Source organism: Tyto alba, unplaced genomic scaffold (genome assembly GCF_018691265.1).
Source record: "Tyto alba isolate M040663 unplaced genomic scaffold, T.alba_DEE_v4.0 Super-Scaffold_38, whole genome shotgun sequence".
Classification (NCBI taxonomy): domain Eukaryota; kingdom Metazoa; phylum Chordata; class Aves; order Strigiformes; family Tytonidae; genus Tyto; species Tyto alba.
In genome coordinates, this window is record NW_024881313.1 from 4,816,231 (window position 1) to 4,955,113 (window position 138,883).

Below are 138,883 nucleotides of genomic sequence, written 5' to 3' on the forward strand. Positions count from 1 at the left end.
AACGAACTGGTAAGCATCTGGGCCTTTAGCCTATAAATATAAGTTATTTTAAAAAAAAAAAAAAAAAAAAAGAAAAAAAAAAAAGGCTATGGCTTAAATAAAACCCCATTCCTGGTGCATTTCAGCATTCTCCGTGGGCAGCGTTAGCAATAAAATCAAGACAGCGTTTAATACAAAAAAAATATTGGCAGGCGCTAAAAGGCCGTTTGTTGCCATTCATAACTTTTAGATGCGTTTTAATGCACTTTAATGATGATTTGAAGAGATGGCCTTGCGCGTTCTCGGCCAGTAAATGATCCAAAAAGAAGAGGGACACACACACACACACCGGGGGCCGACTTTTCCGCGTGGGCTGGCGGGAACGTGGGGCGGTAGCTGCCAGGCTGGGCCGATGCACGCCGGCTGCGGCCGCAGAGGTCCGGCCGCGGGTGTTTTAACCACGCCGTGAGCCCTTCCCTGTCCCCCAGGCCCCCTCCCCCTTGAATGCAGTTGATTCATGAACTAGGGTACGAAATGCAAATGTTCATTAAGTCTTTCCTCCTTCCCTCCCTCCTCCCTCCGGATTCCCTCCCGCCTCCGCACCCCCCTCAAAAAAAAAAAAAATTTTTTTTGTTTTTTTGTTTTTTTTTTTCTCCAGTGAATAGCTTCAACATGGCGTGCTGAAAGGCAGAAGCTTTGCCCGTTCCTAGATCTGAACTGTGATTAAACATCCCCGAAGAGAGCATCTCTCTTCCTCCCGCCGCTCCCCCCTCCCTTCCCTCCCCGTAGCGTAGAGGAAAGCGCCCTCTTCTACGTAGGAAAGGTCAAGTCCTACAACGCACAACCCACGGTCATTACTGTACTGTGACCCGGGGTGTACTGGGGAGGAACGGCCGGGTGTCCCGTGATCAAAAACACTGGGACTTTTTTTTTTTTTTTTTTTTCCCTCTCTTTCTCGTGCGATGAGAATCCGTGGAATTAGACAGCATTTTAGCCTCCTGCAATCACCTTTTATGCAAATCGTCATCGGAAATCCTAGGGGACCAGGAGAGACAGAGAGAGAGGAAAAATAAATAGGAATAATAGTAGTAATAATAACAGCAGTAATCGTCATTAGCCTGTGATATTGCTGCATTTTGCCTGAAGCTGGCAGAAAGGACGATGTGCCCTAGTGGCTAGATTTCTCTCCGTCTAAAGGCAGACCAACAACTAGAACAAAAAAAAAACTATAAAACCCCAAATCAACAGCAACCCAAGTCACTGAGAGATCAAGAAGGAATGTTTTGTGGACCGGGTATATTTAATCTGTAAGGGAGGAAACCAAAAAATGTGCAATCCATCCTCATTGATCTGGAGGTCTACAACCCAGCGCGGGATCCTAGCTGTCAGTCTCCGTGGGGATATATTTTTTGCACAGGCGAGAGACTTCTGGATGCTGGGGTAAGATTTTCATGCTCTTCCTGGAAACGGCTGAATGTTTCTCCTCTCCCCCTGCTCCGTGGTGAATTAAGCAAACAAGCCAACAACAAACACCCACCCAGTCCCTCCGCAAAGCCCCCTGTATGACTGGAGCAAAGTCATTTGGAAGGCCTTTGTGGAGGGTTTCCCAGGCCCCCTCTCCCCCCCCCCAGCCCACCCACCCATCCTGCTCCCTTTCTCCCACGGTGTATGAGGCTGCTTCTGCTGTGGGGACCTGGGTGAAGTGAAGAAGGCTGCCTGGGCTGATGCTAATAGAGCCGAAGAGCCGGTTGAGAAAAGTAAGACTGCTTCTCCTAGCTTGGGTGCTGGCTCCACCTTTCCCAGAGGTGTTGCTTCCCAGCCTAGAATAGGTGGAAAGCAAAGAAAGCTCTTGGCAGAAAGAAGCGTGGGCCAGGAGAGGCTGGGGTCAGAGCCCAAGACACGGGCAGACTTGTAGATAGAGCTGCTGGATGCTTGGCTTTGTGCTGCGCCGGGTTGTCTTGCAGAGTCGGGTTCAAGCTGTGTGGAAAAGCAGCTCCTGGTTTTTCTTCCCAGTTGTTTTATGCCCGTGTGTTTGCCTTTGAAATGATTTTAATCGTTCAAGAGCCAGGGAGGAGGGTGGACGGCTCTGCGTGGAAGAAAGCAAGGGAAGGATGTTTGACCTGTCTGCTTTTCACCATTGCCTGTGTGTACCTAGAGAGTAAAATGCCAGCTGGGTGTTGTAACCTGCCAGATTAAACTAATCTGAACTTTGCCGTTATCGCCTTGATTTGAACGCACCAAGCAAAGTGCTTTAATTTTTTCCTGATTGCATAAATCAGCCTCTCTGGTCGGCTTGGGCCAGGAGTAATGGAAAAGCAGGGTATTTTACGTCTGGTTTTAGCCTTCGGGATGCTCTCGGCTAGGCATAAAAAATTATGGATTTTAATACAAACAATCTTGGATGAGCTTCATCTCCAGCTAGCGTTTGGTTTATGTTTAAGTATGTGAGGGTTTAAAAAAATAAAATACCGTGCTGTACAGACACTTGATGGGAAAATAAAACCGAAAGAGAATGGACGAGCAACCCCCACACTCCTCCTAGTCTGATTCGGGGGATTTTGCCCAAATTCCCCCGGCCTCTGTGGTGTGGACCTGTCGTGCTGATGTGCCCCGATTTCTGTAAGAAGTGATATTAGTATCAGCGTTTGTTGAAAAGTTGGGAAAGGGAAATAAGCGTGACCGTGAGCGAGTTTCCACCCCAGCATAGGCAAAAGCAGCCATATTAGGCTCAGAGGGAGAGCTATTTTTATGGGTATGTTTGCGTTACATATGAGAGAACAGACGAGAAGCGATACTTCTAGAGCCGGCTGAGCTGTACGTGGACACACGGTTGCATCCTCAATTGCTGCGTGTATTCTAAGCTCGTGTTGTTCAAATAGCTGCCTGTAAAGGTTACACAAGTACAGGTACCTTCATTACAATGCAATTCCGTGAGTCCATCAAAATATGAAGTTGAGGCTTTGAAGCCCTTGATTTGACAGCCCCGGTATAGTGATACTTCCTGTACCCGCCCCCTAAAACAATCCTTGATGAAGAAATATCTTTTACTTTGGTGGGTTTCATGATATGTGCGTAAGGCTCTCCTATAAAGTTAGCAGTGTGATACAGTAAAATCTGATGTGATTCTTGGCGAGCTGGGCAAAATGAAAAAAAAAAAAAAAAAAAAAAGAAAGAAAAAAAATAAATACCTTTATAAATCACTATTAAAATTCAATGAACATTAGAGAGAACCTTATATCCTATAAAATTCAATTTAGCTGAGAATCCCAGTCGATTACCTTGACTCGAACTTCTGTGGCAAAGTGTGGATCTTGGCATCACAGGAACAGTCTAGCTACGACGAGCTTGTCTCAGTGTTGAGGCTGTTTGCTTTCTGTAGCTTTTTGCTCTTAATCTAGAGGGCACTTTATATATCTCATAACTCTGGTGTGTTGTTTGCATCCTGAATTGATAGGCAGAAAAATACTCGTTTGTCAGAGGCAACGCAGTAGGATTTTTTTCCTCTCACTGAATATATTTCCTGGATTAACAAATCTAAGGTCAAGTTCAAGGCACCAGTTGTAGCAATACTTTTAAACGTAAGTCGACATGGGAATGTTTTGGCGGACTTTTTTTTTTTTTCTTTTTTCTTTTTTTTTTTTTTTTTTTTTTTTTAATGTGTAGGGTAAAGCGGCATTCCTGGCTGCGGGTGAACTTTGCATGGGAACATCGCCTGGGATGTGGTCGTCCGTAGGGATAACCGCGTCGTTTAATAGCACCGCACTTTCAAGGGATTGCTGGGGATGTTCCCTAAACCGCTCTGATTAATTCCACATAAAATACGTCGTCATGAAAGGGGACTGGTACCTGCTCACTACAAACGGCGCTAACGACCCGGTTCTTTGTGGGTCTGGGTGGCGGTCGGTGGAAAGTGCCTGCTTTTCTGTACCGGCGAATTATAACCAGGGAAATTTGCTTTCACACTCGTTTTAGAGCCCGCCGCTTGGTCTAGGCACCCGTCTCCCCCACCCTATTTTTGCCAGAAGTCTCTTGCACCTGTATCTGAACAGATGGGGGAGAAAATGAATGACTGGATGTGCATTTTGCTGTGTCGGGAAAGTCTCGCAGAGCATTCAACGGAAAAAAAAAAAAAAAAAAAAAAAAAAAAGAGAGACATTTATGATAGCATCATCAGTCAATCAATTTCTGATATACTTGGCCGTTTGAGAAAATACTTCCTTATGCCCCCCTTATTGGCAAATCTACCTCCATTCTCGTTCAGAAGCAAGCTACGAGCAGTAAATGTAAACAAAACTTAGGAGGGGTTGAGCACCCCGGAGCTGAGGAACCGGGGGGCGAGGAGACACGGTGTTATGAGAAACTCCCCGTGCTTGTGAAGGCGCCGGGAGTCTGATACACCAATAAATCGTTTGGCTGCAAAAGAGCAAGAAAATAGGTCTCAAAAAAATGAAAAATTGTCTGTAGCTTCCTCTCTTGAAAAAAAGGCCTCGATATTTCGGCTTGTTGCAGCTATCGAAGTCAGGGTCTGCCTTCAGATAGAGCCCTCGGATGTTCATCAGCGCAAAGGGATGCAAAATATCATGGTAGGTCGCCAGCGACAGGGAGAACTCTCTAGGTCCGTAGCTGTTTAATCCTAATGGTCAAACTAAACAGGAGGGTTGGGAGGAGGAAGAAAGCAACCATCCCCCGAAGCTTTTCCATCTCAACGACTTAAAAAGACAGAGAAGCTGACAGAGGAAAGAAAAGATTTCCCTAATTGATACCAAAAAATCAATCTAAAATACTCTACGCCCAGATGAGCGCAGCCTTTTAAGATGTTCAAGTCTCCGAAATAATGTTACGCGATTAAAGATAACAACAAAAGTCAGAATAACCTTGACTTGGATCCTGATTACATCTGCCCTTTCTCTTTACACGTATTCTGCAGTTTCCTAGCAAAATCACAACGATAACGCTTCAGGTTTTGGATAATAAATACTCTGTCCCATATCACAGCACGATGCTTCCATCTCGCCAATATCAAAAATCGCCTATTATTCAAATTATTTGAAAAATCTTATCTAGGTATTGTAACGCTACCTTTCATTGCAGTGTTAAGGGAACATATTTAGTTTTTAAAAAAATAATATTTTAAAAAAAGATGGCCATGTATAGCTCCTTTCCATAACGTTCAAAAAGGAAAACAGAAAAGAAGAAACACCAGTTAAGAACTTCTGAGCCCGAGATATTTAAAATCCAAACAATAAGCACGCTTTTCTGAAGCTACATTCCTGGTAAATCTAGCGAAGAATTATCTCCTTCTGGCCTTATTTTCATTGGAAAAGGTGGGAAGGGGTTGCGTTTTTCGTTGGCAACAACGTTGCGAATTCCCCAATATTACCTTTTTTCTAATAAGCCTTCGTAGACTGTAATCAACCCGCAAGTTTACGAAACACGGTCCTAATTCCTGAGATATTTTCTCCTGTTCGAGCCGTAACGCCCCTCACCCTTCCTATGCGAGAGGAGTAGCAGCGATTGAAGCCATCGATCGTGTAATATTTTAATTAGCTCCTCTTGACGCAAATTCCTCTTAGCACACGTTTCCCCTGTTAATTACAGGCACCCACCCTATTGGCAAGGTAAATGGCCGGCTTCAAAATTTTTCAAGCAAATCCCGGTACAAAAAGACAACAATTTAGATACTATAGAACTTGACCTTTTGGAGACGAGCGGTAGTAAGTTAAACAGTTCCCTTTGCACGCCATCTGTATATATAAAAGCTAGACTATCGAGGCGTCCTAGCTCTGTTTATATTCGTCCAAAGAAGAGATGTAGCTTTTTTTTCCCTCGCTTTGTTTAGCTTAGCTGTGGGTAAATGTGCTCACAGTCTCCCCACCTCTTGGCCACGCTTGTCCTTTGCAAAAACGTCCTGCAGCAGAGCTCCCAAATTCAGAGCAGTTTTACCCTCTCTAATCCGGCCGAAATACATGGGAAGGCGTAACGAATGCATTTTGCTTCTCCAAACGAAATGCCTGCCTTTGTTTATGTTGTTTTCAGTGAGGTTAGCGAGGGGAAGGCTCGATTTTCCCCCTTCCTCAACGCGGAAGTCCCAATTACTGTATTAAAAGAGCAATTCAACATTAGACCAAATAATCAACATTGATAATTGTGCTGAACACAGCAACTTAACAGCAGGCTCCCTGCAATTACCCACACATTCCGGGGCTTTAAGCGTACATTATCTCTGTTTCACTTAACAGCAAATAAAGCAGAGAGCAGCCTGTGCCTTGGGTGTCTACTCGCCCCCAGACGAGCTGCACCCCTCGCAGCCTCCCCCAGCGCCCTCCCCGCTTGCTCTGCAGGCGGAACCGGGAGACATTTTGGGGTCCCCTTGCGTTGCAAACCCGCTTGAAGAAATAGGCTGCTTGGTTTGGGGAGGCGCGGGAAGGGGGTGGGGTGGGGGACACACACACGACAGACAGCTCGAGCGATTCAAAAGTAGGCATCGGGGCTGCACGTGTGCATGCTGTGCAAGCACACATATGCCCAGACACACGCACACCCACGCACACGCCTATTTCCAGTCGCCTTCTCGCCCTTCTTGCCTTAATTTCCCTTTGTTTCCCAGAGGCAGCCCCGACCTCTGGCACGGCGGAGCCTCGCACGGCGCCACAGCCCCGGCTGCAGAGAGGAGCGGGAAAGAGCCCCATACAAACCTGTGCCAGCTCTGCTCCCCATTTCTAGCCCCAAGGTTTGAAATTTATTGAAATGCAAGAGGGGGGCTGCAGTGAGTCCGAGGAGGTGGCGTCCCGCGATTAAGCGCTGGGCAGCTCTGTCATGTCTGCTCTGACACAAGCTGAAGTTGACTGCCAAAGTGCTATAAAACCGCAGGTCAGTCTAGAACTGTTTTCGGTTCTCCTAGACGCGCCGTGTTCAATTATAGCCTTAAAAGCCCTAATACAAGTGCAAGAATTTGTTTGCCATCGCACAGAGGCGGGGCGAGGCTCTGCAATGGTGGCGCCTTTGTTATCTCAAAGTCACTGAAATCCTTATACATTCCTTTTTGTTTGAAGGGAGGGGTGTCTGCGTGTGTTCAGGGTGTGGGGAGAGGTTTTTCATCGACGGAATGGAAGGGTGGGGGGACACAGGGAAAATAAACAGTGCTTGGATACCAAAAGAGGGCTTCCGACCCCCCCAACCCCACCCCCCACCCCCCGCAAAAGCTAGGGGGGGAAATTACATGCGAGCAAAAGTATAGCGTTGAGGCAAAAGCCAACCAGAGCTCATGAACACCCCACCTCAAGGGGTTTTTGTTTGTTGTTTTTTTTTTTTTAAAAAAAAAAAAAAAGAGAGGGAGAGAGAGGGAAAACCCCCAAACCCTTTTACAATCCCTAAACGCCACTGCAGTCTTCTGCTAGTGGTTTTGACGACATGCAATCTCCTTCCATCCACTTTCTAGCAAATATGTCAAGCTGGAAGATTAATTCACTAATTTCAAGTTCAGCTCGCAGACATGCAGTAAGCATAAGAAGTTCTTGCAGCAAACCAAAATAAAGAGTTCATTACAGGGATACGTCCAGAGCGTTTGATTTGTGAACGGTAACCCTTGTAAAATCAGAAAAAGGCATATAAACATTAATGCTAATAAATTAGTTTACTCCACTACAAAGTAATTACTTGATAATATTGAATTTACAGCTTGAATTCAAACGCAATAGTTAACTATAATGTAGGGAAAATACATAATGAGAATATTTTCTCTGTGCACAACATGATTAGATTTGTTATTGAGTCAGTTACGATAAGCTAAGCAATAAATAAACAAATCGATGTTGACATTTAAATACCGAAGATCTCCAGAATTTACTAGAGAACTTTCTCCGGATATATAAATACTTCCACAACACTGCAGAGGAAGAGGGTGGAAAATCCAAATATTCTTTCCCTAACATTTTCGTTTCCCTTCCATTAGCCTCCAAAGTCCACGGGGGCATGGATCTTGAACTACGTCTAATTTCCTAAGAGCACCGACTTCACAATAGCCTTTTGCCGTTCTGTTTTTCTATTTTGATGAAATCCAGCCGGAACCCAAATATTTCTTCTCTGAAATCGAGCATCAGAATAGCAAAAAAATATTTTTTCCGAGAGCCTAGGGATGTCCGTGCCTCAAAAGGTGCTGTATTCTTTGGCGTATTTCTCTGTTTTCTTTGGCTCTGCTCATTCGGTGGGGTGTGCATTTTTATTGGCAGAGAAGTACTTTTTAGTCTCTGCCCTGAACAATCCGCTTTCTATATCATCCCTTTCATGCAACAATAGTAAAAGTTTAACCACGTTTTTAAAAAAGGTCTCCCTGGGTCTCAGCCTTCAGCGACGGTACGAAGCAAAAAGGAAAGTATCTCGGTACGGCAAGTTTGTTCCTAGGGGTTAACTGTATGTCAAATAATTTTAACTAGGCTTCTGGCAATTAAACTCGAGTATTTGTCAAGCCGGGGCAGCCCAACATCCACTGGTTTTCCAAGTATTTAGCGGCAGCGTTGAGGCGGAGAGATCAGCAAACTCTCTCCAGCTCCGTGGTCTGCAATTTAAAGGGCTTTCTGGCGTTGCGAATGAGGGAAGGGACTGTTCGGAGGGGGTGAGGAGGGAGAACCTGCGTCCTGGGACCCCGATATTGTTAACTACCTCCAGTAAAGCTTGGCTGAAGCCGCGCGGGGTATTTGAGGTTAATATGTAAGTAAGGGAAGGAAGACACTAAGCGCTTCGGAAGTGAACATGAATGCAAGCATGTAATCTATTCACCATGAAAATCAGTACAGACTTGACCCTGGCACATTCTTCCTAGTAACGTTTCCAGAAAAACCCTGCGGGGAGAGGGCTTTTTTTTTCCCTTTTTTTTTTTTTTTTTTTTTTTTTTTTCGGGAGGAGGGGGAGAAAGCCCAAACCGAACAAAAACAAACAAACACACACACAAAACAAAACAAAACAAAAAAAAAAAAAAAAAAAAGAAAAGAAAAGAAAAAAGAAAGCAAAAACCCGTCTGCCGAATTTCTTCGGGAGCGTTTGCTGCTGGGAAGCAGCTTTCCAGAAGAAACCGTGCCTGCACCTCTCCTGTGCCCTCCTTCTCGGAGGCGAGCCGCCGAACGCCCCGGCAAGCGCCCAAACAAACAGAAAGGTCTCACCTAACCCTTTGGGGGGGGGGGGGGAGGATTGCTAAGCCTCTCTACTCCAGAGCCGGCGGGTGCCACTGGCCGGGCGGCTAAGGCTGGGGCAGTGGCAAGGCGGCTTTGTGTGTGTGTGTGTGCGTGTGTCCCCTCCTTCAACGGCCACCACCACCCCCCCCACCCAACCCCCCCCCTACCCCACCCCCCCCCACCCCCCCCACCCCCCTCCCGGGGCAACCTGCGCTCGCTCGGCTCGCCCTGAGGCGCTGGCGACGAGCTGTTGCTTCCCCCCGCGATGGCCACAAAGGGAGCGGGGCCCGGACCCGCCGCTCGTCAATGTCAACGTCGGGCCACGTGACCGCACCTCCCTGCCGCCGCCGGGGAGAGCTTTCCACGTCAGCTTACGTCTCCCCATCTCTTACTTCACGGATCTGCTTCAAAGAGGCAGCTGCGTTAGAGAATCATGTTAAGCTCAGCTAATGCGGAGAAGCCGAGGTAGCCCTAATGATGGATTTTGATGAGCGTGTTCCTTGTTCCTCTAACATGTATTTGCCAAGTTGTACTTACTACGTCTCGGGTCCTGATTTTTCCAGCCTCCCTTCTTTTTTGCCCCAGACCCCGTCTTCTCGCCCTATGACATACTCCTACTCCTCCAACCTACCCCAGGTCCAACCTGTGAGAGAAGTTACCTTCAGGGAATATGCCATTGATCCCTCCAGTAAATGGCACCCCAGGAACAATCTGCCCCACTGCTACTCCGCAGAGGAGATCATGCACAGAGACTGCTTGCCTGCCACCAACACTGCTAGCATGGGCGAGATGTTCGGCAAAAACACAGCTAACGTCTACCACCCCAGCACCAACGTCTCCTCCAATTTCTATAGCACGGTGGGCAGGAACGGGGTCCTGCCCCAGGCTTTCGACCAGTTTTTCGAGACGGCTTATGGCACGGCGGAAAACCTGGCCTCGGCGGACTACCCGGTAGACAAGAGTGGCGAGAAGGCGCCCGCGGCCGCCGGGGCGGCGGCGGCGGCAACTTCAAGTTCGGAAGGCGGCTGCGGCAGGGCGGCGGCGGCGGCGGCGGCGGCGGCGGCGGCGGAGAAGGAGAGGCGGAGGCGGCCGGAGAGCAGCAGCAGCCCCGAGTCATCTTCCGGCAACAATGAGGAGAAATCCGGCAGCTCCAGTACGTATAAAGGCAGCGCCCGAGCGCTTTTCGGAAAGGCAGCTTGAAATCTAGCGCACTGCCGCTGTTAAATTTTTATATGCTGTTTTATAAGCATATAAGGTTTATGAAGGGCCTTTAGATTTCCCCCAACAAAACTTTGTTATAAAAGGCGAGATCACGTGTTTAGTGCTGAAATTGGCCGTGAAATACCCACCGGGCAATGGATGCCTTAAAAAAAAATTCTCTTTCTCCTTCCTCTTTTTTTTTTTTTTCTTTCTTTTTTTTTTTTTCCTTTTTAAATAATAATAAAAAAGAGCTCTGTGGTCAACTCTCAAAAATATAATAACGTACGTTCGGTGCCTGTAAATTCTGCAAAAAAAGGAGATCCCGACTCCTTTGATATCAATGTAATCCAGTGATTTTATAAAAGCCATGTGTTGCACCAGAAGTCTAGTTAGGAGGTGAATTCAAAGCCTTCGCCGTTTTAACGATTGCACTAGAATAGCGTTTAACAGATAAAGTAGCCGCCTGAACTGTAGCAATATATTAAAAGAAACAAATTAACCTAAAGCTGGCCTTTTTGTCTAAAGGAAGCCATTTTACTAAGGCACTGTGGCAATTACGTGTTGCCTTCTGTCCAACAGTTTGTTACTTACAATTGTTATTCAATCTGTCAAAGTCTGATTTTTTTATGTGGGCTTTTTAAAAGGCAAAGCTAGTATACGGCTCGAGGGAAAAATACCTCGACAATGAACTGTACCAGAAAAGGAAGTTTTTAAAGGGATAGCAGCTACGTTTAATGTAGGGAGCTCCTGAACCTTGAAACCTTTTATATTCTGCTTAATGAACTTTAAAACCGTAATGGCTAATCGAGAGGAGAATACCTCGATGCGGTGGAGAGCGGGCTTGAAAATAGCCGGCTGGGGGGAAAACGAGGCGCCTTAGCCTCGGGCTCAGGGGCTTTTCCTCCGCTGGGGACGAAGGGCCGGGGTTAGTCCGGGGAATGGGGGCGAGATCCGTGCGGGAGCGGGCTCGGGGAGGGCTGGGCGCCGGACCCCCCGCCGCCCGCAGCCAGGTGCTGGCCGCTCCGTGTGCGTGGCGCCCGGCGGAGCAGCCTACAAAGGCTTTCCTCCCGCTCGTGAAATCCGCAGGAACAGCATCTCCCCACCACCACCACCCCCCCCCCGCCATCACCGACCACCACTCCTTCCTCCGGCCGCCCTCCCCGCGGAGGCAGCGAGGCCGGAGCTCCGCGTCTCGGCGGGGGGTTTCGCCCTGCCCGGGGTCCGGGGCCGCGGCGCTGCGGGAGCCGGCGGCTCCCGGTGGGTCCCGGTGGGTCCCGGCGGGTCTCGGTCCCAGGCTGCCCGCAACCACCAAAGCGGAGGGGCTGGCGCCCAACATCCGACCGGCCAACTCCGGCCCCGGAGCGGGCAAAATGCGTATTTTCCATATTAATGTGTTTTTCTTGAGCGTGTCGTCGTCGTCGTCGTCCCCCCAATCCCTGCTCAGCCCCCGCCGCCGGCCACCGCTGGGTCTCAAACGCTTCTGCCTTTTTCCACTCCACAGGTGGACAACGTACCCGTAAAAAGAGATGCCCATACACCAAATATCAGATCAGAGAGTTAGAAAGGGAATTCTTCTTCAGTGTCTACATAAACAAAGAGAAACGCCTCCAGCTCTCCCGAATGCTCAATCTGACCGACCGCCAAGTGAAAATATGGTTTCAGAACAGAAGAATGAAAGAAAAAAAAATTAACAGGGACCGATTACAATATTACTCAGCTAATCCACTACTTTAAAACTCATAGCGTTTTTCAAGACGAGATTAAATTCAGATTTCGCCCTTGACAAGGTCAAGCCACGGGGTTACGTGGAGGAAGGAGGTGTGTATCTGTCGGGACTAGAAGAATCCAAGATTTTACATACATGTAAATCTACTCTGGAACTTCAGTGATGCATTTTTATACATACATATATATATTTACATATCAACTGGAATCGATTCGATTTTGACACACATGGCATCCATTTCTAAACGGGCACGTCACCTCTGAGTGCAAAATCCTTACCTCTTACCTTTCCAGGCACTGCGGCTCCCCCTGCTACCGCTTTCGGCAGTCACGGGCGGGGACGGCACCCCTCCGTCCCCGGACTCGCCCACCCCCCGGCCCTCCCTCGCCCCTGTGCTGCTGCACAGCAGCTGGCTGGAGATCGCCAGGTCGAGCTCACCCAAGCAGGACCACTGCAGAGCATCAACTCTGAGAAATAATCTTTTGTCCTTCCTTGGTGGAAAATGTCTAGGTTAGAGGCAGTGTTCCATTGCCCATGGGTCTGAAAGGAGAATTTAAGGAGGGGTGTGTGTGTGTGTGTGTGTGTGTGTGTGACACACACACAGAGAATTAAAGGCGGGGGGGGTTGACATGCCTACACCTTCACTAGGCCAACCGCGAGCAGTTGTAATATGGATGTAGTGATGGTTATAATAGTGTTTCCGTTGGGGGTGTGGGGAGGGAGGGGGTAGGGGGAAGAAAGAGAACTAAACGAAATACTTAATTATTTACTTTTTAAAAAAAATCAGGTATAAATTCGCCATATATCGTAAAGAAACAATCACTGAAAAAAAAAATAGCAAATTTTAATTAGCTCTCATTTTATTTATGACAACTGACTATGCGTTGCCATCTTTTCGGAGACAAATCATATTTAAATACTAAAAATAAAATGGCAAAAAAAGTGTGAATTTCAACGTTTTAAAAGAAACAACTCCATAAAGGAAACTAACCTTCTGGCTTCTGGCTCACAAACTTTCTTCAGGAAATACCTGTGGAGAACGACAGTTTAGCAAATACCACACAACACTTAATTGAAACTTGGAGTTGTGCAATGCACTAACATTGGATCATTAAAATAACTCGATCGCATGTTCAGTTAAAGGTGACTAGTGAGGAGTTTAAACAGAAGCCAAACAATGTAAATATGGTAATTTTGTTGTTGTCTACTTTAAATGTCACGAGCTCTACTTTGTCGCCCAGTCGACATATGCAAAGAATGGAGAGTTGTTCGGAGTTATTTTAAATATCTATAAATATATATATTTCCCTGCAGGAACCAAAGCGTGAAAAAAAATGCAATTTAAAAAAGAAAAGAGAAAAAAAAGGAAAATATTTAAAATTCTATATCAGTTTACAAAGGATACGGTATTCTATCGTTAAGGTAATTTGCTGTTGAGAATATCTGAATGTATATTTCATACAGGAACAGTGTTTTACAAGACTTGTAAATAATAAAAAAAGAACCCATGACCTATTTCATTCGAATGCCTTTTTTTTCCCCCCTGTTTCTTTTTTTGTTGTTGTTGTTGTTCCTTTGGGGCTAAAGGGTGTGGAATTTCTTTACATGTGCAACAAAGTGGTGATAAGAATGTTTTTTGATTAATAATTTTACCAAATGGATGTAATTTCTTTGACACGGTTCACGAAATGCAATATCTTTATATGACATCACTGTTTTCTATATGTATCATCTGTATGTATATACAGTTTTCTTTTAATATGCGAAAGTATTTGGTTGCATGTATACAGTGGAACAGCGCACAAGGAAAATAAAAAAATGGAAACTTTATATTTTTACTCTGGTGTTACGTTACTGCATGTTCTTTTATCCGGTGTAACTCTGGGACCCGAAATTCCTCATGACCTTGTTCAGTCATTTGGGGCGAATTATTCTTCTTTTGTGAACTTCGCCGCTAAATCTTCTACTCCGGAGTTAACAAGTGAACCCAAGCTTGTTCAGGCATCGTTTCATTGGGTCACAGGAAAAGGAAAATGAAGTATGTTCATAGCTCGCTATGTTAGGCCTTTTCCTTATCCTGCCAACGCTGGCAGGGCAAGGCCCTATGCTCGAGGGGTTGATGTGAAATTGCTGTTTGCTCTCTGCCACATGTGTCCAGGAGAAATGCTCAGGAAATGTTTGCGGTGTCGGTAGTGTTTGGGGCAGATTTTATAAACCTGGCACCAAAGGGAAGGTCCAAGCCAGACGATGGATGTGGCCAGAAGCGTGAGAGCCCTAAGAAAATTGTTGTCTTTGGGGGAAAAAAAAAAAAAAAAATCCGCATGGCGGTGTGGTGGAAATGGACTGTTTGAAATTGTCCTTGATCTCCAAGGCAGAGAGGGGGTGGACTGAGGCGGGCGGGGGGGTGAGGGGGAGGAGGGTTGGAGGAAACAAGTTAGGAGAGGGGGAAAAGAAAACCCCAAACCCCAAATAATAGCTGAGATAGGAATGTGCTTTGGGAAGAGTGTCAGAATCTTTAATGTTGACCCTAATCCTAATCAGGAGAAGAAAGTACATTCTGTTTTCGCATTGTTTACTGGCTTTGAACTTCTGTATTGCTTGGACATCACCCATAACCTTGAGGTGAAGGACTTACTGACTTTGGGCCTTTGTTGACAACTGCCACCCAGCCAGCCAACTTCTACCCAAAGGAAATGTTAAAAAGCGAGGGAGGGAAAAGGGGACTCTGTTTGTTTGTTTGTTTGTCTAGTATGCAAGGGGGAATGCCAGGTGAAAGGAGATGGACAGATGGGCGGGCGGAGGGAGAGGGACAGAGGGACGGATGAAGAGCTGAATGGCAATGAAAGTTAAGCCAGCAAGCTTCCTTTCCTGGTTAAAAATTAACTGGCATTCACAGCCAATCCCAGAGACAGTTAAACCGTGGAGTTCCTCTGGTCGGGGTTTTGATTTCCTAGCCCAATAAAATCGCATCCTCTGTGTTGCTGTGACAATGTGGCCATAAAGCGTCCGCGACTCGTCCGCCCTGTCCTGTATGAAATGCATCGCCAGAAAGGCAGCGGAGGTTTCTCTACCGGGAGGGGAACTGCCGCTGCCCTCCTCCGCCGCCGCCGTCCGTCCGTCCGTCTGTCTGTCCGCCTGCAGGCCGGCGGGCAGGCGGACAGACAGACGGACGGAGGGCGGCGGTTTGGGGGCTGCTTTGCCACAAGATGGCGATCTTCAGATCAATGTCAAAGCCGCCCGGGGAGAGGGGAGCAGCCCTGCAACACAAAAAAAAAAAAAAAAAAAAAAAAAAAAATTCTCTTGGCCTTTGTTCATTTTGCATCCCTGGAGCCACACGGGTAATTATTGCACTTACCGGGCTCCGCGTTGCAAAAAGCCGCTCGGGATGCCGGGGTGGGGAAGCCGCTGGGGCTTCTCGGTGGAGTGAAAGTTTCCTAAAAATTAGGAAATGCGCGAAGGTAAGTGTTTTATACATCTAGCCCGCGTGGAGAAGGGCGAGGAGCGTGCGGTGCTCGGAGTGGTACCTAGCGAGGTGGGGTGGCCCCTGCCCCCGGCCACTGAGCCCCGCCACGAAGAACCCTGGGGGGGTGGGGGTGTGGGAAGCGATGCAAAAAGTTGGTGGTTGCGATGTGAAATAATATAGAAGGGACTTTCTAAGTTGCAGTTGACCTTTTATTTTCTCTTCGTTAAGTTTTGGCCAGCCACGTGGAAAATCCACGTTATCTGGAAATATTTTTTCAGAGTAACTTGTAGCTTTCTTCCAGTTATAAAAAAAATTGTAGCACTGGAAATATTATGAAACTTGACATTTATGTGTGGAACAGTAGGTGTCTTCAATCAAATAGATCTATGGCAACACAGACTGCAAATGACAGACAATTCTGACGATCTTATTGGACTTGAACTGTAGTTTAGTTAGGGTCGTTTGGTAACTTTAAAGGGTAGTCTGCTTCCTTGCAGCTGGACACAGATTGTGGTAAATAAGTTTTGACACACTTATGCTAAAAAATATTCCTGTGATTGCATATTAAGTCAATGTTCGTGCAAGACCAGATTTGAGTCTCTTCCTCTGTCTCTCACACACATCTATCTGCCTCTTTATGTATCTATCTTTCTAAACCAGCACATGTGCTGTAAACAAACAATAGTCACACATTCTCATGTGCTCAGGGCTACTCTGGGTTGTAGCTTTGAAACTCTATCCTCGCTACGAGTATCCCTAACTCCAGGTTACTTTTCTCGCCCATAAAAGTTTCACATGTTTTTGTTATGTCTCCATTTGAGAAGGGCGGGAGGAAAGGTGGTATTCTATGGGGTGAATATTGGTTGAGCTACATATTTTAATCCGTATGTTTCTTAGGAGAGCATATACAGTTTGAAAATATCTGCCCGGGAAAAAAAAAAAAAAAAAAAAAAAAAAAAAAAAAAAAAAAAAAAAGGATCATTTTGTCCTTGTTCTTGTATGTAAAGTAGTGCAACTTGCCTGGAGTAATTTTTAAGAAAGCGCCCTTTAAAATTGTGCGTCCAGGGAACTGTTGCAAGTGCAGTTAAAAGCACATGCTCGGTCGGCAAAGAGCAGTTTTTAGATGACTATCGGAACCTATCGATTTCATCAAAGATGCTCCATTAAAAGCTCGGGGATGTTGATCTCTTTTGACCTCCCCTCGGCAACGTCAGGACATGAGAAGCTACGTCTCGGGAAGGAGTAGGGCCATTTGAGGGTCCCTTTGCAACATTTCATTTTACACCAGTCAAGTTAAACTCAGCATATTTGATCAAATATTTATTTTTCCCCTTGTTGTTTCCCTGCCCCATTCAATACTCGGCTGAATAAATCAAAGGGACCCCAGCAGCAGTTAAAGCGCCCTCTGGTTACGAATTGTTTACTGACGGCCGCGGTCATAGGATAATATTTTAAAAAAACAAGCTTGTTTCTTACAATAACTGTTTATTATTTCACATGATTTGGGTTTGCATGTTTTGGAGGGAAGAGGCGAAGCCAACTCAGTGTCTACACTGTGTTTAATTAATCGTGTACTCAACTTCAGCTCACATACCACATCCAAACCCCTGGGAGGCTTTTTCATAAGCTCTTTGGGTTTGTGTTTTGTTGTCTTTTTTTTTTTTTTTTTTTTTTTTTTTTTCACAATCTTTTCATTAAATGCTCTGAAATCGAAACTTCAGGCCAACGTGTGTGTCTGAGAGCCAAGCTATACCGCAAGCAAAAACGCTATTTGTATATGCGTTCAGATCTTATTTAAAGGCAAGACAGCTAAAAAAAAAAAAGGGAAGGGATACAGTTTCAAATGTTTAATACAGCTGTGCGGCCCGTCTTTCGCAACAGAAGGGGTACACTTAAAAGACGGAATTGGGTATTTAAGATTTTCCCGATACATACATAACCCGATACCGTTGTTGCTTCTGCACGGTGTTTGGGGCTCTCCGGACAATAGAAAGCTCCGTTGTTCTCGCCAGTGCCGGAGGAATGGCGAGGAGATAAAGCCTTAATGAATTGGTTTGGGTGTATTTTGTCCTGCCGCAGACTAGAATTCGGAGCTCGTCAGAATTACTTGCAAAATATGTTCCTAATCCAAATGAGTAAACCGATACACACATACTATAAAGCATAGTTAGGAGAACAAGCCTCCGGATGGCTGGAATAAAATTAAATCTCAGCCTAATTTTTAACAGGGTAATCCGCCAAAACAAGCCGACCTCCCCCCCTCCATAGCCACCACTAGAAAGAATTTCTAGTAAAGATAAAATTAGTGGGGCCGTCATTTGTCACCTAACTTGGCACAGACGAAGTTCCTAAACCTCCTGTTTGAAATCCGCCTTCTTTGGAGCAAATCCAGAATACATATATATATATTCAAAAAAAAAAAAAAAAAAAAGGGGAGAGAAATCTGGCACACACCCATGTTCCTGACAACTGACAGTTCCATTATTAAATAACTATACCCTGATTACATTAATTTTTGGAGCTGCATAAAATGTAATCCACGGCTGTATGCTCAGATAGGCGGCGCATGCACTCCTGCAACGGACTGCAAGGCCATTTGCGTTTTCACAAATTGCAGCTTGCCCGTGTCTACAAATAAAAACATATTTTAATTAGCTCGCAAAATGCGTCTCTGGATTAACAGTGCTGATCTTTTGGGTTATACGGGCCAATAATAAAAAGATAAATCACGGTTTAACACGATACATTTTGAGATTTCCAGTCAGAGTTTGCTCAGGATGAGCTGTCGTTTTTATTTATTCCCTTTTTGTTTTTAATTTTAGTCCAACCAATAAAACGGCTTAACGACGCTATTAATGCATCTATTATATTTTTCTTAGATCAATAAAGTTTTATTTTGATAGTGTTGTCTATGTATGCCGTGAATTTAGATTCTCCGTGAAGGAGCCTACCTTCTCGCCGGTTTTAATATTTATCAGAATTTTATTTGCTCCGTTTTATAGACCCTCGGATAGCTTTACTTACAGAAGTAGAATTAAAAAAAAAGGTATTTCTCGTCCCCTGGCGTCCACAATATTCTTTAAAATTTCTTTTAAATAGGGGTTAAGCTCCAAGGGACACGTTGTTAAGCGCTGGAAATGCAGTAGCTGCACCCAGCGCATGCCAAATTAGCCCAGTTTAGTCAAAATTGACCATTATCTTTTATAGTTACGAATCAAGTGAACATTATTAGTTTTACTCCACTGGGTTTGATGATGCTAGTTACTATTTGCCTTGGCCTTGTTAGCGATTAAAGAAAGCGGAGATAATGCAACGCCGAGCGGAGTTCATGATCTAGACGGAGCCGGTGCCTTGACCATCAAACCGGCTCCGTTCACCGCGATCGTCGCGACAACACACGGCCTCGCCGACGGCAGCTCCCGTAGGACCTGACACGGGGGGCGAACCCCAGCCCTCCGCCACAAAACCTAGGAGGGGAGGCTAAAGGAAACCTAAAACCTTCCAAATTGTCCCTGGCCTCCGTGTCTTTTGTCTGATTTCCCTGCATTAGCTTGCAGAGAAGGTGAAGAAGCCAACTCGTGTTTCTTCCGACGGATTTCGAGTCGTTTTATTCTGGCTGGCGAGGACTGCAATGTACTTTTACAGGCCTTTCCCCCCCTTTAATCCATTTTTAAAAAGGGATCTGCTTATTTTAAAAACAGCTTTGGAAGGATTTCAAGTGTTGCTCCTCGGTTCCGTATGGCTTTTAGGTTTGCAATCCATTTCTATTTAATTTGGCAAATGCAAAATAAACATACCGCAAGAGCGGACTTCCCCGGAGTAATTTTTATACCTGACTTGTGTAGAGAAATGTATTTGGAAGGCGACGTTGGGGCTCACGTTTCATTTTATTTAGATCTGTATTTATAACGTTAAGCCTATTGATAATAGCCTTCCTGTATACCAGCCAATAAACCGGTGCCTTATATGGTATTAATTTTGTTAGCAGTGATACGGCCCTCATAGGAATCTGATAAGGGTTTGTCCATCGCACATTAACACATCGCAGGGTTAGTCGAGTTGGGGGAACACAAACAATATTACAGGAGGAAATGCGGGGGAAAAAAAACAAAAACAAAAACAAAAACAAAACCAAAAACAAACCCAAAACCTTCTGAAGGGTTTCTATAGGCTGTGGGATCTGCCCCTGTCACCACATCCCACGGGCCGGTCAGAAGGAAGCCGCGCTGTGATGCTCGCCCCGCCACACTGGCAAAATCAAACGCCTGTTTCCATAAAGGTTTTATGGGTATTGCAAAGTTGTTGCAGCCTCTGCCCGCCCGGCGCTTCCAGCGGGCGCGGAGGGAGGCTGGGGCGGGCCCGCGGGAACCGACACTTGCCTCCCTCCGCAAGGAGGGACTCCTCCGGGGGAATGTCACGCTGTGGCAAAAAAGCATTTCCCCGTGGCAGGCAAACGCTGCGGGGCGAGGCCACGTGGGGCTTGACAGATCCGTGGGGCGGAGGGGGTAAAGGGGGGGGGGGGGGGGGGGAAGGAAGGGCCGCCCCAGCCCCTTCCCCGCGGAGCTCCCCGGGACGGCTTGAACGCCAAGGGTAGGCGCCGGGGGGGGCTGCGGGAGGATGCGGGGCGCGGGGGGCTGCGGAGCGCCGGTCCCGCCCCGCCCGGCGGGCAGCGGCCCCGCCGCCAGCGCCCTCCCGGGCACGGCAACCGGGTGCCAGGCAGCGGCTCTCGGCGGGGCCGGCGCTGACGCCCGGCCGGCAGCTTCTCTCCCCCCGCCAGCCCGGCTGGAAGCGGAGCCCGGCCGGGCAGCGTGCGGGGGAGAGGAGCGAGCCCGGCTCGGCGGGGGTGGGCAGCGAGCGTCGGGCAGCCCCAGGCTCCCCTCGGACTAAAGAGCCCTTAGTTCCGCGGGCCGGGCAGAGAGGCGACTTCGAAATGGCAGAAGCGAGAGATGATGGAAGTGAAAGCAAGCCATCATTAAGCGATTCATTAGAAAATCTATCTGTCTCTCTGTCTGCGTCCCTGTCTGTCTGCTATCTGTCTGCTACCTCCGCCACAATTACATATTGACTGGACAGGGCTGTCTAGTATCTCAGAACTCATCTACTTACTCTTCTTTCTATTATTTAGTACATTGCTTGTGAAGGAGACGGTGCTTTTGAAGAGACGAAAAGTGAATGACCCAAATGGGGGCCGGGGGGGGGAAAGGGGGATAGAGATAAAAATGATCGCCCAAATATAAACACACCAATAAACAGGGTGCGCAGCACCCTGCGAGGATCCATTTGAACTGCTCGCGTCTGGATTCTTTCTGTGGCATATGTCTGGCTTTATATTTTAAATGGTAATCAGACCTCGGGAAGAATCCAGCGTTAACTAAAGCATTAGGAGCTGCAACCGCACAATCAATCCTCCCAGAGTGGTACTGCATTGCTCCCTATGAGATTCTTCAGCGCAGCAGCGAGCATTTTATCTCCAGGAAATTTAAGCCCAGTCTGGCGTCGTGGCGGTGATGTTAGGCTGGAAGCAGCCCCCTTGCTCGGTAGTTTAACGCGAGAGGCACCAGGCCCCTTTACGGTTTCCAATGATCCGTGATAAACAATAACACGTCTTTTATTTCTTAAAAAACGAGACAATCAAATAAAATGAGCAGAGCCCGAGCATAAAACACCGGGCGAGCCGTGGCTTTATTAATTTCGTGCGACACATAGGCTGTGCAGGGAGGTGAGCAGGCATTGCTGCCGGAAAGCCCAACCGCGGGGAGAGAGGAGCGATAGTAAAAGCTTCATCTGGACATCGCTTCAGCCTAGGTATAATAAACATCAGGACCGCCGGGCTATTTTATAGCGGTGCGTGTGATAAGAGGGGAGCAAAACTTGGAGCCAGTACTAGCAAAGCCCGCTCCTTCCCCTTCCCGGGAGCGCGGCTCCCGCCCAGGCGCAGGCACTCGCCCATGTGGGCGAAGCGTGCGCGCCTGTGTGTATGGAAATCCATATTACACATTAATATACATCTATCTCCCAAATTCAGAGGTCGACCTGAGAGCAGCTCGGTGCATACGAAACCAGACGGGGAGGGGTTGCTGGGGAGGCCCGGGCTTCCATTGGCTGCAAGCGTCTGCCGTGGTGCGGGGGTATCTCTAATCATATTCAGCATGTTTTGCACAAGAAATGTCAGCCAGGAAGGGCTATCTGCTCCCTTCGCCAAATTATTCCACAACAATGTCATGCTCCGAGAGCCCGGCTGCAAACTCTTTTTTGGTAGACTCCTTGATCAGCTCGGGCAGAGGGGAAGCGGCGGGAGCAGGAGGCGGAGGCGGAGGCGGAGGCGGCTACTATCCCAACAGTGGTATCTACCTGCCACAAGCGTCCGATCTGTCCTACGGGCTGCAAAGCTGCGGACTTTTCCCCGTTTTGAGCAAACGCAATGAAGGTACTTCTCAAAGCATGGTCCCCAGCTCGCACCCTTACGTGTCAGGGATGGAAGTGTGGCTAGACCCCCCCCGGTCCTGTCGCATGGAAGAGCCGGAGAGCCAGCAGGCCACCTCGTGCTCCTTCGCTCCCAGCATTAAGGAGGAGAGCTCCTACTGCCTCTATGACTCAGAGAAATGCCCCAAGGGCTCGGCCGCCGCAGAGCTCGCTCCCTTCCCCCGCTTGAGCGCCGAGGTCAGCCCGGCCGGCGGCGGCGGCGGCGGCGGCGGCGGCGGCGGCGGCGGCGGCGGCGGCGGGGTCCCCGTCCCGGGCTACTTCCGCCTCTCCCAGGCGTACGGCACCTCCAAGAGCTACGGAGCGGGGCCGGCCGGGGCTGCCCCCTTCCCTCCGCAGCCCCCCGGCCGCTTCCAGACGCCTCCATCTTTGCCTCCCGTCCCGGACGCGGGGAGGAAGGAGGACGAGGAGCGCTCCCCCAGCCCCTTGGCGTGCGTCTCCCAGAGGGAGGACGAGACTCAGGCTTCATCTTCCACCGCAGAGGAGCTCTCTCCAGCTCCGTCAGAGAGCAGCAAAGCCTCTCCCGAGAAAGAGCCCGTAGGTAAGCGAATTATGATGGTGATGATTAAAAAAAAAAAAAAAGGGGGAAAAAAAAAAAAAAAAAAAGCGGTTGAGGATCATAGTGGCATCGCGATGCAAAAGGAGGATCCCAGCTGCCCCGCGGGGCTGCCAAGAAGAGCTGCTCAGATTGACCTTCTGAACTTTGTAATATTCGGGCATGGGGTTGCCGTAAAAATTAATGTCCATCCTATAGTTTAAAACCCTTAGAGCCTCCGCTCTGGGCAACTTTAGCCTGCATGCTGCTTAAACATATAGAAAAACAAGATCAATCTTTCCCCTGTGATGTGAAGGTGCCTACCAGATAACAGAGATGTTTGTAAAGCATCCAAAATAAGCAATAGGCAGTGCCAATAAATAAACCTATTAACGCGGTAAGTTATATTTTACGATCCAGAATGCTTTTCGGAATAACAGCCGCGCTGAAATGTGCCATCTATGAACTGCTATCAAATTAGACTGATGAATGTACCACGAATATCCTTCAGCGTCTACACTAGATAACAGGGTTGTTATTTATTCATTTGCTTATTTATTTCCCTTTCGGGTCCCCGTAGCAAAAAAAAAAAAAAAAAAAATAAATTCCCCTTCCCTGGGCGGCAGACTTTTCAGGCGCTTCTTTCCGGCCGCATTTCAGACGCTCTATTATTCCTTCGGGCGCCCCGTTGGAAAATAATAAGATCAAAAAAAAAAAAAAAGAGAAAGCAGAAAACTACTAGAGCGCCAACCCCAAACCACGAGCCACTCCGAGCCATCGGGGGATCGGTGTTACCTCTTTCCCAGCTGGTTCCACTGATAGGAATATATAACTTAAAACTGGGGATTTTTATTTTTTTCCTGGTTTTGTTTTTGTTTTTTGTTTTTTTTTTTTTTGTTTTTTATTTTTTTTTCCCCTCCCCCGAAATGTTGAAAAGGAGAGGCCCGAGGCGAAGCTCCCCGGGAAGGCAGGGGCTGGAGGCGAGGAGGCTTCGGCTCCCCAGCTCACCTCGCTTTCCACCTCCAGAGCACTCTTACAAAGTTCAGATCCGTAGGCTTTGGTGGGTTTTTTGGAAGCAGGTGCCTGGAGGAGGGGGGGATAAGACTCCAGACCATTCACCAAGCCGCCCCCCAGTAACAGTGGGCTCGGAGCGGCCGAGGGGGAGTGGGTAAAAGCCTGTTTCGAGGGGTCGGAGATGAAACTACTCAGCGGGGCACGCTGCCCCGCCGGAGGCTGCCCGGAGCTTTTTGAGCAGAGGCCGGTTTTCCCGGGCGGCTCCAGGACCTTTGGGAAACCGCTCTGAAGGTCTGCCTCGGTTCCCACAAGGACACCCCACATTCCAACTCCCCGCAGCTGGCGGAGCGAGCCCCCCGCACACAGACTCTCCTTCCACCCTCTTTCCCCATCCCCGCCCCCCCCAGCTCTTTGCCTTCTACCCGCTGGTAACGTCCCTTTTTTACTTTCTCAAAACTAGGCAATTCAAAAGGAGAAAATGCAGCAAACTGGCTCACGGCAAAAAGTGGCAGAAAGAAACGGTGCCCCTATACCAAGCATCAAACTCTCGAGCTGGAAAAGGAGTTTCTATTCAATATGTACCTGACTCGTGAGCGTCGCCTAGAGATCAGCCGCACAGTCCACCTCACAGACAGACAAGTTAAAATCTGGTTTCAGAACCGCAGAATGAAACTGAAGAAAATGAACAGAGAGAATAGGATTCGGGAGCTCACAGCCAACTTTAATTTCTCTTGATGAACCTATAAACACATCTTTATGGTTTAAAGAGCCAGTATCATTTTCCTAGGCTGTAGTCATCCGCACCTGTATGGATTAACGATATTAGACGTTCTCAATATGTCCTTAACCTCTTAAGAGCTACTTTGGGGAGTGGGGGGGTGGGGACTAAAGCCACGCTAATGCACAAAATGCCGTGCGTGAACCTCCCCGCTTCCTTCAGCCTTCCCCGGGGCCGATTTGTTCTTTTAAGCTTTGCAACATAGAAACACCATTTCAGGAGCTGCAAATCTCTTTCCCCCCATATCTCTCTCTGAAAAGTAAACAAGCTTGGTTAAAGGCGCATTCTTTTAAATTATAAGCGGTGTAACTTGGATTGTACGTAGCTGCAGAATGAAGAATTTAAGCCTTGCCATATTTCTATATATTGGGAGCTTCCCCCTCACCCCCTCTGTTTTCCTTTTCTCCCTCCTCCCCCCTTTTTCCTTCGAAAAGCAGGACTTACAATAATGAAATGCAGGCATCCTTTAAAAAGGTTTCATGGGAACGGGTGTTAAGAGCGATTCTTTTTTGTTTGCTTTACCTTAGAAGTCAATATTACAGCTTTAAAATTGGCCAGGAAAATGAAATCTCCTCTCTTTAAAGGTATAAAAGAGTTCGTGTTGCTCATGGACTAAATTATGACACTTACCTCTGAATTTCTCTCGCTCTTTCTGGTTGTAGATATTTACTTAATGTAGTTTTGCTTAAATATGTGGAATTAGTGATTTTTTTTTTGTCTATAAATAACGTTACCGTTGGTAACGCATGACAAGCACACAGAAATTCCCCCGTGAGAAGTAGTCACTTTTTCCTCACTAATTTCACTGAAAAGTATATATCCTGAACATCAGAAGGACTTTCTGAGCCAGAGTCTGAGATTGCGAGGGAGAATATGTTCGTCTTCCTTTATACTGTGAAGTTACATACATTAAAGGGTCAAACATATAGGTGGAAAAATAAAAAAAAAAAAAAAAGGGGAAAAGCTATAAATACAGATATGTATAAATGTCTATTATTATTAAAATGCCGATACTGTTTTAAGCAAATGCATTCTATCGTTATTATAAATGTTAGTTCTAGCTATATCTAGTTCTTACCTTAAATCGGAATAAATTAATATTGTAATGCTGCTGTGCGTGAAAAAGACGATGTTTATGTTCTCATAGAAGAATAAAAAAACGTGGAATGAATCCTTTTAATTTTACCTCTTTTTGTGACTGTTTATCCTCAGGTTCTACTTTATGTCTTCGAGAACTTTTACAACAGGAATAGTTGCCTAAACCCCCTGCAATTACTTTAGGAATCTATTTAAATATTACCTAGACGGTCGTAATTTGTCTGGGCCATATAGCGATGGTGCTCTAAGGTTTGTCGGCTTTTGTTCAGTTTTATGACTTGCTAGTATATCTGGATTGTTGCTGTCTTGAACGAGTGGTTTCAGTTGACTGAGGAGCTGCATAGACTGAGGAAGCAAATTACTATTTCTTGAGGGTAGGGAAACGATTTTTATTTTTTATTTTATCAAACACCTACAAGTGTGCGGAGATCTTTGACTCCAGAGGACGGTGTCAAAATTCTAGCTTTATCTCAGGGCTCAGAAGAAATCGTAAAGGTGAGCGCATGGGGAAAGGGGGGACCCCATCGTCGCCTCCCTGTCAGCGGGGGCCCCCCAGACAAAGCTATTCCCTACCTGGCTGCATGTGGAAGAGCTTATTTCACCCTGGCTGCTTTTTTGCATCCTCCCTTCCTCGCTGCATGTTTAGCTAATAGAGTCTTGCACAAAGGGAAGGCAAAAGGAGGGCTGGGAGAAGAGCGACAGCTAATGCTTCCTCGCAGGGTATATGTATGCCGGGAGGAGCGGGGGGGGGGGTACAGACTTTGAACCCGGGCTTCTTGGGAGCCGTTAGCTTTTCATGATGTAACATTGTCGTGCACGGCCTTTTTCTTCCCAGTTGCATCTGCATGGAGAGGCGAAAGCTGCGCGGGGAGGAGGGGGGGGTGTGGGGGGGCGGTGGTGGTTCTTATTATATTTTTCTCTTGTTTTCATTAACCCACCCGAGGCTGGCCGGGGGGCGCGGAGGGGCGCCGGCGGGGCGGGCGGGAGGGCGAGAGGGATGTTTTAGTCACGTTTCTGGTTTTATTTTCGTAGCGGGATCCTTGCGTTAAGGACCACGGCAATGGGGAAAGTAATAATTAGCGCCTGAGAACTGCTCTGTGGTTTAGGTAGTTTCATGTTGTTGGGGCTCCACCTTTCTCTCTACAGCACGAAACTGCCTTAATTACTTCAGTTGATATCATCACCAGGTATGCTTGGTGCGAGGGTCCTCGCTGCCCGAAGAAATCTTAGCGCTGAAGTGATCTGTAGGCGTCAAGTCCCAATGCCATTGTTCCCCATCTGCAACGGAGCCTCCTTTGATTCCTCAGATAAACACGGCAGCCGAGGGGGGAAGCTTGACAAGTTCTTCAAGGTTAGCTAGCTCCTAAGCGAGTCCCTGCCTGCTTGCGGGATTTTAATATATCTCGCAGGCTGCATTCAAGGTCAGGTGCGTTTTGCATTCTGCTCGGCGTGGGTCGAGCTCGGGGGGGGGGGGGGGGAGTGGGGGGGGGTGGGAGGGGGGCTGTTTTTATTTCTCTGTCCGGATTTATTAAAAAACAGAGACCCAACAGCCTGCCTGGGGGAGGGCGTGGGGGAGAAATCGAGTCTGCCGGCCCCGCTCCGAGCCCCGTCACAAACCAGGCCCCCGAGCGCAGCGCCCGCGGCCGGGCGGACCCCACTCGCGGCGGGGGTGCCCCGTCCCCGCCGGCGGCTGTCGTCCCCCCGTGTGTGTGTGTGTGTGTTGGCGGGGGGGGGGTGGGGGGGGGGGGGGGTGGCTGGTGCTCGCCGGGGCTCCTGGCAGGGCTCCGCCAGCCCCGCTCCGCTGCCCGTCGGGCCCGCTCCCCCGGGGCTGCGCGGGGGCGCCGGCTGCCCCGCGGCCCGCAAGGCCTCGGTTACGATCACGATTGCGGCGCGGGCGCGGGCGCTCTCCGCGGCGGCGGAACGGGCAACAGCGACCTCTCCGGGCCCGCCGCCGCCGCCGCCGCCGCCGCCGCCGCCTTTTGTGTCCGCGGCGCGACCGCGGGCAGGGGCGGCCTCCCACCGGGCCCTCCGCCGGCAGCCAGCGCCGGCACGGCAGCGGAGCGGGGCTCCCTCGGCGGCGGAAAGAACGGGAAACTCACCCGTTGGGGTTGTCCTTTCTGTTTATTTTTATAGAGACCGTGCTTGGTTTTGCCTAAAAAATAATAATTTTATTTATATATATACGTATATATAAATATATATAAATATATATAAATATATAAAAAAAATATATAAATATATATAAATATATAAACTTTTTCGAAAGTCCAGACTGGGCTGCAGGAACTCAGAGGAGTTTGGATAGCGGATTTTAGCTAGACCCTGCCTAGCCGGTTGCTTAGAGAAGGAGACGTCCTCGGTTGGGGCAGGAGCAGAGCTCTATATTGCAGTCAAATTTAAGTGCTTGTGTCTGCCTCTACAACACACCCCGTGCGTCTGACGGGCTATCTGCTGGGTCTGTGTACATACGGGGAGCGTATTTACAGCGTGTATGTCTGTGCGTGCCGGTATGGCGTTTGTACATAGGTTTGCCTCTGCCCTTTATTTCTCATTGGAACCGCATCATCCCGATTTGGGACTGCTTCCCCCCAGTTCCGAATCATGTTTGCTCTCCGCTGTGCCAAAACACCTCCGTGCGTTCGTGGCCCTGGCGAGTCCGTGAGGGAGGTTTGCTGTGGCAGGAAACCCTGGGGAAAGGCGGTCCTGAACTTCCCGTTCAGGAGAGCTCGCCAACTCCCGTGGATTCCTGCCCCTCTCCCGTGCCCACTCCGCGCGTCCGCGGTGCGTGGCTAATCAAGCGGGGCTTGCAGAAGCCCCTCGCTTCAAAACCGACGGGGTTCCTCCTGTTGCAGCCGGGGGCGAGAGCTAGCGGAATGGGAGCTCTGCTAATTCCGTGATAGCGGAGTGGAGGGCCGGGAGTATTTTTGTTCAGGCACGATTGCTCCAGCGGTGCTTCGTTCCTGGGAATTCCGATTTCATGCCGCAATTTGGTGTGCACGTCTTCTTCTGCTCTGCTTTGGGGTCTTTTGCCTCCGAGGATGTAAGCCACCAAAACCTTAAGTAATTTGCAACGCAAATTGTAGGAAGCCCACGCTGCCCCACTAGCCTTCGTGGCTCGTATGCAAAACTGTACTTTGGGGAAAAATGGGTCTAAAAGGACGACGAGAGAGGTGAATGCTCCCGCGTTATTATCAGAAACATGACCGGGTGAAAAATGTCTGTAATTATTCGCTATATTTTATCTCTTGCTTGCTGTACACCCTCTTCTGCCGCTTGGATGCTGGCAGTGAGCAAATGCAGAATTTTACAGGGAAATAAAAATGCAGGCACGTTCTTTTAAACGGTATTGTTATTGTTATTCATTTACTATTATTTTGGTGTGGAACCAAAAAAATGAAACCCGCTGCAAGTTGAGAACCCAAATTCGAATATAAACATTCAGGACTCCTGCAGCTAAGATTATTTTTTCTGAATGGAAAAAGGAAGTTCTACAATCACATTTCACCACAGCTGACTCTTAATAATAAATACAAATGACGTCGAGTTCCGTCTTTCCAGGAAAGAAATACAATTATTTTTTTCTATTACGGCGTGTCTATACAATGGCCACAAAAAATAGCAGAGGAGAGCTTTATTTGCATTTTTTAAATTGTTAGAAAATAACGGGCTCCTTGTTTGTGGAGATCTTGCAACTGTTCCGTAATTTTCGAACTCCAGTGGGGGATAATAGTTTCATTATGGGCCTTTGTAATGCTGAAGGGGGGAGGGGGAAGAGAGCGTTGTTAAAATAGGATCTCTGTAAGATTTCTGATTAAACTGTTGGGAAGACATGAAAAGAAAAAGAAAGAGAGAAGGAGAGAGGGGGAGAGAGAGAGAGAGAGGGAGAGAGAGAGCCCACATAGCTATGTAAAACTAATTAGAACCACACTTTCGTATGCACAATATTTACACGTGATTTTAATTATTACTCAGCCGTCCCTACCATTTGCTGGGCGCTATTTTCAATAAAAAATATTTCGAGTAAATTGAGCCTCTCGCGGAGATTTTTTGTGCCCCCTGCATCCCATTGACCGCGCTCCTTTGCCAGCCACGGGGATAAACAGCGTGAGGGTCCGCCGGAGAAAAATCAGGGAGTCACAGGCATATTTGCAAAGCGCTGAGCCACGACTTTAATTCCTAACACTGGACTTGGATCTGGCCGCCTCTTACTTTTTTCCCCCGCGCACCGTCCCCTCCTTCTGCGGAGGACTGTAACCCTCCGCTCGGTTTCCGATGCCGCTAGCGTGTGTCCTGCAGTCAAAGGAGATGCCAGCAAATAAATAACTATATTTGCACATAAATTTGCTTCACCAGAATGCGGGACGGCCGACTGCGAGCGCCCCTTTGATAGCCGCCCTGAGAAGCAGGGTGCCTTTCGGCAGCGGGGAGACGGGGCTTTTTCTCCCCTTTCCCCCCGCTGGCTTCCCTGCATAGTTAAAGAATTAATCGTCGTGATAAATACCGCCGCCCGGCTCTGCCCGCGCTCCTTCCCTCACGGCCAGGACGACGGCTCCGCGCCGCTCCGCGCCGCTCCGCGCCTCTCCGGCCGCCGCCTCGCCGCCCAGACCCGGCTCCTCTCCCCGGCCTGGCGGAGGGGGGTCCCCGTCCAAGGGCAGGGGCGGGCAGGGGCGGCGGGGAGGACGAGGAGGGTGTTTCGGTCACTGCCGCACTCTGCCCGGCCGGATGGGGTGGTGAAGTGCAGTTTGGTGCCGCTCAGCCTAAATACCGAGCCAGCGCCTGCCCCGGTCCTCCTCCGGCCGGGCGGGGAGGGCCGGCTCGGCGGCGGGGTTTCGGAAAGGGGATACGTTGAATTTGACTTTCCGCTGCCAGCTCCGAGCCGAACGGAACGGTATTATTTACAGTGAGTTCCCAAACTAAACACAATAGTATAATTTAACCTTTCCAAGCACTCGTAAATTTTTACTGCTGTGAAACACAGCGATGCAAATGAGCACGCTCGTAGTTACTGACTTAATAACAACCCCGTGGCTCCCGAAACAATAACTCCTTATGAAATATAATAAATATATATTTAAATACAGTATACCGCAACTGCTATTTTGCTTTTTTTTTTTTTTTTTTTTTTTATTGCTTCAGTTATTGTATAATTTTATGTGAAGGTCTCCGATCACAAGGGTGGTGGTTTTTTACTTTTTTTTTTTCACGGGGAACACGACCCACTGATGGGATGATTAATTATGATATAAAATAGTCCGCTTAAACGGGGAAAAAAAAAAAAAAAAAAAAAAAAAAAAAAAAAAAGGAGAGGAGAGGAGAGAGAGAGACAGAGAGGGAGAAAGAGGGAAGGGGGGCTGTAATACTGAATCTGATCTTTTAATCTCAGTTGGCCGCAATTAAAACAAACCCCGCCGTATAACTCAAATATCCCTTTGCATAAAAACATATGGCCTCGCTATAAAAATTATGGCTGGAAAACAGTGACCCATTAATAGCCCGCGGACTGATTTATACTTTATTGTTCTGCTCCCCCGCCACGTGACCGGGGCAGCCAATGGGCGCCCGGGCTGCCCTCAACTTATTACTGACTCTACTTCTCCGCCAGCACCAAGTTGTTACGTGAAACCCGCAGCCCCGAACCGCGGCGGGTCCGCCGCCCGCGCCCGCCATGTCGGCTCCCGGGACCCTCAGCAATTACTACGTGGACTCCTTCCTGGTGCCGGAGGGGGACGAGCTGGCGGCTCCCCGCTACCCCCCCGCCGCGCTGGGGCCGCCGCCGCCGCCGCGGCCGGCGGCGCTGGCCGAGCACCCCGAGCTGGCCCCCTGCAGCTTCCAGCCCAAGGCGCCCGTCTTCGGCCCCCCCTGGAGCCCCGCGCACCCCGCCGGCGCCAGCGGCGTCCCCGCCGTCTACCACCCCTACGCGCACCACCAGGCGCCCGTGGCACCGCCCGACGGCAGGTACATGCGTTCGTGGCTTGAGCCTGTGCCGGGCTCCTTGTCTTTCCCCGGGTTACCTACCGGCAGGCATTACGGCATTAAACCTGAACCGCTGGCGGCCAGGAGGGCTGACTGTACCACGTTTGACACTCACACTTTGTCTCTCTCTGATTATGCTTGTGGTTCTCCTCCAGTTGATAGGGATAAGCAAAGCCACGAAGGCGCATTCTCTGAAAGCAATGGAGAAAGTGAGGCAAACGGCGAGAAACCGCAGATCGATCCAAGTAAGTGCGACTGCGAGGGGTAATGGACTTCAGGGCGCTGCGCCGGCCGCGGGGAGGTGCCGAGGCGCTGGGGCTAATTACGCGGCCGCGCACCGGCGGCTGCCGCCGCCGCTGCTCCAGCTCGCCGGGCTCTGCCATCTGCAAAAGCCAGCGCTGCCTTTCGCAGGCTCGAACGAGACCTAGGACGGCTCGGGCTTTCCAGGCTGAAAGGAAAACAAAAAGCCACCCTACAGCTGCAACTTTTTTTTTTTTTTTTTTTTTAAAAAAAAAAAAAAAAAAGAAAGGCAAAAGCTGCCCACCCCCAGCCCCAACCACTCCAGCGAACTCCGCAGGACGTGCTCGCATCCTCCTCCCTCGCCGCGCTCCCAGGCGTGGGCAAACGCCGGGGAGAGGGTGCCTAGAAAGCATTGGATGTGAATCTGATCTTTTTGAGACGGCTCACAGGCCGGGGAGACTATTGCAGGGCTGAGAGCAGAAACCTCGCCGTTGACTGGGTGTCCCCTCCCTCCCCCCCTTCGTCTCCTCTGTGGAAAACCCAGGGCTGAATGCTCCCAGGGCTGGATGCTCCCAGGGCTGCGGGACTGGTGGCAGAACGCCTCGGGATTGCTATCGCGATTAACGCCGTGCGAATAAGGGTCCTAAACCGGCCAGGTTTTTATTATGCCAGCTATAGACTGACTCGCCAGCTCCCTGGGTCTTGCCAGTGATGACACGGGAGAAGGTCGAAATTAAAAAGTGAAACAATTTCGATGACATATTGGTCTGGCTGGTCACTCCCCAGGCTGGCAGTTTGAGGGGGGTGTGCGTGGGGAGGCCAGGGAGGAAGAAGGGAACTAGCAGAGAGAGAGAGAGAGAGAAGAGGAGAAGGAGTATTTTAAAACTGCATCCTATAAACAATAAAAAAGGCGAAGGGAGGCGGGGGCTGCGGGGCTTTGCCGCGTGTGGTTGCGTGTGACCTCTCCTTGTGTCTGTATTTTGGAGTCCATTGTGCCTCACCATCCTCTGTGCCTGGGGACCTGTGAGCCACGTCCTAAACCCCAATATCGGGACACCTATGCGGCTGGTCCTGTGTGGGTCACCCTCCCCAGACCCCTCCCTTTGCTTCCTCCCATCCCCCCCCCGAGCCTAAACTACTTCTGTCGTTTTCGTTGTAGATAATCCAGCTGCAAACTGGCTCCACGCAAGGTCCACCAGGAAAAAGCGATGCCCTTACACCAAGCATCAGACGCTGGAACTGGAGAAGGAGTTTCTGTTCAATATGTATCTCACTAGGGACCGTAGATACGAGGTGGCCAGACTCCTCAATTTAACTGAGAGACAAGTGAAAATCTGGTTTCAGAACAGGAGGATGAAAATGAAGAAAATCAACAAAGATCGAGCGAAGGACGAATGATGGTGACATGCGGGTTAAATTGAAAATGCATAAAGTAAAAAAAAAAAAAAAAAGTTAAAAACAAAACAAACAAACAAAAAAATTCCTCCCCTCGAACCCTGCCATGCAATGCGTCTGGGTCCAGGCCTCATTTTTTTCCCGTGGCAAATTCTGATTATGATTGTACCTTGATTGTCACAGAGGCCAGTTTGCCAGGAGAGGTACAGTAAGACTTTTAATTTTCTAATAGGAAAGAAAAAGGGGGCATTAGCACGAAAAGGCTGTTTAGCTGGCTTGTATAAATCTACCTGTTTCTTCACTTATGGAAAGAAAAAAGAAAAAAAAAAAAGAAAAAACTACCTTTTCATAATGCACAACTATTTACGGACTGTATAGTTTAGTCTACGTAGCTAATTTTATTCGCTCTTTGCGCGGCAGAGAGATCTCTGCTCTAATACTTGAACACTGTGTTTTATTGTGGTAATTATGTTTGTGACTCAATTTATGTGCTTGGGTGCTGTACCGGATGTAATGGTGTAAGCTAGAATTCAATTTGAACTCAGGTTGTTTATTATAAAAATTGCATAGAGTATAGCTCTGTAGTGTATTAAGTCTTTTCTGTATAATTAGACAGTTAACCTTTGATTGTAAAATATATATTATATATATATCCCAATGCAGAAAAAAAAAAAAAAGTAGAAAAAAAGTTCGTCCGGGATGTCTGGGAATTACGGTTCTCAAAATATTGAAGCAAGTCATTTTAGTATGCACAGTTGATATATATATAGTACTGTCTTTGTCGGTTGTATATATAATCTATATATATTAAAAAAAAAAAAAAAAGTAAATAAGCAGACTAGCTTAAATATTGTTTTTGCACCAGTGAGCAGTTATCAGATTTCGGAGCTATACATATATGTGAAAAGGGTAACTACCTATGGTTTACGTTTTAATTTTAATCGAATGATTTGATGGTTATTGTAATGAAGGTGAATTTTATTGATAATAAATTATACACTATAAAAACCTACATTTGGTTATTGTAAATTTGTATCGATTTAAAAAAATAAATCTGGGAAGTTATGTTGATGCAGAACGTACACTGTCTATTTTGAAATAGTTACCTCATGGCCTACTGACCAAATCGTTGTGTTGAAATGATATTTAACTTTTTGCCAAATAAAATATATTGATTCTTTTATATTTTGTGATGTTTTAAGATTATTAAGGAGGGGGTCTTCCAGGGCACACCGAATCTCACCAGCAGACGTGGCAGGGGTAGGGCAGCTGCAGAGGCGAAGCGAGCAGCAGCGTGATTTCTGAGCCAAGGCAAACCCACGGTTCTATACACGCAGAAGCCAAATGATGAAAATTTGAGTTTATTTTCGTCCTAAATGGACTGATTCAGGTCCTAAATGCCGTGGCTGCGCCGAGAGGAGGCACGGCTCCCCCCTCCCGGGGATCATTTGGTAAGCTGGCGCTTAGCAGTGCGAGGAGGGAGCCCCTTCGGCTGGCAGCGGGGACACGGTCCCGAGCTAACGCTGTTTTCATAAATTCGCCTGGTGGGGCGGAGGGGGACTTAGGACCAAACCAAAATGTCCGACGTTCTTTCATGCGGGCAATAATGTAAATCAGGTCGGACAGCGACATTTAAGCCAAGATGGTTAATTAGCCTCCACCAGAAAATGTGCGGCGCTAAGTGTTCTTCAACAAGCTCCGTGAGCAGGCTCGCCTGACCAGAGCGTTCATTTTAAATTTCCTTCTAGAGATAATTGCGCATGCAAAATATGTTATTTCAAACGTCACCCATTTTTGTCCTTCCCTTGCCTTCACGTTTGGGATTTTTTTCCTCCTTTTTAAATGTCCCGTGGCAAGTAAAAGCAACCCGTTGCATTTAACTAGCGTCTCGGTTTATACACGTATGTATAGATAGATATAGATACAGATAAAATTTTACTGACAATCATGGTAGAATTTATGGTGTCAGTTTTACTCTCGGATTTAGCCGAAGGAAAGAGCTGGGCTGGCAGCAGGCTAGAGCAGAGAAGACAAAATAGGATTTATTTTTAAAAACAGAAATAGGGTTTCTTTCGAGTGGAAGATTTTCACACACACCCCCGTTGCACCCACCCCTCCCCCGCCGCCCCAAGCCAAACCAAGCTCAGCAACAAAAGAAAATAGCGAAGTCTGTAAGCTTGCTGAAATGTACCCTTTTTTTTTGGGGCGGACATCTTACTGCTAAGAGTAGATATCCTCCATAATATGAGCCGCAGCACACTTCTGCGTCACACCGACCCTTGTTTGCAAAGATGTCGAATAACAATAAAACCCTTCTTGTTTTACGGAGGTACACTTACATATATATATGTATTTAAAGCAAAATAAGACGGAGCACACTTGTGGTCTTGGCAGAAGTTGTTGTTAGGAAAATTCAGAGCCATACAGTGCAATAAAAGAAAATGACTGCTGTAACCGTTTATGGGGTGTAAAACGCTGCAGGGCTAAAGACAAAACTTAGGGAGCCGGTAAGAAGTTTACAGATGTGCAGAACTGCGGGAGGAAAAAAAAAAAATGCTTTCGACTTCACCTTAAAAAAAAAAAAAAAAAAAGAAATCCGGGGTAAGATTTGATGAGTTCTAATTAGTGAAAGGGAGCTCGTTCTGGTGTGCACACACACAAAAAGCCCCTAATTGATCCCTGAGCCAGTATTTGGGGATGCTGGGACGCCCTCTGTTGTTGCAGACAGAGGCAACTTCAAAGAATCAGCATTAAGAGTGTGTAATAAATGACGGGTCTGCAAACTGTCTGGAATTCGGCTCTTAATGAGTTTACAACTGTCCAGCCACAATTAAGATTTTCTACAAAAGCCTTTTCATTTGTTTTGTCTGGCTGTTTTAGATAAAGCGGGCGAGCGGAAATAACAACCTTTTATTGGCCTTCCCCTGCTTAAATCCAGGCTGGGAGGTGGACATTTATCTTCCCGTGCGCTGGCGGGCAGAGGCGCTGGCTCCGCGGGGCCGGCGCGGCGGGGCGGCGGCGGCGGCGGCGGCGGCGGCGGCGGCGGCCCCGGTCAGTGGCGCGCGGGCGCCGGCAGGTGGCGCTGTGAGCCCGCGAAAGAGCGCGCGCCCGCCCGCCCGCCATCAAGCCCTCGGCCGCCTCCCCGAAAGCTCCTAAAATGTCGACTTTGTGGGAGCGTAACTGGGGTCGGAACCGCTGGTTGGGATTTAACAAAAGGCCGATAGGTTTGAGGCGGTTTGGTGGGTTTCGCCCCCCGCCCCTTATCCCCGGGGGTACGGTGAGGGATGCCCCGCTGGCACCGGGCGCGGTGAGGGTGGTGGTAAGCCTGGCCACGCTCGGTGCTCCCATGGCAAAAGTCAAGCTTGAACTGCACCAAGGACATACCCTGCATTTACTCTTCTCAAAACACCGAGCCGTCTCCTTCCAGCTAGCAGAGACGGGTGGAGCCCTGGCACTGACCTCCCCGGCTCCTCTGTCCCTTGCCCCAAATCTTCGCCCTTCTCTGGCGAGGCTCTGAGCCTGCCAACCGGGCGTCCTGGTCTCCCGGAGGGCTGGTGAAGAAATTAAATATTTGGAGAAAGGGGGGAAGCGAAGGGTTCGGGCAGGATGGAAGAAGGTCTCCCCCGATCAGACCGGCGGGGGGAAGCGCCCCAGGAGCTTCGCCCTCGGAGCGGGGGGCGAAGCGCCGGGTTTTCCAGTGCCCTTCGCCGCCCCGCGGAGCCGGAGCCGCGGCCGCGCGGGGAAACGGCAGCGCCGCAAACCTCTCGTTTGAAAATTATTTACCGGGGAGTAAAATTCCTCAACAGCTGTCTTTGATACAAATAAAAAGCCCTGCTTGTGTCCCCAGCAATTTCAGCTCTGTGGGACCCACTGTAATTATATGATACAGATGCGAGCCAGGCTGATGCTCTGCAAACTTGACGGGTCTCTCAAAGTCATTCCTAACTTCTCCTCGCCTTCTGTTTTGATTTCCTCGAGTCGTTTTCGTGTTGTTTTTGGTATTTGGTTTTTTTTTTTGTTTTTGTTTTGTTTTGTTTTTTCCCCCCCGTTTTGCTTTTGTTGGCTTTCGCGTCTTGAGAAATAGGCTTAGTGGGGAATTGTGGAGTATTTTCAGATGGCAGTTGCCCAAAAGAGAGGAGGAAAAAGTAATTGGAAGGAAAATAAAGGCAAGAAGAACAGAAGCATAAAATGTGGACTGAAGTATGAACGTTGTACTTTTCAAATTTAAGCCAGACAAGTAAACAAATTTCTGCACAGTACCCCGTAACAGAACTACTTTATCTGCGTTTTATTTACATTTCCTTAAATCAAAGCCGAACTCTTGATATCGAAATTCAGCATCAGGAAGGAATGTGAACACTGAGCCCTTTTTTCCCCGCAGTGTTTCAAAGATTTAATTCTTTCTAGGGATAAAGAGTAACAGCCACTCCCTGCTTTCTAACAAGAGCCTTCATACCAAATGTTTGCCTACAATGGCATTGCTAAACTTATTATGATTAATTATTTTTTTTTCCTTGGGCAGTAAAATTATATTGAAATTAAAAAGTGTTTATGCGTCGTCATACTAAGTAATAACTTGGCACAGTACGCTCCATTATAATCGTGGATAAATTATGGCGAGAACAGATCCCAAAACAACAAAATCTTCTCTAGTATGAACCACATCAAGATATTGCTTAATACACACGCCTTAATCATGTAGTGCTCCCAGGTCGCTTGTAACTTATGAGCACCGTTTTATCACTATCTTTTACTTCCCGGAAAAGCTCAGAAGGCAACAAGAGGTAGTCCAGAGCTCACACGAAAAAAAAAAATAAATAAATACAATGAATCCCGCCTAGAAGATTATTTGTAAAGCGTGTGAGAATATTGCAGTGACCAAAACCTTGCAATCCGCGCCCGTTCGCCGTGTCCTCGACTGGAAAATAAATAAATTCAAATGAAAAGTGCGTTTTCAGGCGCGGGGATTCAGCCTGGGGTTTTTTGAGCGACAAAACGAGAGATTTCAGAGGCTGCTGCAGTGGCAGCATTATGCCTAACACGCAGAGGGTGGGGGAAGCAAAGAAGGTTTGCGGGCACCCATGTCTGGGGGTCCTTTTAAGGTTTATACAGTGAAGACTTTTTGACGAATCCTAAGGGTTGGCAGGAAATAAAAGCTGAAAGCAAAATATATATATATGAAAAAAAATGGTGGCAGAAGTAAACAAACACACGCAAAGAAAAATATATAAATGTGTGAATTGTATAGAATCAGAGAGCTCGAAATACAACCACCCATCTAATCTATTCGGTCCTACGCTATCCATATTTAAGTCTAGACATTGGTTATATTTGCTGTTTCTTTCTTCTTGCATCTTGGTATGTTGTCACCAGAGGAGCAATTTATTGGTCTAATGTCATCTACTTCAGCCTCTTTGATCTTCTTGGTCGTCGTCTTGTTTGCATCGCATTCGTTTAACTTCTTGGGCCTTTATTCCTCTCCAGCAGCCTCTTCTGACGGCGTGTTCCCACATCGCGATTGAGACGGCAGGGATATTGTCTAATATTGGCGAATTGGAAGAAATAACCGAAGGGAGATCTTTCGCCAGCTTCTCCCTTACTCCTGCGAATAATAACTGCGTTTTCCCGTACTTAACACTTGGCAAATACCTACATATAGCTGCCACATTTGCATGTTCTGAAGCACCAAGATCTCAGGGATCTGGCTTTAGAGAATTTACTTCCTTCTCTCAGTAACCTATATTAATGGGGCTGCAATAACCGCGCATAAAGAGTCCCAAAGGAGGGGTGGGTGTGTGTGTGTGTGTGTGTGTGTGTTGGAGGTGTGTGGGGGAGAGAGGGTGTCCCACGTTTACAAAACGTAAAGTTTAGGGTCCGTGCGAGATATCGCCAAGAACAATTTTAACTGGTGAGAAAGTCTTTGTACACGGGGCACCAAACTATAATTGAAAGGAGAATTTCCGGGGCAATTCCATTGTGCTCCTTCCAGTTTATGATGTGCAATACAGGCAGGCAGTAAAAGCTGTCTTTACCAGGACTCCCTGTCTGAGGGAAGGAAACTCATTTTACGATCCGTTTAAAGGAAGGGCACGGTGCAGCATCCTCAATGGAGAGCCATTCGCATTGTTGGGGACCCCAGTGTTTAGAAAAGCAGCAGCAACGCTCCCCGTCATCTGAGCGTACCGCTGCCGCCTCACGCCCGGGGCTGTAAGGTAGGTAGGACGGAAAGGTAAAAGGAACATTAAACAACCGGCCGAGATTTGAAGCCGTTTGTAGGCGATTTCTTCAGCTCTGGGGAGTTTGGTTTATTTTGTTTTGTTTTGGGGTTTTTTTGTTTGTTGGTTTGTTTTGGGTTTGGTGTTGTTTTTTTTTTTTTTCTGAGACGTTGAGAAGGTTGAACCTTCGCCTGGTTTTTTTTTTCCGCATTTTTGGTGTGGGTTGTTGTTTTGGTTTTTATTTTATTCCCCTTCCGGGGAGGGTGCCGGTGTTTTCTTTTTTTTTTTTTTTTTTTTTTTTTTTTTTCCTAGGGGGAATATCGGAGGGGCTCACTCCAGGGGGGCGCCTTGATTTTCCAGGCTCGGGCAGCCCTTCGGGGCCGCCGCCGATGCGGCGGGGCCCGGCGGCCGGAGGTTGTTCCCCCCCCTAACCCCCCCCCACCCCGCCCCCACCCCGCTTATTTTCCTCGCGGAAAAACAACGCGAGGCAGCCTCCTTTAAACTTTATATTTTATTATTTTATTTTTCGCAACACCCTCCCGTCCATCTAAAGGACCACATGGTCTGTGCGCGTCTCCCCCCCCACCCGCCCCCCGCCCCCCCTATGGGGTGGGGGGCCGAGCGCCCGCCCCCCCCCCCCCCTTCCCTTCCCCTCCCCGCGGCGGCGCCGTCGGGGGGCGATGGGGGGCGGCGGCTGGAGGGCGCTGCCGGGCGCGGCGGCGACGGCGACGGCGGCGGCCCCGGCCCCGGCCCCGGCCCCGGCCCGTCCATGGCCGGGCACCGGCGGGCCGCGGCCGGCACCACCTGTGAGGCGGGCGGGGATTGGCGGGCGGCGTCATATGACCGGTCACGTGCTCGAGGCAGCTCAGTCCAAAAGAAAATGGGGTTTGGTGTAAATCTGGGGGTGTAATGTTATCATATATCACGCTACCTCGTAAAACCGACACTGAAGCCTGCCGGACAACAAATCACAGGTCAAAATTATGAGCTCTTCGTATTATGTGAATGCGCTTTTTAGCAAATATACGGCGGGGGCTTCTCTTTTCCAAAATGCAGAGCCTACTTCTTGCTCCTTTGCAAGCAACTCCCAGAGAAGCGGCTATGGACCGGGCGCGGGTGCCTTCGCCTCCTCCATGCCCGGCTTGTACAATGTGAACAGTACCATATATCAAAGCCCGTTCTCTTCCGGATACAGCCTGGGCTCTGATGCCTACAACCTGCATTGTTCCTCTTTTGATCAGAACATTCCCGTCCTCTGCAATGAGCTAACCAAACCCAGCTGTGAGAAAGCGGAGGAAAGCAACCTGCACAACCAGGCTGAGCCTAATTTCCGGATATACCCCTGGATGAGGTCTTCAGGTAGGGGCAAGCGGAGAGGGCTTGGAGCCGTGGCAGCCAGGCAAAGCGTGTCGCCAGAATTACTGTCAGCACAGCCTTTATGGTTTTAATTATAGCCGAGGCGCCATTGCGTAGAAAGCCCGTGGCATTGTATGTAAATGAGTATCATAAAACTTTTATTGCCCAATTAATGGGTTCTAGCCTCGTAAATTTATTTAACTCCATTTGCTATGGAATTTTAACATTGAGTTGATTTGCGCTGTTTGCTATAGAAATGTGGAGAGTTGGCTGCGGGCTCCTAGAGCCCCCACGGGTAAGCGTCTCCCCTGCCCTCTGCCGAAGTTGGGCAAAAAAAAAAATCCCGCTCGCTGGGGAAGGCGGAGGGGCGAGGGGCGTTCAGGAGCGGGGGACGGGCTGCTGAGGACTTTGCCAGCCCACGTTGCCGAGACGTGCTACTCTCGTCCCTCCTGCCCTTTCTACGGAGATAAGGATCTATAGAAATGTACTAAACAGGAAAACGGAGCGGGGGGGGGGGGGGGGGGGGGGCGCTGGGGGCGCGAGTGTGTGAAAAAGGAGAGCTCTCTTCTGGAGCTAAATGCGATGTATTGTTTACGATCCAGGCGGGTTGGGGGGGGGGGGGGGGGGGGGGAGGGAGCCCCCGACATTAAAATAAAATAAATACAGCCCAGCCTTCCAGCTTTTTATTTTCCCTTGCGAAACGCGAAAGTCTGGAAGGTTTTAGGGAAATACATCGCCTGGGGAGAAAGTTCCTCCTCCCAAAAGCGATTTCCTCCCCCACCTCCTCTCCTGAATGCTTTCTCTCCACTTTTTCTAGGTCTCGAGCAACTTAATTTTTGCCCTGCCTGAGCAGGGCAGGTTGTGTGGCTGAAATGTCTTTGTTAGGGCAAAGTGGGGGGGCGGGTGGAAGTGAGAGAAGGGGATCATTCACTCTCGCTCGACCGCTTTTTGTTTGTTTATTTATTTTAAATAATAATAATAAATAAGGGGGAAAAAATCTAGAAAGAGAAAACTTTCCACCTCTCTTTGCCTAACTCCTGGCCATGTGTGCCTGCTTTCAGGTCCAGATAGGAAGCGAGGGCGCCAGACCTACACCCGCTACCAGACCCTGGAGCTGGAGAAGGAATTCCACTTCAATCGTTATCTGACTCGGCGGCGACGGATAGAGATCGCCCATGCCCTCTGCCTGACTGAGAGGCAGATCAAAATCTGGTTCCAAAACCGGAGGATGAAGTGGAAGAAGGAGCACAAGGAAGAGAGCTCCAGCACCCCGGCTCCCAACGAGCCCACGTCAGCAGCAGCCTCTGTCGAGAAAGTGGAAGAAGATGAAGAGGAGGAGGACTAAGGAGTCCCACTCGAGGAAGCGATCTCTTAGTATAACGTATGCACATGACAGTTGGAAAAAAGCTCCCTTTTAAAAAAAAAAAAAAAAAAAAAAAGAGAGACTCACTGTTTTTATTTAAAAAAAAAAAATCAGTTCCCTTTAATAATCATCTTGCAAGCGAGCGTTTGCAAACATGAAAACGTTTCTTGGGGTGGTTTTCCAGCCTTCCCTCCACTCTCCCGTACTCCCCAAACCTGCCCTGTGCCGAAGCTTTCGGTAATATCTCCTAAGAGCATCCTACAATCATTTGTTTTTTTGTTCACCCAAACCTGGGTGGGTTTGTCCAGTGGACATTTCAGTGGGAGAAATGCTGCTTGCACAGATTGTAAGCCGTGACCTTCCGAAGTAACTACCTGACTCAATAGTCCCAATCATGTCTAAGGGGAAAAGTGCATTAGGCTCACATTAAGAAAAACTACCTAATTTTTAATAATTAGCTCTGCACTTCTCTTTTTTTTTTTTTCTTTTTCTTTTTTTTTTTTTTTATTTTTAATGATTGTTAGAAAAGTATCATAACTAACAGTTACACTAACAAAAGAGTAAAGAGCAAGTAAGGGGGGGGGGGAAGATGTTCCACAAACCACTACAATCTACAGCAATGATTTGTACTACCTATTTTCCAGACTACCTATATATCTTGCTCCGCCTACCTATCTTCGAAAGTATACTGTATTTTAGTAGTCAAAAGAAGATAACATTACTAATGTGAATCGCAAAATGCTTTTAGAAATGTAAGTGTAGTTGTTCGAAAAGCACGCATCAATAGCTTTGGTATAGAATTTGGTACCGAAAAGGCTGAATATATTTAAATTTAAAATAATATATTTATTCCAAAGCAATTATAAATGAAAACCATATGCTGCAATATATCTATGTTCTCGATTCTTTACTATTCCGAGTGAGGAAGCAAACACACGCCAATAGTGTACAAAGCGGTTTAATATCTCCCGTTGGCTTCTACCTTAGGCTGCCTCTGCTAAAGGCCGTTTTCTTATTCTAGGTTGATCTTACTTAATATAGCGGAAAGTGTTCTTTGAAAAGTGAATTTAAATGACCATGTAACCACCTTTAAAAAAACCTGTTTGTCCTGATTATCAGAACGTGTTAACATGTAATACCGTGAATTTTCCTACAATAGCAGATACTGTATATTTGAACGATTTTTTTTTTTTTTTTGTCATTTATATTCGTCTTGGAGCTCATTTGTAAGATCATGTCAAAATTGGGAAGTATGTAATTAATTTGGAAACTTTGTAGCATGATGTATTGTTAAGAACTCTGTATAAATCCGTCTTGAAGGTTTGGCTAAAGTTTATTCAAAAATTGTATGTTACAATGTGTTTCGATGTGTTCGTTGTGAACATTTGGATATGCCGTGTAAGTATTGGAAGTGGAAGAAAAAATGTCTGTGAACTCTCTTTGGAAGTGATACCGTGTACAAGTATCTCCCACGATAAATGTGTTTTATGTTACACAGAAAATAAATATGCTTGTTGACAATGAATTGTGTTTCTTTATTAGGGAAACAGTTCGAAGGAAGCATCAGAAAATAATTTACACAGATAAATAAAGAAATTAGACTGTATAAATCCATTTTTTTTTCCCCGGTAACCATAAGTAAAAAAAAAATGCAAAGTGATGAATTGCTAGGAATCAGTCAATTTCTCTATCTCGACTTCGTGATTTTTTTTTTTTTTCTTCCCTAGCGCAGTTGATTAATAAAGCGGAAAGCCTTCTTTATGGGAGGGCTTCCTTCCACTGTGTTCCCGTGTCCTCTTGCAATCATAACCTCCGTCCAGGCGGCCGGCGATCAAGCCGAAATAGCTTGTTGTAGAATAATATTTTGTAATGAACGGAAAGTGCGATGCGAAACTTCCATGTGTAAATGATCTGGTCGGGTACGTGTGGGGTTTGTGTGTGCGGCTTTCGGGGGGCAGGGGGCACGGGGGGGCATTAAAAAGGGGAAAAATCGCCCCGCTTTAGGAAATGTATCATTTTTGCCAGGTACCACGTAATGTAAAGGAGATCTAATATTTGTAATCTTCCTAAAATATTAAAAAAAAAAAAAAATCTCGACCGAAAAGTCCCTTTATTCAGTCGGGTAAATACAGGTAGAACCAGTGCATCATTTGCGCAGAAGTTCCCTTTTTCTACTACACTCCGTTCCTGGTCAACGTACTAATTGTAATTTTAATAAAATTAGTACAAACTCCAGGTCTTTTAAAAAACTCCAGGGCTGCCTCTGTGGTAAGATGGCGCCTCTCTAAGACCTGCCTCTTCTTAGTGATGAGGAAAAGGCCATAAATCCGTTGTTGTTTATGAAAATTTACAACTTTGCAATACAACTTTATGAGTTGTTCGGTTTTTCCATTGGTCGTTGTCGGTCATGTGGATGGTAACCGTGAACATGAACTTTTTTATAATTTCCCTTGCGAGAATAGAGCCGCATTCTTTTGCTGAGCTCTGTCCTGCTTCGGATCTCTCTGGCTTTCAATCCCCATTTCATTTGTTCTTTGTAAGGCAATAGTGAACAAAGTGTGCGGAGGTTCGGCATAAGCAGCCGCCTAGAACACAGATCCGGGATGGCAATTTCCAGTTCCCCCGCTGGAAGGTGTGGCATATTGGATTCAAAGCACTGGCGTGGCAGATTTTCAACTTGCAACCTGGCTAATTTCCTGCTTCTTCTGGCACCAAAAGGAGGGCGATTCGTCTCCTGTGCAGCCAAAGCGACAGCTGTCAAAGTCGCAGGGGCTCCTGTGAGCCAGAACCTAAAAGGTGAGAAATGTATATGACACTACCGTAAGCAGGGAAACATGGTTTAATACGTTTAAATATTAGACATGTGCAATTAAACCAAATGGAAATGTTACCGGCCAAAAATAGAGGTGGCTGCAGCTCAGTTGATTTCGACTTAACCAGTGCATGCAAAAATATGCCTAAATAAAATGTCTACTTTCTATTATTTAGCAAGGAAACCGTGGATTTTTATTTTGTTTTTCACGAAGTTTATTTCTGCTTGCATTTGCCAGGGGGTTGCTGTGACATTCAGGTTATTTTTTAAGAATTCAGGTTTACAGCATCAATCCGAGGGGATTTTTTTTTTTTTCCCAGCACGAGGAAAAAAAAAAAATTAAATCCCCAAACATTAATATTTTTTTGTTTGTTTGTTTCGCAGCATTAACTTAAAGTTCATTTGCGGTAGCTGAAATTTAGATGTAATTTATTTTTTAATATTAAAAAAAAAAAAAAAAACAACAAACCACATAAAAACAAAATAACAAAAACCAAAAAGGCAACAAAACCAAATCACCAGTCAGCACAATGTCTCCTGGCTCCCCTGGCATGTCCAGGAGAAAGGTTATTTCTAGAAGGGGGAAACAGCGCGAACGTGTCTTTGATTTTCTTTATCACCTTAAGCGCTGCCTGCAAAACCCCCGTGCCCCGCCGTGGGTCCGTCGGAACAGCGTTCCCGGAGCTTTCCGGCATGGGCTGCTTGCGCGCCCCGGCTGCGCGGAGCTGGTTTTGCAGCGGCTAAACCTATTTCAGCGCCGGAGATTTTTTTTTTTTTTTCCCTTTCTTTCCTTTTTTTTTTTTTTTTTTCCCCCCCTATTCCCCCCCCCCCCCCCCCCCTTTCCTTCTCTCCTTGTTGTGACTGTTACGGTGCGGCGGCTGGGGCGGGGGGGAGCGGCGGCTGGCGGGCCGGTGCCCCACGGTTTGTGCCGGTTGGGGGGGGAGCGGAGCCCCGGGGACGGCGTCCCCGAACCGCCCCCCCCCCCCCCCCTCCCGCCGCCGCCGCCTCCCGGCCTCCGCTCCCGCCTCCTCACGGCGAAGGAGCCGCTCGGAGCGCTTTAAGTGTTGGCCCCGGCTCTGCTTGTGCTGCCGGGCTGATAAAGCATTGCATTTGCATTGCATTGCGGTATCCGCCGGACTGGAGCTGCAGCGAGCGCCGGATTATTTATTGCGGGGCCGTGGGTGCTCAGTGCTGCCACGGCGTGGCGGGACGGCGGAGGCGGGCGCGGAGCGGAGCGGCCCCCGCAGCCCCCGGCAAGGGCAGCGCTGGGAGCCTGCGCTTCTCGGGGGGAACCCAAATCAAAGACACCCTCCCCCCCGCCTCAAAAAAAAAAAAAAAAACAAACAAAACAACAAACCCAAAACAACCAAACCCAAAACCAATTTGCAATAACAAAAAAAAAAAAAAAAATCCGGCCTACCTTTTTCTACGGGAGCATCGGAGCTCGCCCCCGGGCAAGATATTCCGGCAGGACCGGCTCTGCCCCCTCCCCTTCGACCTTGGTGTGTGTCAACTGTAAAATATCACAGTGGGAGCTGGTTGGGGAGGACCCACCCGCGTCCCCCCGGCCAGGCTCCCGATACCCTGCCAGTCTAAACAACGGTTCGCCTTGCCCAAACTGTTTGGATTAGGAGCTATTAGTTGAAGGTTGGTTTTGGTGACGCTGCCGAGCATGAGAAGGATTTGTAAGTGGTTTTCTATACGAGGAGAAGGAGGCTTTTACGCCTAAGAGGGGAACTGCCCCCGCACCTGTGTCCGAGGGAGGCTGGGGCTGCCGGCCGGGTTTTCCGCGGGAGGAGGAAGGCGAAGTGTTCGGTGGAGGAGGTGCTGGGGGTGCGGGGAATTCCGAAAACAAATAAAAGGCGGATGAAATACACGGGTATCGCCAAGTGTGACTTTGTTGCGGTGGCAAAATGCAGCGGCTGGCTTTCTGCTTTCCGGGGGGGGGGGGAAACGGTGAAGGGAAACTGCTGCGAAATGTGTCCGGGCAGAGCGTTTCCCCGGCAGAGCTGGGGGGTAACAGATTATTGTAATTCGGGGTTTTCTGGGGGTAGGGGGAGGAGCGGAGAGGATGCCTGAATGTGACTGAAGCGGAGATTGCAGTGCAGATTGTTTAGCTGTCACTGTAACTACTCTAACACGACCCAGCCGGGCAAAAGTGCACATTTCATTCCTTTCAATATTATGGGACCAACGAAGAAATGTTTCCGCTGCCTGCGGTTGGGCTTTCGACAGCTTGGTTTGGACGCAAACAATATAAAAAGAGGAAAGAAACAAAAAGCGAAAGAGAGGGGGGGGCGGGGAATAAATCAGGCTGTAACCGATGCTATAAAATGTAAATATAAATAAGCCCGGCGCGATTTTTTTATTTTGGTCTCTGTGGGATGGATTCAAACAAAAAACGGTCTGGCCAGAACTTTTTAAAGTAAGGCCGGTGGGTTTCGCTTGCTCCGAGTATTCTTTTTTTTCACGATGTGTTTTCGTTCTGACCTATGTTGGCGAAAATCTGCTCTTTTACGAACCTCTTGGTATTCAGTTTACTGTGTGCTTGTTTGCCGGTGTTCCCTCCTTTTTTAACTCTATTCGCGCTGAGTAAAAAAAAACTTTTTTTCTGCGGAAGGCTGGCTTTCAGGAAATACGCGTTTCTGAAATGACCTCCCAACGCATTGCATCTAGTGAGCTGTAATTCTGCCAGGTGTGTTTATGGATTGCCCGGGCTGAAGAGGTTAAGGAAGTGTGTGTGTGGGGGGGGGGGGGGGAAGAAAAAATTGGTGGCAATCAACATCTGAATGTGAAAGTCCAGCTGAGTCTGTGAACAATACAAACTATTGTGGAGCGATGTTTTAACTCACTACTGTTTTATAGGTATCGTAATCTGCCCCCGGAAATGAGACAAATAGTCTCCCAACAACAACAAAACTCTCCTTTGAAAGCTACTTTAGGAAACGGGGCTCGTACGAATGTCACTTTCTGTCAGAGCGCGTTTAAAATTAGGCTGCTCAGTCTGTTGTAATGGGCACGGATTATGAGTAAACACAGTTTGCAATGAACAACCTCATGTTATCTCCAGGAACTGCAGGGTTACGGCTGAATTAAAAGCGCCTCAGCGAATTTCATCAGCACTGTTACTGTCCCTGCCCTGGGCCAAGAATTATATTTCCGCTATGGGGTAACTGCCATGTTGAAAAATTAAGGTGGAAATGTTTGTTTCATGTATTTTTTTTTTTCCCTCTTAAAGACACACATCCGCATTTAATCAAATTATTCGGAGCAACAACGAAACCGATTGGCTTCTGCTGACTCATTAGCGGGGCTGTATTAATTAGGAATAGTCTTACTGGCTCGTTGTTGAATTTGAATGTTTGATTCCCTCGGCTCGACTCTGGCGGGGGGGACTCGGGGAGAAGGGACACGTGGAACTTCATCTGGGCTGCGCGGGGGGCGCCGGCAACCCACCCAGACCTTCCCGGGGCCTTCTCGGGCACTTGGTGCCAACCGAAAATCCCCCTCCCCAGAGGGCCACCGTTTCCTGCCCCAGTCGCAGCCTCCGCGTTAATTAGGGGGGTGTTCATTAAGATACTAGACCTCTTCCACGCGGGACGCGCTCGCCTCTCTCACAAAAGGTGGGTTCGGCGCTGAGGCGGGCTCCCCAAGCTCCGACGGGAAGCCTCAGCGGAGGGGCGATTTTCGAAAAAAAAAAAAAACCAACACAAAACCAAAACAACAAACCACAAACCCAAACAAACCAAAACAAAATAACCCCCCCAAAACAACAACAAGAAAAAATATCGCCTAAAGACTCCTGGATGCGGCTGGAGCATCGGGGTGGGAAAACGGGAGAGAGGCCGGGCCGCCCCCCCCTCCCCGCGCTGCGCGGCCCTCCGCTCCAAACTTTCGCTCCGCAGCATCCTCCGCCGGAGAGCCGGGAGCGGCTCCCCCACGCCGCCCGCGGGGCTGCGCCGCTCCCTCGGGGGCGACGCGCTTGGCGTGGGGCCGCCAACTTTTGAGGGCGCTCCCCTTCTTATCCCCCCCCAGCGGCTGGGGGAGGGGGGGGGGGTGTGGGGTGGCGTTGTCCCCTTCCGCCGCTGTCGCAGTGCCCGCTCTGCCTGCTCCTGCCGGGAATTATGACTGTTGTTATTATTATTATTATTATTATTAGCAGTATTATTCTTCTTGTAATTAATTACGGTGACTATTACCGGGATTTTTTTTTGCCCGCGGAGGGGCGGCGCCGGCCCGGGGGCGCGGCCGGCCCCCGCGGCGCTGCTGCGCGGCGCTGCGCGGTGCTGCGCGGCGTGGCTGCGCGGCGCGGCGGGGCCGGGGCTGCCGGTAAGTTGGCGGCGCGGTGGCGGCGGCCCCGGGGGAGCGGGCGCCGCGCGCGCTCCCATTGGCCGCCCCGCCGTCAGCTGCTCCTATTTTCTGCTGTCGCTTTTGGCGCTCGGCCATCCAGAAACAAACCACTTCGATGACTCCTAATAGTTATCGCCAGATGTACTAATACACAACAAATCACGGTCCGGGAGAGGGGGAGAGCAAATGAGTTCCTATTTCGTGAATCCCACTTTCCCGGGGAGCCTGCCCGGGGGCCAGGACTCTTTCCTCGGGCAGATCCCCCTGTACCCGGCGGGCTATGATGCTCTCAGGCATTTTCCAGCTTCGTACGGGGCAAGCAGCCTGCAGGACAAGACTTACACCTCACCTTGTTTCTACCAACAGTCCAACACCGTCATTGCTTGCAATCGGGCTTCCTATGAGTACGGAGCCTCTTGTTTTTATTCGGACAAGGAAATTAGTAGCGCCTCTCCCTCCGGCAGTGGCAAACAGAGGGGGCCCGGGGACTACCTGCAGTTTTCTTCCGATCAACAGTACAAATCCAGCGGCGTCCAAGCCAAAATTGTAAATGACGAAGGCACCGACCGGAAGTACACGAGCCCTGTTTACCCCTGGATGCAGCGGATGAACTCCTGCGCTGGTAAGGCACTTCGATGCAATGGGGGGGTTGGGAGGAGGGGGGGCCTGGGAGGAAGGAAAAGTTTCTTTCCCCAAGATTTTTTTTTTTTTTTTTTTTTTTGTGGTTCTCAGATACTAAGTCCAGACTGCTGGAAAGCCACGGTTCCTGCAGGGCACTTGTGTAACATGAGACCTTCGCAGGTTATTTTAGACCTGGCACGTTGGCACCCCGAGAGAGCCCAGCTTGGGGGTCCATTGGTGGAAGTTACTGGGGAATCCTTAGGAAGCAGGCAAAGGAAAAAAAGAAAAGGAAAAAAAAAAAAAAAGAGAAAGAGAGATAAAAAAAAAAAAAAAAAGGAGCAGAACAGTTTTACCACTCTCCTAAAGCCACCCCAAAGCCTCTGCTCCGCTTCTTCATTGTCAGAGAGCGATGCAGGGAATATAGGCTCTGTACTGAGGATCCAGTGCATTTGTGGCACATTCCTCCTCGTCCCCCTCCCCCAGCTCATTAGTCTGTAAGTATTGGATATTGAGAGCACGTTTCTGGGGCCGTGGGCGCACTTCCATGGCATCGCAGATTTTCTCTGACTTACAAGTGAACTTCACATAATTGAACTATTCTGTCCAGGAGTGGTGCTGGGGGAGGGGAAGGGTTGCATCGGAGTGGCACTTATTTTCAATAATCCCATATTAAGACGTTTCCTTCCAGCGTTTGCTAGTGACTGCCCTCCTTTCCCCTCCTCCCGCGTTTATGTTTGCTGGGCTGTGGGTCGCATTTCTTTTTGGGAAAGTTAAACTTTTAGCAAGACCATTCTGATGCTGCTTTGCATTCGAGGGCAATAAATTCCGGAGCAAATGGCAAAGGCTCTTCTATGATCTTTAGCTGATGTCTATAATTATACCTAAATTACAGACCCTCTGTAGTCACAGCCATGGCAATAGAGTGTGTTTGTGTAAACACCCCTCGGATGCGGGCGCACACACACGCACACACACACGCGCGTACACACATGCGTGCAGCTCCCCGGGTCGCACACGTGTGTGTGTGTGTGCGTGTGCGTGCGCGCACAGGCTCTCAACACGCAGAGGAGAGACACTGCTCGGAGATTCACACGGGTGTTACCTATCCCACGTTCCCTAGGTTCGCCTTAAAGCCTCTTTGTATCCCACTCAGCCCACGGCCGTAAGCACGCTGCACACCCGCATTTACAGCTGCTCAGGCAGGAGAAAAGGAAAAAGGGGACAAAAAAAAAAAAACCAAACAAACAAAAACAACAACAAACCAAACAAAGCCTGCAGGAAACCAGAGCAGCCCCCCCCCTCCCCGTCCCGGCCCCCCCCCCCTCCCCTCCGTGATTGTGCCTGGAAAAGGAGGCAGAATATACTAACCGCTTTCTGGTCTAAAATCACTGGGCCCTGTCCAATGCGATCGTTTTGTCTTTACTTCTACAGGTACAGTATATGGAACTCATGGGAGACGAGGGAGGCAAACTTACACCAGATACCAAACGCTAGAGTTAGAGAAGGAATTTCATTTTAACAGATACTTAACCCGAAGACGACGTATTGAGATTGCAAACGCTCTCTGCCTTACTGAACGCCAGATTAAAATATGGTTTCAAAACAGGCGGATGAAATGGAAAAAGGAAAACAAATTCATAAATTCCACACAGCCCAGCAGCGAAGAAACAGAGGAAAAGTCAGGGGAGTAGAACCACATTTAATAAACGCTACCAGGCCTTTCCTTAGCGCTTACTCTTACTATTATTATTTACCTTGTGTTCCTTCTGCTACTAAAATCCTATAGGTTTGTCACAGTCTATTAATTCCCAAAAGGCTTGGTGAAAAGATGCACATTTGCAATCATCTGTGACTTTTTTTAATATACGTGGAAGTCCTAGCTTTCGAGCTACAGGCATGTATGTATATAACCACCTTCCCAAAGCGTAGATGGCGTTGCTTAAAGTATTAGAAATCTGATGGCCCAGATTTTTAAATATTTGAGGTGAGCAAGTGTGTGTGGGTGAGTGTCCCTGGAGTGCCTGTGTGAAAAGAAATAAGTGAGTGATTTTTTTTTTTTTAATTATAAATGTTCATATTGTAGAAATACGAGAGATTTTATAAAATCTTGGGTTTATGTTTTTGCTAACTCCCGCTATGTTGGGCCGTCTTGTTATGCTGTGTTTATGAGTTTATGGTCTGCAACGGAAAAAAAAAAAAAAAAAAAAAGAAAGTTTTACACATTTATAAGATATTTAAATAGCAAAAAGAAGAAAAAATCCTTTTAAAAAGTCGTTGTATAAAATCCTGGGTATAAACTTGCAGTTAAAGCGAAGATGAATTGCAGGGAGATTTTTTTTTTAATGCCGCTAAACTGCCTAATCTGCACTACTAGTATTGAAGTAAAAACTCGGCGTTAAACTTCAGGGGAAGCGAGGGAAGAGGTTTCGAAGGGGGCAAATTTCTCTGGTTCCCGTTGAGCTGACACCGAGGTTTCGGTGATCTCAACTCTACACTGAAGGGGCTTTGACTTATGGATTACATTTCTTGGGGCTTCGTGGGCTTGGGTCGATCTTCCTTTCTTTTCTTTTCTTTTCTTTTTTTTTTTTTTTTTTTTTTGTTTTATTAAAAGAAAAGTGTCTGTCATATTAACTCGAGGATCTTCTTCCCCGTTTTGTGGTACCTTAAATCATATTCACATTTCTTAGCACTGGAAAAAATAAATAGATACTCTAAAGAAAAGTAGCTGCCATAAAATGCTTCCACTTCGAGTTCTGTATAAGTAAAATAAGCGCAGCGAAATACTGATTAATATATACGTTATATCTCTCTATATTATATTGTGTGTGCGTGAGTGTGTGTGTGAAGCTGTGTACAAATACACTTGTATAAGCATCGAGGCTCTTTTGTTTGGAAGGCAGCGCAATTTGGGCTACCGCTCTAAATATTTTAAAAGCCCAATCTGGAAGGCACTAATGCAAAATGGCTACCGCCGCATCTAGAGGTTTGTTCGTGTGGTTTTTGTTTGTTTGTTTGTTTGTTTTTTTTCCGAGAGGCGGAAAAATAACGGTGGCCGTAGAGCCGCCTGGAATTTGACCCCCTAGTCGGAAAAACGCTGCACGATATTTATCTTTCATAGGTACCTGCCATTTGCCAGCGGCAGGACCCGGGTGCCTCTCGAAAAGAGGGGAAAAAGAGGGGGGCAAACAGTCATACATATATATATGTGTGTGTGTGTGTGCGTAAGGGAGAGAAAGGTTGCCAGCGTCCGGGGATGGCTCACGCCGGCTTTGTGAACTGGCGCAACCAAGCCTCGCACGGAGGAGAGCGGAGGCACAAAGCGGAGCGCCGCGGGCCCGGCGGGCTCCCGGCGGCCGCCCCGGGCGAGCGAAGCCCCGCCGCCCGCTCCCGCTTCCCGCCGGCGGGTGCGGCGGCGCGGCCGGCCCGGCTCCGCGCCTCCCGTCCCCTTCTCTCCCCCTCGCTCCGCGCCGCCGTCGGGGGCCGTCACCCCGCGCCGACCCCGCGGAGCCGCCGCCATCCCCCCCGCCGCCAGCGGGTGGCGCCGGAGGCCGGCGGACGGGCGGGAGGCGGCGGCGGGGGCGCGCAGCGGCGGCGCGCCCCGGGCCGCCCGCGCCCTCCCAGCTCCCCACCAGTGCACGAGTTTACCTCTAGAGGTCATCAGGCAGGATTTACGACTGGACAACAAAAGCACGTGATGTGAAGCCGTACCCCATATTTGGGTGCCTACGTAGGAGGGAACCAAGTACATGTCCCAGTCATTTCCATAATTCATCATAAATTGTGCAAGGGTGCTATAGACGCACAAAACGACCAAGAGCCACAAATCAAGCACACATATCAAAAAACAAATGAGCTCTTATTTTGTAAACTCATTTTGCGGTCGCTATCCAAATGGCCCGGACTACCAGTTACATAATTATGGAGATCACAGCTCGGTGAGCGAGCAATACAGGGACTCCGCCAGCATGCACTCCGGCAGGTACGGATACGGCTACAATGGCATGGACCTCAGCGTCGGGCGCTCTGCTTCCACCCACTTTGGTGCCAATGAGAGACCCCGCAGTTACCCGGCCAACACCACCTCTGCCTCGACAGAGCCCAGGTACAACCAGCCCGCGACGTCTTCCCACTCGCCTCCCCCTGACCCTCTGCCCTGCACCGCCGTGGCCGGTTCGCCTGTCAGCGAGAGTCACCACGGGGTGAAAAACTCCCTCGCCAACTCCACCAGCACTTCGTCCAATTCCAGCAGCAACACGCACATCAGCAGAGACGGGGTTGGCACCTCGTCTGGGACTGAGGAAGACACTCCAGCAAGCAGCGAGCAGGCAAGTGCCCCGACCGACCAAAGCACAGCCCAGCCTTCACAGCCCCAGATCTACCCCTGGATGCGAAAACTGCACATAAGTCATGGTAAAGCAAATACCCTGTTCTTTCTTTATTTCTCTGGAGGAAAAGGAGGATTTAATGTAAACCGGGTGGCTGCGCCGAGCAAGGTCGGGGAGAGGGGGAGTGGAGGGCGTGAGAGCGGGCAGCCTCCGCGCACAGCACAACTCTGCTCGCAGGGAAGCACGCTCCCTTCTCCGGGCGAGTTCCCCCCAAAAGAAAAAAAAAAAAAAAAAAAAAAGAAAAAAAGAAAAAAAAAACCCAAACAAAAAAACCCCAAAACCTAAAAAACGAACAAAAAAAAAAAAAAAAAAAAAAAACAAAACAAAACAACAAACCGCCCGGCCCCCAAACCGCAGCCCGCCCGGCTCCCAGCGCCGGCCCCGGCGGGCAGCGAGGGAGCAGAAAGCGCCTTCCCGAAGGGGGCTCGGGAGCAGAGGCTGCTCCCGGCTCTCCTCTGGAAGGGGGATCCTCCAGTGGGAACGGCGCGGCTGACCCCATTTATTTCGCCGAGCCGTATTAAAAAGAGAATAGGAGAGGGCGAGGAGGGCAGGTTTCACCGCTGGGAAGCCGTGGGGGAGGGGGGGGGGGGGCTAGTCGCCCCAAACTCCGGGGAGAGGGCTTGAGGGGCGCCGGGAAGCGGAGCAACTGTCAGCCCCGGGTACCTGCCCTGCTCTCGCTGCTGGGGGAGCGGCCGGGGGCTCGCTGCCTCCCAGAGCCTTCCCCAGCTCAGCCGTGGGAAAGGGCTGCACGCTTCAGCTTTGCTCTCCCAGCCCTGAAAACCCAGCGAGCAGCAGAGGCAACCTCCAAACCAGCTTATCTGGGGGAGGCGGAGGCGGGGGGGGGGGTGGGAGGGTGGCGGGGGGGAGGATTAGCCTTCCAAAAAAATAAGATAAAAATTCCATTTTAAAAAAATCGAACCCTCAAATTCCAGCGAAAACTTACCGAGACCACCAAATCCCCCTCCCCCAAGCCTTTCCTAAAAGGGGCTGGAGGGGGAAACTTGTTGAGCGTTTATCCAAACCAGAAACAAAACCAGGCAGGACTGAGAATAACGGTCCTGGTCGCTAGTAGCTGCAATAAGACACGAAGGCTCCGAGTGGCTGCTGAGAACCTAAATCATGTACTTTTCTCTTCCAGACAACATAGGGGGACCAGAAGGGAAAAGGGCTCGGACTGCTTACACCCGCTATCAGACCTTGGAGCTGGAAAAGGAATTTCACTTCAATAGATACCTGACCCGCAGAAGAAGGATTGAAATAGCACATGCTCTTTGCCTCTCAGAGAGACAAATAAAGATCTGGTTCCAAAACAGGAGAATGAAATGGAAAAAGGATAATAAGCTGAAAAGTATGAGCATGGCAGCTGCAGGAGGGGCATTCCGTCCCTAAGCGTTTGATCAATTAAAAGTACTGAGCAGTATTAGCTGACCCTGCGTCTCATGTCAGTACTAAGTTGACTTTCTAAAACTTCCTTGTGTTACTTCTGTGAAGAAACCCTGTTCTTGTTGCCCTTATTCATCTTTTAATCATGAGCCTGTTTATTACCATTCTCTCGCGTGTATAAGTAGATCTGCTTTTATCGTACATTTCTTTGTCTTGAATGGCTTTGTCTTGAAAAAAATAATAGATGTTTTAACTTATTTATATGAAGCGAGCTGTGTTACTTGAAGTAACTGTTAAAACAAAACTAAACAAAAAAGAACAAAAAAAAAAAAGGAAGGTAAAAAAAAAAAAAAGGAGAGAGAGAAAGAAACCCTCCCCCGGTTTAGTACAAATGTTATGTGTTGCACTCAACCTGCTTAACTGTGCATGTGTGGTCAAGTGTTAATGTCTGTATAGCTCCAAGCTGTTAAAAATATTTTTATTCAAACTACCTATATAATTCCTGTGTAATTAATGCTGTTGTAGAGGTGAAATGATGAAATCAACTGAACTTGTCCTACGTGTAGTGAATAGTGAATCTGTGACGAAAACTGTGATTCCAAGCAGTATGTCCTTGCTGTGCCTTTGTATATGACTCTTTGCACGAACTCTTAGAAGTGGCTCTTATTAAGCGCAGCTTCTGTGATGTATGTTTTTTGTGAACAAAGTTACAAATATAGTCAAAGTCTGGCTGTTTGAGCAAACTGTGATCAGCTTTTTTTTTTTTTTTGTATTTGTTTTTAAAAAAACTGACTGGAAATCAACAAAAAAAAAATAAACTTTCTATTGTAAAGTTTTCGTGATCTGGTTTGTGCAAAGCAAGAAGTTGTGCTTCCTGATTTGCCTCTGAAAAAAAAAAAAAAAAAAAAACCCGTGCAGAGTTTGTAATAATATTTTACCTGGCTCCTGCTGCATGTTGCAGATGGTAGATGCTGCGATTGTCCGCTACCAGTATTTTTAATTGAAAGTTTGACCATAAGTTCCTCCTTACTGGTTTCTTGCTAGGTTGAAAGTTGCATCGCAGGACCACAATCAACACCCTTTGTGGGTGAATCAACTGTTAGCTGTTTGCTGATGGTTAAAAAAAAAAAAACACCCATGTGCTTTGTTAAAACACGCTGCTAACTCCAAGACGTGTTTGCATTGCTCTAGAATTTCTCCTGTGGTTTCATTAAGTATATTTGCAGGACAGCCACGTCTGAGCCCTCTGTGTCTATTAGTAACCCTCACTAGTCACATTCCCACTTTTCACCCTTTAAAGATTTTTGGTTTTCTTCGCTACAATTAGTTTGCTATAAACGTAATGTTACTTACCCCATCAGAGCTTGAATGGTTAACTCTTCTGAGCTTCTAAGAGCAACTAAAGATTTGCACATTTACTGACTGGTTACATTGATGCCTTCCCTTAAAAGTTATAAAACAGTAAACTTTATAAGCCCCAGTTCCGGCTATATGACATTTGGGTGCCAAATGAATAGGGTTTTGTCTATGAATTAGATCGTAAAATCATCCATAGCACAGACAGATAGGCTCACTGGCTATAAAAAGTCACGTGGTGCCATTAAAGTAAGTTTTATGGTTTTGGGGAGTTGACATCCAACATTATATACCACATAACATATAATCTCACTGACGCTGGACTTCATTTGACTCTTTTGCAGGCTACGTGTGCCTCCTGGCCATTCAAATTGTCAGGTTTAGGGACAGAAGTATCCAAACCACAAGTTCTCAATACTGTATGAAAAATGGCTCCTTGCAAGTCAAAGGTAAGTTTTGTGCACAAGTTCCTTAAAGTTTATTTGTACAGTGGGGAAGCCGAGGCTCCTGCTCGCTCTCGCTGCCTCTCGCCTCTTTCTTTCTCTTTCTCTTTCTCTCCCTCTCTGCCCGGAGCTTTTCAGGACGGTCCCACGGAGCCTGCGAGGCAGGATCAACCACTAATGATCCAGGTTGCGCTGCAAATCCCCCCCATCCCTTCACTCGCAGCAGCTAGCTCTCTATTTTAATGATCAAATCAAAGTAAACCACAATAAGCGACTTTGGCAGAGATGGATTTTGGGGCCTAGCTTTAATCACTTTGACTACCGCAGAAGATAATTACTTCCTTTGCTCCAATAGACTCTCCAAGTTTGGAGAGGTTTTGTTTAGCAAAGAGTAGTTACTGCAGGCGATTAAAAAAAAGGGAAAACAAAATAGATAGGGCTTGATATTATCTGGGCAGTGTCTTATGTAGGCATGATAGAGTTGGAGGCATGCTGATATGGTAATAATCTTTGGATTGGTGAAATATGTTGCACATCAGAGCTAGTATTAAAATGGCACAGACTGTACTGGAACGCGTAAGATTCCTGTTTTCTGCATTGGGTTATGCAGAAAGCTTTAGCTATGTATATATGTCCATCAGCGAGCATGTAGTGTGTTTTGGGGATGTGCATTTATAATGTTGCTGTAACTAACTTTTTCCAGTTCCTATATGCAATTGCATAAATACAAATATATTTATTATTATATAATATATATACGCATGTGCATGTGTGCACGCATGTACAAATCCATGTATATGCCTGTATAAAGCCATGCACATGCACATGTGTGTCTAATATCGGTGTGTTTATGTATACAAAGGGTGTGTACGCGTGTATACATATATACGTTTCTGTGACTTTTTTTTTTTTTAAAAAAGTGAACCAATTGACTGTAACTTGTAGCATTAATACAAGAGACTACAGGTCATTAGAGTGCTGCAAATTATGAAATACGGGCTTGGTTTATTGAAGATTGTAAATATCCCCCTAGCTCTGCTCTCTCCCTCTCTGCCTTATATTGCTGGCTGCCATTGTGGGGTAGGCCCCAGCTGCGTGTTTACTTCAACATTCTTTTTATTTAAGTGGACTGTTCTCACTAGAGTGTGATTACTCAGCAATAAACTTTATGGCCGGATTTAACTTTAGCCTTTGAATTTCCAGGACTTGAATGAAAGGGTGAAAGGAACTCTGTCTTTCTCTGGATAGCATTAAGCCTGATCCTTACCCTCAGAGCTGTTACTTAGGCGAGTGATCTCAGGGGTGCAGAGTGGCTAGTCGGGGGGGTAGGTAAGAGATTTGAGAATTGCCTCCAAAAAATACATATATATACATACGCATATACATATATAAATACACATATATATGTATCTCCAAACCAGCTGTATCTCTCTCTCTGCTCAGGTTTGGAGTAGCAGGGATTCAGCGGAACGCATTGTTTTCCTTCATGTGTGTTAAAGTCGGGTTTGCAAAAGAACGGGGTGGTTTGATGCGAGATGGGAGATGGGCTTTGTTTTTTTTTTTTTTCGCTAGTGCTATCCCGTTTGAATACTGTAGTTTAGGCTGTGTCTGCTACCGTGAACAAAAATGAGAGAAAGGCACAGGAGTACAGGAGGGTAAGGTTGTTGTGTAACTCTGCAAAGTCTGCACATTGCTGACTGAGTCCTATTTTTAATTTATTTGCCTTTAGCGTTAAAGGAACAGTAGTGTATAAGGTTGGCTCAGCTCAAAGATCTCACATTTTTACAAATATTTAATATTTAGAGTCAGTGCCCTGTGTAAGATAAATGGAGTCCAAAGCCTTTGTGTTTGTGTATCCTTCCTATGAACACTAAACAAACACATATGCATATACTTTATATTAAAAAAATGGGAAAGGCGTTAAAAGTACATATCCAAATGCACATTTGAAAATCATTTCCATAATAAACAGCTGGAGATTTTATAGTACACTAGCTGTCAAATTTTCGTCAATAGGAATACAAGCAAGTTATATATAATAGGCGTGTATTATATTATATTATATGCCATAAAATTTTATAGTTTGAGGCAAAAGCATGAAAACCCTTTAAAAGTTTGGTCTTCGTTTATATACGGGTCCTTTTCCAAGGAAAATCCTTCGCTTGTAAACGGGAATGATACTAGACACAAACCATTTGCGATTACTCAATATTCAACAACACTGCGCTATTTGAATTGTCTGGTGAATATACAAACACACGCACGCCCGTTCGACTATTATTTTAGGAACCTGGATATCATCGCGGATTGTAATTTTTCATTGTCTAGAGCGAAAAGATTTGCTACTACATATTTTCACATTTTTGAATGTGGCTTCTGGAGCATATTCCACGTAAAGCAGTGTACAGAGATTCAAGAACTACAGAAAAGAAAAACATCCTCAAACCCACAAGCATACAAACCCTCCCGTACTGCAAGAAACTCTCTAACAACAAAAGAAAGTTAGCTAGAAATGACAACTTCTCCATATTTCTGGCCCTGCCCCGTCCTAAGCAGCACGGTTGAAGCCATCCAAATCCAGAAACGCATTCATACTTTCTAATCCGCTTTGAAATTTGAAATTCAAACGACCCCAGACTGCCGAACTCTACCAAAATATTCCCAGGTCCTAATTGTTATCCGAGAGAAATGTCATGGAGAATAATCGCTGGGAATCAGGGGAGAGGTCTTATCTGCGCACATTATTTTTCTGCTGTGTTTGGGGGATTAATGCGTGCGAGTTTGTTTTACTTTAGGCATGGCAAGTGGCGTTCTGCGATTTGAAATATAGTCTACCTAATCCTTTGAAAGAAATACTTGAGTGTAGTGTGTCATGTCTAAGCGGAAGGCCAATTAAAGATTAGGCAACTCTCTTAATGTGTGTTAACTAGTGACTTTGCGAGACATAACTTTCTCTAAACCAGAAGTATAACAATCCGGTGGAAAGTCATCCGTAAATTACAGCTCTGCAGCCTTGTCTAAACCCTGCAAACGCCCTAATTGCAGAACATTACGGGGAAATTATTATTCTGCCATTTCCTTACATTTAATAAGTGTGTATCTGTGGAAGGGTGACAATAGAGGGGTTTGCAATCTGCTCCATGGGAAATTGAATGGAACAGATCATGAGGGGCGGATCTGGAGGTTTCGATTTCAAACCCTGGATACTGGAGCAATGCCTTTTCCCTCCCCGCAAATACAGATTTAACGCATTAAATGCAGGCGTAAGTAAATCTCCTCACCAAGTTAAGACATCGCTTTGCTTTCTTAGCTCTACCTCTCTCCTGCCCTTAAAATCTCCTCGATTTGTTGCCAGAGTTGCTAGCCAGAGCGCAAAACCAGATCTCCCACAGCCACCTGGTCATCTTTGAAAATATTATCCCTTTCAAATTAAAGCATCCTCACTAATGTTTCTCTGGAAGGCAAATACTCATGAACCATCACAGTCACATGTTCCTGTAGCTACAAGCACAAACAATATCAAATCTGACACAGAGAGTGTGTAAAATTTTGCAAGGATTTTGCCTTATAGCACGCATAAGGAATCTTTCCTATATCCCCTCCCCCCCAAAATGTCTTTTCAATAATAATATTTGCTATGAAGGTTATTGGGTAATTATTGCAATTTTGTGGAACAGTCCTTGCTTGAGGTGAAGTCTGTCTCTGGATAACAAATGGCAGCCCGTGCAGTTCACTGCCAGGTTAAGTAAATGCAGAAAAGATAAATCTGCACACCCTAGGAATCACCAGCAGAGCTCGCTTTAGACCAAGTTCACAGTCAACTCGTTTGCCTAGACAAGGCTTCGCAAACAATTAGAGTTGTTTCTTTATGTTTAAATCAAGGAGAAATGACTAAGCCCCTCGCAGCAGAGAGCTGCAGCTTTTCCCCCAACGCTCGTCGCCACATTCCTTCCAACCTCACGCCCAGAACTTACCCAGCATTTCACCTGCAATTGTAACCATATAGCGCCTTTGAGTAACAGGCTTCCCTCCAACGCTGCCGAAAGGCTGTGCAAACTGATCTAACACCACTTTACAAAGCTGCGGGAATAAATAAAAGAAAAGGAAAGAAAAGGGAAAAAAAAAAAAAAAGCAATAATTAAAAATGCAAAAGTATCCGATTTCTCAACAGCAAGAAGGAAAAAGAAAAAAAAAGCCCTTAGAAAGCTGGGGGAAACGACAGAACTATTGAAACAAACAGTGCGAGTCTCTTACTCCTAAAAGAAGCTGCATAGCTTTTGTATATCTTTGTGGTTAAGGGCGTTACAACTGCAGGTCAAAAAGTTGAGGGTCAAAAGTTTACGTTTTGCACCACTCTTAGTCATTCGCCCAGACAGAGTTTGATGTCAATGTTATAGCCGAGATCTTGACTATCAGCACAAAAGATAAAATAGCTTTGAGTTACGTGTGTATCACAGTATGGACTCCAGGTGAACCCTACTGGCTGAATGACCTCAATTACCGAGGAAAGGATAGAAAATTCCTCTTTTCAAGAGCAATACACGTTGTATTTCATCTTGAATTATCGGCCACATTTGTGTCTGAATATCTCGCGTTCAGCCGCGGCAGGTAAACACGCGTGTTACCCCCACAGCAGCCTCTGATGCTGCCTCCTCGGAGAGTCAGGTAGCGAAATGTTTTAACCCTGTTTATTATATAATAACCTGCTTTAAGAGGTTTAACGTTGAGCCATCTCACTTTGCAAAATGGCAGGAAGATAAGATAGGAACGAAGCTATTAACGCGTTTATCGATCCTAGCCGCGTCTTTGTTTTCGCTCCCATTTCTGTAGCGACCGCTAAACTGTGCTTAAACAGGACATGCTGGAGATAATGCGGGTTATATGTTTGGTCCGAAGGAGCTCGTTTAAAATGCGGAGCCGCGGGCCGTGTTGTGCTACCGATGGCAAATGTTGCAGAGAGGCTGGCGCCCTGCGCCGCTCCGTGATTTGGGGGGGTCCTCACAGTCCCCTGGAATTACCCGAGGCAGCAGTTCCCAGCGAAATGGGGAGCAGGGAAGGGTGTTTTCCCTCCTTCCATCCCGCCCCCCCCCCCCGCTCCCCCCTCACCCCCTCCCAAATAAAAAGTTCAGTGGCATTTCTTTCAGTGGCCCGAATTTTTTTCAGTGGCCCGAATTTTTTGTTCCCAGTGCTGCCTCGGTGTCAAAGTTTTTGCTGCCTCGGTTAGGCGTGTCTGTAGGGAGAACTGGCTGATATCGCACGGGGAGCTTCATTCTGGGGGAGATTACTGAAAACCGGATTCAGCCCGAAATGATGAGGGTGAGGGGTCGATGGAAGAGGGAAAAGATATTCCCAAATATTCATAAGCAGATATGAAAAGGTGTGGAGGAGGGGACTGGGGGGCGAGGAAGTCCGAGAAAGAGCGCACCTCACCCCCATCCGTGCACTGCCGCCTTTCCACCCCCACGGCAGGAGACTACCCCGGCCTCTGCGTAGCTGGTACGCGTGAATTATTCGCCAGAGACACAGCTGGATCGTGGCAGGCGAGCGCTATTTCTCGGGAGCAAATACACGAGCGATTAGATTTCAGATTAGCCAAAGTGATTATCGGAGAGTTTGCCTAAAGTACCTGCTGAAACCTGGAAAGTATAGAATGCAAGCGTTTGCTCGGCATGTAGAGGTTGTTCACAAGTTGCTGTTGTTGCTCACTTGTAGCGAGCCCTGGCATTGCACATTTGGGGAGCCTGCCCTCGCTGGCGATAGTATATAACCTTTCACATCCAGAGTATTTATTTGGTGTAAGAGCGAAGCCTGATAACAAGCTAAAAACTGTAGCCAAATATCTACTTAGAGAATAGCAGGCGGATTGTTTCCAAGAATAACAATGCGTCTTTGACATACCCAGAACGAAAGCTGTTACTATAACTGGCTTACTCAAGAGTAGGTGACTGAAATCCATTTGCTTCCTCACCAAAACAATTAATGGCTCGAATTTCATACGTTCAATCTGATTTAGAATAAAAATATCAACGGGAGTACTGAAACTGCGACTTCAATAAATATTGACTCTTCTGAATTCTTGTTTAAATTATTCCTTAAAGAAAAAAAGAAAGAAAAACAACACAAAAAAAGACAACAACAACCTGGAGCAGAACAGCTAACAGTTTGAGACGAACTCTTTCTGTCCTTTCTCTCTCTGCATTCAGCACACTGTTCTCTGGCGTGGAAGGTCTGCTCAAAAGACCATTCATTTAAAATCCGGGCACAAATCACATTTTATGTGTGTTTATTTAACCACGCCAGGATAGAGCGAGCAAATCTCGCCAACTATCCCGTTGTTGCGCGGAGCCCCGGTGCCAGAGAAGTCACCGTTTTTACCAAATGCTGAACTTGGGGCAAAACTGCGAGCACTGCCCCGGCAGCGCGGACAGCAAAGGAGCGCTCCCGCCCGCGGAGGCAGGAGCAGCCTCGGGGGCTGCATCATTCCCGGGAACAAAGGAGGGAATACAGTCGATACATTCCATAACGTTTACATTTTCCCGCGATTTTTTCTTAATTTTCCCTTAGAAGTAGTGACCTGGGCAAAGCACCCCGCTATCTAAAAGACACTGTTATAGACCTTTTAGAAAAACTAAGTCCAAGGCCGAGGTGAACTTCAGGTCACCGCGTCTAACAAATATGAAAATGTCGCCTGGTGAAGGGCACGCCTTGTTATTTAACAAAGACTGTCAATGTGTAAGATTAATAAGAAACAAAATGCACACGGTGTCACTTTTCGGTCACTTTGAAACTTGGGACAGCCTCGCATTCAAGAGGGGAAAGCTGGGGCTAAATATATTCAAAATGTTTCAAATCAAATTCAAACCAGGCTGCTAGTACGATTCTTCCTCCTCCTACCGCTCTCGGTGGAGGATACCCGGGCACGGCGAAAGGTTGACTTGACATTATTATTATTATTATTGTTATTATTGTTATTATTGTTATTATTGTTATTATTATTGTTGTTATTATTATTGTTGTATTATTGTTATTATTAATGTTGTTATTATTGTTGTTATTGTTATTACTACTACTACTACTACTACTACTACTACTACTACTACTACTACTACTACTACTACTACTATTCTTGCCGTTGTTGTTATTATTTTCTCTTTTGGGGTAATTACATTTTAGCCGCGCATGTGGGGGTAGCAGGAGTGTTTGCTTCTTGTTTCTTGTTTCACAAGAAAATGAAGGATCCCCCTTTTCCCTCTCTATGGGTATGTATGAGGTTGCCTCTTCTTGGTGCATGAAAATTTACTCTCTCCCTCTCGACTTAATCTCCTCCTCGGCCAGCCTCGGCCAGGAAACTCTTGCTCCTTTATTAACTGATTAAAGTCTCCTTTGCCAGTGAAACCAAGCCTTTAGTCCTTCTGGAAAAAATAAGGGAGCTGGCCTATTTTTTCCTCTGCTTTTCTTTCTTCGAGAGCTTAGGATGATGCTACAAGTTTGTTAAAGGGAAGTACCGGGGGAAAAAAGGGTTTCTGAGATTGTTTATTACAGCCATAAATCTTGCAGTAAAATGTCGAAATGGCCGTGTGCAAGATAACACTTGGTGGTCTTGGCTGGGTTCTTGTTTATGATAACAAAACCACAAAGACATGGAACAGGCCTTTTGGAGGTCCTGCCTCAGCACATCTTCGCGGAGTAATAGAACCACACGAAAAAAAACAGACTTCAGCTCAGGTCACCTTGCAGATTTACAGTCGTATACAAAATTGCATCCTTCTCTCTGTAACCGAGCGCCAGAGCCCCACGGTAGAAAGAGGCGCAGTGAAACAAGTATACTTTGAGATCTAATCACGGTAAATAATACGAAACAGAGCCCGGACAGCTCGCCCAATATAGCGCTGAGCTTAGAAACCGAGACACCACTTTTCGTTGTGTTTTACCGTGGCTTGGGAACACGGCAGCCTGCTGTAGTGCTCCTGCCATAGTGTCTCAGGACTTCTGCCGAGGATAATATTTACGATAACCCAGTGTAATTCATCCGGTGCTGGCCGGCAGGTATTTCTACATATGTGTCTCTGTGTGTGCATGTATCTCTTTACGCCAGGAAAGCGCTCTCTGCTCGTGGTGGACTTTGACAATCTTTTATTTTTCACAGTCGTGTAGGTGGGAGCTTTATTCTTTTACAACATGGGTTGCTGTAGTTTTTTTGTTGTGGTTTGGGGTTTTTTTGTTGTTGTTGTTCTTGTTGTTGTGTCTCTTTTTTTTTTTTTTTTTTAATATAAATAAAACAATCTCCACTTTCCTGTCAAATGCGTGTTGTTGAACAGTTGCGGCTGTCTCTGTGTGCGTGTGTGTAACCGCATTTCCTCTCCACGCAGAGTAAATAGAGAAACTTATCTATTACCCCAGTTAAAGAGTTCCATAGATGCGCTGTTGGAAATGAGTAAGTAAATGTGTTTTAACTCTCTTTACAAATTAGACATTCGATAGGAGGAGGAAATGAGTGATTGTTTAGATAAGTACCCCAGTATACCCAAGTGCTGGAAATGTTCTAACATATTACAAGCCGCCTGCAATGTGCGTGCGTGTGTGTGTGTGGATGAAATATAAATCGATACGATGTGTGTCTTGTTAGATAGAATATATATTCAAATAGAATTTTATTGCATGTATCCGTTATCTATAAAACTGCAAAAGACAATAATCTGAATTTAAACCAAGGTAACTGTTAATGTAATATCTTTAGGAGGGCAAGATCTAAACTGTATCATATTTACGCTTGATATATTAGATGTATTTTCCCATACTAGCAGATGAGATTACCCATTCACCTATTATGTTCTTGAAGGGTGCGGTAAACATTTCTATGTGTTTACATGCTTTCCTGAAAAGAAGCAAAAAAAAATCCGAAAAATTTGCTTCTAACTCCGAATCTACCAGACTAGCTGACATTAAATAAGTAGGGTTTTTTGTTTTGTTTTGTTTTTTTTTTTCCTTAGAATAAGAGCGTAATTAGTTTAACCATCAATTTTCAATTACCTAAGGTCAGGGCGGTTGCCTCTTTTCCCTCTGAGCTGCAAATATCGTTAACAGTGTCAGTTTTAGCAACGCAGAAGCGCCCGAGTGTCCTCTCCCTCCTACGCCAGGGTTTGCGAGTTACTTCTGCGAAGGCGCTAGCGATTTCTCGTGGAACAGAACATTAAGAAATAAACCCAAGACGAGGCATACCAAACCGACGGACTTAAATTCGCAGTTTGGAAACGGCTCCTCCGCGGGGAGGGACGCTGGCAGCGAGCCCTGCGACCGCCGGTAGGAAGTATTTGATACCGCCGTGTCCGCCTTCCCCCCCGCCTCTCCCTTCCCCCTCTCTTCCCCGTTATTTTCAAGCTCGTCGTATCCCTCACACCCCGCAAGCCACTCGAGGACTCTCCTCGGCCTCCCCGCCACCTTCATACGAACTTTTGCATCTATTCCTCCAGTTTGCACGGTTCCAAAGGTGCAGAGGGCTAGCCCCCCGGGGGGGCCGCCCGCCCGCGGTCCGCCGCGGCGGGGGCGTTGGGGGCAGAGCCCGGCGGGCTGCTGGGGGCCTGTGCCCGGGGGCCGCTGCCGCCCTCTGCCTGCGCTCAGCCCCGGCTCCAGGCGTTCGGAGCCGGGTTTGTTTTAAAAGGATTGTGCAACGCCTTGTGCAATGCCTGCCTGGCTCCCTCCGGAACGCGCAGCTGGGCTGCGCTCCGCTTCCTCGCCCCGCTTCCTACGCTCTCCCGCGGGGGAAGGAAGGAACAAAAAGTGCTTAGGGGGGGGATTGGGGGTGGGGGTGGGTGGAGGGGGGCAGGGAAAGACTGTCAGAGCGGAATTAGTTTTATCTCGCTTGACACCGCGGCTGCCGGCCCCGGCGGGCGGGGGGAGCCGGGGGGATGCCGGCGGGGAGCGGCCGCGGGCGTCTGGCAGCCCCCGGCCGGGCGCTCCCTCGGCGGGCGGGGGACGCGGCGGCCGCGGCCCCCGCGGTGGGGAACGCGGGCGCGGAGCTGCCCCGCGGCCGCTCGCCCTCCTTCCATTTCCTGATCCGGGGTCCGCGGCCCCGCGCGGTAATTGGCGCTGGCGGTCAGGTGGTGATGGGGTGGCGGGGGGTGAGGGGGTGTGGGGGGTGTGTGTCTGTGCGTGTGCGTGTGCGTGTGTGTGTGCGCGCGGGTGTGTGTGTGTGTTGTAGGCGCTCCAGGGGTGGGAAGAGAGGAAGGGAGGGGAGTGCGGCGGGGAGGGCGGGGGGGAGGTGTGGGGGGGGAAATCTGGAGGCCCAAACTTTGGCAGCGGCGAGCACTTGACAGCAGCGGGAGGGGGAGAGGGAGGGAGGGGAGGGAGGGGGGGGGGGGGAAGGGGAGGGGCCTCGCCGAGCCCAGAAAAACGACAACGCGAGAAAAATTAGTATTTTTGCACTTCACAAATTAATGACCATGAGTTCGTTTTTGATAAACTCCAACTACATCGAGCCCAAATTCCCTCCCTGCGAGGAGTACACGCAGCACAGCGGCAGCGCCGCCAGCTCCGCCAGCTACCACCCGCACCACCCGCTCCCGCACGCCCCGCCGCCGCCGCCGCCGCCGCCGCCGCCGCACCTGCACGCCGCGCACCCGGGCCCGCCGCTGCCCGAGTACTTCCCGCGGTCGCGCCGGGAACCGGGCTACCAGGCTCCCGCGGCGCCGCCGGGGCCGCCTCCCGAGGCTCTCTACCCGGCGCAGGCACCCTCCTACCCCCAGGCGCCCTACAGCTACAGCAGCGCCGGCAGCGCCGCCCCGGGCCCCGAGCAGCCGCCCCCGGGGGCCTCGCCGCCGCCTCCGCCGCCCGCCAAGGGCCACCCCGGCCCCCCCCAGCCCCTGCTCCCGGGCCATGCCCTCCAGCGCCGCTGCGAAGCGGCCCCCGCCGCCGGGGCCGGTACCGGGCCCGGCTGCCCGCTGCTGCCCGACAAGAGCCTGCCCGGGCTGAAGGGGAAGGAGCCGGTGGTCTACCCCTGGATGAAGAAGATCCATGTGAGCACGGGTGAGTTGCCCTTGCCAGGGGGAGGTGGGGATGTGCCTGCGGAGGAGGGAAGGGGGGGGAGGGTGCTCCCGGGGCCGGGATGGGTCGGTGCGTGTGTGGCTTTTTTTTTTTTTTTCCCCTTTCTTTCCCTCCTTCTCCCTCCGCGTTTCCTAATAATAAAAAAAAAAAAAAAAAAAAAAAAAAAGTGAGAAACCTTTTGTATCCGGGGTCCTTTATCAAAAGATTTACGAGACGCCAAACTGTTAGGGCAGTAATTATAGCCCCCATAAATTTAATTGCCCTGCAGTGGCTCTGGGCCATGTGTCTTTGAAGCTTTTCTTCTAACCCAAATGCCCATCACCATTTTTTATTGCTCCTCGATTGTCCCCACTGTCGATAGGCTGTGAAACAATTTTTCTTGCCGTTTATGTATCTCATGTGAACCTGGTGTCAAGTTATTATATAATGATTATGTTCTATCGCTTCCCCCCCCCCCCCCCCTTTTCTTTTCCCTCCGCGTGTGTGTGTGTGTGCGCCTGTGTGTGCACGTTTCAGTCAATCCCAATTACAACGGAGGGGAGCCCAAGAGGTCTCGCACTGCCTACACCAGACAGCAGGTCCTGGAGCTGGAGAAGGAGTTCCACTTCAACCGCTACCTGACCAGGAGGCGACGCATCGAGATCGCGCACACCCTCTGCCTCTCCGAGCGCCAGGTCAAGATCTGGTTCCAAAACAGGCGCATGAAGTGGAAGAAAGACCATAAACTGCCTAACACAAAGATGCGCTCCTCAAACCAGTCCACACTGAGCCAGCAGTCCAAAGCACAGACACAGGGCCACCCCCACCCGCTCGATGGGGCTACACCCAACGCAGCCGCGCTATAAATACGGTTTTGTTTTGTTTTGTTTTTTAAATATATATATATTTACGTATCTATTGGGGGTTTCCAGCTGCCCCGTGGTGGAGGCTGGCTGTTTGGACCAAACAACTGTGTAAAACAAAACAGGAGCAGGAAAGGAAGACGAGACGTGCCCAAGAACGGGCACATGTTTAAACCAAAACCCGGACGATTGTCTACATTGTATATAGATAATGGTTCCATGCCCATCATTTTTTTTCTATTTATGGAAACACTCTCTTGCCCTCGGTGTAAGAGAGGGCTGGATGCTGTCACGGACGAATTCTCTGTACCTAAGACGGACTTTTTTTTTTTTTTTTTTTTTTTTTTTTTGAGAACACTTTAAAAATAAAAGACGGTTAAAATAAAGCAAAGACCTCGTGAGACACTTGTGTAAGGCATTGACTTGAATAGCGCTGTTTCGTGGCGTGTTCGTGAATTCCTGTGTGCGTGTGTGTGTGTGAGGGTGCACACGCACGTATGCACACACACCAACACGGGAGAGAGAACGAACACGTCCACGGGAGGTTAAAGACTTAAGAAAAATGTCCCTTTACGCTGTCTAAAGGAAAATGTTTTATGTATCAAAGGTAACTTAACTGGTTTTAAGTGTAGCCCCCGCAGTAGCTGTGATCTATTAGTTTTTCTTCACATTCCCTGTTGCATTTATTTAAAGAAATGTTGCTATAAAGGCTGTTGCTGTCTTCATATTTGGCACCGTCTAAATCGTTTGGGTCCATGTACAATTTGTGGATTTTTGGTGTAATGTATAACAGTGCCAAATGCTGGTAATAAAGATTATTCTGTACAAAAGAATTAAATGCTTGAAACACAAGTCCACTTAGTGCTGTTTCATCCACCTTGTGCTTGGCTGTTGTTGGCACCAGGAATGGAAAACAACGGTTTAACGTATTGTTTTAACTTGGATTCATCTTGTCAGTAAGGTAATGCTTGCTTTAAATATAGTGAAAAACATCCTCACTCCTTATTGCTTGGCTGGGAAAAAAAGAGTGCTGCAGGATGAGGAAAGGTCTTGCTTCTTTGTATAGGTGAGTGGTATTCTCTTTAGCGGGCGTCTGGCAGAATCAGTCTGGCTATCCATCGCTGACCGTACGACTATTTTCAGCTGCGTTACAGAGAAACTCTGCTTCTACTGGGAGCCAATAAGCTCCTTTGATGGGTTTTGCTGGAGGAGAAGTCACACACGCTCCCCTTGATAACACTTGAAATCTGTGGGCACTTGTGATTTATTCGTTCATTTTCACCCGATTATGATTTCTCAATTGGCTAGCAATTTTGAAGGGGAATGCATGGGCGGTAACATAAAGTTTCTCTTAGCTGCCTTTTCTGTTTCTTTTTATTTTATTTTTAAGACTATTTCGAAATGTGTTGAGAAAGCCTCGGCAGCAACATGGATTTGGGTACAACTCAAGAGGTTTCTTTGACCGAGCTTGTCGAAACGGCTGTGGCAAAATGGGGTTCGAGTGGTTCCAGCTCGGGCTGCGCACCTCGCTGCTTCCAGGCGGTGAAGGAGAGCAGGCAAAGCGGAGCTGCTAACGGGGAGCCTTGCTCAGGGCTTCCACAACAGAGAGTAGCACTGAGTCGGGTAGGAAAGGGCTTGGAAAGGAGCTCAAGTGCTAGTAAATCTTCCAGGGAAGGCCTGAAGGCCAAGACTTACCCAAATACCTCCGAGAGGGATTTTTTTGAATCAATGCTTCTTTTTGCGTGAGCGAGGCCACCAGGGCCGGGTGCATCGTCACCCCCTGGGTGAGCAGCACCAGGCCCCACGGGTATTGCCAGCATCCCTGCCTGACCGCGCAACACGGGGTGTCCTGGCAAAAAATGTAACGTGCCACTGGGAGAGCATGGTCAGCATCAGAGAGGTGGCAGCTGTAAACACCCTCAGCAAACACTGCTGGCTCCAAACCTGACCAAGGAGCAGGCCTGAAAAGCACGCTTACACTCTTATATTGCTGTTTACTAAATCCTGAATTGCCAGCTGCCTCCTTATAAAGGGAGAAAAATAGGGCTGTAAGTGAGGTAGCTACCATCCGCAAGCGTGTAAGTCTTCATTTTGTTTATTGCTTGAAAATCCCTCAACATATTTAGAGCCAAAATTAACACAACCGATCAAAATTCCGGATGAAATGTATTAGCTGGAGATGCAGGATTTCTTTAGTGTGCAGCCTATGCGTATAAACCTGGTTTGCTCCCATTGTGAAGAGAAATGAAATCACGCTGCAAATAGCAATTTTAGTGAGAATCATTAATCACCTCCTACAATAAATACTTCTTTGTGATTCAACAGCGGTTCTGAAAGGCATTCTCTTGGAAAAGTCTGTGAAGACGCAAAGGATTTTCCTGGAAAAAAAAAAAAAAAAAAAAAAAAAAGTGGTCATGTGTAAAGACACAGCATCTTGGCTGTCTGCTAAAAAAATGTACACTCTCTTGCTGGAGATTGAACCGCGGACTGCAAAATACCCCATGGCAGATTATCGTCATTTAAGGTAAATTTTCCTTTTCCCCCCTGCTTTCCCCTCTGCCTGTGCTGGGAGCAGGACGCTGCTCCCGGGCTGGGAGCCCTCTGCTCCCCGTCCAATACCGCCCGTCTTTACAATAACTTCGAAAATTACATCGTCCAGTTTAAATTCTTGCATTGTGCTCCCTTTGCTAAGGCAACCGGGAGTTCACCGAGAGGACAAATTTTCTATCCCATTAATTGTTTTTTTTAGAGGAGCAGACTGACCCTTCAAACCCTTGACCTTTAAAGACAGTATTCTTTTTAATCCGGCACTTGGACCTAAATGTCTCTTCACCCCCTCCCTCTCTCCCTCTCTCCCCGTGTCTCACACACGGATTTATCTGCTCTGGCCACAAAGGCAAGCGCGGCCCGAAACGCTGGAAGTGGAAGTTTGTCAATATTTCAAAGAAAGACCAAATCACCTCGGAGTCAATTTACTGGCCGCAGGGAACGCCACGCCGTTAACCCCTTTACCCACCTCCCCTCCACCCACCAAGAGAAATGCTCCTTTGCCAAGATCCCCCTCCTCGTTTCTCCTGCAAGCTCTTGCTATAGCTGGTGTTTTATTACACGGGGAACTCAGCTGTGACAAGCGCCTTGTGTTATTTAATAACTGGAGCCATCCTGCATTGGAGGACTACCCAATGCTGGGACTTTTTACTTCTTTTTTTTTTTTTTTTTTTTTCTTTCCCTTTTCCCTTCTTTTTTCTTTCAGGGTGCTTGCCGTCCCGTGGCCTTCTTACCCGGTGTTTGTAAACGAGGAAGGGGTGGGGGGAGCCCTCACACAGGCAGAGATCTTGACAGACGTGAAACTCCTGCCCCCCCCCCCCCCCCCCCCCCGCCCCGTGTCCCCTCCCCGCCCAGCTCTGGGGCCCGATCCGGGCGGCCCCGGGCCCGCCCGCCGTTCCCACACCTCCGCCGGAGCCGGCCGGGCGGCGCGGCCCGGGGCCCCCGCGCGTCGCGGCCCCACGAAGGGGGAAGCTCTTGCCGGGACCGGAGCCCCACAAGCCTGGCCGGGCCACGGTGGGGTGGGACCCTCCGGGTCCTCCCGGTCCACCCCCCCACCCCCCCCAAGCCCGGCCCACGCGGGTCCCGGTGGGGTCGGGACTCCCCGCACGGGCAGGGGGAGCTCCGCGGCCGCCTCCCCCCGGCCCCGGGCAGCGCTCCTGGCTCCGCCCGGGCCCGCGGACAGGCCGCGCTGACCCGCGGAGGGCAGCCCGGGGGATGCCGCCCCTGCTGCTCCCCTGTCCCCCGGCCAGCAACGCTCAGAGCCCCCCCGCCCCCGCTGCAGACAATGAGGGTCTGGGTTCAACTGGCTAATTTGGGCTGGGGGGGGGAGTGGGGGGGGTAAAGCTGCCCCGTCTCGCTGTAGAGAGCGGGACAAGCCCGTGTTATTGATGCCCAAGCGCTCTCTCTAAGAACTGAGGAGCTGTCAAAGCCAGCAGAGATTAGGAGACCCAAGTACGAGGATCCCTGCGCTCGCAGATAAAGGTGTTGCGTCTGTTCTGGGGGAGATATTGAAATTTTAATCTTTAGGGTCACGTGACTCATTAAATAATTAATGCAGATAGTCAGGAATGGATCTGTGGCCGTCAGTCCTCACTAGGAGTGATTCTCTCAGAAGTGAAACTCAACTCCTTATTACTGGAGTTTGTTTTTCTTTCTTCCTTTTTTTTTTTTTTTTTTTTTCCTTCCCTTCAAAAAAAACCCCACCTGATTTATCTTGAAAGATTCTAAACTTCTTAAGCAAGCAGTAGGGTCTGTGTTGGTAAGTAGGTAGTGTGCATTTCTAGCTTGATGACTTTAATTGTTTGTGCTTGCTTTGTCTGCTGAGCATTTGCTTAACAAGTTTAATATTTAGAAATGTTAAATCTTTGTTTTAGCTGCCTTGTGGTCACATTACGGCTTTTGGTGATTAAGTGTTACCGAGGCAAACACATTTGATAATGTTCTAATTCACACTGTGGAAGGCTGGGTGCCACAGTGCAGGAGGACCTGCTTTGTTCAATTTTCCTGGCGTTAATAAATCACCGGCTCCTAATGCAGGGCCAAAAAAGCAATGGAGAGGCAGTGAGCATTGTAAAGGAAAAGTCATGGGCGAATTTCTCTATGACTCATTAGTCTGAACGATTTATGTACCAACTTAAAGTGTCGCAATGAATATTAGAGTTTGGGATAACAACAAATTAAAAAAAAAAAAATCTCATAGCGTTTGTAAAGTGCTTTATTGCTACTTAGCAACTCTTTCAAGAAGCAGCATGGTTTAAAGGACTGTGGCAGTGTAAAATATGGTGGCGTGACTTAATAGCTCCAAAATAAATAACATAAAGTCTCTGGCACCATTTTCAGATACGTGCTCCATATTTAACACGAGTGGGGCAACCCAGTCACGACACGCTTGATCGATGATTATTGCCGTTTGGAACATGACTATTGATTAGGGATCAAAACGGCTAAGGTATGAGATTGAGCCTAAAATGCCAGGGGGTTCCCCCTGCGCTGGAGCGGAGTGGAGAGAAAGGTAGAGCTAAGAATAACCCCAGGCAGCAGCGTCCGGGCTCCGCGATTGCAGAATGAACTTTCCATTTTCTTTTGTGTTTGCCAGTAGATTTTAACAGTCAGCGCTCTCAAATTTATGAGATGGCAATAAACAGCTTAGTAGGCTATTATTGCATGATTTTATGTAGACTGGAGTTCAACAGCAAATTTAAAATTATTAGCGTAATTACGGAACTACTAAATTACCAAAGCAAAGTCTCTGCTCGAAAAGTTCTCCCAAGACAGACTTAATATTTCCAAGGCTCAGATGACACCCTTCCTCAAGAACTGTGTTATTTAATTATTAGCATTTACATTTACTGACAATTTTAAGATGCGTTAGATGGCTTTTATTAGCGAGAATGAATACGAGGGGGTACATTATTATATCTGACAAATTCATATGTAAACGTGATTCAGTAAGTGGCATGCGAATAATCTGACTATTGTCTTTTTGGATTGTGCAATATTGTTTATTTTAGGGGAAGAGAAGCCGTCCAGTTTCTTCCCCTCCATCAATGGCTTTCAGCGTGTTTGTTGTTGTTTTTTGTTGTTGTTGTTGTTTTTGTTTGTTTGTTTGTTTTTCTTTCTTTTTTTTTTTTTTTTTTATGCTTTGGGCCCGATCCCGCTTCAGTAAGGTCAATTGTTAGTCTCTTATTGCGCTAGTGGTGGCAGGATCGGGCCCCGGCTAACCGTTTGAATACAAGCCCAACCACAATACGCCCCGCATTTAAACTGGAACCCTTTCCGCGTTTTATTCAGCAGAGATGAACACCACGACTTGTGTTTAATGTCTGTTCTTGATTAAATGATCCTAAACAAAGGTTTCCCAGAGGAAAATAAAGCAGACATTCATGTAACAAGAGTTTGGAATGACAATATTTCCAAACACTTGGAGACAGAAGGCATAGCTGTCTATGGGAGGGAAAAAAAAAAAAAAAAAAAAAAAAAAAAAAAAAAAAGCAACCAACAACCGCACGCTTTTATTTCTCAGCTCCCCGTGCTGTTCACCCGGGTGGGAACCCACGCTCCTCTTCGGGAACCCTCTCCCGCTCCATCCCTGCCCTCTCCCACCGCAACCCGGCAAACCATGTATTGCCTCTGAAGGAGCAAAATACCTCCCCCCGCAGCCACCGGTAAGGCGCTGTTTGTTGCTTGCTTACAGGGCACCCCGCAAACAGCCCCCTCGGCCGGGGCGGCCCCCGAGCTCCGGCCCGGCCCCGCGCAGCCCAGGGAGGTAAGAGCCGGGACGCGGCCGGGCCGCCGCCGCGGATTTTGCGCCGATCGCTGCTGTAAGCAAGCCGTTCGCTTACTACCTGCATGCAGAGCAAGACTGCTGGAATGAGATTTTGTTGTTGTTGTTGTGATAAATATTTAACCTAGCTGGAATTTTTTTTTTTTTTTTTTTTTTTTCTGGATTGGCTCTATTCATCTTCCGTGGGTAGTGAAGGCGCGTGTCTGGGCAGACAAAGAAGCGTACGGGACCTGAGTGATCGCCATCCTTATAAAGGCATTGGGGACAGGAAGGATGCAAAGTCATTTGAAGAGCGAAAGAGGTTGAGAGTTTCTTTTTCCATTCTTTGCTCCTTCCCAAATCAAAGGCGTAAGGCGGGGGAGAGCGGGTCGGAGCCGTTTCGGTGTTGGCTGGCTTAGCGCGGCTTGTCTGTTCGCCTCCTCCTCGAGGAGCTCCGCAGCCAGTCCTGCAAACGTGGAGTGCATGTGGGCATGTTAGAAAAACCTGATTTTTGTCTGAGTGCGTGCACCAGAAGTGGACCGCGAATAAGTTTCGGGTATTTGTCTGTCCTGGTCTGCTTTGCACCGGGCGGAGGTGGGTGTTTGGTGGTTCGGAGTTGCTGGAGCCCTGGATGCGTTTGTTCTTCTGGCAAGAGGAATGTGATGCTTTTCATAGTGACCATTTTCTTATGCCGGCCACCGAGAGGGAAGGGTTACAGAGAATTAGCTCAAATTCTTGCTAGATTTACCTGCTTATTTTTGGACGCTGATGTACAATTAGTATATTTTACTACCTTTTAAAAGCGGCCATAAATTACAGGACTACAAGGGCTCTTTGTGTTGGCTTAATGGGCTGCTTAAATCTTAACTACAAAAAGGCGCTGCAAATGTCTATTCACGGTTGTGTTAGGAAATTAAAAGCGAAAATACGGTACGAAGGAACCTTCCTCCCGTGGCATGTACCCACAGCCCTGCGTGCAGAGGTATTTGGGATTGCTGAACTGACCCAACACTGGCAGACTCAGCTGACTCTGAGCAGAACTTCTCCCACAAGGGCACAGTAGATAGCTGTATTCTTTTTATCTGCTTGGAAATGATCAAAGACCGACTTTATCAGACGCACAGATGTAGGTAAACAGCTCTGCGCCCCAGCAGATTTCAAATCTCTCGAGGAGGCAAGGAAATAAATACTTATATCGTACCGTGGTTCCCATTTTGTCTCCACATGGGAGTGATAGGCTTACCTCTTAACAACTGGCATAAAAACAAACTTGAAAGACAGTAAAATTTCTAAATCTAATTATATTGAAGGTAACTTTAAATAGCATTAATGCTAAGAGCGGCTATCAATGCCAGAGCTGGCACAAAGGGTCTCACTTAATGAAGGCACGTTATGAACTCAGATCTGTTTGTTGTTACTGAGCCTGGAATTTCAGCGCAGCTCGAAGCCATGTGTATAAAGCGCAGAAAAATCAGTAGCAGACCTACTGATAAATTCCACATTTTTTTCTGCTAGAAACCGTGTTTCAGGTCTCCAAATCATCGAGGTAATAAAACACAATGTTGAATGTCCAGGAACAGGAACAAAGCAATATATGGGGTGGCGGGGGAAATCTAGCGTCTGCGACTCGCAAGATCATTTGAATTTGTATTTGAAAACTCGTAATCACGATACTAGAGCAAAGAAAGCTTTCTCCAAAATGGGCGGAAGGGAATAATTTTCAGCTGCGATCCAGGACAGCATAAAGTTAGGCAGACTCCCCCTTCCGCCCTCCCAAAGCACACCCTGTGGAAGGTATTCACACGTCAAGAAGTTACTTTTCTTAAGAATTAATTAGTTTCCCCACTATATACACGAAGTTAATTGTTAAACAGTAGTTTTAGGATTAACTTAACCATTAATACTAATAAAGATGTTCATAGAAACAGGGGTTTGAAGCCAATAGCCATAGCTAGCGTTAAGGCATTTAAGATGACTTATGATTGTGATTTATTGCTTTTGTAGTTTCTATTTGCTCAGGACTGTAACTTCTAAAGCCATCTTTCTGCTTTTGACGCAAAGCAGTCGATAACTTTTTACAACAGCCCCAAGAAAGACTTGCTCTGCTTTTTTCAACATCTGCTCCATTCCCCATTAATTTCAGTTTCATTGTTGCAGAAGAACTTCTCTGTGTTTCTTTTTATGGGATCTAAACGCACCGTATTTAAAAGAGCCGTGAATCCATCTCGAGTAAATATCAGCCCTGGTTTACGTTAAGTGCGAGAGCTGCAGCGTTGCCCGTCGTGCTGCGAGTTACAGACTTGGGCATGTCGTGTGTGGCTAACGCTCTCTCTTTTTCAAAGGTATATTGTTTTTACTCCAGCTCTTAGTGAGGGATAATATATGCATACCCTGCTTCTAGCTTAGTCACTTCTATATGAAAAATTGCAAATTCTTCCTCCGTTGTAACGTCACACTGACTTTGCTTCAATGTCCACTACTATACACTGCTACTGATGGGTTTAAAGTCCAGTGGCCCTCTTCTATGATCCAAGCGAGAGTATATAAGGCTTGCCCATAACACTAAAAAAAACACCTTTAAAAAGAAATCTCCTTTTATTCTGTCCAATGAAGTGCAGGTGAAACAGGGATATGCAATTAGCTGAAAGTTTTGTTCGAGCTCTTGGGGGATGGTGGAAAGATTTAAGCAAGGGTGTGTATACATCATGGTGCAAAATGGTAGATCCACAGAACTGGACGAAGAACACGTTAAAAGCGTGAACTATCTGATTTTCTTTGACTCCTTCCAGAAAAGTTACCAGTTGGGAGTTTCTTTTGTTTGTTTAGTTTATTGTGTCAATAGCACAAGTTAAACAGTCTTTCAGGGAAGATGTGGTGTGTTCGCACATAGACGAAGCTGCCTGGCTCGGGGGCCGCATGCAACTTTGCTCTTTTTTTTTCTTAATTTTTTTTTTCCCCCTTTAGGCAGAGAGCTCCCCCTCCCCATCTTTTTTTTTTTTTTTTTTTTCATCGTTAGAAACCTATAATTTTGTGCATCACTCAAACTAGCTGTATAGGAAATGCGTAAGCACAGGTTTAACAGCAAGGTCCCAAAAGGTTTTGCAAAATTCAGAGCCACGCCAGTGAAGGAAGGTGTATTCTTCATAGTGTGTTACAAGGACAAAAATCAACTAGCCTCTTAGAAGAGACTCTTTTTTGCCTTTGTCAGGTAATTATAGGTCTTTTTAGTTTCTACAGGAGCCCTGGTGTAGCGTGTGGGAGTTGAGCAAGCCCTGTACAATGGCAGGGTAGAGACGGCTGGGGGTGGGGGGAAGGCTGGTAATCGTCCCATGCAGAAGGGGGCTGGAAATAATAGTATTAAGATTTGGGCTTTCTTCGGGGGTTGCAGAGGACACGCGGCGTGGAGCAGAGTGGCGGGCCTGGGGAGCAAATGCCGGTTAATTAGGCTAAGTATCGAAGTGCAGCGTAATCCCGTACTATGAGAAGAATTCCTCTTACCTTCCAGTGGGCTTTGTGCAAAGAAATATTGATGTGGGAGGAAAAAGAATCAAACCAATATTTCTCCCCCCCACACTAGCCGTTTCCATCTCTTGGATTTCCCCCCCCCCCCCCTCCCTTAAAACTCTTCTTTAACATATTGGGTTGAGGCTTTAAAAAGCAAAGGCTCGTGCTAAGAAACCCTGTTCCTTCAATGATTCCCTATTTCAAATAAAAGGATTTAAGTTGACGTATGACCACGTGAGCACATAATACAGCGCATTATTGTGGCATTTGGAGTGGAGACCCGGTCTGGCTCCGTCTGCGATTACGCTTTTCCAGTTTCTGTTCAGAGCAAGCACTGCTTTCTATTATTTTTTTTTTTTTCCTCCTGCCCCCATCACCGTCCCTGCAAGAGCTGGCCATTTCGCTGACAGCTTTCATTCCTTATGGAAAGGTTATTGTCGAGCCGAGAGGACGAAATGCTTCGTTAGAAAGGATGGATTTTATTTTAAGGTATTTCCGTTGATTGTTCATTTATGTGGTGAGTTATTGCTGTTCGAGGCAAAGGTCAGTAGCAGAGGCTGGAGCGAGTGCGTGTGTGTGCGTGCGGGTGTGTGTGCACCCGGAGCCAGGCTGCTTCCCCCTTTGTTTCAATTTGCTGCGGTAAATATTCAACTCTCCCCTCGCAGCTAGCAGAGCAGGGAGAGTTTGCTTCTTTATTTATTTTTCTCCATAGAGATCCCACACTGCTGTTGATGGCCAGCTGCCTCAGCTCCAGCCCCTCCATTGCCATCTTATCATTATTTATGATCGGCTAGAGATGGGAAGCCTCTTTTATTGTCGTGCTTGGATTTTTCCCCCCCCCCTTAATTTCATTGTATTATTTTATGTTATTTGTGTGTTTGTCTGTTTATTTATTTATATATTGGGGGAGTCGGAGAAAACGATGCGGGGGGAAGGGGGGGGATGCTCCCTCGGTCGGGGTCGTGCTCGAGTGTGCGGCATCGGCGGTTGTTGTTTTATGGGTGTTTGTTCGGCCGCTGCCGCTCCGTGAATCGATGGGTATGCGATCGTGCTGCCATTTTATTTATGATGCTTTAGTGGTACTTTGTTTACCGTGCGCGGAGGGCTGCATGGGCGCTCAGCTCTGTGGCAAAGCTTCCCCTTTCCAAATGAGCCGAGGGACTCTTCCTTATTTCTCCGCGGTGAGAAGGAGCTGAACCAAGAGCCAGCCATGGTTTCTAACAATAAATCAGCCTTGGAAATATGGGGTTTCCCCCCTCTCTCTCTGAATGGGGACCTGGAAAGCGAGAATAAAAAGGGGAGGAGTGGAAATTATCTTCTAGGACAACATATACTAGTCCAAAATTCATACCCGTCGTTTATATAAATATAGATGTACCCGTATGTATAAATATGTAAATACTGCATATACTTATAAATCTGTGTGCGTAGCTATATATAAAAAATGCACTTTAAACGACGAAAATTAAAGATTACTGGCTATCCAAGGAGGGCAAAATGCTGTATAAAAGGACATTTCCTCGGTGTGTCCCGGCTTTGGGAAAGGTCGGGGCGCTGGGGCTCGCTTTCCGCCAGTGCCCTCCGCCCCCCGCGCCTATTCCTGCTGTACCATTTTGTGCCCAGTTGCCGGGTGCCTGGAATTAGTCATCTTCTAAGGGGTCAGAAAGAGAGGGAGAGGGGAAGAAAAGCGACGATGATAAAAACTACGCTGAAAACAAACAAAAAAGGTTATTTCCACTCGGAGCTATTCGCGGCCGTTCTGCAGGGACCTGCAGGGCGGAGATGTTGGGGCTGGCTTCTCGCTTTCCTGCTCTTGAAGCCGCTCTCACCGCAGAACTGTCCCAAAGAAAAACCTTTCTCACCATACTGAAACACGTTGTCCTCTCTTAGACCCGGAATTTCTCTCTCTTCGGCGAGGGGAGGAGAGCTGTTTCGCTCCCAACTGTGAGTCTAAAAGCCAAGGTTGGCTTTGCCATCTTTTGAAATGGGCCAAAACGCGCCTCAAAAATAAAGTGCGAGCTTTAATTGCAGCTCGATTACTTGGCAGAGTTTCCTCTGATTTATGACCCAGTTCGGATGCATATTGACCCAGTTAAAACACTCATAAATAATACAGCCCTGCTCTAGAGCAAAAGAAAGCAAGAAGAGTTTTGGAGGAGAGGGGGATTTCGGCGAGTTGTGTAAATAACCTCAGCCTGCTGAGCAAATAGCAAAGAGTCCGTTGCCATTCTTTAGTGTTAGAGAATATAAACAATAATTCAGATTAACCACGGCTTGCTTCGATAGTCCAGTCCTTCCCTAAGGTAGCTAATATCCCCTCCTAACTCTCTAACAACTTGGACAGGCACCACTTCCAGAATTGGTCCCCTTGTCCAGCAACTCCCCGCCTTGCTGTTTCATCCCTGAGATCCCCCGAAATCAGCCTTGAATTATGGTACTGTGCCTGCTTCCATTTCGGAGCATCCAAGGACAAAGCGCTTTACAGGCATTATTTTATTCGGAAACTCAGAGTAATTCCGCGAAAGGGGGTGGGGGTGGGGGGGGGGGGAGTCCCGCAGAGTGGGACCCTTCGGGGAGAAAAGGCAGCTCATTTCTGACCCGGGAATCTGCCCCAAACGCTGCCGGTCCCTCCCCGAGCTGAGCCCTATCACTCTCCGCGGAATAGAGCAGAAAGAAAATATTCGGCCTCTGGGAGGGAAAGACAGATAAAAGCAGCGGGGATCTGTGCGTTGGGACACTTATCCCGACATCATAGGAGACATTAAACAAAAATAATCATCTTCTCATGTTAAAATGACCTCTTTGGGGAGAGAGGGGGCGTGGGGAAAGAGGACTAATAGGCGAAATCTCGCAAAATACTCTTTGCAGGCAGTAAGACGAATGGAGGAAACACTTGAGTATTCCTATGAACCACTTCGGTTCTCACGATTAAAGTCCCTTGCAAATCCCTTCAGTTTTAAGAAGACCCCCTCCCCCCCGTCCCCGTCCCCGCTCTTAAATACAGACATGTAGTCAGAATATCCCGCTGGAGATAGCTCCAAAGTTTAAACGCGCTCCTAGGAAAAGCCGGCCCAGGCTTTCGGCAGGGCTCCCCGAGGCGGCAGGCTCCCGGCGTCCGCAGGTTTCTGCAATCCCCGGCTCGCTCTCCCCTGCCAAATCCTCCTCGCCGGTCCGGGGGCTCCGTCGGGGCGCAGCGCTGCCTCTCGCTATTTGGTCGGGCAAGAGGGCGAATGGCAGATCAGCAGTTTCAGAAGAAAGTGTGGGGTTGATTATTGACTAAAAAGACTTTTTTTTTTTTTCTTCCGATGCAACATTCAAGGGATTGTTTGAAGCAAAACGCATACGCGGGATTTTTGCCTCTCCTCTCCTCCTACGCTGCCCGCTTCCCCTTTCATGTGGTGCCTTCTCACTTATGCCATAAGGAGCAAGTGTTTTCTGTTTTAGTGCTCTGTTTACAGCTTTGGTGCATGAAGTCATAAATCTTGCATAGCCATAAATGACAAAAACCATTGGTATGCGTAAGAGGCCACCCCAGCCTTATAGTGCTTTTTATTTCTCGCTTCCCCCCTCGCTTTGTTTGTGCTTTAAGATGACGCCGGGTTCCCTCGTGCTTTAAACGGGCTAGTTATATTTTTAATGCCTTAATTAACGAAGTAACGTCAAATTTGCACCTAGGCATTATTCGGAGCCCACAGTCCGACTACCGTCTGCCGGAGGGACGGGGGCTGCAACTTTCTTTAAGTTCTCGTTTGCACGGTCGCTGCCGTATTTCTGGTGCAGGGAAAAGGGGGGACCCCACCACCCCCAAACCCCGGGGCGCTGGAAGAAAGAGGCGAGCGCCTGCCCGAGCACTGCCGAGGAGCGGGAGGCGAAGGCGAGCTGTGCGGCGCCGGGCCCGCGTCCACGCGGGGCTGCCGCCCACGCGTCCCCACGGGGGGTTGCGGGCACCCCGACCCGCCTGTGCAGCACATGTGTGTGTGAGCGGCTCTGTGCTCGTCCCGGGCGCTGGGAATATTTGGGGGGGTGGGGGGGTGTCTGTGTGTACATCTGTGTGTGTGTGCGCGCTCACGCATGCATGAGTTAATAATTAGTAACTCTAATGATTTCCAGTGTGGCTCTGAAAGCATTGCCCAGAGCGGGGATCCTGGTGGGCTTCGGTTGGCTCTCCGGACCCAGCTCCGGCTCGCCGGGCTTTGCTCCCCTCCCCGGGACTCAGCCGGGGCTTTGCTGGGCTCCCGGCGGCGGGGAGCGGCAGAGGGGCTATTCCGCAGCCGCCCCCCAAAGCCCACCGGTAAGATGGAACAAACCTAAGCGTGTCCCCCCCCCCCCCCCGCCCCCCCCCCAGCAGCACCCCCGGAGGCTGGTGAGAGCGACTCTTTGTGAGCGCCGTTTGTCTTCATTAGCATAATTTTCCTGGACTTTGGTGACGCTCGGGTGCGGGGGGGGCCGCACTCCTTCACTGCCGCGCTCCTCCGCTCCCTCCCCAGCCCCCACCCTGCCCCAGGCTTCCCCAGGCGGCCGCCTTTCTTTCTTCCTTCCTTCCTTTTTTTTTTTTTTCTTTTTCCTTCTTGTTTTTTTTTTTTTTTCTTTCTTTCTTTTTTTTTTTTTTTTTTTTCCCCCTCCACTCCCCCTCACCCCCCTTTCTCCTTTCCTCTCTCTCCTTCCCTTCCCAGAGCAGCCCTGGGAAACATCCCCGTCCTCCGTGCCCCGCGCAGGGGGAGCCCGGCACGCCGGGGACAGGCTCGGGGCAGGGTGGGCAGCCTGAAGCGGGAGGGGAGCGAGGGAGGCGGGTGTCCGGAGCTACCGACCCCATCCCGTGCGGGGCAGGGCTCGCCCCTCCCGGCCGGGGGGTGCCGAGTGCGGAGGAGCTGAGCCGGTGCCCACCCCGCGGCCGCAGGGACCGGGCTGGGACAGGCAACCCCTGCTCCCTGGGTTGTGTCGCCTCCAAAAAAAAAAAAAAAAAAAAAAAAAAGAGAGAGAGAGAGCGAGAGAGCGAGAGAGCGAGCATGCTGGCTTCCGCCTCAATCGTCAGAAGTTAAGGTAAGCAGGCCACAAATACGCTGCTATCAGTCGTGAATGGCGGAGTTTATGTCCCAGTGATTTATGACCGTAGACTTAAATGTCGGTTCAAGAAGAGTTCACAAGCTGGGGCTTCCTTCCAGGCAGTGACTGATACCCTTACACTTCGTGTTCAGGCAGCTCTCTCTTCTCTTTTCCCCCCCCTACCCCCCTACCTTCTCTCAACTTTGTCTTTATCTTTCAGGAAATCTTTCAGGGGGGCTGCCTGCTTTTTCGTCCTAGAGTCAGACTTTGGAGCTCGGCTGAGAGTTACAGGGCAAAGATCTGATGTGCTTGGGAAGGGGGGGGGGGGCGCGGAGGGAAGGAGAGGGTAGAGGAGAGCTGAAGTGGGGAGTGGGGAAACGAGGGGGGGACTTGCCTCCCCCAAACAGCTTTCATCTGTTGTCTCCGGGCTGTCTGGGTGGGGGGAGAGAAGTTGGTAAAGGGCATAGAGGTGTATTGCACAAATGGAGATGGAGCCGATTAAATGGTCACTGGAAATATTGGGGGCCCATCCGTGTTTGCGAGACCTGGCCTTTTGTCTCCGAGGGAGAGAGGAAAGCTGCTCGCATCCCAAGCACCGGCTGGGGTGGCGAACTTCCCCCCCCCGCCCCCCCCGCCCCGTTGGGGAGCTGGTATTATCCTGATCGTTCTCGCTCTTAATCCCGCTATTCCCGTTTTCGCCAGGAATGGCCGGGCGCTCCTCAGGTTACCCCCGCTTCTCTATAACTTTGTAGGAAGTGATTAACTTGGCGAAGCCAAAGGCGGGAGCTGATTTTTTTTTTTTTTTTTTTTTTTTTTCCCCTTTTCCTTGCTGGCAGGCGGCCGAAGCCTCAATAATATTTTGCCTTCCGAGTGAAGTTACCTATTGTGTGCGGGCGGGCGGCTGCGGGAGCCGCGCCGCGCATCCCCACTCAGCGCGGCTCGTCCCGCCCGCTCCAGCAAACTTCCAGGCGGCCGGGGGCAGGCGAAATATTTGATGTCGCGATCATGAAAGCCGGGTGCCTTTGTAAAATCCCCGCTGGCTCATTATCTCCTCTTTCTCCTCTGGTAGTGGTGTCTATATTCTCTCTTCCAAAGGAATTGAGAAAAATCACACCAGGCCTCGATAGCATCAGGAAGGAGAGGCGAGGAGCTGGAAATTGTGTGCGCGCCTCAGATCTCCATCGGCTTATTAGCTTAATAACATCCAAAGAGCTTGATTAGTGCAATAACAGGGTAGCCGCCCTCCTGTAGGTGTGTTACCTTCATTTCGTTACGATCTAACAAAGGGAATACTGTTTTCTAAGAACTTGTATAACTTGAAAGGCATAGAATGAGCTCGTTTGGTGCATGTGTTGTGTAAGGCTTTTCGCCCCTAAGCATTTGTCCTCGTTAGATGTTTGGGGAGGGGGGGGGAAATATCCAGCTGCTTAAGTACAGGGAAGGTGGCAAAAGAAACGAGAGCTCTTCTGATCCAGGAAGACGTGGTTGTTTGTCAGCAAGGGGTTAGGGGGACGGTGAGGAATACACTTTAATTCCTGAGAACAATGTGAGTGCGTGTGGAAAGAGCTCCTAGCTCGGAGACTACGCACAGGTCTCCTCTCTCATTAATGCGGGCGATTCTTTGGTTATTTTCAGGCAGGTGACCAGTAGGCTTTAATCTGGGAAAAAAAAAAAATCCCAGAAAGAAAGAAGGACAGAGGACAAAAAGAAGGGGCGGAGGGGGTAGAAAGGGATTCGCCCGGGCAGGAGAAGCATTCTCTGGGTTTGTGTCCACCCTCTCCCCAGCCAAGTGACCCTCATACATCAAATTACATAGCAGTTTCCAAGACAGAACCTATTATCGCTAAGTTGGAAGGAAAGTTCAAGCCGTGGTCATGGAGATGAACGCTGGTTTTTCAGGTTCCTGGTGTGTTTTTTTCCCCCAATCCATCATGTTTTAACAGGTAGGATCTGGCTGATTCCACGAAAAGTTAGTGTCTTGAAAATAACTGCTGAAAAAACCCAAAGCACCAATCGCCGAAGCGCCCAACTTGCCCCTGCCGACCTCGCTGGAGGGGCTTCGCGCCGCGCCGGGTGCCGCTGAGGCTCCAGCCCCGCTCGCGGGTGGGAGACGGGCGGGGGGGCTGCGTGGGGCGGCCCCCGCCGCGCTGCGGGGCCGAGCGGGAGCGGCTGCGGGCGGCGGCCGGGGCTCGCCCGGGCAGGAACCGGCGCTGCCGGGGTGCGTGACCCGGGCGGCTGGGGGGGGGGTGGGGGGGATGCGAGCACAGAGGGGAGAAGGCGCTGGCTTTGTTTATTTGCCTATGGAGCGTTTCATAGACAAGCCAAAATCCGCCACTTGGGATCGGGGTGGGTAAATATCCCGGGCTAGGAAACCTTCCCACCCCGCTCCTGCCCCTTCCACTCGTGGACAGAAACAATCTCGTGTATTTCTTTTAAGTTGTATGGAGAGCTGCAACCTGGAGAGAAAGGCTAAAAATAAAATGATGCCGGTTACAGGAGAGGGTTTGATCCTAGAGCTGGAATGAAGGAACAGCCCAGCCCCTTCGCATTACTGATTCCTCGATCACCCTTATCTCAGAGACTGGTATTAGAACAGCTTCTCGGTAATAAACGATCAACCCCCTTGCCGTGTGGTGCCCTGCTCTGTTTCTTAAGAAGAAAGAAAGAAAAAACCCTAGAAAGCCCCTATCCCGGTGCAGCAAAGAGCATATTTGTAGCTGCCAGTAAACCCAGGCAGCTTTTATATCGAAATGCTCTGCGCCTGAGGCCAAGTCATGCTGCTAAATATTGCTGACCACTTTTTCTTTTATGGCTTTCATGTCACTTAGCTATTGAAAGTAAGATGGATTTGTACCATTTCTTCACCCTGCTCTGCTCTCCCCACACCCCAGGTCTGCCCGGAGAGGCCATTGGAAGAAGAGCACCACGTGACAGAGGGGTGCCAATGTTATTCTCCAAGGGTGTCAAGACCCTGTCAGTTTGCGAAATAAATATTGGGAAACAACGAAATGCAAAAAGCGACCTACTACGACAGCTCTGCAATCTATGGTGCCTACCCCTACCAAGGAGCAAATGGTTTCACTTATAATGCAAGTCAGCAGCAATATCCTCCATCTTCATCACTTGTGGAAACTGAGTACCACCGCCCCGCGTGCTCCCTCCAGTCCCCCGGCAGCTCCGTGTCCCACCACAAGGCCAATGACATCAGTGAGAGTTGCATGAGGACCCTCCCCAGCCAGCCTCTCCAGCCCCCCGGCCTCGCCGACCCACAGGCCCCACCGCAGCCGCCTCCGGCCCAGCAGGCACAACCTCCACCTCCGTCTTCCACCTCACCATCTCAAAATGCCAGCAGCAACCCTGCCCCGGCCAACCCCAACAAGAGCCCGGCTCTTAACTCGCCCACCATGTCCAAACAGATATTCCCGTGGATGAAAGAGTCTCGGCAAAACACAAAGCAGAAAAACAGCAGTTCCAGTTCAGGTATGAAATACGCTCCCCCCTCTCCCTGGGCACCCCTGGGCTGGCCACGCATCTGGTGGGGAGGGGGGGGCAGCCCTGCCCACCTTCACTTCGGGCAGGGGAGGGAGGGGGGGCTTTTTTCCTCACTTAGTTGACCCCCTTGAGCTTTTGTAAGGGGGTTGCCACCACTCACAGGGGGAGCTCAGCGAACAAACCACCCCATCCAAAACTTTCCCAGGCTTGCAGAATGGCTCCAAAGTGATTTTTTTTTTTTTTTTTCCTTGTGGCTAAACCACTTGTGCCCTCCTGCATCTATCACATTTCCTAGGTAATCCCCCTCCAGTAAATCATGTCAGTGCGGAGCAGCCCAGGCCTTAAGCCAGAGGCCTGTCCCAAGTACTTTGTTGGCACGGTGCTGTTAGATTAATAAGACAGTGACCTATCTCTGCTGAAGTGTAACAGGAATAAAATAGCTCATAATCATGTGCAGGCAGGATCAATGCCCTGCGTGCAGTCAGAACCTCTTCCTATTTTAACAAGCTGATTGGCAAAGTTACAAGCCTGGTAAACAAAAGTCATTCTGGAGTGCCATAAACTTCAGCCCATAAAATATTATTTGAGGGATGGAACTATATATTAATGCTTTTATTACCCGAGGAAACCCAAATCGATAACACCAGTGCTAGTTCCAGTGCTCAGTAGTTGTGCTTATATTAACCTCTTCCTCTTTTTCTCTTAAATGTGCCTTGGAAATTGAGTCCAAAACTTTAGCGAATGGCTTTGCCAGACTGCTGTTTAATGCGCTGGTAACATCGCTGTTTACAGCCTTCCATATAATGTATTTATTTTATTAAAAAGCAGTAACTTTCAGATATGCCTATATGCCTGCACGCAAGCCCAGCCACCGTGTGTTCTTCTTATGTGTATTATAATTCCCAATCAGTACCATATGTTTATGCTATATGTTTGACAAGACAGAAACACTATACTGTCAATTCTATGCTTCTATATTATAATGTTATATGTAGATACCTAACCTTCAGGCATCTCTAGCTGATGTGTATATATCAGGGTTCGCAGGAAAAGAGGGCTGTGGATCTTTGCAGTGATGGGGAACTGCTAGTTCTTGAAGACCCTGGTCCCACTGTGTTAGCAGAGCCATAGGTTCGCCTTCAGAGTTTCTGAACCCCGCTGTGTTTCCTTGAACTTTTCTTACTCCTTTATGCAAAGCGCAAGATATGTTGTATGCTGTCATTCTTAAAGGAAGCAGGTATAGTCGTATAGGGACACTAATGAGGCGCAGGAGTCTATTGAGGCTTCTAGGTTGTCCTGACTGCATGGGGGAGTACTTGTTGCACACATGGGTGTCCACCTCATGTCCGAGAGCTGGACTCTCCACGTGTTGGTTTTGTGGGCCGTTGTCTCTGGTTGCCGTGTCCGGGTTCGCCACGCTGATTGTGTTCTTTGTGTGATTTACATAGGTGAGAGTTGTGCTGGTGATAAAAGCCCTCCGGGGCAAGCCTCCTCTAAGCGAGCCCGTACAGCTTACACAAGTGCCCAGCTGGTAGAACTGGAAAAGGAGTTCCACTTCAATAGGTACCTTTGCAGGCCACGAAGGGTAGAGATGGCTAATTTGCTCAATCTCACAGAAAGACAGATCAAAATCTGGTTTCAGAACCGCAGAATGAAATACAAAAAGGATCAAAAGGGCAAGGGCATGATGACCTCTTCAGGAGGACAATCCCCAAGCAGAAGCCCTGTCCCTCCAGCTGCTGGGGGATACCTAAACTCTATGCATTCTTTAGTAAACAGTGTCCCCTATGAGCCCCAGTCGCCTCCGCCATTTAACAAGCCTCATCAAAACACCTACGGCATCCCTGCGTCGTATACCGCTCCTCTTAATAATTGCCCACCTCCTCAAAAGAGATACACGGGGACGGCAGCTGTGACACCTGAATACGATACCCATCCTCTTCAAGGCAACGGTTATGGGAATCCACATATACAGGGAAGCCCCGTCTATGTAGGGGGCAACTACGTGGAGACCATGACCAATTCTGGGCCTTCCATCTTTGGTCTAACTCATCTCCCTCATCCTCCCTCTGCCAACATGGACTACAGCGGGGCTGGGCCAATGGCCAACAATCACCACCATGGACCTTGCGATCCGCACCCAACATACACAGACCTTACCGCTCACCATCCTTCTCAGGGAAGAATTCAGGAAGCGCCCAAACTCACCCATCTGTAAGAGACAGGAGTCACTAAGTGGAACACCAAGTCCCCAACTTTTGGAAAGTACTCATCCCTTCCCTTCTCTCTCTCCTCCCCCCTGCCATATGCCCTCCCCTCCCCTTCTTGTTTCTTTTGTTCGTTTTGGTTTGTTTTGTTTCCTTTGGTAAAAGCGTTTTCTAGTTTATGTGACGTAGCAATATTTGTTGCTTGAATTGCTCTATAGTTTCACTAGTGGATATTTATCTTCTTGAACTGTAGCCTTGTGTCTCACTTTGGGAGTATGCAGAGGCTTTATACTTTACCTTCTACACTTTTATCAAAACAGGGTATATGAACAAATTTTCTATAAAAGGAATTCTTAAATGTGAATTTGTTCGTACATGATTGATCCCACGGGGAAGCAATTTTTTTTATTGCACTTCTTTTAAATAGCGAGAAAGACATCAAAAGCTCTTGGACAGGGACTCCCTGGACAATTATTAATACGTGTAAGTCTTTCAATGTGTGTATGCTGGTGAACATTCAGATTTATTTATATTTTTTTTTGCAAACATTGAATAATCTAAGTGTTTAAAATTTTATTTATCCCCATTTGTTCATATTTATATATATATAAAAAAATCTGTACCCTGAATATTCAGGAAGTGTTTACCTGGCCATATGTTAGATGGCATATCAGCACGCGTAGGAAATATCATTTGAAAGGAAACTATAACTCCTTTTATTAAAAATGGTGATAACGATGATGACGATGCAATAAAATCTGGGAAAAAAGATCACGGTTTGAATACTTTATGCTTGTAACATCCAGCTAGGTGGAAAGCGTGTGAAGCTGAAAAGGCTAGATTTGTTTTGAAAGTTATACATTCCTTGCTGCTCACGTTCTGAAAAAAAAAAAAAATAAAGTTTTTATTCTGAATAATAAAGAGTTAAGAACATGTTCTTCGCAGCGCAAGGGAAGGGAGAGCCCTTCATGACGTGGGGAGTTGAGAAACTCGTCTGTAAACTCACACGAGGATCCGCTCGCCCACCCGAGGGCCTTGCGACGCCTTTTCAGCATTTCATAGGCAGGGAGAGGGATCTTTTTCTTTTTTTTCTTTCTTTTTTTTCTTTTTTTTTTTTTTTTTAATTTTTTTCTTTTTCTTTTTCTTTTTTTTTTTTTTCTTTTTCTTTTTCTTTTTTTTTCTTCTTTTTTTTCTTTTTTTTTTTTTTTTTTTTTTTTCCCTTCCCAGCGGGGTTTCGGGGCCCGCAGCGGCGGCCGCCTCCACTCGAGCCCGCTGCCGCGGTACCCGCCCGGCGCGGAGGGCCGGCGGGCGCGGATCGCCCCCTCCTACGGGTCCGGTGGGGGCACCGGCCGCGGAGCAGCGCGGGGAGCGTGCCCTGCCTCCCACGCAGGCCAGCCGGCTGTGTGTGTGTGTGTGGTGCATGTGCATACGAGTGTGTTTCTGCAGCACGTGGGAGCAGATAAAGCCCCGCGTGGGTGCGGGCGCGGAGGGGCTCCCCCGCGGGGGCCGGAGGGGAGTCGGGCGGCGGCGGAGCCCCGCTGGCACTCGGGGGCGAGGGGGGCAGAGCAGGCCCCCGGCCAAACCCCATCCGCGGCTGGGGGGTGGATGCCGAGCGCTGCTGCCTCCGGACACGGCTCCTTCCCGCCACCCCCGCCATCGTTTTTTCTCTTTTCCTTCAAGAAGTGGATTTTATATATTTTAAAAAATTATTATTATTGGTTTTTTTTTTTATTATTATTTTATTTTGGGGTTGTTTCATTTTTGCTGAGCCGCCTTCCCTCCCCACCGCAGCCTGAAGCTGTGGGGGAGGGGAGGCTTGTGTTCTCTCTCTTCTCGCGGGGGTGTGGATGTGTGTGCGTGTGTGTGTGTGTGTGTGTGTGTGTGTTGGGGGCGGCGCGGGGGGGGGCACGCACACTATTGCAGAAGGGCGACTGCCCCGGCCCCAAACGGGCACCCGCGGGGGTCTCCGGTCCGAATCGGCTGGATGTGGAAGGCGGAAACCCGCAAGCGTGGGCTTAAATCCGATTTTTCTTCCTTTCAGGCGAAATGTCCGTAATTTTTAGATTGAAACTTGAAAGATAAATCAAAATGGACCTTAATAGACTAGGTAAAATATACCCTTGCACGTTTATAAAGACATATTCATATGCTGTGTAGATAATAACGCACGCTGTTCACCATCTGTATCTTTTAGAGCACAGAAAAAAATGTCGCCATTTTGGTCTCATGCTGAAATATTATTAATCTTTGGGCTTTATCTTGTTCCCAGAACCATCCTTGCCTGATGCTGAAACATTGTCATGCATCCATGAATCTATATAGAGCTGTTCTGCATAAATAGATAAAGCATGCTCAGCCAAAGAAAGGGATTGCAAATATATTTATACCGTGCTATTTATTGTATATATAGGTATGTAACCATGGAAGAAAAGGTTATGTAGTCTGATATTTTTAATTGAAACCAGATTATAACCCAGTACAGGCCAACGACTGATTATTATTTCGTAGGCGAAGGAAGCATTTTTGCCACATTGCAAGACATTTCTCATTTCAAATGAGCGCCCGTATAAAATTCAAGCCGGCCTCCCACCCCTCGGATCAGCTAGGTTAGCTACAACAAAAGGTAACGGTACAGTCGGTAATTCTTATTGTGTGGCTCCTTTAGCACCACGAATCGTATTTAGAAAAATGTTCAAATAGAAGGAATTCGGCGTTTCACCCCCCTCCCACTCCGAAGAAAGGAAAATACAGGCGATTTAGCCCCTTTTCCAGAAACCATACTCAACGCCTTCTTCGGAGCCTGTAGGTTGCAAATAAGAATTTGTATTTTTGCATTTAAGATTCGCTCGATTAGAAGATCCCTCTGGAGGCAGAAGTAATTGATTTGCCCAAGAATTTCGCGTCCTCTCTCCAAAGGTTTCGTTCCAGGTGGTTTTTGTATTAGACCGACCACAAGAAACAAATGTGCAGAATAGAGACACCCACACAGGTTTTACTCACAAAGCCTGGTTAAAGTCCAAACCTCTCTCTTTATTATTTGTCATCCTGCTGTTAATCCCAATATTTTCCAGAGGGGCGAAAAAGAAAAATTAAAGAAAAGAAAAAAGAAATGCCCAACCCCAAGGTAGGCACTGAGAAGCAAAATAAAAACGGACTTTTCCCACAAGCAGCCCAGTCCTCTGCCAGCATATTTTAAAAGCAGCTTTTTTCCTTGTTTACTTGTGTTTCTTGCTCTGCCTCTTTTCTCGGCCACATTTGATCTTGGAAAGAGCAAGAAGCTTTAAATGTGTTCTTAAGGGCCAGTAGCTGTCAAACCTTTTGGCGGCCAAGATTGATCGCGCGCAGACACCACCAGAGCTTTGTTTGGACTAAAAGCAAGAAAATTAAACCCCTTGCATTTTCCAACAGCATCGATATTTGTAAGGCATCCCTTTTGAGGGATTAAATGACAAGTCTCGTTCTATATTTTATTTAAACAAGCAACCACCAAAAAGCCCATTTAAAGCCTCCCGGCCCCTCCCCTCCCCCTCTCTCCAATGCCTTCGCAGATATGCTACATCTTGTGGGTGCATTAACTTAAAACCGATTTTTTTAAATGCACTTCGTGCAGTCTGGATGCAGACTGATCCGCTGAGTGCTTGTGGTCTTGTTTTCTTTTTTTTTTTTTTTTGTTTCCCCCTCTTTTTTTTTTTTTTTTTTTTTTTTTTTTTTTTTAATTACGAAGACGCTTGCCGACCCCTTTTTGGCAACTCCGAAAATAAAACGAGACGGCACCGCATCGCTCTGGCGATGGTCCCTGGCTCCTCGAGGACGCGGAGAGCGGCTCGGAAGCGCCTTCCCCCCCCGGCCCCCGGCGCACCCCACCCCGCCGGGCACCCCGGGCTCCGAGGGAAGGCAAACCCCGTCCCGGCTGCCCGGGGCGGCTCTGACCATAGGATTCATCAATCTGGTGATTGTGGCCGTCATTGTCATCGCTCTCCCTCTCGCCTCGGTCTGGGTGGAAAACTGTGCCCAAAGCATCCAAATTCGGGACTTGCCTCGACCTAGCAGGGGCGACTGGAGACGGCGGCGGCGAGAGCCCAGCGTCGGAGGCGAGTGCCGTCTCTCAAGTCATAACCCCGCGGCATTTGCGCTCTGCCTGGCCCCGTGAAAACAAACCCGCTACCAGCCCATATAGTTCCTGGTAATCGAAAATACTCACCAGACCCAGCCTACTACGGTTATTAAGCAAATTATGCCAGCAGACGGGAGTATCGTTTGCGAGCTAAGGCACAGGATTTGGGTTTTTTTTAAAGAGGCAACGGCCAGACGCGTTTGCAGCCTCGCGATTTGGCTCGCCCAGAGAGGTACTCCTAGGGTTATGTTTTACGGTCCAATCCCGGGAAGCCAACTGGAGAGGGAAGTCATGAAGCACAAGGGCTGTTGCCTGTGTGACTCTTCCCCTAGAAGCAAGGTTGCTGAGGAAGATCCTGTTAAACAATGGCTCGGCACCGGCGGCCAATTGTTCTCCGTACTGTACACCCGATAGCCACCAAAAAAAAAAAAAAAAAAAAAAAAAAAAGAGAGAAAAAAGAGGAAAAAAAGATAAAAAAAAGGAAACAAGGAAAAAAAAAAAAAAAAGGAAATAAAAGGGAGCCCATCGAGGCTGAATCGGGAAGGAGAAACTAGTTTTGGAGGAAGTGCTATTCCTAGGAAAAAATCAAGACCCTCTGCTTCAGACTTCTGCTCGGGTACAACTTCTTATGCGGGGCCCTGGCGGTGTCAAAACTTTGAAGATTAATGGATTACTTTGTTAATGACTCAAGGCGTCAGATTGAGGTGCTTAAATGATTTGTGAGGTGCAAAGCGTTTTCCTGACAGTCCCAAACAATGAGAGAAGAGTGTGCGGGTGGAGGCGACGGAGGCAGCAGGCTGCAGGACAAGCAGCCACACACACACACACACACACACACTCACTCTCACACACACTCTCTCTCTCACACACACACTCGCAGCCTCGCACACAAACATATCCACGCACACGCACCCTCCCCCTCACCCCCGATCATTTCAGATTAGGACGCCAAGGGGATAGATACTCGAGATATCATTTCCCTCTTTAAAAAAAGTGTAAATAAAGCCTTTCTGGCCCCCAATGAGGCGTTCCTTCCCGACTTTTTTGGATCAATCAAACAGACAGTGGCTTCTTTTGATTAAAGCCCAAATTGTCATTGGGCAGAGGCAATCATGTGACAGCCAATTCGGTCCAATTTCAACCTTGTCTCCATGAATTCAATAGTTTAATAGTAGCACGGTCCCCATACGGCTGTAATCAGTGAATTAGAAAAAAAACACCCCACCAGCGATCTTCTATGCTATATTTTTTTCTCCTCTCTCTCCTTTTTCCTGGGCCTTCCCCCCCCCGAGCCCCCTGAATCCGAGGGAACTTTTTCTCCGCGGGGGCTGCCAGTTGAAGGCCATGAATTTCGCATTTGAGCGAGAGATCGGTTTTATCAATAGCCAGCCATCGCTTGCTGAGTGCCTGACATCTTTTCCCCCTGTCGGTGATACATTTCAAAGTTCATCAATCAAGAACTCGACGCTTTCACACTCGACACTGATTCCTCCTCCTTTCGAGCAGACCATCCCCAGCCTGAACCCCGGCAGCCACCCTCGCCACAGCGGCGGCGGTCGCCCCAAGGCGAGCCCCCGCGGCCGCAGCGGCAGCCCGGGCCCCGCCGGCGCCCCGCCGCCCCCGGAGTACCCCTGGATGAAAGAGAAAAAGGCGTCCAAGCGATCCGCTCTGCCGCCCGCCTCGGCCTCCGCCTCAGCCGCTGGACCTGCCTGCCTCAGCCACAAAGGTCAGTCCAAAGACTCGCCGCCGGCCCCGCCGGGCCGCTTTTTTGGCTCCCCGCAGCCCCCCGGCTTCGCGGGGGGACGAGGCGGAGGGGCGGGCGGGCGGGGAGGACGGAGCTGGCGGGGCTCTCTGGAAACCCAAACTTTCCCCAAACTTGCTTAATGCGGGATGATTTATTTGAGTTGGAGCTGACCTCTCTTGTCTCGCCGTCCTAGAGTTAGGATATTTGACAGTAATGAAGAGTGATAGATTGCTCCCGCTCAGCTAAGCAGCTGATGCATTAATTATAAATTGCGGTATGGCTAATATAAAGTTTGCTCTGGTGTGGGGAGGTTGGGGAGCTGGAGGCAGTAATTTTGCGGAGGTGGCCGAGGGGCACGCAGCACCGGGCGCTCAGCAGTGCAACACAATGGATTTACTGCATCCAAAGGCGGCCATTTTGTTGCAGTTGCTATTTTATGCTATATGGACATATAGATCTAGACACATACGTGCAGAGAGAGCACTTCCCCCCCAGCCCCCCCCCCCCCCCCCCCCCCGGGATGCGATGTGCTCGGGTGCTGAAATTCAATCCGTGCATTTATCTGTTTTGTGTGTGCCTGCGTGTGTTTTTGCTTTCGCTGTTCTGGCGGTGGTGCTTTGGGGTGCGTGTGCCTGTGGTGGTGGTGGCTTTCTTTTTCTTTTTTTTTTTTTTTTTCTTTTTTTTTTTTTTTCTTTTTTAACAGACCCCCTTGAAATCCCCGATAGCGGTAGCGGTGGATCTAGGCGGCTGAGGACGGCTTACACCAACACCCAGCTTTTGGAGCTAGAGAAAGAATTTCATTTCAACAAGTATCTCTGTAGACCAAGGAGGGTTGAGATTGCAGCCTTGCTGGATCTGACTGAGAGACAAGTCAAAGTCTGGTTCCAGAACAGGAGGATGAAGCACAAGAGACAGACCCAGTGCAAGGAGAACCAAAACGGCGAGGGGAAATTTAAGAACCTCGAGGACCCCGAGAAAGCGACGGAGGAGGAGGAGGAGGAGAAATCCCTCTTTGAGCAAGCCCTCAGCAACGTCTCCGGCGCTCTCTTGGAGCGGGAAGGCTACGCTTTCCAACAGAATGCCCTCTCCCAGCAGCAGGCGCAGAATGCGCACAATGGCGAGTCCCAAACTTTCCCCGTTTCGCCTTTAACGAGCAATGAGAAAAATCTGAAACATTTTCAACATCAGTCACCCACTGTTCAAAACTGCCTCTCAACAATGGCCCAGAACTGTGCAGCTGGCCTGAACAATGACAGTCCTGAGGCCCTAGATGTCCCTTCTTTACAAGACTTTAACGTTTTCTCCACAGATTCCTGCCTACAGCTTTCAGATGCAGTTTCCCCCAGTTTGCCAGGATCTCTGGACAGTCCCGTAGATATTTCTGCTGACAGTTTTGACTTTTTTACAGACACACTCACTACAATTGACTTGCAGCATCTGAATTACTAAGAAATTAAAAACGTCCTCTCCAAGGGTCCTGCTTTCTCCTCCTTATTCTTCTTTATTTTTCCCGTGAATTAATTTTATTTTTTTTCCTCCCTCTTCCTGGTCAGTATTTTCTGTTTATTACCTCCCTCTGATGTGCCATTTTGCCGTTTCTTACGAAGTTTTAGTTGTGTTCAATTTTAACCTAGCCACATTCTAGGTCCTTCTATGAAAGCAATATATGAGGTCTGTAAGAAAGTGATCATATAGGAAATGTATCTTCACTTTCTTTTTATTTTTGTATTGCATTAGGATGCGTTGTCATAAGTATTTTTGGTAGAATAAATTCTTGTTTGCTACAAGAAGCTTTCTCTTTTTTCGTACTCTTTCTCCCTCTCTCTTTCTCTCTCCTTTCTAGACTCATAACGACGGGTATTTCTCCCCCTCCCTTCTACTCTTGATTTACTAATAATCAAAATCCAACATTCTGACTACAAGCTCTCCCCTTTTGGCAATTTAGGACATTTATTAGAGAGGAAGAACACGTTCAAATTCTTTATTGCAAGGGTTCTCACGAGGAAAAAAACAAACAAAACCAAAAAACCCCAAACAAACCAAAGAAACTAAAGCCTTTCACAGCTTTGATGGAGATCTCTTCCTTTTAATGTATAAATGTAGCATCTTATCTCCGTGAGGATACAAAGCTTGGAAATGTTGAGCTGTAACAAAAGCTTGAACGAGCACTTTCTCTGTTACAGGCAAAACATAAGAGAGGCTCAGGAGGATAAGCGTCTCCTGCAGAAACTAGCCTGTTCCGTACACGAAATCTTTTGGGGAAATAATCCTGTTTTTCTAGAAAGTAGTGCTTAGCAGCCAGCAAGCTGTTTCAGGAAGCGTATCTTAAAAAATACCAGAGCTCACAGAGAATTCGCTTGGTTACTTCTTACGTGCTGAGCGGTCCAAGAAATCAGCCCTAGGAGAGAAAATGAAGAAGTTAGTGCCTGTAAAATCGAAAGAGTGGCAGAAAGGCGGGGGGGGGGGGGGGCGGGGGGGGGGGAGAAGCATTTAGGGAGGAATCCGCCCCTCCACTCGGTCCTTTTGAGGGGCTGTGCGGGGGTACAGCCGAAGCTATTTTTTTCTGTTTAATCCTTCTCGCGGGTCGCAGGACTGATAACGAAAAAGGGAACCTCTGCCTTTCAAGTTCGAATTTCCTCGGGGCTCCCCACTCTCTGCTGGCGGCCGCACAGATGGGCTTTCAGAAATCACCGCCTCGTTGCCTGCCACCCGGCTAGCGTCCTTGCCGGACCCCAAAACGGAGGATGAGCCCCGTCCTCCGGGCTGAAGCCGAGCAACAGATGCCAGCGGGGCTCTGCCGCTGCGGGTCCGGGGAATCCCGGGTGGGTGCGACCGCGGCTCCCTGTGTGCTTGTGAGCGCGTGTGAGGAGTGTGTGTGGTTCCGTTACACGGGCGAGTGGGGCTGGAGCGGGGGGTTTGGGGACGGGGCTCTGCTGCCCGTCCATGCGAGGAGTGTTGTCTTCCCAGCCCTGCAACACGTTGTGGTGCTGGGATGCGTGGGTTATAGCTGGAAGGGCTGAACGCAATTCTTCCGAAAGTCATAAATCAAACTCCTTCTATGAATGAGAATGTCATCAAAGAGATCAATTGCAGGAACACATGCACAAATAAAAATCCTCTTACGTATTTGCCGGGGCTGGGGATCCCCGTCTAAAACCATTAAGTGAGAAGGCGTTTAGTCATAATTCATTTTTATTGCTCTTTTAAAACAACAGCTTGGCTGAGCTGCGGACGCGGCGAAACCTCGGCCCTGCTTCTTCTTCTTCTCTCCGCTCCAGCCCTGTCCCCGCGGAAAGCGAGCAGCCTCACCGGCATTTTAACTCATCTGCCACTGGGTTAAACTGGATCGCAACGTGCACGTACGGGTTGGGGTTTCTTTTGTGCCCAGATCTCTGGACGCTGACAACGCCTTTTTTTTTTTTTTTTTTAAGGAAAAAAAAAAAAAGGAAGGAAAATACATTACAAGATCTAAACTTCTATCAAACTCCATTTAAATAAATGGGGGGATTCAGCGAGCAGGAGTCGCCTCCGAGTCTCTCGGTGAGCCCTGGGGCCACAGCGGGGGCACACTCCCACGGAAAAGCCTAAAGAGCCGGGATCGCCCCCTCGGCCCCAGTCCCGGGGCAGGAAACGGGGAGCAGAGCCGCGGAGGGGCGCGGAGGGGCCGGGCTGGCCTGCGGGCAGAGGGAAGGGGCGGCAGCTCCCCCTCGCCAGGCCACGGAGGTGGGGGGGGGGGCGGGAATCTGCTCCGGCCGTTCCCATGATGTTGCCCCCACGCACATTACAGGCAGAAACCCCCCAACGCCCCGCCAGAGAGACAATGCAACAAAAGAAACAATGGCACGAAAAAGGGAGAGAAAAAGGATTTCAGGATGCTGGAGACTGTAAGAGAGGTGCTGTGATTCGGCAGAATTTAAGGGTAAAACGGATCTATTTATAGGAAAACACACATTTTTTTATTGGCTGGCTGAAAAAGCACTGAAAAGATGCCAGCCCTTTTATTAGTAAACAGTCCCAGCGGCCTCCCTTTTTTTTTTTCTCTGCCTTATGCAGTATTTATCACAACTGGTTTACAAGAATGAAATAAATGTGTTTACAGCTGTAGCCATAGCCAAAATTGGTGCAGTATAATGCCATAAATGCCTCTGGAGTGTTGTTGCTCTTGTCCTCCACCCCGCCCCCCTGGAGTTTAAGAAACTGAACCTTTCCAGAGGGCCTGTGCTTGCGCAGTAAATCAGAACAAATAAAAATAGCGAGGGCATACGGATAGTCGCGTGGTTGTGAGAGCAGCCCTTCGGTTTTGGCTGGCAGTAGAGAGGCCATGGAAGTGGCACTGGGGTAAAGGCTGACCTAACAGCAGTGGGAGAGCTTTGCACCTAGCAGAGGATGTTGTAGTTCGTGTGGGAGGGAGGAGCTTGAGGGTTCGTGTGTTCATGAGCAGGGAGAGGTGGCGGGATAGAACGGTCTTTTCGGTTTCAAAACAAGCAACGACCGAGCGTGAGAACCAGAGGGTAGAAGGCACGGGCTGGAAATGCACCTGCAGAAATAGAGGGGGCAGCCCCTCCTGGGGCTGGTGACAGGGGACGTGACTTTCCATCCGTCTACCCCCGGGGTTAACGTTTCGAAGGACGTCCCCCTGAAGCGTGTTGGTGCCGTCCCCTCGCTGCTGCAGACGGCTGGGTGCCCCAGGACAGACGGATGCCCGGCGTTTACCTCCCCTTTCCTTTTCCGCATACGTAAACCGAATGTGAGGTCGCAACCCACATCCCACCGCCCTCCTTCCTTCTTTATCCACGGACACCTTTTTTTTTTTTTTTTTTTTTTTTTTTTTTTTTTTTTTCCGTCGGGGTGGGGCGGGGTAGGTTTGTGTCGATGCTCAGCGCGGTTCCCAAGGGACCTGGGGCCGCCTCTGCCACTGGCCATCTGCCACCTCCCGTCGCTGCCGGCCCGGGTGGCGGAGCGCAGGGACAAAGGGGCCGGGGCGTCGGGCCCTGAGCCTCCCGCCGCTCCTCTGGCCCTGCCCCGGGCCGTCTCCCCGAGCCGCCGGCCTGCGGCACCCCGGGCAGCCTTCCCCCCGCTCGGTCCCAGGGCGGCAGCGGCGCCGCGGGGCCCAGCAGATGGGCTGCGGAGCCCGCGGGTCCCCGCCCAATCACTCATCCCCCTGCCCCCGGCTCCTCCTCCCCTACCCCTGCCCCGGGCTGGCGCGGAGGAGCCCGGCGGAGGTGCGGGGGGGAGCAAGGATGCGGGCCAGGGGGAGGCCGGTGGGCCTGGGAGAGCACAATAGCCGTCAGTCCCAAAAGCGGCTCATTTCCATGCTAATATCCGCGGCCGCCTGGTGATGCGGCTGGACAAGCCCCTTTAACTCTTGGCGTCGCGTCGCGCTGGGACCGCGGCGGGGCAGGACCAGCGAGATCCCTTGGCCCCATCCCCATCCATATCCTCGACCCCATCCCTATTCTCTGCCTTACCCTCATCCCCCGTCCCTATCTCCATCCCCGTCCTTATAGCAATCCCCAACCACATCCACGGTCCCATCCTCGTCCCCGTCCTCAGGGCTGATGAGCTCAGCGCCGCCTCCCCCTCTCCCCCCGCCGCTCCGTACCGCGGATCCAGCCGCCCCCCGCCCCGCCGCCCCGGCCAGGGGACTGGGGACTGGGGGGGGGGGGGGGGGGGGGGCAGAGGTGCCCAGCGCCAGCCTGACAGCGCTGACAGCAAGGGAGGCGCCGGGGGCACCCTCACTGCAGCAGCGCTCACTCACCCTGGAGGGGACGGCCGGTGGGCTCGGCTGGCCGGGCGCAGCTTTCGGCTCTCTCCCGCTCTCCCCTCTCGGCCGGCGGGCGGGACCGCGGCAGCGGCGGCGGCGGCGGCGGGACAACAGCCCAACCCAGCCCGGCCCGGCCCAGCCCAGCCCAGCCCGGCCCGGCCCGGCCCCCCCCCCCCCTCCCCCCGGGGGGGGCCGCCGCCCTGCCCCGCCGCGCCGTGCCGTGCCGTGCCGTGCCGTGCCGCGCCGTCGGAGCGCTCGGCGTTTAAATGCCCCCGACGCGGCGATCTATCAGCGGCAGGAGCCGGGAAAGTCCCGCAGGCGCCGCAGCCATTGGCTGCCGCCCCCCACGTGCCTGCCCGCTGCCTGCACCTTCGTGTCATTTTCCTGCCGGCCCCATGGAGGAAGTGGGAAAGTTGGCGCGGCCCCGCTGGACGCTGAAGACCCGGTGGCGGCGTGACAGCGGGACTCGGCGAGGATGAGCTCCTTCCTCGAGTACCCCGTCCTCGGCGGCGAGGCGGGGGGCTGCGCCGCCCGCGCCTACCACCCCGACCACGGGATTACAACTTTCCAGCCCTGCGCCGTCAGCTCCGGCAGCTGCAGCGGGGAGGACCGCTTCCTGGCGGGCCGCGGGGTGCCCATCAGCCCCCACCGCCACCACCACCACCACCACCACCATCCCCACCCCCCGGCCCAGCCTGCCGCCTACCAGCACCACGGCGGCCTGGGGGTGTCCTACGCGCACCCCGGCTGCGGCCCGACCTACGGCGCGCAGGGCTTCGGACCGGCGTACGGCCCCTACCCCCTGGGGCAGGACGCGGAGCTGGGCGGCGGCTTCCCCCCCTGCGCCCCCGCCGTCTACTCGGGGAGCATCTCCTCCTCCGCCGCCACCGCGCAGCATCCGCACCAAGGGTACGCGGGGGGCCCCGCTCAGTACGTGCCTCCCCCCTACGGGCAGGAGCAGCAGAGCCTGCCCCTGGGCACCTACAACCATGCCCTATCTCCCCTCCACGCCGGTCACCGCGAAAACACCCGCTCCCCCTCCGCCGAGACCTCGCCGCCGGCGCAAACCTTCGACTGGATGAAAGTGAAAAGAAACCCACCCAAAACAGGTCAGTGGCCGGCGGGATGGCCGGGGCGGGGTGTGGGGTGGCTGCTCCTCTCCGTCTCTCTGTCCCTCTCTGCCGTGGGTCCGGGGGGAAGCGGCGCGGTGCCCCGCGGGGCGTGGGGCAGGTGGGGTGGCCCCGCACCTCTGGGAGCAGCCGCGGCCGTCTGCCCGCCGCGCTGCCTTCCAGCGCCGCTAAGTCCTGACTCCCCCTCTCCGCCTCTCCCGCGGTCATATTTCTTGTAATTCATAAACCACTTATCAAGTTTCCTCTGACACCAGAGGCTGACTCCGGTTTAGCACCTCGCACTCCATCACTCACCCTGCCTGGGCTTCCCTCTTATCCTAAGAAGTTCTTGCTCCCTATCGCTTAGCCGGTGTGGACATATTGATTACGTCGCCTATAAATCATTTGCGCTTACTTACCGCTACATGTCCCCTCGCAGGCAAAGCTGGCGAGTACGGCTTCGTGGGGCAGCCCAACACCGTCAGAACTAACTTCACCACCAAGCAGCTCACCGAGCTGGAGAAGGAGTTTCATTTCAACAAGTACCTGACCAGGGCCAGGCGGGTAGAAATCGCCGCCTCCCTCCAGCTCAACGAGACGCAGGTGAAGATCTGGTTCCAGAACCGGCGGATGAAGCAAAAGAAACGGGAGAAAGAGGGCTTGCTGCCCATCTCCCCCGCCACCCCCACGGGCTGCGAGGAGAAGGCGGAGGAGTCCTCGGAGAAGTCCTGCTCGTCTCCTTGCAGCGCCTCGCCCGCCTCCTCCGCCTCGGACTCTCTCGCTGCCGCCAACTGAGGCCCGACGCGCCCCGACGGCCGCCCGGCGCGACGCCCCCGCCGCCGCAGCTCGCTTCCTCTCTCCGCGGTTATGTCGGTCCCTCGGTCGGTCCTTCGGTCGCTCGGTCTCCCCGAGAGGTCCCGGCACGCCGGCGCACCCCCCTCTTGCCCCCCCGCCCCCTCCCGCCGCCCGGCCCCGGGGGCGCCGGCTCCGCCGCCCGCTCGCCTCCCAGCCGCCGGGTCCCGGCGCCTTGGTGCCGGGGGATTTTCTTTCTCCCCGTCCCCCCTTTTTGCTGGAGGAGCCGTGTTGGCACACGGGTAAGGGTCTCCCTCCTCCGCTTCAAGGACGCTCCTCCGAGTTTCCCTGAGTGAAAGACAGGTTACCTAGGGTACATAACCTCACGAAGAGATGCACTATTGCAAGTGTTTACACGACTTATAGGACTTTCATCCCCTTAATTTAATGTATTCTTTGTTGGTGTCTATGAGTTTGTTGCTTGTAAATACTTTGTCCGAGAGATTTATCTTTTTACAGATTTTTCTAGAAATGACATTTCGATTATCAGGTTAAGCAGGGTGAGCGCATTCGCCAAACTGGATCCACTTTTGTATTGGTAAAGCCGACGACCGTATCAAGTAAACGTCTTAAGCTCAAGCAGATACCTCAAAAAAGTAGCGCTATTTCTTTAAACGTGGCAAACAAGGCTTCAATTGCACTAGGTTTTGTAAACCTTACCCGGTGTGCTTGCCCCCCTCCCTTCACTCCCCCCTGCCCCCCAAACTGTGCTGGATTATACTCAACCGAAGGGTATAACCGTCCAAAAGACCTCGCCTCTTCTTATTTTCATATTAACCTTCCTCTAGACTCGATGTCTTTTCAACCTACTCGTGAATGTGACGAATGGCCAAATGAATGTATAATTTCTGTGGTTGGTGTCCGGACCATTGCATGACGCACCGTGCTTTGCTGTACTGCGGGTACACTGAGTTCTATCAGTTGTCGTGTGTGAGCGAAATGTCCTCCTGATTTTCTGTACAATCATGAAAGGCTCTGGGATTCCACCGGTAATGGAAGCCAGGGCAGGATTTACGGGTCCTTATAATGTCTGTAATAAATATATTCCACTTTCAGGTAGCCCTCGTCTGCCTACCTCTGCGTGACGTCAGCACTGAGTCACAGGCTGGGCTCAGCAGCTTGGTTTTCCTTATTTTCTACTGCTGGGGCCTTTCCAAGGGGGAAAGGGAGGAAGAGCCTCCCAACTTTACTCCTCATTTATTGTTTTGCCGGGGTCGGAGCTCTGGCCGCCCAGCCTGACTCATAACACAAACCTTCTTCCTTTCCTATGCTCAAATAATATTCCTTTTAGAAAATGTAAGGCCCGCCTGTCCCTCCGCCGTAACTGGGAGGAATTTATTATCCTGATCTATTTCTGAAGCACAAACATGAGAGCTTCCTGGGTCAAGTGCTAACCTTTTCACCTCGGGATGGATGCTGACACTTATATAAACAGAGCATCCTTCAAAAGCAGAAACTGTCCTCAACCAGTCTTTCCTCACATCACAGGCCCCTTGCCAGGGGCTGCACATTTAATTAGCCCTGGCACTAAACTGGTCTGGCTTCTCTGTCCCCATGCCCAGCCCCAGGCTGCCATCCCCAGCCACTGGTGGGTGCCAAGGCGGGAGACGGTTCCCAGGTGCTTGGCAGTGTGCTTCTAGCATTAACTCCAGCCTATTTCTCACACACACTCCCCCCCCTTTTTTTTTTTTTTTTTTTTTTTTTTCGGGAAAAAGAGCAAGTTCCCGCAGGTACATATCGTAAGATTTCCAAGAGGTGTCAAATGAACAGCGGGGAGGGGAGCAGGGGGAGCGTGTGTGGGGAGAAACCGGGTGGCAGGACAGAGCAGAGACTTGCTCAGCTGGACGGGGGGTGTCTCAAGTCGCTGGTGCCTCTTGAATTTCATCGCAAACACGCGTAACATCTCCTTCCCCCGGCCCAGCTGCGGGAAAGTGCTCCCAGGCTTCTCCCGGGGCCGGGCAGCCCACGCAGGCTTTGCTTTTGCGGGATTCGCAGAGAATCAACGAAATTTTCTTCACTTCGGTGTCACAAGAGGCAAGCCCTGATTTGCAAGGCGCGGCGGCCATATCAAGAGCCGAGCTATCTGCAAGGGAGCAGGGCTGTCTCCAAAGGCTCCCGCCAGTGCCTCTATTTCTTTCATTTCCCCGCCTGCCATATACTTTACCTTTTGTTTATTAGTGTAAAGCCGCAAAGCAAAACAGATGGCCTTCTTCCAGAGACTTGGATGTGTTAAAGTCGCATTTGCATGCCAATGAGGGCATTTCAATATCGAAATCTGGATCTAAACATTGCTGGAATCCGGATCTGCAACCCGGCTCCCCCGGTGTTGACTTAATGCGTTAGAAAGAGCGGCCATAAATTATAGCCTAAATGCGAGAGACAAGACACTTGTCAGTGCGTCAATCTGCGGTGAGCGATTCATCGGCAAAGAATCTCGTATCCTTCCAAGACAAAATCCCGGGTTATTTTATTTTTTGTTTTTTTTTTCCCCCTCTCAGCCCCGATCGATTTCAAGCAAAGACACCCCAAACCTCCCGACCCTGGCTCATTTTGTTCGCGTGATGATTATTTCGATAAGATCGGCTTTTCGGGTCAGGGGGTGTGGGGAAGAGAAATTAAAAACTCTAGTTTAGAGTTTCTACCACAAAAATATCGTTGAAAAAAATCACAGCCTGCTTTGGCCTGATGGAGACACTACTTTGTCTTTCAGGTCGTAGGGATCCTTTTGTTTTTTACACCTTTTAAAATTTATTGTAGATTTTGTCTCCAGAGTCTCGGGAGAAAAAATAAAAAACAAAACAAAACAAAACAAACCACCCAAACCCCCCAACCCAAACCGCGTCCAAACGTCAAACAGAGTTTAGCATCTTCCTGTCATACTTAAGGCCATTTCTGCTGTTCACCTTTAAAGTTTACTTTTGGAGGCTACTGAGATGCTTTGGTGTTTTCCTCTGGGGCAATCAGATTGAAACCGATCAATATTTACTCAGTCTGAAAGGGCTGTTGAAAAGGCAGCTAGCAACAAACTGCTTAGCTGCTCTCCCCTCTTTAATCTCAGGTTCACCGAAAGTTCAAGCAGAAATTAATTCGGTGATGGGTCACTTTAGAATAAGTCCCAGTGGTTAATTTCACAGCCTTGGTAAAGGCAACAATTACAGAGTCATCCCTCTCCTTCTCCCCCTCTCGCTGTCTCCCCGGCAGCGGCAGCTTCCCTCTCCTTTTTGCACAGACTTTTTTACTAAATCTTCACCGCTTTCCGCTGTTTTGCGGAGACAGCAAACCCCCAGCAGCTCCCCCGCGCCCGCGCTGCAGCCGACACCGGCGTACAGGCGGGTCCCCCCGGGGTGCGGGAAACAGACCCTCCCGCAAGGGAACCGGCATTTTCAGGGGGGGGGGGGGGGGTCCGGGGGCAAAGGCAGGGGTGCTTGCTTGCGGCTTTCTCCCCGGCAGCGGCGGGGGGTGCGGGGGTGCGGCAGCTGGAGGCGCTGGCGGAGCAGCGGGGCTGTGCTCCCCTCTCCATCCTTTATGGGAAAAGAGCAGAGAGAAGTCTGGGCAAAACGCGATGGACGTCGCTGCTAATTGCAGGGACTCTTCAGAGGCCAAAGTTCACGTAATCACTGCATAAATGCATACTGAATAGGGATTTATTAGTACCTCTCTAATGGCAACTCACGTTTGGGCTCTAGACTCGAGCGGGTTTTCACCGGCATATTGTTTCTCAGGAGATACCCCACTCCCACCCAGGCATTGCCGGGGGGGGCCGGGCACGAAGGGCGATGAACTCCCGGCCGGGCCCCGGGGCCGCCCACGGGAGAGCCGTGGCGGGCAGCGCCGCGCCGGGAAGGGCGCCGGGGGGGCCGCTCCCCACCCGCGGCACGGCGGCGGCGGGGGGCGGGGGGGTGTTCTGTAATTTATTTTTGGGAAAATAATAGTTTCGATTGATTTTCCGTGTAAGTTTAGGAGCAGGATCTCTTGTTTGTTTTTCCTTAGCAACTGGGTCTGTGAGATGACAGTGAATTGGTAAACACAAAAAGGGAATACATAAATAATTCAACGAATAATATATGAATAAATAGCATTTTATAGTCTTTCTTTCTTTCTTTCTTTCTTTCTTTCTTTCTTTCTTTCTTTCTTTCTTTCTTTCTTTCTTTCTTTCTTTCTTTCTTTCTTTCTTTCTTTCTTTCTTTCTTTCTTTCTTTCTTTCTTTCTTTCTTTCTTTCTTTCTTTCTTTCTTTCTTTCTTTCTTTCTTTCTTTCTTTCTTTCTTTCTTTCTTTCTTTCTTTCTTTCTTTCTTTCTTTCTTTCTTTCTTTCTTTCTTTCTTTCTTTCTTTCTTTCTTTCTTTCTTTCTTTCTTTCTTTCTTTTCTTTCTTTCTTTCTTTCTTTCTTTCTTTCTTTCTTTCTTTCTTTCTTTCTTTCTTCTTTCTTTCTTTCTTTCTTTCTTTCTTTCTTTCTTTCTCTTCTTTCTTTCTCTTCTTTCTTTCTCTCTTTCTCTTCCTCTCCTTCCTTCCTTCCTTCCTTCCTTCCTTCCTTCCTTCCTTCCTTCCTTCCTTCCTTCCTTCCTTCCTTCCTTCCTTCCTTCCTTCCTTCCTTCCTTCCTTCCTTCCTTCCTTCCTTCCTTCCTTCCTTCCTTCCTTCCTTCCTTCCTTCCTTCCTTCCTTCCTTCCTTCCTTCCTTCCTTCCTTCCTTCCTTCCTTCCTTCCTTCCTTCCTTCCTTCCTTCCTTCCTTCCTTCCTTCCTTCCTTCCTTCCTTCCTTCCTTCCTTCCTTCCTTCCTTCCTTCCTTCCTTCCTTCCTTCCTTCCTTCTTTTTCTTTCTCTTCTTTTCTTCCTTTTCTTTCTGCCCTTTTATCTTTCTTTTTCACTTTTTCTCTCTTCCTCTCCCTCTTTCTCTCCCCTTTTTCCCTTTCTCCCTTTCCAAGGCAAACATTCCTTTTCTCCCCCAGGCACACTACTTGGCTGACTTTCACTGTTAACATTATTCTTTTATGGTTTATGTGTCATAAAATATTACAGGTCACAGTTACTCCTGTTTCAGGCTCAGAAAGACCATTGAAATCAATGGGAGCTCTGGGGAAAAGAAGTTTTCCCTTGTGCCTAAGAATCTGGGGGCAAACTTTGTTGATTTTGATCATGCGAGGAGTCCTCTTTGCCATGTAACTTCAAAAGGGTTACACATTTCAGTAATACGAGCAGAAATTGGCCCGGAAAATGCTTCCACGCTATTTTTTATAGGGCAGGGACATATTTTAAGCATTTGTTCCATAAGGAGAGTGTTTCAACCACTACTGTTACAATTGTTTTGGCTTTCCGATCTACTTTCCTTGAAAGTGTGTATCTCGTAAAGTTAAATCGGGACTATTGATTCTTATTAAAATGTGGACGAATAACGATCAACCTCGATTACGAAGAAACTGATAGCAAGTTCATGACTTTTCCGGGTGCTCAGTTTACAAATGCAAACTCAAAGTATTGCAAAAATTCTCCCAGTTCAGGAAAGTAAAAGAAGCAAAAAAGAAACAAATCAAATAAAACCACATACAAGCCCAAACCACGGACGGCGAGAGGACACGCAGCCAATCTCAGCCACAAACTCTTTTGCCTGTGTTCAAATCGGTCTAAGATGTGGTGTAGCCGCGGGAAGCGGGGAGGATTAGGAGAATACAGGGACTCATGAAGTGTTTCGCTCGCAACTGTTGTAGGGAGAGTGCGAGTGATCGGGAGCCCGGGGACCCGCCGGCCCTGCCTGGTCCCTGCCCGGTCCCTGCCCCCGTGCCCGCCCGGCTCTTTGCATCCCATACGCTTGGCTTTGCCAATAAGTATTTATCCATTTACTAATTCTAACCTACGCGGGGTTGTAACTCGGCGGGCCACTCGCCGCCGAAATTAAAAAAAAAAAAAAAGAAAAAAAAAAAGAGCAATTTGCTACCGATTATTAAAAAATAATAATAATTTAAAAAAATTCCAAGGAAATAGGTACTTTGATTGAACGCTTCGCTAACGCATTTTGTAGGGATCGATTGCATTCGCAGCTGTCTTCGCTTTTGATCTTCGGGAAGTGACTAATACGAGGAAAATTCGTTGTGTGCATTGTAAAAACAACGAAGCGGGGCTGCGGCCGCCGGGCCGCTCCGCACCTCTCCGCGCCTTTCCGCGCCTCGCCCGGAGCGGGGGGCGGGGGGGGGGCGCGGCGGGGTGCCCCTGCCCGGCGGCCGCGCTCCTCCGCACCCAGCTCTGCGGGTCCCTCCTTAGGGCCCCCGGCTGCGGGGGGGGGGGGGGGGGGGGGGCACAAAGAGGGAGCCCGGCCGGGGGGCACCCCCCGGCAGACCCCCACCCGGCCGGCCGCGCCTGCGGTGGCATGGCAGGGCTGAGCCGGGGGCATCGCTTCTGATCTCCTTTGTCTATTAATACAGCCATCACCAAATCCCGGATAACCTCCTTCTCCCTCTGTCAACACCCCTCCGCTCCAGCCCGTGCTGGGGGGAAGAGGGATGGGAGCTGCCATCGGGGTCCTGTAGCAAGGGGGTGCCCCTTTTAGGGGTAACTTGGTGACAGATGTTGACGTTTCTAGGGAGCTTGGTAAACAGAAAGTTGGACTGGACTTTTTCATAGACCATGTGGTTTTCATCATTCCCCGTCAGGCTCAGACCAAAGGCAGAAGCTTCCCTCTTCACACTCCTCATCCCCTCTCATCTTCAGCAGTCACTCAGCCCCGGTGACATGGAATAAAGAGCAGAGAAAACACAGGAGACCAGGTTCGTTAAGTAATGAAAAGAGATGGGGGTGAGGATGAGGCTGGCGGTGGAAATGGCGGGGTGGGGGGGAGAGTGGGAATCTCTCCTCTGCTGAACACCAGTGAGCGTTCAGGTGCAAAGCACATCTGTGTAAATCACAGACTCCATCTGGGAACAGATCAGGGGGAGCACATCGGAGGAGTCTCAGAGAATAGCCACTTCTCCAGACTTCTGGCTGCCTTCACAAGGAGGTGAAGGTTATGGAAGGGGGTAAGCCACGGGGGTGGGGATTTCTACACGGTTTTAATTGAAACTCCTCTGTACCAATAAAACAAAGCTTTGTCTTGACTTTTGCAACAGGTCTACTACTTCAACTAACTCCTGTGCAAAACATCACATTGTGGCAGAAATGCCATCCAAGCCTCAATTTATTTCCTTAGTGTAGTTGTAAAGTATTTCTGCTAGCACCCAGCAAAGGTGGAAACTTTAATCAGACTAGTCTGTTTTGTAAGAAATAAAATCCCTGCACCACTGTTCTGTAGCATCAGTGGATTTGACATCCATGCGTGGTTCTGAGGACAGATCATAAACCAAAATGCATTGGTTGGGATAGTGTTGTGTTCCTCATGCTGTGCAGGGAAAAAAAAGAGAGTAAAAAAAAAAAAATAACACTGTCTGGAAACTGAAAGGTGATCCCATCCGAGCTGAGCCATCGAAGAGCCATGCATATTTCACTGTGCAAAAATGTTATCTTGGAGGAACATTCCTTCCAGCAAACAGTATTAGCATGAACAATGTGTTTAGACATGGAAGTGGGTATTGTAGACAGGCAGGACCCCGTGGGGCTTTGCAGTTTATTACATCTGTGCTGTATATTTTATTTTTTGTATTTCTGACAGTGCTAGGAGGCAAGGCAATAATCGTGAAAACAGAGGGTGAGGCAAAAAGGGTCTGAGAAGAGCTATCCTCAGTGACCCACCTCAGCTCACACTGAACAGGAAACATGCAACGTCTTTATCCATAGGAACACGTATGTTCCCCCCAAACTTAGATTCATTTAAAAAGGCATTACCCAAGCTTCTTTCAAGTCAGCTTGCAAACTGGAAGATTTTAATATTAGCAGAGGCTTGTACCTGACCCCACCCATACATCAGCTTGGAGTGGGATCTGCTGTGGCTCATTGCCCAGGGAGATTCAGCTCACCTGAGACCCAGAGGTCTGCAAGTCAAAAGATTAGGCTCAATGAACCTGGTAATCCGCCAGTAAAGATACCTTTTTTCTCTTCAGAGCACACCTTTCTCACCCTGGGGTTTGAATGGCACAGTAAAGCGCATAAGGCACCTAGACAAAAGTCACTGAAAATTCTGCAGCGGCTCTGCTAACAAAATGGCTCGATTGCAAATCAGACGAGGGACTCTAGGAACCCTGATAATCTCCATGTAATCCCCTTTTTGAACACGGTGATGTGTTTTGAGACCGGTCGACCATACAGGTTGACACCCACTTTCACTGGAGCTGAAACAGAAGACAACACACCCCTTACCCTGGGCTCTGGATCAGACCCTAACTGCAAATTCCCTATTCAACAATGGGCAGAAATTTCCCCTCTGCTTTTCGCTGAGAAGACAGCAGGGCAGACGGTGTGCTGAAAGCAGTGGGAACCTAACAAGAAATCTTCTAGTCAGACATTCAAGGTTTTTTTTTGTGTTGTATATGTGAGCAACCACAGGGGAATGATGCTTGTGGAAGGGGAAGATGGTGTGTTTAAAATATTTGCTGCCATCAGAAAGAACAATTTTGCTCACCCTATCCCGTAAGTGTGAATCAAAATAAATGCAAAACATCGAGGCTTAAATACAAATCTTAACTGCAACCTTAACTATGATCCTGTTCAAAATATAAGAATGAAGGAGGTTCCTTTAGGAACCCATCTTAACCAGGATTAAATATAGAACACGTAATGGGACCCTCTTCTGCAGACTTTTTTCATTAAAATCAGTGGAGTTTTGCCTTAGAAAATACTGCAGACGGGATTTTTTTAGCCACTAACCATTTTTCAATATGACATTTTACAATTTAAAATAACAAGTGAAAATTAGTTACCACAAATTCAGCATTTAAAGCAACAGTGAGCCCATGTTAACATTGATTTCTCTCTGTGTGTCTCCTTCTCTTTTTCTTTATAAAACTTATGTACTCTGTCGATACAATACTACCCACTTGGATAATAAATCTGTTGTTTCAAGCTAGGATGCTACCATTTCCTTTTCCATGTAATTTATAGTTACATTGATTCTAAAGCTGTGGTTCTCTATTTCCCCCCTGTTGTATTAAAAATGAGTTCTAATTGCAACGCAAATGATCTTTGGTCAAAGCACCTCACAGAGTATTTTAACTGTGGCTAAGGAGATTTAATTTGATTAATAGAGAAATGAAAGCCTCGAACATTTAAAATGATAATTTTCAGTTTAGGAAAAAAAGAGAGACAGAGGGAGAAAGGAGGTTAATGGAGCCAGGGAAAGCATTCATAGATCAGTGCGAGCAGATGTTCTTTTGCTTTTCTGTCAACATTTCTGTTTTGTTGTGCATATAGAAAAACAAGCTTTTCAACTCCCACCATGATTTCAGCCTGTTGCCAGATTTGCTTGCCTGCAGGATATCTGCTTATCTAGCACAGGAGCAGGATCAGGCCTCCTCCCTTTTGGTCTAGAAGCAAAACAACCTTTCACATGGGCTTGGGAGGTTTGTCACACTCCCCCCTCCTTTGCGCACACTTTTTCAACCCTTAGATCTTTATTTCATAAAATTCCTTTCCTCTTAGAGACTGAAAAACCGGCCAGGAGATGAATGGAAGAGTTGAGCAATATTAACTGCATTCAGGTGTGTGTTGGCTGAGAGGAGATGACAGGAACCCGGCCCCTTCCTCGAGGGCAGCATGAGCCTTCAGCCACGTGGGATGGCGGCCGCACAGCTGTACGGGGTCCCCTGTACCCCTGGTGCCTGCACTCAGCGTGTAACCTCAGAGTAAGAAGGATGCTGTTACTTCATTTAGGAAATCCAAGTAGCCGTTCTCCTCAGTGAAGCACCTTTGAGAGCTGCCTTGCGTGCTAACATGTCTGAGGTGTCCATGTTGAAGGAAGAGAGCGATCTGTGGGTGCACAGGTGTGTCCTTTAGGATTCATGAGAAAGAGGCACATTTTTTCATGTTTTAATCCTTAAAGCAAGTCTTCTGTTTAGTACAATTCCGTATCAGTTTGGAGCAGCAGCACTAACGGTGATGGACTCCAGCCTGAGCCTTAAAATTAGGTTTGTTGTCTCTACATATTCTCCAGGGCAAGGGATATATATCAGCCTTTGGAAAAAAGCAATCTGCATTTAAGGGAAGATTAAATAATTTAAAATTTATCATTCACATCTCAGAGGGTAGGACTTTTTTTTTTTTTTTTTTTTTTGTGTAGTAAAACATTTATAGTAAAAAAATGCCAGCAGGCATCAAACAGAAAATTCCCTTTCATCACAAAAGCTTAACTCCTGCTATATTTGTGCTATATAAAATGCCCTAGCACTTTCAGTGGGGAGTTTCTCAGAAAAAGAATTGTGGAAATAGCCCCAAAAGTCACTACCCATGGGGCAAACACTATCTGAGCTCAAAGAGAGGAGGGAGAAAGGAATGAAGTCTGGCAGTAGCTCTGTCTTGAGACATATCTGCTCTATTTGAATTTGTCCGAAGGCAAGCACTGTGCTCTGCTCCAGAGATCCTGTCAGCTAGATCTGAAGGACATTCCTTGAGCCATTATGTGTGAACATCCCTTTAACTGTGAGTAGGAGTATCCATGCCTAGCCAGAACACCACTACTGAAAATACTGCTTTTTCTTGACCAGCAAAATGAATTCTGGACATGCTCAAAAGGTGAAGAGCTGCAAAAGTTCTCATTAGGAAAACAGGGGGAAGGAATTCCTCCTTGGATATGGCTTATTCTCTTATTTAAAAGAATTTTAAAAATACAGCTTTACCTAGATGTTTCCCAGATGCTTATCCACACTTATGAGACAAGCTCTTCAGGATCTGTTCACTGGTGCTCCAAGCCCTTCCAGTTTTCCATGCCTCATGAGCTTACGTTCTCCAGCCCTTGGTGCAGCCCTTCTGTTGCTTTAATTCAGGTTAGGATGAGGGTGGTCAAAAGGGCAAAACTGATGGGAGGAAAGAAGAGGGACAACCATGCAGGGGCTCTGCTGGCCATTGCTGACACTGTCCCCAAGGATATTTGCTATAGGGCTGAGGGGTAGCTGGAAGGAGAGACTGCTGCCCAGGCTGGGCAGGAGCAGGGGGTCAGCATAGAGAAGAGAGACTTCAGTGGTGATCTCTTTTCCTTTCCTAGGCACAGTGTGAAATTGTTATAATGCATGAAGAGGTATTCCGCGTTGCATTTCACGAGGCCATCCAGAAGGGTTGATATTCCTTAATGTATTTTGTAACTTCTCTAGGTTCTTTCTTCCAGGTTTCTGCAGAGTTTACTTTAGCTTGGATCCCATCACCCATGGTTTTGTGCTTTTGGGTGTAGCACAAAAGCTTGATTCTCTTTAAAAGGTATGTGGGTCATGTGATAGAAAATGAATGACTTGAAGATTTTTTAATTAATTTCTTGCAAAAGCAGACATGTCCTTCCTTCCTTCCTTCCTTCCTTCTTCCTTCCTTCCTTCCTTCCTTCCTTCCTTCCTTCCTTCCTTCTTCCTTCCTTCCTTCCTTCCTTCCTTCCTTCCTTCCTTCCTTCCTCCTTCCTTCCTTCCTTCCTTCCTTCCTTCCCTTCCTTCCTTCCTTCCTTCCTTCCTTCCTTCCTTCCTTCTTCCTTCCTTCCTTCCTTCCTTCCTTCCTTCCTTCCTTCCTTCCTTCCTTCTCCTTCCTTCCTGCCTGCCTGCCTGCCTGCCTGCCTGCCTGCCTTCCTGCCTTCCTGCCTCCTCCCTCCCTCCCACTGAAAATATTACCCTTGTCAGCCAGGTGTGACTGTAAGATATATGTACCTCAATTTCTCTTCTGGAATGCCCCACAAGATTTATACTGGGGTGTGTGGGAAGGAAAGGAGGATGTACGGTTTCCCCAGATTTCTATCTGCCTTCTCAGTGCAAGGTTTTAAAGTGAGGTTTTGATCTGAGCAATGATAACTCTGCTGAGGTTAAGGGTGGTGTTTTACTCTCATTTGATATTCGTTTGTGGTTTGCTGTTGATTTCAAGTCTTCTCCCAACTTCTTCAGTCTGGAATTCACAGACTCAGACTTCTGCTGCAGGGAAAACATGGAAATTGTTTTTTCCCTTGCCATGAAGTGTTTTATAATAGTTGCCTCCTTTTCTGCTGTCTTTTCTTCTGCTTTAATATCATTAATAAGTGTTACCATCTGTTTAGGTGCCTGGTATTACATGAACAAGGCCAGGAGTTTCCAAGGGGCTGGGACAGTGTTGTTTACTATTAAGCATAATGAAGATGGTTGTCTTTGCCTGGGGCAGGTGAGCTGGGGCTGGAGCACAGATAGAAATGCAGAACATGTGCTGGGGTTGAGCTATCTACAGCTTTCTTAAAAGGAGGTTTAGCTGTTGAGCTAGCAGTGCTTACTTAGTATGCAGAGACTATTTTCTCCTGCCATTCTCTGGCCCCTAACATGCTTAACCTTAGAGAGAAAGACGCAACATATTGTGATGCTACTAACTGGTCAAAAGGCACTATCAATTTTAGATGTGATAGGTACATGTCAGAATCAGCATAATTAACTGGAATGACAATCCTGTTAAATGTGTTCATGCCATTGCAGCAGCAATAAAGCATGTGTAAATTTACAATTAAGGCCTGTCTTTCTTCTATACCTTGGAGACTAGTGACAAACATTAAGAAGTTGTATAGCATCAGGAGCTGAAGGGAGGTATTTATCACAATAAAAACATCAGGTGATGCATTTCCCAGATTATCTGTCCTTCTTATGCAAATACTCTTTTTGCAGGAAATTTCAGGCTGAGTAATAATTATATTTCTGATCTGAAAGGTGATATTTCATCCTCTGAATTTTTGTTTTCATTTGCAAGATGGATGAGAGCCGTATTGTTTAGCTACCTTGCACAAAGGTATTTGAAACAGTTCTCATTTCACGTCATACATCAAGCTGCACTTTCTTTATATTGGGTACATTGCACATTGCATATCCACGGAGAAATTTTCAGGGATGCTACAAGACATTTCCCTACATTGTACATAGATGCTACAGCTCCTGCTACGGTGATGGCTGGAAAGCATCAGCACAAGTAAGATAAAGGTGATTTAAAGTCTGTCTGTGAGTCAGGCAGTGAACTGACAGCCATCTTTAACCAGCCTGACCCTGGGATGACCCTGAGCTCAGCTGGTTGTGAGATAGTTGGGTCTATTATGGGACAAAGGATCATATGTCTGACAGGATGCAGAGAACACATTATAGGATCACAGCTGAGTAACAGTGCAAGACATAATGTACATTTATTTGATGAACAACACAAGCAAATCTTGCCAAGAAAATTTAATTTCAACTATTTTGTTTATTTCAAGTCAATCTCTTTCTGCCGCCTATTTCAAGAAATTCATATTTACTAGCTTTTTCTCTTCTAAGAATGAAACAGATGATCATGCTAGTGAAATTTATAAAGCATGCAGAATGTACACTGATAAATTCATATAATGGAGTTGCACATTTCTATTGTATTTCCTGCTTCCCATGTGGGCTCAATCTGCATCTATTCGACATTAAATTTTGAACATCTTTGCCTAAACCCACGTATAACTTGGTCTGGAAATGTCAGAACAAGCACAATAGTGGTTAGAGAGAAAGCCATGGGCTCGAAACTGCATACAGTATTGTCTGTGAGTAACTACACTCATGTGAATAGTGCCAGGAGACCAAAATATGGCATGACAGGGTACTCAAGAAAGGAGAGAAATACCTGATTACCTTTCCAGGCTGAATTTCCTTCACATCTAGTCTTAGGGATAACCCTGTGGCAAGGGATCTGATATCCTCAATTTGAAACATGGGGAAAAAGGCTGACGGAGATACGGGTAATCTGTATAATGCTGTGCATCAAAAATTAGCTCAGCTCTAGCCTCTCTGCCGCAGAGCTCATCGTGTGCCACAGAAGGGAGTGATTACGGGGCTGAAGATGTGGAAGCTGAGGCTGGGGAGGGAAGGGGCTTGCCCAAGCCACTTGGCCAGTCAGTCACCAGCCTCCATGCCCTGACCCTGCTGCTGACCACACCAGGGCTGTGATGTGGAGGAAAGGGAGAATGGGTGTCCCATTGCCCAGGAGGCAGCGCTCAGCGCTGTGGGCGAGTTCAGGGCTGCACAGTTCCCACCAAGCCCCTCAGTTGGACCCAGCAGCTCTGGCACTGGTGAGAAACCCTCTGCAAGCATGGGAATGGTCCTGTGAGCCTCAGTGGCCTTCAAACCATGTCTTGTCTCCTGAAAAAAAAAAACACAATCCCCAAAACAGAATGGTTAGTAATACTTCCTTTGGTCTCCAGTGGTTAAGCTGCTGGTGTGGTGGGCAAGAGAGGTGGAGAGATGGGGGACGGGGTCAGTGTCTGTGAGAGGACAGGTCTCTTGTCCCCCTGAGAGGGAGGCAGGACCACATCTGCCACAGCTCCTGGCTGTGCCGTGTGCCGATCCCTCTGCTGCCCAAAGCTCCTGTCCGGCATCGCTGGGTGGGAGGCCAAAGCTTCAATCAGCAGAAGGAAAATTGAGAGTTAACCCCCCGCCTTCCCCGCTGCCCCCACGGCCGATGTGGGGGGTGATGAGAGAGGCGGGATGAAGTACTGCACCACAGCAAAGCCGAGGGCAGCACTTTACCTCGGCCAGCTTTTGAGGGGACGGGGGGTTAATCTGCTTCCCAGGCCCTGTTGTCAGTAGCCACACGTCCTATTGCTCCGGGCAGGCTTGGATCTGGCTCAGAGTCCTATACAAACAGCTCACTCCTTGCAGAGCTACTGCGCTGGGTGACCTCTTCTAATGTATTACTGGTTTATATTTGGGCTGATTGCTTCCAAAGGGGAAATGACACGAAGTGAATCAGTGTGACCTCATTAGCATGGCTCACACTGGTAAATGGATGACCACCATTAGGAAGGCTCTGTTGTGGCAGTGCTTCCATCGTGTTACCTGTGGATAGTATCATCATCTTGCTATAACCTGCTGCAAAGATTTATGCACTATGCTAACTTGCGTACTACAGCTGCTTTCTGTCTTATAAATATTGACTTCTGTGCCAAAAACAACAACTTGGTACAACAGGAATTAATCTTCTGCTTGACTGATGCATCTTTACAGACCAGTTTGTCTTTAGAAAATAGAACTCAAGAGAGTTTTATGATTTAGAAAAATACTTTATAAGTTGATTTAAAATATAGGCTGTGATAAGCAGAGGCATCATTAAAGTGACATGGGGGCTATATTTTGCCTTCTAGATTTTCCTAACTGTGCCATCTGTTTGTCATATCGACTTGTGTGAAATTTTAAAGAAATTGCCAGACTCTGAGTCCTGAATCTTTTCTGTATGTTGCAGTTTCTATGATAATTTATCTATCACACTATCCAAATGGTTTTAATTCACTAGATTTTTTTTATTTTAATAAAAAAAATATCTTTAGCAATCTCTTTTATCAGAACACTTGCAGATGTTATACCTTTTGTCCTCAGCTATAGCTTTACAATGCCAGGGGAGCAAAGCACATCCCCCACCTGATGTTAGACACTAAGATGAAGTCACAGTATTGCAGGATTCTGGAGTTGACAGTAAATAGCAACATACAGAGACAAGGTGCTAAAAGATTAAAAGACACAACATCAGCTCATTTTCACCAAAATCCTTCTAGGAAGACTTGTGCATTATAATGCCTAAACAAAGATATTTTTCTGTTCAAAGAAACCATTCAGAATATTAGATTTAGAGAAGAACTTAGAGTGTTTTGACAATTTGCCGTTATTGAAGTTCAGGTGTTTAGGGCTTCAGTTACAGCCATTTTTGGTAAGCCTGTCCATACTATGAATGGGAGTGAGAAAAACTGAGTACTCCCTGCTGTGATGGAATTTTTAACTTGACTGTGCTCTTATGGATCATGTAAAGATTAGGAAGATTTAGGACAATATTGACTCAGATACAGCTTACACGGCATAGGTCAGACCTGACTGACTTGCAGCTGAATTTTTGTTTGGATGGAGACTTCAGTGCTGATTCTTTAATGATTTTAATGAAGCTGATTGCCATGAATCCCTGAATAAGCATGCTGGTGGCAGGACTTCCACTCCTGGGGGGTGAAATTCATGCCTCTGAAATGGAGCCAGTCACTGAGGTTTCTCACAGTCCCTACCCAGGCAGCTGTTTGGTTTGTGCAATGCCACAGTGAAGCCTTCAGAGCCCTCTTCATGCTCTCCACACTGAAGTTCTCCTTTAAAGTCACTAAAATCTATGGTAAAATACCAATAACCACTATGGTATGGAATCATGGATAGAGACAGCTGATCTGTCTGAGGCTGTCACTGATGTGAGGTTTGAGAAATCCTAGACCACAACCCCTCTGAAGGCTGAATTAATCTGAACGGTTCATGTTACTTATTCCATACCACTGGCTAATTTTGCCACAAGTAAAAGCTTTATATATCCCAGAAAAAAAAGAACAATGGAAAATACTACAGGTGCATAACATGAACAAAATAATAGTCTTTTGAGAAAGCTAATTTGTTATGTAGTAATATTAAGTATTTGTGTTTTACATTTGATAAACTGTTAGCTTTATTTTTTTATAGTTGATTCCCATGCTTGCTCAGTGCTTAAGAACTCAAGCAAGTAGATGTTAGAATGGGCTGAGCTGTACGGCAGTCTAAGAAATGGAATTTAAAAAATTTTCTGATGTCTTATCCATAGGAGATAGATATGCCCATGCATTTAAAATTATGATGTAGAGTGACTTTAAACAAGAATTGGTTTCTCTTTTCAGGGGAGGCATCTAGGCAAAGTAAACAAACCAACACCGAATTTTAAGCTTCATCCCTGTATGGATGCTAGTAATGCAAATATTCTCATATGGGAAAAGAGTATTTATTTTGTGGTCAATCCTCAAAAAAAACAACTGAACTGATTAAAATCACTTTCAATCAATAGGAATTGTAATCAGTAAGAATCTTCATCAATAGGACTTTGAAACTGTTAACAGAGAATTCAATTTCTGTTGCGATTATAAGCTCTACAGCTATTTAATTACTTCAGGTGCAATACTGTTATTAGAAAAAGGTCCATTCATAGTGAAACACACATAATTGAAGCATTTTTAATATATAGTTCCAAATAGTAGCAGTGATTAGTTTACAAAAAAAAAAAAAAAGGAAATTACATGGCTGGAATCCTTAAGTGGGTCACAGTCAGATACATATCTTTGTAACTGCCTGATAAACTTTGTATCTAATTATAAATATGCCAAAGCCCAGACATGATCTTCAGTAAATACATGTTCATATCACACATTAATGGATTCATATTAAGCAAATGAACATACTTTGAACTCTAGGATGATTAATATATGGAAAGTAACATGAGCTGTAGTTTAGTTAAGTTCCAGATTCTGTGTTCCAAGATAGAAAACCTTATGATAGCTTAGTCTTAATTCTGAATTCAGACTTATAAAGCAAAGGCTCGCTAGTTATTTTTTCAACACCTTCCACAACTGGGATGCCAATCAACAGCACAGTAGTAATTGCTATTGTTTTTCATTTACAGAAAATAAAACCAGACACTGGCACTTAGGCATTATTGCTGATCTGTGGTATAGGGGTCATCAGCAGGAGCTGTGACTGAAGATCCAGAATTGGTCAGATTCAGGTAAATCCTAAGGATTCCTTATCTACTAAAGCTGCCCACTCTCACCCAGTGTAGCTGTCTGTGCTCGTGTAGAGTGGGTTGCCCTGACACTTCATGTTATTTCAGGAAATTGTAGTTTCATTACATACTGGACAGAATAACCTATTTGTTTCTGAGAAAGTGAAGGTTTTGTGGAAAGGGTTTTCTCCCTAATCCAGCTTTAATCTTGAGATCTTAATCAAACAAGCAGATCACAGTCAGTGATATGTAGACAATGTTTTGGTTCTTCATGCCTCTCTTGAGGCTTAGTCCACTAATATTTCAATCCCTGACAGCACTGGGAAACAGTTTTTGGTGTGCTACCCGATATTACTGACTTGCTTAGGCTCTGATATTGCACGCACTTGTGATTCTGTCCCAGATGTATAAAGCTAAGCATAGGCGTTACTCTGGATTTCTAGGATCAGAGCAAAGCTGTGAACAGTCATCCTGCTGTTCCAGTGCCAGCTGAGTCCTCACATGACAACTGGATCAGCACGACTGCAAGAGAAAAAGACTTCAGATATAGACCGTGTTCATGGGGTATTGTGAACCCCTCAAGTTTCTTGGAAAGTCCCCTTGGACGGCGAGTTGTCCATCAGAGTGGATAAGGTGAGAATTTACGGATTGGAGGTTCTGCATGGTCATTCACTTACATTTAGGAGAGGAAGGAGAGATCTTTCCTTTTCCCATGTCTCTCTCTTTGCTTTCCTTCTCCTATATTTAGGTGAACCTGAACGAGACAGCTAGCAGAAAGCCAGCAAAAAGTGAGTGGAAGATCTAGGCTTAGGCCCTCGTCATGTTGCTCTGAAAAAGTTGAAGTTTGATTCCATCAGAGGCCATGGCAGGAAGAGAGGCAGGAACTGCATTTCCCCAGGTGTCAGGGAAGTCACCCTTGGCATGTTTGTTTTTTTTCCTCGTTTTCAAATACTTGTAAATGCCTCCCAAGCTTTTCTAGGGCTGAAAGCTTTGATGCTTGATCTCAGCTCATAAAAGGCCTTTTTTTCTGCTGAAGTTTTGAGGAAAATTCTTTGATCCAATTTTGATTCACAGAAGAGTGAGACAATGAACCTTCTTACGGGCTGCAACTTAAAAACAGCAAGCAAGCAAGCAAGCAAACAAAAATACCCCAGAGAAAACCGTATCTAATTTTGATGTTTGAATGTTCTTCTGTAATGGCCAATGTCTCTGCCCAGCTGGAGAAGAGCTGTCTATTCCGTTTGGTTGGAATACCACACTGGGGCCAAGATGCTGTGGGGGATTTGGAAGTGCCTTCAGATGTACCCATCTCAGTGTACTGGGGACTTGCTCATCCCATGCAACTACTGGTCTTTTTGAAAACCAGTTCAAGCACTGAATTTCAATAACTGGTTTATGCACTCAAAACGTTCCAAGCAATGCATTTTCTACTGATGTTTGTAACATTTAAACAGTAAGTTTGCAACAAATATCCTACTGTTGCATTAATGTTATTTTAAAATATGTTGATAATGGCCTTAAACTCAGTTTAAGTCTTCTAATAAATTGAAGAGATGGTTGAATGAAGAGATGGTGGGAGTATATCTCAATTGTCAACATGGATCCATAGACACAGATGGATTTGGGCTTTGCAGTGGTAATCATCCCTTCCCAACCCAGTAGTGAGTGGATGCCTGCTTAAGTGGACTATGAGATGTCCAAGCATATAGATGTGCTGTTAGCCACAACACTCCTTTGTGTGCTACTGGCTGTAGAAATTTGGTGAGCTTTAATCTTTTTCATCTGATGGGCATCTAGACCTGGGCAGATATTGATATGGATACAGAGATTCTATTTGAAATCCAAGTACTTATCCTTCATCAACCACCAAGCTGATTTTTTTTTTTTTTTTTTTTAGGCTGTGAAGTGCTAAGTATGTTCTGTTAGCCTGATTTTGTGTGATGACAAATAAAAGCCTGTAAAATAGCTGGTGCCATGGAATAATACCAGCAGGAATATATAATGAAAGCAAAGTAATAGTGTTTACAAAATCAAGGCTTATCATGCTGTGTAAAGCAAGGCTCTTATTTCAGCTGCATTCAAATCTGGGCTCTTCTCACTGGTTTTGTCTTAATAACAAACGCACATCTCATACTGGCAAATAGAGCAATCCCTGTTGAGAATAATATGCCTGTTGTTGTCATAATGGATCTCCACTGACACATTTAACAGCTTGAAGGTATACACTTCAGACACTATAACTTACACTAATTAATCTTTATTACATCATTAGTGGCTTGTAAAGAAAAAGCAGAACCTCTGCAAGAATGTATCATTGACATTAACAAATACGTCTGATGTTAGTAAAGTTAAAGATAAACTTTATTTTGAAACAGAGATGCTCTAAGAAACTTATCCAAACAATCAGTGGATAAACCCAGCCAGCTGAAACTCTGTTCTCCATTACTGTAGAGTATAACCACAACATATTCTTATCTGATGATGAGTTATGGGTTTCTGTGTTTAGAATTCAGAGGATTACTAAGAGATTATCTGATCTGTCAGTCAAACTGATATCTTGATGGGTTGGAATACTGCTACAGATTTAGCAAAGTGTCTTTGCTCTAATGTTCATTCTGGGTGTCATGGTTAACCAACATCTTAATTATATATAATGAATAATCTCTCCAATGGCTTATTATTGTAATGCAAGTGTCAATAGTGGCACAGAAGCAGAGTCCATAGCTGGGAGTCACTTAAAGCTTCAGGGTCCCACTGAAGGACTGCTATAATAAAGAATTTAGTATGCCTTACCCATATTGAGTTGAATGAATCTAATTGTGGCCTGCTTTGGAAACTGAGCACCCTGTGGTCTGTCCAGGGGACTCCAGTGACCATATAAAACGTCCAGGTACAGCAAGCACAGGCTTCATCATGGCCAAACACCTGGTCACACAAACTAAATAACTGAAGTTGAAATAATCTGCTCATATCCACTGCTGCTACTATACTGATGCTTATGGTGAAGAGAAGCCACAGCGCAGTCAGCTGAAAACAACCTTTCTCATTAAGTAGTGACCTGCATCCAGGTATCTAGTAGAACCCACAGGCTTTGCCAGGCTTTACTGACCTCCAGGCTAACAGACCAATGCATTGGCAAGTTTACCTGTCTTCTTTACCTCACTGTCTCTGCTTTCCTAGATCAACATTTTGTTCTTATCCCTCCATCTGTCTGCTTACCTCACACAAGAGGAGGGACATTATGGTGAGGAAGAGAGGGTTTCCTAGGTAGTGATGGATACATAACTGCATGCTACCTGAGCACTCATGGTATGGAATAAATGGTATTTTGCACTAACAGCTATGTAAGGTTGCTTGGAGATAAGGGCTGGGGGGGGCAGGCAGGTAACAGTATCATGCACCACAGAAGGGACGTACAGATGCTCACTAAAGCCCAGTAAAAAAAAAACAACCTGATAAGCAGGAACAGTTTCAGCACAGCACTTCTTAATTTACCTGCCTTAGATTTCTCTGGCACGTTATCAGTGCTGTCCAGGCAACCCTGGGTATGACTGCTGAAAGATCTAACATGATTGAAACATGAAAGCTTATCCTGGCAGCAGCTGCCAGGGCTGGCAGTTCTCCATCACAGTCTAAAGTGGAATTGCAGCAGAATAGTGACAGTGGGCTATCACTGCCTCTTCGTAGCTCTGCAGAGGAAGGGAATGTCGCTAACATAGCATCCCTTAAAACAAGACATTGCTGAGGAAGTTGGTTTCACTGAAAACTGTTATTATAGGGTACAGCTACACATATTATAGAAGGCCAGGGATGTCATTATAGGGATGTCATTATAGAAGGCCAGGGATGAGATTCAAAGGGATGCTTAAAATGGCTAAGTGCTTATTCTCACAATGATGCAAAGTCCTCTGTGCTATGCAGGGCACCCTCATCTGAAATGGAGATACCTAAAAATCAATGCCATTAATGCTCTGTCTGAGTACTGAAAACAAACATAACAGTTATGGTGGTTAATATACATGACACATTCTTCCGATCTGCAGATGAACACAAAGCAGTTAAGTATTGGACATGTTTTCTGTGACTTTCTGCCATAGCTGAATACAAGCAATACAAAAAGGATCAGATTCTCAGGTGGTGTAAGATGATACAGTGCCCCAGACTCATAACTAGGCTAGATGATGGGAGATAAAACATTTCTTTCAACAAGATCTAGGAAAAGAACTCCAAGGACCAACAAATATGAATTCCGGTAACTGCATTTACTTTATCATGATCAGGCTCTATTTATAGCCATTTTCCATGGAAGTTCTTGTGTTCCTGTCTCTAGATACAACTATCCATATGAAGTACACTTGAGTATTTGCTTCAGGATAGCTCACATGCTTAGTCAAATAGGAAATGGAAATGATCTGAAATGATCAGCTACAACAAAGCTGCATGGCCTAACATGCTAATAGTCATAGCTAGGTAATGGAAAAGTTGGTAAGTGATTAGGTGAATAAGATTTAGATGGTAATATGGCCAAATTATTCACAGTTAGCATTAAATTAAATTTTTGGTGCACTGTTATAGGCTATCTTAATGTGTGTCTAATTGATCTTTTGCCAGCTGTGCTTGGTATGTGTAACAGGTTCTCTGTAACTGAGGCAGAAAGCAATGATCTGCAAATACTAACTGTGCCCTTTAGCAGTTATGACTTAAATGGGAGGAACAGAGGAGAGAGCTACAAAGTTTGTTTTTCCTCACTGATGCATCCCTAACATAGGACAATGACTGGTGAAAGCTGCATGATCCTCGAGGTGGGGTGGGCCACCTGCTTTACTATTTGCACATCAGGACAGGTCTTTTAGTGTCATAGGGTCATTGACTTCCACATACCAAAAGACACTCCTCAACTGGAGAGGAAAAAAAATCCTCCATGTTTCTTACTTAGGGCTCAATAACATCAAACGAAGAAAGTGACCTTGCATACACATTATCCAAAATGATGTGCATGCCGTGTTGTTCCCAGTTCAAAGAAACAGCACTCCGCTTTAAAAATAAATGGTAGAAATCAGTAATTTAACGGCATGTAGCAAGCAGTTTTCAGCTTTTCCTGCTGTGAATCAAGTCCGTGGCTTCCTGTCTTAATCAGGATTTTATTTAAATAAGTTTTGTTGTACCACAAGAAACAAAATTGGCAACTCATTCTCTTGCAATGAGCCGCCTGGTCTGCAGGGCCAGCTCAAAGCTTCTCAGCAGTGTTGGCAGGATTGCATTTTGCAGCCCCAAGGTTGGAGGACTGGGCTCGTCCTGCTGCTGGATGCGGAAGGACGAAGGAAGGGCTGGAATGGAGGCGAGTCCTGGAGAGCCAGGCTTGCTACTGCCGTGCCACTGGGGTGGGACATCTGCCACATCCCCTAACTTGACTTTCCAGGGCTCTGCTGGTAGGTAACACAAGAGCTATTTTACCGTTCCTACCAGTCATCTGCTTGAGGTAACTGCTGACTTCGCCAGCGGCAGTGCCAGCTGTGGTTATTCGTTTGTCATGTTGAATGCAATGTGGAAGGCAGAGCGAATACTGGGGCCGCTCTGAGCCGCGGTGGGAGAGAGGTTTCGGTTGGCAATGCGCCTGTAAAACTGCCTTTCCCCCAGTGAAAGGCTGGCTGTTTTGTTTACTACTTTATGCGGGTATTATTTCCATCTCCTGCAGCACCACTGTGAAATGTGTGTCTTGCCTTTGAACTCAAAGATCAGGATAAATTCTCTCTTTCACCAGTTTGACTTAGGTTGGGCAGGGTGAAAGGGAGGGCGGCAGCTTTAGTTTGATCCTGGATGTAATTTAGATTTACTGAGAAATGTTAAGCTCTGAGTCCGTCCTGCCTTCTCCTTGACAATCAACATTTCTATTGCACCAACGCCAGCCCTGCCTCCTTCTTTTCTGCTTGCCTGTAGGGCTCTCCCTTCTTGGAGGGAACTCTCCATTGCCTATTGCTCACCATAAATGGAGTGGCCTGAAGGAAACAAAGAATTAGAATTCAGGGAGATACCTAATTTACCCAAATTTGAGGAATGTGGGATTGTGTAATCTTTTATTGGTTCTGACTCTCGTAACTTGATGTTTTCAGGCATCAGAAACAAAAACCTGTCCTTGTCTTAAATGGGTTGAAGGGGCTTTGTTAGGATAGGACTGCATTGCCTTAATAAACAAGATGTCTTAATCTTAAATCTAATTTCAAATTCTTAACTGAAATACAGAAACTGCAACAACATTGGGGCCAGGGTGCCTGTGTTACCAGAGAGGGGTAACATTACTTCCTCGTGGCCAACAGAGCCTGCACACCCAGGTGCAAACCTCTGGTGGCTTCTGTGGCACCTCCTGCGGGAGATGTTTTGAGGGCTTCAGATTAATCTCTGGCCTCCAACTATCCCACTAGTCCTGCCTGGAGTGATTTAGGGCGAGAAAGATGACCCGAGGTTGGTCTTGCACATGGATCCTTCCTAAAAGGTCTGCTATCACTTGCAATCAGCACAGGCAAGACGTAGGCTGCCTACCCTTAGGCTAGTGAGTGTTGAGTCTTAGGAGCAGACTGGGGGTCAAAACATATTTGGGAGCACCCTTTCTGGGGTTGGTGTTGCTCTGGGGACAGTCAGCTGGGAACCACTGGTCCTTTCTCCTCGAACATTTCTCTGACTCCAGGTATCCCATGAAGAATATTTGAAGCACGTAGTTATGGCCTTAAATACTTGGGTTAAAGCAATAATTGTAGCTAATCACTGAAGGGAATAATGAGACACTTTTAGATATCAGATGACCTTAACACATCTGATGTGACGTGGCATGTCTTGTCACGTTTTATTGTCTAGCAACATGATGAAGGTTTTGAAGGTAATTGAATGGCAGGCATTCACGAGTGCAGCGGGTGATTAAAGGAGCAAATAGCCTAACAAGCATGGTCAGGTACTGCCTGCATTTCAGCTGTTCATTTTGCTGAAGGCCAACAATTTATGCCATACCCAGTGGCTACCGACTCTCTTCAGACCAGGTACATGCAATAAAACTGGAATGTTAATTGGGGCCGACTGCAAGGCCTTAAAGAGACAGTGTCCTTGTGGGTACTGGCAATACCTTACTCTAAGTTGTTTCACTCTTGAATTTTAATTTAAACCATGGTTGTTGAAATGCTTATGGGAAGGAATTAATAAAAGAGGCAACGTGTTTTGACACATATTGGACATCCTCATTTCAAAGTGGATTCCAGGGCTCATTTTTTTCCTGCAGGTGAGATGACATAGCAAACATTTTAAAGTAATACCTGTGGTATATGAGAGGCACCTTACTAATAAATGTGGAAAATGCCAGTGTTGCGGAATTATTGACAGGTCTGATATAGAATTCAGTTTCTCCAATACCATCCCAGCTAAACAGAATGAATGGGTTATTAGACTCTCAGGGTCTGTGACTGCAGGTATATCACTCACTAAACAGCCTCCCAGCTATGCAGTTAAGGGGGAAAGGCCAATGTTATGCTTAAAAGTACAAAATTGCCAGTACTTTTTCTACAGCATGTAGCTGTTTTGTTACTTGCAGGATTATTGACTCACTATGTAAATGCTGTTATAATCTGTTCCCCCCCTCAGCTTTATAACTGAAGTAGGGATTTTTAAAATTTAGGAACAGCTCAAGAAGTAACTCCCCAAGAAATTGTTTAAGTGTCATCTGTATAGGTTCAGTTTCCCAAAGGTATTTAAGGTCTAACTCTCCACTGTCCAAATTCCCATTAAGGCCAGAGGGAAGTCAAGTACCCCTATAGGATTTAGGTTTTCGGATATCATTGTGAATTTGACCTCTAGCATCCATAAAGCCTCCTGTTGAGTGGCATAAAATGTTTCCTGCTCTCCAGAGATTAAGCATATTGGCTAGCTACACTAATCCCCATCTGTCACTAAAAAAAAAAAAAAAAAAATGGAACTGAGATCAGTAGCTGGAAAGCAAGTGTCTTTCCAGTATAACACTAACTTGCTGGACCATCAAGCCAAGCTATGCTTGGAGGTTTGCCACATCTTGTTTTTTCATGGACTGGACGTTGACAGCAGTTGAGATCCTCGTATCACCCAGACTCTCCTGACATGAGAACTGTACAGTGATTACAGATGAAGGGTGTTGGTTACATCTGTTTCAGGGCCACTCCACTCTCTCTGCTAACAAGCTGAACGGCCTCAGGCCAATTCCCTGTTGTTTGTGGCTCTCCTACCTTTTCTCACACTTGCTCATGAGGCGATATGCAGATATTTATTCTGTGTGGAGCATGTCCTAGCAGCTCATGTCACCAGCCGGATCAGCTGGACAGCAGGCTAGGAGGGACTGATAGGGTCGTGGTGAGTTCTGAATATGATTAAATGCACAAGGGCTTAGGAGGTTTTAGCTTTTCAGCTCTAAAATTATATACCTTGTAAAGGTATAATGATTCAACCTTAAGGAGATTTCCACATATTTTCTCTTTGAAGAAATGGACATATTCTATCCTGTGGAAAAGCTATGCCATGTTTTGACAGTTGTTGCCTTGATTTTTAGACTTCCTTGGACATGATAGGTTTATACTTTCACTCAAATGCTACAGACTATTTGTACATATCCCCCTTTTAAAATTCAAATCAATAAAGAGGGATCAAAAGTCTACAACCACACCTCCATCAAACGAAGGCATGGAGCAGAAAATAGAACAGCAAGTGAATGATGTTTAGAAAAAAATGAGAGCAGAAATAATAGGGGAAAGTATGGAGAAAAAATTTTATGGAAGCTAATGATAAGCATTTGGCTTATTCTTACGTGAACCACTTTTTCTTTTTAGATACCTTTTTTTATTTTTTAAGCTTTCAGGCAAGACACAGATTGAGCTCATGGCACAGTGCAAAGGAGAATTGAACCTGGGGAGGAGGATGCTGAGATGCTGGGATCTCTGCTTCTTAAAAATGGCTAATCTTGGTGCTCCAGTCAGGTTTTTTTTTTGTTGTGTCAGTTCCTTTCTGCCTCCTCTGTTGTGTCTGCTCCTTTCTGCCTCCTCTTGCTGTGTTTGCATAACACCTCCTGCAGTGAGGGGGAAGTGTGCTGGTCAAGGAGGTGCTCACATGCCTCCTGTGGCCTCGGCTTCTCAGAGTACATCATCCTTGTGGGCCATTTGTCACCTAGCCTTACATTTGGGATGAAAGAAATGAGCCTTTTAAGTGAGCTTTCCTGTCTTTTCAACTTTCACTTTATTCTCAGCCATTACAGTCGGGCAACATTGAGTCCTCCACTCTGGAATACAGTCTGCAGCAATCTTTGGTCCGACGGCTCGGACAAGGTGTCTCAGCTGGGGCTTGATTTTGGGAACTCACTAGGTCCCATCTTATTTCAGCCTTGTTCTCTTCCGCATGGGATTAGAGTGCCTCTGCTGTCAAAATTACTAATAGACCCCTGAGGCAGAAAATGTTTCTTCTGTAATGATATGTACTGTGCTACTTCACATCTGGAGCGCTGCAGGGCCGCTCTTTTGGCTACCTCTCACTTTGCTGGGGAGAGAGATGGAAAAATGACTGTCTTTCCTGGTACACTTTTAACATACTTTAGTTCAGTTTACATTAAATACCCAGGAGTGAGGACAGAATGACAGCTACTGTACTGTGTGAGCTGCCCAAAGGTAGACTCTGTTAATACAGAAGTTAGACAGTGTGACAGATAGATGGGAGATAAGCAAAAGGCTATTATCCCAAGGTAAAGTTATTTCAACATACTGCCAATAACCCCTACATATAATTTGGATGAGAGGTGGGAGAGGCATGACTTCAGCTGAGATCCTTTGACTGCCATCTACACCTTTCAGTGAGGCTCTGACACTTTATCAAAGGGGAGGGGGGAAAGAAAGATCAGTTTATATTCTGGGCAGATGTCCAATAAGAAACTCCAGCAGAAGATTAAAGTCTTTAACATGAAAGAGAGATGTGTAATATCTAGCAGTTCTAAAAATAAGCGTGTTTGTCAAGTCTGCAACAATCAGGCTGATTGCTAGCCTTGACAGCATGACATACAGCTCGCAATCTGGCACGGGGGAAAAATGTTATTCAAGTATCTTCACAGGCAAGCTGGCCTTTGCATTTACAGGAGAGGGACTGCACAACAGCCCTGGCCCTACACGCCTAGTCTCTCTCCCCAGCTGTGACACCCCAGTTCCTGAGGAGCTGGAGAGGAGCTGGAAAGACAGTTTCTGAGGAACATTCAGCAAATACCCCTGCCTGATCTTGAAAGTCTGACCAGACCATTCTAATGGTCTTGTCAAAGAGAGAGAGTCCCTGGCACATCTGTTGGAGTGTCTCATGTTGTGACCTGGGTTGTTCAGACTGCCATCAGAAGAAGGAGAAAGATAAGCCCAGAGAGGTGATGACTCTTCATCAAGCAGTGGCAGAGCTGGGACTAGGACCTCTCTCCACCCCACTGAGAACAGATAACTGACCAGAGAAAAGGCTGTATGCAGCGGCTGAGTGCTTGTGTGCTGATTGATTTCACAGTGTACTTCCTTTTGAATGCTAAGTCCTCCTCTGGGAGCAGGAAAGGAGCACTACACCAGATCCAACGAGGGGGGTCGGTTTTGGGGGAGGAAGAAAACTGGGGCGGAAAAGCCATGTAACTTGACCGTAGCTATAAAGGAAGCTGATGTTCAGCGTAGGATTCACATATGGAATTGCTCTCTTTCCACTTCTAATCATGTTGAAAGAGCAGTAAATATAAGTCCATGCTCAGAAAGCTGCTCCATATTTATGGCCAGAAATCTGAACAGTGGCACACAGAGGAATTCAATTTGCTTCCTGGGAGGGAGCTGCTGTCTTTGGGCTGCAACAGGTATCTCCGTAGCAATGCTCTGCTCCTGGGCTGATACAGGGCTTGTCCGAGGGAGGCATCAATGCACAAGGTAGCCCTTTTGTGGGTCTGGGACCAAGAACAAACTATATGCCCTAATAAAGAAACCTCCAGACAGCAAGCATTGCTGCTTTCTAAGAAGTATGATTGACCTCATTTGCTCTTGAAAGGAGAAAGGTTTTAAAAGCTCACTTCAGTTTTCATCTTTTCTTAACTGGGCATGAAATAGGACATTCAGCGCTTTCTGTGAGTCTGAGACCTGCAATGAAGTCTCTGGGTATGAAACTCTAACACCCTGTCCCTTGTCTCTCCTGGCTAACCTTCTTCTGCACTCCATGAGCTTCACATTTGCAAACCACTCCTTTCATTTCCAAGTGTCCTTCCGATCCCCTTCGATGCCTAGGAATTTTTTTTTTTGCTTATTTTTTCTTTTCAGGAAGCCAAACATTAAAATCTGAATGTGAACATAATGTTAACCTTGCTAAACCCTGTTATAGGCCAAAAGAACAGCCACATGAATTACATAGCTAATGTTCTTCACCACCTCATTAAAATCCAGGACAGCTGAATGCAGATGCTCACATGACCAGAACTGCAGGCATTTGCAACCCTTCACATTAATAAAATTCCAGAGTACTTTATTAATACATTGCAGCTCCACCCACTCCCCAAGACACCTCTGGGGTTTGTGAGCCTGAGGAAAGAAAGCATCAGGCAACAGGACTATTTCTGGTTCTGGCAGGCATCCTCTGTTCACAAATAAAGTCTTTGATTCCTGTAGCTTTTTTTCTTTTTTTTTAAACGCAGAACTTATGACTTCATACTTTCTTCCTGGGGCTAAGTAGTGCTGGTTCATACTCGTTACTGCACATCACCTTCTAGAGTAAATAACTTCTCATGCTCTGTTCCTGTGAAAATAACATAAAAGCTCATGACTCCTGTCATCTGAGACAGGTCCTGTTTTTATGGAAATTCATGAGGTTTGGAAAAATACAAACATTTTAGGGAAATACAGCCACAGAGCGCTGGCTTAGTGTCTCACAGTTTTTCCCCAGGGCTGGACTGGATGGGGAACACCCAGTTTCACTTACTAGAGGTAAGACCAGAGTTCACTGATGTGCTCCTTGACTGTTCCTATGACAGACCACAAGGCTGTTACCTGTGCTGTTGAGAGCCCGTTTCATCTCTGAGGGAACTATCCTTGCTATAGAGAGTGGTATTGGATATATTGGCTCCATTAAACAGGTTGAAATAGTTCAGAAAGTCTGGGTAATGAGAAATGACCTTGTGGTAGCATTTTTAGTGAGGACTGGGAAAGTGTTCCCGTACACAAACATGTCCAAAATGTCTCTGGTTTCTGGGAAAGCCTTGTCCAATTCATCTTTGTAAGGTAAGGAATTAGTTAAATAGATATAATTTATGTGCTCACTCACCATAAGTATGAATTGCAATTCCTTGCCTCCTTGACCCTAAAGAGATATGTCTGGATTTAATGACTCTAATTCAGATGGTATTTTACCCACAGACACTGTTGGCGATGTCAGCATTTCTTGCGTGACAGGGTAAGGGTTCATTACCCCGGCAGAGCAAATCCAAACTGAAACCTAGGAACAGATCCAACACTAGTCTAGCCATGCTCCAGCAACCCACTTCTGAGTGTCCAACAACCTGAGCACTGCTGATTGAATCTACCATCAACGATGTGTTTTTCAAGATCCCAGCTGTTATCCTGGGCTCATCAGGAGGACTGGCATGTGAAGCTTTCAGGAGGGAAAGAAAGATCCTGTTCTCTGCCAGTTTCAACACTGCTGTGTGATGTGTAGGAGGCAGCAAAGCATGTCCAGAAACCAGCAAAACTGGAAGAACAGCCAAATCTTTTGTGAGTGAGGTTCCCACTTTCAGCTGAGCAAAGGCACTAATGTTTCCTGAATGCATTACTTCTGACATTTAAAAATGCCTGGCTTTATAAAAGTTCATCAAAACTTGGCTTTATTACAGTTGGTATGAATTCTATCATTGATTTCAGCAGAGCTAGAATTTTACCTTGGACACACAGAACCACAAATCATCTATAAAAATACACCTATTTAAACTTAGTCCAGAACATTTTTGTAGGCAGGTTTATGATATAAGATGGGAGATCACACTGTCGGTTTAAGTTGAGTCAGACACGGAAAGCCCTTTCACATTTACGGCATGATACTTGGGAATAGGATGACAGCCCATACCATTTCACTCTTTAGTAGCACATAATAGAGCAAGTGCCACCTGTTACAAAGATGTCAGCACTCTCTTCGGTGGAACGGTGATCGAACAATGAAAAACACTTGTCTGATCCAGTCAGGTTTTATGATGATATACTCCTGAGTACATTTTGGGTTTTATCTGTAAGAAGACATACAAACACGCATACATCTATCTACATCACTGACTTTTGCCCCTGAGCTGGTGAATTTCTTTATTCCTCCTTTTGCCTTTCACATGTTTTGCTTGCAGATATTTTTTTCCATAGCTAACTGCAACATCGTTTCCTTCATAACATTTCCCTTGATCACCTCTTTCATACACCCCATTATTGAGTTATCCCAAATCTACACAAAACAAGATCTGCTCAAACTCACCAGGATCAGGTTAGGTTTTTATTATTTTTCCCCAGTTCCTCCTCTCTTCCCCTGTTGTTTAAGGTTAAGAGAACCTGTTTCCATCCAGGATGTGTGGGCAGGAGACCTGGTAGGGAACGGAGGCCATTCTTTTCTGCAGAAGTCCTTAGGAGGATCACCCTCTGTTTAAACAGTCCTGCTTGCTATCACAAGAAGGATGCATATGGCTGGCTTCCATTTTTTCCACACTGCCTTAGCTTAAGGAGAATATTTTTTCTCTCTCACTTATAAATGAATTTTGTAAGTTCCCTGAAGGCTTTGGGCGAATTGTGCCAGATGAACCTTGTTTGTTAGGATACTTAGCGCAATTACCATATAACACCTGTTTTGTTATGACAGCATTTCCCATATGTACAATCAATCCACTGTAGTCACCCAGAGCCTGAGGACTTAAGTTTGTTTCTGTTTGTTTAAATAAGCATTTAAGGCAAAGCAAAGTGGAAATCCTGGCATTTGGTCAGGTTCTGGCAAGTAGCTCAGAGAGCTGCGTGGCAAACCATGGAGACTGCAGAGGAGCATTTTCTACCCTGTAACTGGCATGCTTGGAGATGTGAGGATGATTAAAGTGGAGGTGACAGAAGAGACCACTGCAAAGATCTTGCAAAGACTTTGGAGCAGGTGAGATTTTAGGGTTATCTGAGACCACTCTGATGTCCTTAGCTGTCCCTATGACTGCAGGAATTGAGCAGATAAGGTGCTTCTTGCAGGATCAAGGTGTGAAGTTCCAGGGCTTGTGAAAAGCCTGGGAGGAAAGGACAGAGTTTCTCACGTGCTGGAGTGCTCCAGGTCCCCCTTTTTAGGCCTGTACCCATCAGCAGGCCAAGCTATGTCTGCACTGTCACACCACTGTGCTCCTGACCATAGCTGAGCCATAGCTGCCTCCTCTCCAACCATGTTTACAGCCTCTTCCAGGTTGGCTCTGATGCACACAGACCAGCTTCTCCAGGGGGACGACTGAGGGTGGAGAAGGGGCTGGTGGGCAAGCACCAGGCTGGTGCTCCTGCCTGAACACATGGGCCTGATGCAACAGTTACACCCCAAAATGGCCAGGAGACCATGGGTGAAATCAGTGGTCCCATTTTCTTGGTGACTTTTACTGAAGGCCTGGAAGACATAACAAGGGAATTTCCCCTCACAGCTCAACCCACCGCTCTCCATGATGCTGCCATGTATGTGTGGGAGGCAGCCTATGCTTAGTTGAGTGAGTTTGGTGGAGCATCTGTGTTGTGTAAAATCCCACTGGTGCCACAGGTACAGGCAGAATCACAGAATCATAGAAAATCTGAGGCTGAAGGGGACCAAGGGCAGGCTCCAGTCCAACCTCCAGCTCACAGCGATGTCAGCTATGAGAGCAGATCAGGTGGTTCAAGGCTTTATCCAGCTGGGTCTTGAAAACCTCCCAGGATGGTGACAGCACAACCTCTCTGGGCAGTGCCTTCCAGTATTCAACTGACCCCATCATGGAAAAGGTTTTTTTTGATATCTGTCCTGAACATCCTTCTTCAATTCATAACCACTGCTTCTCATCTTGCTGCCACATATCTCTCTGAAGATCCTGCCTCCATTTTCTCAACAACTTTCCTGTAGCTACTGAGGGTCTGAGGGCCTGTCCTTATTTCCTCCCAAAGCCACTTCTTCCCCAGGCTGAACAAGCCCATTTCTCACTGGGCAAGTGTTCCCGTCCTGACCATCTCAGTAGTCCTCTGCTGAGATCGCTCCAGCTTATCGATGTTTTTCTTGTATTAGGTGGTCCAACATGGAACTTCATGTGTCTGGGATGAAGACAGAAAAACATCAGCTACAACAGCACTACCTGCATTGGCTTTTATTTTGTGCCTAATCACAGGCACAGTGAAGTCTTGTTTCACTTTCGGTTTTGTGAAAATGTCACAAAGAAAATTTTATTGGATGTGCTTAGAGCAGATTGTATCAGCTGGTTACTATATTATGGATTTTGGTAATACTAGAATTTTTTAAAGAGATATACAGAATTAGAAATGCCATATATGTAGTTTCAAAGCACATAAAACATAGAGTACTGTTGCTATTTTGAAACATTTTCTTTTATATCAGTCAAATTTGTAATATATAGATCTACAAAATCTACTTTTTTTTTTTAAATTCAGAATCAGAAAGCTTCAAAGTTATTTTCAAGATGAAGATTTATTTTTCAAAAAATGTGTTGAATCACTGTGGAAAACTATCAAAATGCCAGATTTCAGCACATAGTCGTTTTCTCATCATGAAAAAAATGCTTACATTGAAAAATGAGTCAGTTAAAAAGTTCATGAAGCTGAAGCAGTTGTTATATTAATGTTGAATTTTCTAAGGGATGGATTCTTATTTGACAGAAACTGGCATGCCAACATGCCACGAACTGCAGCTGACAGTCTGATCCTGAATGCAATCCCCCAATTCTAAAAGTATAAATGCATTCAAAAAACAATTAGAAGAAATCATGGGGAAAAGACCGTCAAGAACAATTCCACAAAAAGGATGTAGGTGCATAGGGTGTCCTTATACTACGGATTGCTGGGTACTAAAAGGATTTACTGAATAAAAATAAGCTAGTCCTGTTCTGATAATGTTCTCTAATCATTAGGTACCAGAAAGCAAACAATACTGGACTGAGCTACATAGTTTTTCCTTTATGTAGTAGAGATTACTGTACTTCTCTGATTTTCAAATGAAGCCATGCTTAACTTTATTTACATATATCTTGTGAAATACAAACTGTGTGGTGTAAAACATTGCTGTACTTAATTTCTGTAAAAATATCCATTTAAGACACTCCAAGTGACATCAGTCACTGAGAAGAATGCATTTAAAATATCTACGCTCTGACTTGTTTTTGACAAGAAATCACATGCCACAGATGCACATTTTGTTTTCAACTACAAACCAGAGATTTTTTCTCCCTGCGAGGCATACTGAGCTACCACTGCTGAGTGGTGCAGAGGATTTAGCAGGCACAGTTAGCAAAGAACCCCCTGGAAATCCCATCAGTGTGTCAAGACTGATGTTATTGATGTATATGGGGAGACTTCTCATTCCAACCCCTGCTGCTCCTTTAGAAACCCAGAGGATTGTTAACATGGTTAGAGAGAGTTCATGAACTCTGCTCTGTATGAATGCAAAGTATCTGGAACATTGATATGGAAGTGGAGACTTTCTTGCCTTTGTTTCTATTCATGTTCCTTTACATAATATTTTAATGATTAAGAACCAGATTTAGCCCTCTGATATGCCTGCTGACTCCTCTGAAGTCACCCAATTGTTACCAAACGCAGGATTTAATCCTGAATTTTGTAAAAATGAAGTCATAAAATTCCCAGCTCTTCCAACTTCATGGAACTTTTAAACAAAACCATCCCCTCTGGCTCCTGCCATCTACTGTTGATTCTACTAAAAAGAAAAAGAGGAAAGGGAGCTTAAAAGACACAGCAAAACCCTGTGGATCTGGCTTTTGAGCCATAGGCATAAACATAAGGTAAGTTCCTTCCAGGGCTTTTTTACCAGTGTTAAACACAGTCTGCCAGGCGAGTGAAGGGTCTGATCCCTTCTAGCATCCTCAGGAATACAAACAGCTTCCAGGGTGGCAGATGCAAAGCTGCTTTCCCCTAGCAGACAGAGTTTCAATTGCAGGAGCTGAGCCGTGCCATCAGACAGCATGCCACAGCATCAGATGCTCATTGAGACATTTTGCAGCATCCCCAGTATAAGCCAGTTCCCACTGGTGTAGTGTGAACCACTGAGGCGACCATGGAGTGTAACACGAAGCAGGGAGTTGCAACAGTTGTTCCTTAATTTACCACACCTAAGCCTCACTTGAGAAAAGTTTAGGTTTTTGCTGGACTAGGTCCAGCTCCTTCCCTGTTGCTGGCCTGCCAGCAGCCGTCTCCACTGCAGTCCTTCCCTCCCCAGAGAGGTTCTGAAGAGCTGGTTAGACTGGGTCCCGTTCTTTACCCAGAAAGTGTTCTCACTTCATGAACCTGGCACCACATACAGGCTGGGAGTTGCTGGAAGAGAGGAAGGTCTATGCTATAACCTCACAGACACGTCTTGAACAACCTGTTTACTAGGCACTGCTGGAATGCCCCCCTGCTCCTTTATTTTTTTAATACAGCTTTCTCTTTTTGACAGCTTGGACTCTTTTATATTCATTGGGCCAAATTCTAAGGAGTATAAAATTGATTTAGCTTGCATACAAAAGGTCATCTTATACTGTGCTGTGAATTTCAATTTCTTGGTACTCTAAAGTTATAGAATGAGTTATGAAATGCACAATAGCTAATAAATAATTTTACACACCTCACAGTTATAACTAATAAAATGTTTACAGCTAACACATAATTAAGAAAACTGATTGATACAGCTCTAGACTGGTA

General features: G+C 47.5%; 10 protein-coding genes and 1 long non-coding RNA gene across 20 annotated transcripts; 10 read left to right on the forward strand and 1 right to left on the reverse strand.

Annotated features, from left to right (window-relative positions):
- Positions 1-941: 941 nt before the first annotated feature.
- On the forward strand, positions 942-12,743 carry HOXA11 (homeobox A11). 2 transcript variants are annotated; one of them, XM_042802100.1, is made up of 3 exons: positions 942-1,419; positions 9,732-10,299; positions 11,848-12,743. In XM_042802100.1, exons 2-3 carry the CDS (start codon positions 9,750-9,752, stop codon positions 12,078-12,080), a joined length of 783 nt encoding a protein of 260 aa, XP_042658034.1. In that variant the 5' UTR covers positions 942-1,419; positions 9,732-9,749; the 3' UTR covers positions 12,081-12,743. The 2 variants fall into 2 exon arrangements, with proteins under 2 accessions (XP_042658034.1, XP_032847548.2); XM_032991657.2 differs by lacking the exon at positions 942-1,419 and having other exon boundaries at positions 9,557-10,299.
- An 8,876-nt stretch (positions 12,744-21,619) lies between these two features.
- Positions 21,620-25,513, forward strand: HOXA10 (homeobox A10). The gene is made up of 2 exons (XM_042802099.1): positions 21,620-22,556; positions 24,025-25,513. The coding sequence occupies exons 1-2, from the start codon at positions 21,701-21,703 to the stop codon at positions 24,297-24,299; spliced, it is 1,131 nt and encodes a 376-aa protein (XP_042658033.1). The 5' UTR covers positions 21,620-21,700; the 3' UTR covers positions 24,300-25,513.
- Positions 25,514-30,835: 5,322 nt separating this feature from the next.
- HOXA9 (homeobox A9) lies at positions 30,836-34,233 on the forward strand. Its single transcript, XM_042802101.1, has 2 exons — positions 30,836-31,658; positions 32,813-34,233. Exons 1-2 carry the CDS (start codon positions 31,106-31,108, stop codon positions 33,049-33,051), a joined length of 792 nt encoding a protein of 263 aa, XP_042658035.1. The 5' UTR covers positions 30,836-31,105; the 3' UTR covers positions 33,052-34,233.
- Positions 34,234-40,113: 5,880 nt separating this feature from the next.
- On the forward strand, positions 40,114-43,507 carry HOXA7 (homeobox A7). The gene is made up of 2 exons (XM_032991711.2): positions 40,114-40,622; positions 41,681-43,507. Exons 1-2 carry the CDS (start codon positions 40,247-40,249, stop codon positions 41,962-41,964), a joined length of 660 nt encoding a protein of 219 aa, XP_032847602.1. The 5' UTR covers positions 40,114-40,246; the 3' UTR covers positions 41,965-43,507.
- A 95-nt stretch (positions 43,508-43,602) lies between these two features.
- Positions 43,603-90,691, forward strand: HOXA3 (homeobox A3). Of its 9 annotated transcripts, XM_032991699.2 has the most exons (5): positions 43,603-44,778; positions 57,234-57,338; positions 71,540-71,738; positions 86,963-87,551; positions 89,012-90,691. In XM_032991699.2, exons 4-5 carry the CDS (start codon positions 87,080-87,082, stop codon positions 89,779-89,781), a joined length of 1,242 nt encoding a protein of 413 aa, XP_032847590.2. In that variant the 5' UTR covers positions 43,603-44,778; positions 57,234-57,338; positions 71,540-71,738; positions 86,963-87,079; the 3' UTR covers positions 89,782-90,691. The 9 variants fall into 9 exon arrangements, with proteins under 9 accessions (XP_032847590.2, XP_032847591.2, XP_032847592.2 ...); XM_032991700.2 differs by lacking the exon at positions 71,540-71,738; XM_032991701.2 differs by lacking the exon at positions 57,234-57,338.
- On the forward strand, positions 49,195-52,363 carry HOXA6 (homeobox A6). Its single transcript, XM_032991710.2, has 2 exons — positions 49,195-49,766; positions 51,197-52,363. The coding sequence occupies exons 1-2, from the start codon at positions 49,331-49,333 to the stop codon at positions 51,454-51,456; spliced, it is 696 nt and encodes a 231-aa protein (XP_032847601.1). The 5' UTR covers positions 49,195-49,330; the 3' UTR covers positions 51,457-52,363.
- Positions 53,408-56,271, forward strand: HOXA5 (homeobox A5). The gene is made up of 2 exons (XM_032991709.2): positions 53,408-54,175; positions 55,289-56,271. Exons 1-2 carry the CDS (start codon positions 53,614-53,616, stop codon positions 55,537-55,539), a joined length of 813 nt encoding a protein of 270 aa, XP_032847600.1. The 5' UTR covers positions 53,408-53,613; the 3' UTR covers positions 55,540-56,271.
- HOXA4 (homeobox A4) lies at positions 67,638-70,066 on the forward strand. Its single transcript, XM_032991439.2, has 2 exons — positions 67,638-68,354; positions 68,889-70,066. The coding sequence occupies exons 1-2, from the start codon at positions 67,766-67,768 to the stop codon at positions 69,215-69,217; spliced, it is 918 nt and encodes a 305-aa protein (XP_032847330.2). The 5' UTR covers positions 67,638-67,765; the 3' UTR covers positions 69,218-70,066.
- A 3,049-nt stretch (positions 90,692-93,740) lies between the features above and the next one.
- HOXA2 (homeobox A2) lies at positions 93,741-97,102 on the forward strand. Its single transcript, XM_042802249.1, has 2 exons — positions 93,741-95,610; positions 96,332-97,102. Exons 1-2 carry the CDS (start codon positions 95,229-95,231, stop codon positions 97,075-97,077), a joined length of 1,128 nt encoding a protein of 375 aa, XP_042658183.1. The 5' UTR covers positions 93,741-95,228; the 3' UTR covers positions 97,078-97,102.
- A 591-nt stretch (positions 97,103-97,693) lies between these two features.
- On the reverse strand, positions 97,694-101,519 carry LOC116961275. The gene is made up of 2 exons (XR_004406925.2): positions 101,387-101,519; positions 97,694-98,026 (listed from the first exon to the last, which is right to left on the reverse strand). It is a non-coding gene; the product is annotated as an uncharacterized LOC116961275 (long non-coding RNA).
- A 285-nt stretch (positions 101,520-101,804) lies between these two features.
- HOXA1 (homeobox A1) lies at positions 101,805-104,345 on the forward strand. Its single transcript, XM_032991440.2, has 2 exons — positions 101,805-102,501; positions 102,941-104,345. The coding sequence occupies exons 1-2, from the start codon at positions 101,868-101,870 to the stop codon at positions 103,294-103,296; spliced, it is 990 nt and encodes a 329-aa protein (XP_032847331.2). The 5' UTR covers positions 101,805-101,867; the 3' UTR covers positions 103,297-104,345.
- The last annotated feature ends 34,538 nt before the right edge of the window (positions 104,346-138,883 follow it).

Excerpts from the sequence above, each read along its gene's own strand:
- HOXA11 (XM_032991657.2), top strand. The coding sequence starts at position 9,621 with ATGATGGATTTTGATGAGCGTGTTCCTTGTTCCTCTAACATGTATTTG. Across the intron at positions 10,300-11,847 it reads GGAGAAATCCGGCAGCTCCA|GTGGACAACGTACCCGTAAA; the intron begins GTACGTATAAAG and ends TCCACTCCACAG.
- HOXA10 (XM_042802099.1), top strand. The coding sequence starts at position 21,701 with ATGTCAGCCAGGAAGGGCTATCTGCTCCCTTCGCCAAATTATTCCACA. Across the intron at positions 22,557-24,024 it reads TCCCGAGAAAGAGCCCGTAG|GCAATTCAAAAGGAGAAAAT; the intron begins GTAAGCGAATTA and ends TCTCAAAACTAG.
- HOXA9 (XM_042802101.1), top strand. The coding sequence starts at position 31,106 with ATGTCGGCTCCCGGGACCCTCAGCAATTACTACGTGGACTCCTTCCTG. Across the intron at positions 31,659-32,812 it reads GAAACCGCAGATCGATCCAA|ATAATCCAGCTGCAAACTGG; the intron begins GTAAGTGCGACT and ends TTTTCGTTGTAG.
- HOXA7 (XM_032991711.2), top strand. The coding sequence starts at position 40,247 with ATGAGCTCTTCGTATTATGTGAATGCGCTTTTTAGCAAATATACGGCG. Across the intron at positions 40,623-41,680 it reads CCCCTGGATGAGGTCTTCAG|GTCCAGATAGGAAGCGAGGG; the intron begins GTAGGGGCAAGC and ends GCCTGCTTTCAG.
- HOXA6 (XM_032991710.2), top strand. The coding sequence starts at position 49,331 with ATGAGTTCCTATTTCGTGAATCCCACTTTCCCGGGGAGCCTGCCCGGG. Across the intron at positions 49,767-51,196 it reads GCGGATGAACTCCTGCGCTG|GTACAGTATATGGAACTCAT; the intron begins GTAAGGCACTTC and ends TTACTTCTACAG.
- HOXA5 (XM_032991709.2), top strand. The coding sequence starts at position 53,614 with ATGAGCTCTTATTTTGTAAACTCATTTTGCGGTCGCTATCCAAATGGC. Across the intron at positions 54,176-55,288 it reads AAAACTGCACATAAGTCATG|ACAACATAGGGGGACCAGAA; the intron begins GTAAAGCAAATA and ends TTTCTCTTCCAG.
- HOXA4 (XM_032991439.2), top strand. The coding sequence starts at position 67,766 with ATGACCATGAGTTCGTTTTTGATAAACTCCAACTACATCGAGCCCAAA. Across the intron at positions 68,355-68,888 it reads GAAGATCCATGTGAGCACGG|TCAATCCCAATTACAACGGA; the intron begins GTGAGTTGCCCT and ends TGCACGTTTCAG.
- HOXA3 (XM_032991699.2), top strand. The coding sequence starts at position 87,080 with ATGCAAAAAGCGACCTACTACGACAGCTCTGCAATCTATGGTGCCTAC. Across the intron at positions 87,552-89,011 it reads AAACAGCAGTTCCAGTTCAG|GTGAGAGTTGTGCTGGTGAT; the intron begins GTATGAAATACG and ends TGATTTACATAG.
- HOXA2 (XM_042802249.1), top strand. The coding sequence starts at position 95,229 with ATGAATTTCGCATTTGAGCGAGAGATCGGTTTTATCAATAGCCAGCCA. Across the intron at positions 95,611-96,331 it reads TGCCTGCCTCAGCCACAAAG|ACCCCCTTGAAATCCCCGAT; the intron begins GTCAGTCCAAAG and ends CTTTTTTAACAG.
- HOXA1 (XM_032991440.2), top strand. The coding sequence starts at position 101,868 with ATGAGCTCCTTCCTCGAGTACCCCGTCCTCGGCGGCGAGGCGGGGGGC. Across the intron at positions 102,502-102,940 it reads AAGAAACCCACCCAAAACAG|GCAAAGCTGGCGAGTACGGC; the intron begins GTCAGTGGCCGG and ends GTCCCCTCGCAG.